At 40.4% G+C, this 121,896-nt stretch overlaps 2 protein-coding genes across 5 annotated transcripts; one reads left to right on the forward strand and one right to left on the reverse strand.

The window, feature by feature from the left end:
• Nucleotides 1-6,152: 6,152 nt before the first annotated feature.
• si:ch211-131k2.2 (uncharacterized) lies at nucleotides 6,153-17,614 on the forward strand. 2 transcript variants are annotated; one of them, XM_048560708.2, is made up of 6 exons: nucleotides 6,153-6,399; nucleotides 6,490-6,726; nucleotides 8,189-8,291; nucleotides 9,581-9,613; nucleotides 14,841-14,894; nucleotides 16,698-17,614. In XM_048560708.2, exons 2-6 carry the CDS (start codon nucleotides 6,607-6,609, stop codon nucleotides 16,748-16,750), a joined length of 363 nt encoding a protein of 120 aa, XP_048416665.1. In that variant the 5' UTR covers nucleotides 6,153-6,399; nucleotides 6,490-6,606; the 3' UTR covers nucleotides 16,751-17,614. The 2 variants fall into 2 exon arrangements, with proteins under 2 accessions (XP_048416665.1, XP_059494676.1); XM_059638693.1 differs by having other exon boundaries at nucleotides 6,361-6,726.
• Nucleotides 17,615-31,535: 13,921 nt separating this feature from the next.
• On the reverse strand, nucleotides 31,536-118,349 carry kat7b (K(lysine) acetyltransferase 7b). Of its 3 annotated transcripts, XM_048560777.2 has the most exons (16): nucleotides 118,184-118,347; nucleotides 105,754-105,817; nucleotides 92,477-92,624; nucleotides 85,768-85,944; nucleotides 81,250-81,489; nucleotides 78,182-78,264; nucleotides 76,563-76,652; nucleotides 67,001-67,099; nucleotides 64,479-64,589; nucleotides 59,487-59,678; nucleotides 55,120-55,209; nucleotides 47,846-47,986; nucleotides 44,674-44,767; nucleotides 38,492-38,638; nucleotides 34,224-34,330; nucleotides 31,536-33,304 (listed from the first exon to the last, which is right to left on the reverse strand). In XM_048560777.2, the coding sequence occupies exons 2-16, from the start codon at nucleotides 105,775-105,777 to the stop codon at nucleotides 33,203-33,205; spliced, it is 1,845 nt and encodes a 614-aa protein (XP_048416734.1). In that variant the 5' UTR covers nucleotides 105,778-105,817; nucleotides 118,184-118,347; the 3' UTR covers nucleotides 31,536-33,202. The 3 variants fall into 3 exon arrangements, with proteins under 3 accessions (XP_048416734.1, XP_048416735.1, XP_048416736.1); XM_048560778.2 differs by lacking the exon at nucleotides 105,754-105,817 and having other exon boundaries at nucleotides 118,184-118,349; XM_048560779.2 differs by lacking the exon at nucleotides 76,563-76,652.
• Between the last annotated feature and the right edge of the window lie 3,547 nt (nucleotides 118,350-121,896).

Consider the following 121,896-nt stretch of genomic DNA (forward strand, 5'->3'; position numbering starts at 1 on the left):
TAATGAATGATATAGGGTTAAATATTGATGACAACACAAATCAGTTTAAAATCCCACAGTACAATTATGCTCTTCTGGCATTATCCATTATTCACTACTTAATTAACACCTGGCAGTTTTAAGATTATTGTGAGGCTGATTTAAACAATATGATGCCCTTCTAGATGGTAGTGGTCGTGAGTTTGGCAGGTGTTGTCGAAGGAGCTTTGGTGAATTTTTACTGAGTATCTTGCAGATATAATACTGCTACAGAGCATTAATGGTAAAGGTACTAAATGTTTGAGGTGGTAATCATACTCCTGCCTTGTACCTTACATATGGGAGCAGGCTTTGGGGAATCAGGAAATAAGATACTCTCTGCAGTATTCCTAGCCTCTGACTTGTTTTTGTAAACAGAGTATTGAAATGGTTAGATCAATTCAGTTTCTGGTCAGTTGTAACTCCAGGAAATTGATAGTGGTGGATTCAGTGATGTTAATGCCGTTGAAAGTTGGAAGATAGTAATTAGATTCTCTCTTGTTGGAGATAGTCATTGCCTGGCACTTGTGTGATCCAAATGCGCCTTGCCACTTGATAGACCAAGATTTGTTAGTCTAGGTCTTGCTACATTTAGATAAATATTGTTTCAGTATCTGAGGAAATGTGAATGGCCTTAAACATTGTGTTATCACCAGTGGACAACCACCACCCTCTTCTGACATTAAGATGGAGGGAATGTCATTAATATTAGGGCCTAGAAGACTACCCTGAGCAATAAGTGCAGAGACGTCCTGGAGATGAAATGATAGACCTCCAACAACCAGGTATCTGTATCAGATATGATTCCAACCTGTGATAAGTATTCCCCAATTCCCATCGATTCCAGTTATGCTCAGGCTGCAGAGGGCCACATATGGTCAAATGTGAATTTCCTCTCTTTCATCTATCAATTTTTATACTATTTTTGCTCTTGACCATAATTCACTGAAGCTAAGCCTCTGCCTGTCTTCCAATATAACTACTTTCAAACTATTTTGTTAGAGGTAAGAGACAGTCTTGTAGGATTCTGACACTGATGTTATTCATAACATAATGGTGATGCCATGTGATAGAGGGTAGATGGAACCTGAGGCCTGAAAGGGTGGTGAGTCAGAAACTCAGCTAACATTTAACCAGCATTTAGATAGTCACTTACATTGATATATCCAGGGCTATGGTTCAAAGGCTGGGAAATAAGGTTAGGTGATCAGGTCTTTGTTGACCTGAGTCACAATTGGCCAAATGAACTCCTTCAGTGCTGTAAGTCTATAAGTTTCTAATGACAATAGTACTTCATTGGCACATGTTAGAGCAGGTATTTCCAGTGCTGTTCCTTTGTCTGAGATATGAGATATTGCTGCATACTAGCTGGGCAAAAGTGTCTGTTCATGTTAAATGCCTGCAAGAGGTTCATGGATGTATAGAGATGTGGCATTATCTGCCCCAAAAGGCTACAGATGTGGGTACAAAGTAGCTTTAGGAATCAGATGAATCCGTTTTTGTTAGACTAAGAGAGGTATAAAATTAATGCAGCTAAATGAAATTGAAGAATCTAAGCAAATTATAATTTTCCCATCTACTACTATGTAAAGCCTAAAGTGTGCAGAACACGTAAATTCTTACTTATTGATCTTCCTATAAGGAGTTACAGGGTGAGGTGAACCTCAAAATAAGTAGATTACCCTGAAAAATAGATTTAAATTTCAATGAGCAGATTTTGGACTGGGCTGACATAGAATGAGTAGTCATATAAAGCTGCGCAAGAACACAAGATCAATGAATACATCCCAGTGAACATTTGTACAAGCTTCCTCTGACATTAGATAAGTACCTGAACAATATGCACGTTTATTTAATAATCAACATAGAATTGACAAATGACGTTGTAAAATAAAATCACTGAACAAAATAATGGGTTTCTTTTGGGAGAAGATTTAAAGCCCAAATTACTGGCAAATGGTAATCCTTCTAATAGATGTGGGGGGTTGGGGGGGGGGACCTACAGTCGTAGCAGTTCCTGGACTTTGTACGAATCCAGAGATAAAAAGACGGAAGGTAATGACATTTTAATTTGAATTGAATACAGTAGTGATATTTGTTTCCTGCTCAGAAGTAAAGCGGCGCGGTAATTTTGCTGATATCAGCCGCATTCATCGCCTTGTATGAATTATGATAACATTCAAGTTTTACATCATCCAGATAAATAAGGGACAGGTGATGATTCAGGGAGATAAAGGCCAAATCCAAGCGGCTAACTTCAAGCAACCGTTCCATTGCCCCCTGTCTTCGTTCGAGACAGAAGACAGGCATGAGATAAAACTCAAATGACCTCTATTTCCAAAGCAGCGTTCTGCTTCAAAGTCCGGATTTCGTGGTCAGCGACAAAAGTGCAGTGCTCGTGCCTGTCATTAATACCTTTTTTGTCATACCACTAATGGCTTCTGAAGTGAATTTGGACAACTATAGGCCTAATTAATAGATTGATGCATACACACTGGCGCCTGTTACTTGATACGGCACTTGAGAGTTTCCTGAAGGTATCATTGACTGAGGGAGAAAATCTTTAGATTTAAATAATGTATATCTTTGTTGGCTGCAGTCATCTTTTTAATACCCAATGCAGGAGAGACAATAGCAGCATCTTGGAGCAATTGGAAAGCATTTTTAGAGATATGATTGGAACTGTAATAAATGTTTTGCTAGACAATCCTTCGGTCTTTAGTTGAAACTTGCTAAATAGCTATCATTACATGTTACTTCTACAATTTACTGAAAACCTTTCTACTACTTCCTAGTTATAAGACAACACAGAGTGGAGCTGGAGGAAAACAGTAGGCCAGGCAGCATCAGAGGAGCAGGAAAGTTGATGTTTTTGGTCGGGACTCTTCTTCAGAAAATTTCGGTCCCAACCCGAAACATCAGCTTTCCTGCTCCTCTGATGCTGCCTGGCCTGTTGTGTTCCTCCAGCTCCACACTGTATTATCTCTGACTCCAGCATCGGCAGTTCTTACTACTTCTTCGACTTTTTTCCAGTTAATTCCCAAATAAGACTCTTTTAAAGAATTAAAGTTTTCAAATGCCCTGCACATTTTTGTTAACTTTAGAAATGCGCTCCAGTAAGCCAAATCTGACCTTGAGCTCCTATATAATATTCCACACAGTGAGAGGCTAAGGTATGGGAAGGTTTGACTGAACACTTAAAAGCAAAAAGGGACATAGTTACGGGGAGAATAGCACAAAGGGAATTGCTCCTTCGGAGAGCAGGTGTAGATGTAATGGGCTGAATGGCCTCCTACACTGTATTGATTCTGCATGGTGTCCAAATCAGGATCTCCTTAATCTCAGTTAATAAAGTGTGAAGCTGGATGAACACAGCAGGCCAAGCAGAATCTCCTGAGATGCTGCTTGGCCTGCTGTGTTCATCCAGCTTCACGCTTTATTATCTTGGATTCTCCAGCTTCTGCAGCTCCCATTATCTCTCTCATTAATCTCACCTCTTTTTACAAATCAGGATGCTAACTCCTGTAACCAAACCTGAGTCTGGAGCCTTGTCAATTTGTTCACTGCCTCAACCACATGGATTAAATTTCATAACATGTAATATTTGTGATGTTCTCTTGTTCAGAAGATGTCTGAATCCAAACCAATTTAAAATTATGTTTATTATTGAGCATAGAGCACAGAGCAGTGCTTTCCAAATAGTGTTAAAGGGGTATCCTATTTCAGGCTTGGAAATTGTCACAACTCCTCAGAGAATACTGAATGGTGTTGGATGGGGGAGGTCCATGGCTCAGGAGAGTGGGGGATGAAGGAGCAAGGGAGGAGAAGAGAAGTGAGAGGGAGGGAGGTGGAGCTCCTTGACAACCCATTGTTGCTTCAGAGTTCACAACCCCAAAGTTTAAGCCCAAGCCCCAGTTGGGGCCTCGAGTCCTATTTTGCGATGCCCTTCTATAGAGAGAGTGCAAAACGTTTCCAGATTGGAATGGCAGCTTCATCCTATGAGGAGAGATAGGGTCGACGAGACTTGTATTCACTGGATTTTAGAACAATTAAACGGGATCTCATGAAATATATAAAAATCAGACTGAGCTGGACAGTCTGGATGCATGGATGATGATTCCCTGATCAGTGAGAGGGGACAGCGTTCAAAATAAGGAAAACAGGCTCAGTACACAGGGAGGCAATTTCCAGACTGAGATGGAGAGAAAGCTCTTCACTGAGAGAGTGGTGAACTTCTGGAATTCTAACGTTAGAACATAAGAGTGTAAGATCTTGGAACAGGAGTAGAGAATTCAGCTCCTCGAGCCTACCGTACCAATTAATATGATTATGGCCATTCTCATCTTGGCCTCAAATCTATATCTGCATCTGCTTTCCATAATCCTTCATCTTATGACAAATTAAAAATCCATCCCTCTCCTCCTTAAATTTACACAATGTCCCCGCATTCATCATGCTCTGGGGTAATGAATTCCATAAATAATTGGGATCAACTCCTAAATATCCTGATTCTGCCATCTGTATACCCCATAATCAGTAATCACCAACAAAGTAAACTTGATTTTAAGCATAAGTGTATGTTTATGGGGAGAGAGATGTGGTTAAATGAGGAGACATCTTTCCTGTAATAAATAGGCAATATTGTTCCACTCATTTTTGAAATCTATGAAATCAAAGCCAAACTAATGAGTAAGTTTCATCTGAGTCAAAACATCCACAGATATTTCCAATCAGATGGTTTGACTTTCACTGATCTAGTCCTAGACATTAGCAGCCCTAAAAATCTGGGTGGGAATGGAGTGGGATTTTACACCATAAATTTTGTAATTTTAATTCCTTAAATTGTGAACCTGCCTGAAGCACACTGACTGCAGTGATTCAAGAAGGCAGCTCACTGCCACTTTTGAAAGGGCAGTTAGAGATAGGTAATAAATACTGGCCCAGCCAATGATTCTACATCCCATGAGTGAATAAAGAAAATGAAGGGAGTTAAACCATCAAAATAGTTGTCAGAAAAAGAAACTGCAATTGGTTTTGGAAAAGCTGGCAATCCCAGTGACACCCTCGAAAGCAGCACATGGGAAGGGCAGGAGTAATGAGTGTCAGATTGTTGCTGTTGTAATTGGGCTGGGGCAATGGTTCTTGAGGTGAGATGTTTTCATTTGGGGAGTAGGGGAATTGTGATTGAGTTGGGATCATTAATTGGAGTCGGGAGGGCGATGGTATGGGGGGTGTTGGGTAGAGGGGGGATTTGGGTGGGGGTACTGGAGTCAGGTGTGCTGGGGGACAGTTAGGGTGGGAGGGTTATTGGGGTAGGGGTGTTGGAGTGGGGGGTGTTGTGGCGGTGGGAGGTGTGTTATAATGAGAGATTTGGGGTTGATGTGTGCTTGGGGAGAGTTGGGGTGGGAGGAATATTGGGGTGGGGGATAACAAGGTGTAGAGCTGGGTGAACACAGCAGGCCAGGCAACATCAGATGAGCAGAAAAGCTGATGTTTCGGGTCTGGGCCTTTCCTGCTCCCCGATGCGCCCTGACTTGCATTGTTCATCCAGCTCTACACCTTGTTATCTCAGATTCCAGCACCGGCAGTTCCTACTATCTCTTGAGGTGGGGGGTGTGTGTGTGTTGTGGCCGTCAAAAGGGTGTTGGGGTGAGGTGTTGCTGGGGGACAGTTAGGGTGGGAAGAGTTTGGGGGGGACATTCTGGCAGTGTGAGGGGTGTTGCAGTGAGGGATTTGGAGTGGGTGTGTGCTTAGGGAGAGTTGGGGTGGGGGTGTTGGAATGGGGGGTGTTGTGGCAGTGAGAGGGGTGTTGTGGTGAGGGCTTTGGGGTGGGTGGGTGTTTAGGGAGAGTTGGGGTGGGAGTGTTGGAATGGGTGGGATGTTGTGGCGATGAGAGGGGTGTTGTGAGGGATCTGAGGCTGGTGTGTGCTTGAGGAGTGTTGGGGTGGGAGGAGTATTGAGGTGGGGGCTGTTGTAGCTGTGGGAGGGATGTTGCTGGGGGAGATTTGGGGTGGGGTGTTGTGGGGGTGTAGTTTTGGATTGTGGTGTGTGGGTGTCGGGTGAGAAACTGCAGCTCAGTCTGTTTCCGGTTGAGCTCCTGTTGCGCTCTTGGCTCTGTTACTGCTGTGTGGGTGAATAGGGTTGAAGCTGGGTAAAAACCAGGGAAGGGACGGGGGTGTGAGGGCCCACTCCTGATCATTCACTTCCCTCGGAGGCGTGCCCCACCCCCTCCTGAAAGAAATGGGATTTGAAGACGACAAGCGGGTGATTCATTCGTAGTAAATGACAGGAGGAGGGGCTTTGGCCATACGCTGAGATCTACTATAAAGGAGTCCCGGGCGCTCTGTGAAAAGCCAAAGAGCTGGGAGAAACTCATCAAAGGTTGTAAAACTAACTTTGAGTTCTATTGTCGGAGACAGTTAAGGAATCTGCTCGGTTGCAGACTCACCTCTTCTTTTTTCTTTTGCCTAGAGTGTAGCTATTCTGCTCGTTTTACGGACACATTGATGCCACAGCAGTGACATTGTTTCCCTTCCACTACAACTGGGAAGCCGAAATCCGAGAGATTGTCCACTCCAAGCCTGGACAATGGACAGCCTTAAACTGCTCCTTCTCCTGAGCCTAGTCTTCGCACATATTTACTGCGATGAAGACCCGTCACCAACACGAGAAAAGGACTCATGGAACATTGACAGCGAGAACTGGCAGGTAATTCGGCCCCTTTTCTTAATATACTGTTAGCAGCGTGTCTTTCCCTTTTGTTGCTGGCGCCTCCCGGCTTCAGAAAGGACCCGTGCCACCGACCAAAGAAATAGTGAAAAGAGGGAAAGCCCTGCGGCAGGAGTGTCTCTGCCCAATTTAGAATGAGTTCGGGGAACGGGGGAGGGGGAAGATGACAGGAGATTGAGTGCGGTGTGAATTGGAGGGGTTTGTGCGTCCTGTTTCATACGGAGTGTAGAATCCCAATCTCCAGCTCCCCTACTCTGTCCCTCAAAGAGCTTCCACTAAAGAATGAGGATCCCAGATCGCAGACAGCTCCAGCCGGTCACAGTTCAAGCTTCCCCAGCTTGTTCATTCAAAATGTCCTCAGAGCTTCCTTTTCCCTGTTTGAGTCCCGGCAGGTCTGAGAGCAGCTGTGGACGGCGGGGCTAACCCCTATAACACAACTTGCAGTCACAGCCCCTGATATTCTCACTGTTTCTCTATACGAAGATGCTGCGTTTCCCAAGCAGTTTCTGCTTATGTTTCAGGTCTCCAGACTCTGCAGTTCCTTGTTTTGTTTTTTCCTTGTTTGCATGTTAAATATTATCTGTCGCATTCGGATACAGTCGGAGTACAGTAATTGTCCAAAATTGGGGGCTGGACGTCGGTTTGGGGGGGGTCGTTTTCGCCCTTTTTTAACCGGATCTATATCCCCATCCACATAGACACACACACACCAGTCGGGACATTTTTGCAATAAACGCGGTTAGTGGCTTTCAAAGTCAAGTCTGGCATCGCCTTTACTCCCAACTTCTCAGTCACTTCCCAGTCGGTTTCAAAGCGCCCCGGACAAAGCAGGAGCAAGACAGCGGTTTCTCCTGGTGAGTTCAGTGACAGACCTACATAGGTTCGATAGAAAGGCACCTGTCATGAAATACTTCGAAAGACAGAAGTAGGGAAACGATTGGAGAAAAGCACAAAGTTTATCAGTATTATTTGCCGTCACCGGGGGTCCACTCACATACCTAATACCCAATCCCCGTGAGACCGGTTTGGATCCATTCAGGGTTCCTATCCATCCGCTCTCCCCAGTCCATTTTCCTTCCCGTTGTAACACCTTTCTTGTTCGATGACTTCAATTAGTTTCCTTTCTTTGTATTAGCGGTGGCTGACAGCTTTACCTATCGAATAGACTAAAATTACATTTTAATCATTAATTCTCTATCGAAATGATGCAAGATGATGAAAATGTTTCATTTCATTAATATAACCTATTTGTTTTTCACATTCCCGAATCACTAACTATTCAATTGCCAAATCCATCAGATTTTTGCTTGCTTTCATCAAACCATTCCCTCCTCCGCTGCTCTCAAGTGCTAATGCAAATGAAAGGTGACAAGAGAAGTCTCTATTTAAAATACTGGGGAGGGAGGAAAATAGCGTTTACCTTCTTTCTTTCTATCTTTAGGATGATTTACCAGAAGACAATAAAATCATGCAACAGTTTGCTCGCCTGGTAAAAAGAGCGAAATTTGATAAGTTTTACGGTTTAATGGGAAAACGCGCTTCGGGTAAGAGATCATATCTGTTTGACTGAGTGTAGTTCTGTCTTTTCTTAAAAGAAAAGCCACTTTGTTCACCGTAGATGCTGTATTTCCCCGTTCTTTAAGTTAATGTATCTGTCGTCATGTAGTTGCATATTCACCCATCAGGCATTACATATACGGATAATTATAAATATAACCCACTGGTGAGAGAAATGCACTTGGAATATTGTTTCCAATCTCCAGAATGTATCTTCAGTAGCGCACATTTTTGTCTTTGAGCAAGACAGAATGAAATCTGCCTTTCAAAATGAATGGAATCTTTACAATATCAGCTCAATATACTCCAGCTCTTAGAATAAAAATTAAGAAGTCTCTGTAGCTTAGTCACTAGTGTCTAAAGTCTCAGAACATTTTTGATATATCCATTTAACTTCTCTTGTATACATGTTGTTCTTTATTAGTTTTTATTTGCAACTTCAGCTAACTGACAAGTTATGCCATATAGCTGTCTTACTGCAGAGTATAGCCTTCTTAAGATTTGTTGGTGACATTAAATCAATCATGACATTAATATATTTCTTTAAAATTTAGTATATTAAAATTTAAATATAACAATCGTGTTGGCTTCAAGCCGAGGTCAGACCCAAGTTTTGACTCTGCATAATCATTGCCAAAGATCATGCCTAAACTCTTTAATATTTATATTTGATTTACATTAACATTGTGTCAAGAAAACTTGATTTCCATACTATTTTCTAAGTCTTCCTAATTCATGCACAGTTAAATGTCCTACACTGACAGCAATTAAATTAACTTTCTTCCTCAAGTTGTTTCCATTGTGTCTCATGGAGATTTAATCTCTCTCCCTCCAATGTACTTTTACTCAGAAAATAATGGGTTTTAGTGATAAATATGTATTGATTCTTATGTATAATGCTTAAGCAATTAATTGGAAGGAGGATGGGAAAATATAAGCTAGCATATCAGTTGTACACTTTGTGTACCTGACTTCTTCTTTGGTCCACATCCAAGGTCCTAAAGTTTTTGAGAGATGTCAATGTAAAACATACATGAGGATGAGTGTTTGTTTGAGTCTTTGATGTGATTAACTTCATTGCTGAATAGTCCACGGACACTGTTCAAGCTCATGCCTGATGAATGAACACATGATGAGTGACCAGAAGTCTACCAGAACCTATGCAATGCTCATCCTATCATATAAAATGTTGACAGGGAGAGGGAAAGAATGATAAACAATTAAAATTGTTACTCCTTTTGTTCCTTTCTGCTGATCATTCATTCTTACTTTACAGGTCCAACACAAGCAGGTATCGTCGGCCGCAAAAGTAAGTCTATCAAGTCTATCATGAGTCTTTGTTCCTTCATTAAAAGGCTGTCAGGAGGAATTGCTAATTACCATATTGGCTGAACAAATTTTTAGATAGGCAAATTGGATTGTTAATAAACATTTCCAGCCTGGAGTAGCAAGATATGGTTGATAGAAGAGAAATACTGCAAGTGTGGAAATAAAAAGAAAAATGCAGAATCTATAGAGAGAGAAACAAAACACTTCGAGTTGTCAATTACTGTTTCAAAATTGATGTGGTGAACTGGTTAGATCTTACAAAACAGAGAAACTTGACACAAATTTAAATCAGATCATTTCATATTGGATACAGAAACAATTGCTTCATGTGTTCTAAGTGCTGTATGTCATTTGCACATGTGCCACTTCATATTTGAGATCTACAGGTACCTGCACATTATTCAACAATATCCTCTTTTAAACTATTGATTTCTGCTCTTGTGTATTCAATTCACTCTATTCCTTGCATTTCAGAAAAGCGTAGTTCAGTAGATGCTTTGTAGGGTTGGAGAAGTTTGCAGAAATAGAAAGGGGAAATGTAGGGAATTAAATGTGATAATCAAACATGTAAATCAGGCATTGACTCCAATATCCCAAATGAGTAAAGTGAGGTTTGATGGGCAAGTGTAAATTCTGATAGGATAGGATCAGAGAAATAGAGTTCTGTATGATTTAAAGTTTACAGAAGGCTAAGGACTGGAAGTTTAAAAATGGCCCTCTTCAAAGCAACAAGTGAAGGATGAGGTTCTTAGTGGAAATTTTTGTGATGGAGATGGTAGAATGGGAAACTAAGTTGCAATTTAAGTAGGAAATTGTGACTTATTCAAGACTAGATGTTAGAATAGTTGCAGAGAGGTATTGGAGGGGCCAGAGATGGCATCAACAGCACATACATGTCTGATTTCACCAAGGAGCTGCAAATAGGTAAGAAAGTAAAAAAGAATGAAGGATGGATCCTTGAAGAATTCTAGAGATATTAGGGTGAGACAGAAAGAGAAGCTGATGCTGGAAATATTTTGGCTACAAACACATTGAAGCTATGAAGGCAGTTCACTCACTGAAAAATGAAGAGAGGTGTTAAAGGAGAAGGATGTGGAGTTGGTCAATCACATAAAATATTTCAGAAGCTCAAGGGCACAAGTTGAATAATGAACCATAGTTACAATAATAAAATATCCACAACTTTTGTTAGAGCAACTTAACTGTTGTGATTGGGGTGGAAACCTGATTGAGAGATTCAAACTGGGACAGGCATGGATTTTAGAGTTACTTTAGCTTCTGAAAGCTAAGATTTCAGGGGTGGTTTGCAAAAATTGTTTGTTTTGAGCAGGGGAGCGGTTAATGAGAATTTTGAAAATACAGTAATTGTACTCGAAGGAACCATTCACTACTCATATATAAATGAAGTTCACACAAATTTTACATAGCAAGTTTAATACTATTTTTAATTTTGGATTCAAATTTTCTGAATTGCACTAAATAAAATTTTGAGCATAATATTAGCAAAATGAATAGTTTTTGCATTTGTGCCTAGCATGAGTAAGACACAATCAATTGTCTTCAAAACGTCTTCACTGTGTTTTGTAAACTGTCTCTAGATTTTCCTCACCATATCACTGGGGCTTATTCACTTTCACACATTGTATCAATGCAGATTCCTTGAGCAAGATTGCAGAACCAAGTTACATTTTAATTTAGCTTTGCGTAGAATAGTAATACACAATGTAACTTGAGTTGAAGAATCCCAATCTGACTTCTCTGGAAACTATTAATTCTTCAAAAGAAAGAGGAAATCTTTTATTGGGACTAGGTTTAGACCTAGTTGGTGTCCATGTGGTATGAAAATCTATTACTGAGAGCTTACTTAACAGCATTATCACCACAAACACTGGAGATTTTTTAACATAAAAAGCAAATATTCAGCAACAATCTGCTGCTTGTGACTATCAGAAGAAAAACAATGGAGTAGATTGGAGGTAAAGGGAACATGTAGAGTCTCCGAACTGTACTGCTCAGAATAAGGTCACTAAACACATCAGGATTGCACAATGTTAAGAATTATCCACTTAGTTCAATTTCATGTTCTTTTGTATTCTTCAAAAAACATTTCTTTCAAGATTCTTCCCTTTTCATTCCAGCTATTCCATGTATTAGCCACCACTGGCTTTAAGAAATCTCCTAAATCACCATCCAGGTTTCTTTTGATATTAAATTCTGCCATTAGATTCTGAATCACTATCCGGCAAAAGGCTTTTCTTACTAATTTGATCAAAACCCTCATAGCACCTTCCCTGCTATAATGAAAACAGCCCAGGTTTTGGTATTCTGCCTTAACTAAAAAAAATCCTTTCATATCATCTCAGTAATCTTCTCTGCAAAACCTCCATGACTTTTTGCATCCATCCTAAAGTAACCCTTGCAACACCAAACAGAATATTCAAACCACAGCCTTGTCAATGATTTTGTACAGTTTTCAACATTGCCTTTGCATTTGTGTTCTGTGCCCCGATGATAAAGCTTTCGATTCTACGATTCTCTTAAAAGAGAAATTTTACTAACTTGTTGTAGGTTTAAGATCTGTATATAATAAAATAACTATGAACAGTTGAGGTACTTGTTGACAATATAGTGCCATAATTAATCCACTCAACTATAAATTCCAGGCAATATCATTTATATTGGAATTGTTAGTAATCCATATTAATATATGTAGCTTTTAACCATGTCAACCTTTAAACCACCCTTGGCTTGAGACTTTCCATTTATAAGCACAGGAGAAACTCAAGGTCTTGCTGCTGAGTTTCTCCAGCACTTTTTGGTTTTATTAAAATATCTAGTATCAGCCTTTTTTTTGATCCATTTACTTTATTTCAGTTTACCAAATGCATATTAAAGCTAATTTTGGAAAGGACTTTAGTGGGTGTTGGTGCCGGTGACTCTCAAACAGCAAGCTCCATAGAGTAGTGTTCAGCTCAGGGTAAATCTGGCAGATTTAATATGGTTTCCCACCACTATACCTTTGAAAAAGCATTTTAATGATGAATGAGTTGTCTTTGTTTTAAATACAAAGAACAGATTGTTCACTTCTCCCGATTATAAATGTAAAATGCATATTTGATACTGATCTAAGCAATTTGATAATGGTCACTACATAAGGTCCATAATGAAGTGAGTATGACAGACCAACCTTCATTTTGTAACTATTTAAGCAAATACTCAATGTACAGAAATTTATTGAAAGCTAATTGTATTTTGTGTGGTATGGTGGCAAAATATATAGAATCGTGATGGGAATGATATGCAATGGGAATAACAAGAGGAAGGTCACATCCGTGCTTTCTAGCCTGCTGAATGCCTGATTGTTAATAGAGGAAATAATAGTGATTCCAGTTTGACCTCAAATCTGTTGATCTTTTAAATTACAAACATCATTGGCAGAAAGATGTCCTTCCTTTCACCTGTGCAACTAAGGTTTGAATCCAGTCCGAATTCAAAGGCTGATCCTTGCTGCGAGCTAAGGATCTCAACTGAAATGTGATCAAACTGTTTTGATTGTTTTCACTTCTTTAGGCACACTGCCCACAATTCAGCATTAATTGATTATCACACTCCGAAAATTATTGGGACATAAATGCAGATTACTACGGAGGCAAGGGCTACAAAATGCACTTTTCTTTCTTGTATTTTCAACCTGGAAGCACTTGATGCCTGAAATGGGAATATGTCTCGGACCTAGCATTGATGTATTACGAGTCTATCACTGAGTGTTATGGTCAGTACTGTTATGTGCAGCATTTGTGCACGCAACAGGTTTCCACTGCAATTCAAACATAAGGATTTCTTAGTAAAAATATTAATTCAGTATATTTGCAGACTTAATGTTAAACAAATAGTAGCATTTATTAAAATGTATTGGTATAACTCTTGTGTTTCAAATATCATAAACTGGATGAATATATTGTGCTGAGAGTATAAAGTTGAGGCATAAATGTGAGTACTATATATATTTATAATGTAATACATCAGGAAACAGTGCGAGCATACTTTTTATGGCACTTTTTTTACAACACTGCGACTACCAACAGTCCTCCCTATGGGGATGTCTTGCAAGAGTACTTGTGTTACTGACCTCTTCAGGTGCTAAGATACACCTGAAGAATTGTTATTGCCCATACACCTCTGGAGGAACAGTGGTAGAGAGGCAATAAATGTAGAGTAGCTAGCTTCCCATGCTGGCCAGTCATGCAGTTCTCTCAAAGCCACCACAGCTGTTTCCGGAGTATCAGGAAAAATCCAATTGACAAAATATGCAGCACAATTGGAGTTATTATGATATTAGAGACTGTGGCATTCCCTCTTGCAGGGTAAACTCTTAACAGCAACTGGAGCTAACCTCCCATAACCAAACATGTTGTGCTTGGAGCACTCTAGTTAGATAACAGCAATGTTGTCTCTCCCCTTTTTTCCCTTTAAGCACAATTATAATTTATGCCCCAAAGTGCTCAAGACCTTAATTGCAAACAGGCATAATTAAAAATTCATCTGAAGCAAATGTTCCAAAAGGCAGTAAGTAGTTATCAATCACTCGTTACTAACTAATGCATGACGTGCATAATTTGATTGCTAGTTCCCTCTCTTTCCCAAAAGACCTAATGTGCATTTCCTCTTGCATTTAAATATTTATTAGCTCTGTTTCTGAGACTAGGCTCCCAGTAAACAATAACGACATCCTTTTATTATAAATTAGTCCACCGAATAATAGTCGTGTAAATTGTAAATTATAAACTTATTTTAAATACAACATTAGCAAAATACTGATGGCTGTTTGGCCGCCTTTTAAAGAGAATGAATTCCAACATAGATTTCTGGATTGGTTTTCTAATTGTTTCACTGCAGCATATAAGTTGGTCAGTGATTGTCTAGAGGGCATTTCAGCGATAACAAAACTGAAATGATGTTGTGAAACATCTCCTGCAACATCATGTAAGAGTGAAACAGGAATGAAGGATATTCAGGATTTTCTTTTAAAAGGGGCAGCAAATTCAGAAAACCTCCCTAAATCAAGACCCCAACATTGTTTGTCCCAAAATGGAAGTGATACATAATAGTTAGCCATTTGTAATGTATTCTTCATCTAGCTAAAGGACAGAAGTGTAAGTATGTAAAAATGCCTTGTTACCATTCTTGACTTTTTTAAAACTATGCAGGACAAAAGGGAGAGATGTTTGTTGGCCTTATGGGACGACGGTCTTCAAGTGCTGGTATGGTATTCATTTCCTGACCTGAGCATGTTTCTCTTTCCTCTTCTCTCATGGTGTTTGTGTACACAGGTACAGTCAATCAAATCAACATGAAACGGAAATTTTCAGACATGACATTTTTTCTGCAGATTTTTCATTCCTCAAAATTGGTCAACAAACCTTTGGGCAAAGGGAGTGGAAATGTCATTGGGCTAGTGATCTTGATGTACCCCGCTAATTTTCTGGGGAAATTGGGTTTGAATCCTACCATGGCAGATGTTGAAATTTGAATTCAATAAAATCTGGAGTTAAATGTTAGTCTAATAGTTGACCATGCAACCACTGTTTTTTCGAAAAATCAATTGGTTCACTAACTTCTTTCACAGAATGCAATCTGCTATCTTTACCTGCTCTGCAAGATCCACATAAATGCGGTTGACTCTGGGCAATAAATGCTGATCTGGCATGTGACACCCACAATCCCAGGAATGAATAGAAAAAAAATCCACAGGAATGTGATTGAATCTGAATTGCCCCTGAAATGGCCAAGAGAGCCTTGAAGTCAAGGGCATTTAGGGTGGAAAACATTTCTGGCCTTGCAGCCATGCCCAATTTCCATGCAAGAATGAGGAAAGATCTGCTTTGTTATTCATTGTAACATTTTAATGTTTTTTGGTCTATAGTGGACCATTTTCGTAGTCCACTTCAGGGAGAAAAGTTTCCCTTTTTTGCAGGACTGCATTCCCTAAATTCAGGTAAAGACAAAGAGGTGGACAGCATAGTCCTCTTTAGTTTGTTCCCTACAAGTGCTTTCACCAAGAAGAATTCAGCTGGCCCTCCCTACAAGTCGTTGCCTCTTTCCATTTCTTTCACCAGCCACTGATGCAACCTCAATGAATGAGATTACCACTCATTCCACAATGTAACACTGCTACTTTGATAGCACCAATCACAAACTAGATCACAACAATCCAAACTAAATTTGCATACAAAACTTCAGAGCTGCCAAACTCTGATTAATAAAAGGAGTATTTGTTCAATCTGATTCCAAAAAGAAGTTTCATTGAGGATGCTCCCTATTACTGGTGACACTTGAAAGGACTGACTTCAGTAGTGTAAATCACAGACGAGGAAATGTTAAAGGTTGCATATGCCAGAGTCAGTTGTAAGAAAGCCACCCTATACTGAATATTAATTGTGAAGCTCCTGCTTCTACATCAGTACTATCCTATTTGTAACATTACACTTTCCTAGATCTCAGTGTTACATTGCTGTTCGTTGCTATGTGGGCCTTTACCAATTAGGAGCTACACTGACCACGGTTGAGACAGTGGGAATCTATATGGTTTGGACTTGAGGCCAATAACCAGAGATGACAGGCTAATAGTCCCAATTCCAATTTACCAGCAGTGACTGGTAGAGAAAAGCAATGGACTGTCCACACACTTGATGGATATCTCTGTTTCAATGGGTATGTCTAAAGTTAGCTTCAGTACCTTTGCAAATGTCATTGACCCTTTTCAAAAACAAAATCACTTCAGATGTTACAATAGGGTTCTGGAACAGGTAGGATTTGTTCCCAAGTCTTCTGACCCAGAGAGATGGGAACAACCACTACACCACAAACAGCTTTGACCAATTCTGTTAGTTGAACAAAAATGGCGGATGTAAGCTGTGACATTGAGGGCGTAAACAAGGAGAACAAAAGGAGGGACAGTTTTAGATATTTTTATTTGTGAGCAAAATCATCCAATTTTATCTGATTCTGCATAGGTTGCAGAGAGGGCATCTGATATATTGAATCTCCTGTCTTTTTTTTTCCAGAGGCACCTCCAGAATGGGAAAGAATTCAGTACTATGGTCGAAGGCGCAAATAAGTAGTACAAGTGTAAAACCATCTGAATGTTCTCTGCACCATTCTATCAGGAATGGGATTTTTGGCTAAATTACCTGTAACTCAATTTGTGCTTAATTTACCAACCATAAACACTGATGTAAAACTCCACTTCAAACAAATCTTAAATAATTTGTCAAAGCTGTTCAGTATTTTAACCTGTTCAAGTGAAAAGTTCAGCAAGAATTCACAATACATAAAAAATCTAAATCCGAGTGACTATCAATAGCAATCTATAATGCCTCATCACACATTGGTACAATGCTCATGTAAAAATAGAATTGGATAATTTATTTTTGAAATTCGCTTGCATTTTAAAATAGTGCAAAGTTATAGTTGTATACTGGCAATGAATTGAAGCTCTATGGTTTAAGTGTACTATTAATTTCATTCATTTGGTTTATCTACATTTAGTTAAACTAGTTAAAATAGGAATGTGGTTAAATGCTACATGGTTAAAAACACTGACACTATTTGTACAGTTATCCATAGTTCGCTGCAGATACTAACAGTCACAAGATTGAAAATTCATTGCACAAAAAGTTTTTGAAAATATAATAAGTTTTAAAACTTCTCAAATAGGAGGTAAATGAAGCATCAATCTTATCATTTACAAGATCCAATTTCATTCAATTGGCTTTTATGTAAAGCAAAGATACATTGTCTGTCTGTTTTTTATGTCAAGTTTTATGGTACGTTTCTTCCTGATTTTTTTTCAAACTGCAGGAAAGGGAAGCAATCATCCACATTATTAAAAAGTATTTCTTCCTGTGTCTGATTTCAATTGATGATTAATTATGTCTGTTCTAATGGACCAATAAACAAATAAGCAATTGTAAAGTGTAAACACGCGCTATGTTGTACTTTTTTAACACAGCCCAAATGCAATTGTGCACAAGTAACAGACCTGCTGAATGTTACAACTGAAAAGTTGTAGTATAACAGAGTTTGACATTCCTCCGTATTGTACCATTAAAGATACAGTTGTATTCATGCATCATAGCCCAGCGAATATATGCAGCAAGTGATTGAGCCGTACTGACTGGAAAAAAATGAACAAAACAAATCCAGTGCTGATTCAGCGCTCCTTGGTAGCATAGGAATTTAAAAACAAAACCGTCCTTAACATACTGTATTAGGGAAAAATCAATTGGCCAGGTCATCAGTCATGAGCTCACCTGGGTGTGTTGCAACATCAGGGTGAGCACAGGACTGAGTTTGACTGATCAAATGGTCTGTTGTCAATCACTGTAAATGCTAATCAATGCATAATTACTATGAGATCAGTTATTGACAGGTTAAAAAATGCCTGTGGGGAAGGAAATTACCTCAGAATGAGAGAGGACAAAATGGATCAATAAGAAGTCTGGATTTGGACACCGTGACCAGAATTATCATAGACTTTCATTTAATAGAACTGGAAAATGAAGCATTAAGGATATACAATACAATTAGGAATAAAATAAAAACAAACACATTCTTTTGATCATTGCTATTTATCTTTCACAGACTACTAATGAAGCCAACAAGTGCAAATCTAACATTGAAAGCTATTGTCAACTAGTACAGATATTGAGCATTGGATCTGGGACAGTTTCATTGTCTTGACTTAAAGAAAAATTTCATAAAGAGCCCATCAAAAAGAAACAAAAAAATGAAACAGACAATACAATTGTTCAGATTTGCAAGACTTTGTTCAATTATGCAGCCTGATTGAAGCTAATTTGAGCATTTCACATTATTGGACTCCTCATCTGGGTATAAATAGGATATCTCTTGTGAAAATGCTTGATAAAATATAATTATTACAGATGAGCATCTTAGAAAACCAGGGCAGAAAACTGGGTCAAAGCTGAAAGACACAATCTCCCCTTCCCCCACTGCATCCCAAAACCAGCCCAGTTCGTCCCCTTCCCCCCAATGCACCACACAACCAGCCCAGCTCTTCCCCTCCACCCACTGCATCCCAAAACCAGTCCAGCCTGTCTCTGCCTCCCTAACCTGTTCTTCCTCTCACCCATCCCTTCCTCCCACCCCAAGCCGCACCTCCATCTCCTACCTACTAACCTCATCCCACCTCCTTGACCTGTCTGACTTATCCCCTACCTCCCCACCTATCTTCTTTTTCCTCCATCTTCGGTCCGCCTCCCCCTCTCTCCCTATTTATTCCAGAACCCTTACCCCATCCCCCTCTCTGATGAAGGGTCTAGGCCCGAAACGTCAGCTTTTGCGCTCCCGAGATGCTGCTGGGCCTGCTGTGTTAATCCAGCCTCACATTTTATTATTGTGTTGCAGCTATCTGGTTGAATTGTCTAATTCATTATTACATGACCATGGGTGAAGTTTTGCCAGGGCACCTTGCAGCTGGATGAAGTTAAAATGCAGATGTTCATGAAAATATCACTGTAGCTTGTTTGTGATAGGTGATCATCTTAATTAAATGAGATGTGCTATCAGCAGCATTCAATACATAAATTGAAAATGTATTGTTCACACCAGTTGACTGCGTCTGACAGACCCCATCAGAGACCACAAAAGACACAAATTTGCTTTACAAGTGCACATATAAAGCTATGTAATTATAGATTGAAATTGCTAAAAGGTATAAAAGAACAAAGAAACTTACAGCACAGGAAAGGGCCCTTCGGCCCTCCAAGCCTGCACCGACATGCTGCCTGTCACAGCTAAAACCCCCTATCTTTCCAGGGACCGTATCCCTCTATTCCCATCCTATTCATATATTTGTCAAGAAATCCTTTAAAAGTCACTATAGTATCTGCTTCCACTACCTTTCCTAGCAGCGAGTTCCAGGCACCCACTACCCTGTGTAAAAAAAAACTTGCCTTGTACATCACTTTTAAACCTTGTCCCTCGCACCTGAAACCTATGGCCCTGGTAACTGACTCATCCACTCTGGGAAAAATTTTCTGACTGTCCAGTCTGTCTGTACCCTTCAAAATCTTGTAAACCTCTGTCAGGCCGCCCCTCAACCTCCATCGTTCCAATAAGAACAACCCAAGTTTCTCCATCCTCTCCTCATAGCTAATGCCCACCGTACCAGGCAACATCCTGGTAAATCTTTTCTGTACCCTCTCCAAAGCCACCACAGCCCTCTGGTAGTGTAGTGACCAGAATTGAACACAATATTCCAAACGCAGCCTAACTAAGGTTTTAGAAAACTGCAACATTACCTGCCAATTTTTAAACTCAATGCCCCAACTGATGAAGACAAGCATGCCATATGCCTTGTTGACAACCTTTTCCACCTGCATTGCCACTTTCAGTGACCTGTATACCAATACTCCCACATCCCTCTGCCTATCAGTACTGTTCAGGGTTCTGCCATTTACTGTATATTTTCCATCTAGATTAGACTTTCCAAAATGTTTCACCTGACATTTTTTCGGATTAAAGTCCATCTGCCATCTCTCTGCCCAAGTCACCAACCGATCTGTATCCTGCTGTATCCTTTGATGGTCCTTATCACTATCCATGTAGTTTTCATTCAAACTACAATTTAAAGTCCCAATAATGGCGAACCTTCTCTCTTAAATGGCCACAATCAGTTATTGCAACTCATGTTTCTGATATTGCTCTTCGGAGACCTAACATCTGTTGTTCTGTGATGCTGAATGTTTTGAATTATAGTATCTCAAAATGATAACACTAAAGACAAGATGAGCTGTGCTAAACAGTTTTCCAAATATGAATAGAAATAGTTAGAATTCCTGAAGAAGCTGGTGAATATAACAAGTGTGTAGTTATCTAGTGGTGGAGATGCACACATTGAAGCCATAGGTGTGATGCTTCGTGCGAACTCAGTAATATGAAAGAACAGTCAAGGTTAGAAATTGTTCTCACTGAATTACTAAGGGTTAGTGAGAAGAGATGGATAAAATCAGGTGGATTCATCAATCCTGACAGTTGTCTACAGAGCTCAAGTAGAAAATATGCATGTGTGACTATCACCTCAGGACAGAATTGGGCTCGGCTGTGATATGCCTTGCTTGAATGACATGCTAAGGCTCACTGGTCAGCTCACACATTAATAATAGCCATTTAGCCGAAATGCAGTAGTATTACTAGAACCACTGAAGGACACCCCTACATGAGTCATTGCTTCCAGAAATTAGAAAGTAAATTTTTTTATGTTGTTTTTCAATTCCCAAATGCTGTCCTTAGTGTATACTGCCTGAGTGTATACAGTATGGGCAGAAGGCAGTTGCTGATCCAGCTATGTATTGTGCTAGTAGGAATTAAGAGGCAGTATTGCATAACTCATACCAAATGTTCTTTCACACTACAGGAAGAAAAATGCTGAGCTACTTCTAAGTGTCCAGTAAAAATGAAGAAAGACATAGATCAGAATCATAGACTGAAATCCAAAAAATTGCTTTTATACTAAAATGACTGTCCGACTAAGTTGGTCTACTTTAAAAATAATTACATTATCTGGCCAAGTGTTTTTGTTCCATCTCCACAACTTAATCTAGTCTGTTTATCAATCAACATTTTTCCATTTCCTCATCCATTATCAATTCTTTTGCCAAAATTCAGATAACTCTAACACGTCTTTAACATGTCTTCCTTCATTAACTTCACCTTATTGATTTTTTTGGGTATTGATCTCAGCTGTACAGTTTCACCTTAACGACTGCCTAGAGAATTCCACACAGTAGTAAAACAGGCTGCATCTTTGTTTTGGTAACAGTTCAATTAGTTCCTGCATTGGCTCATAGTTTTGAAGTGACTTTTATTAATATTTCATAGATTTACTGCAGTTTCACTATTTAATACTTCAACATGTTTCTCAAAATATCAAGCTTCTCACTCATTTCTTTTGGAGGCACTGAAATAATGGTCATATAAAGAGCAATTGCTCTCCCTGCCTCATCCTAGTAGTTATTGATTTACTGGACAGATTTGATTTGTTTCTCATTGTTGACACCTAAGTTAGCACAATTTGTAGCAAGATTATTTGGCAGCACCTTAGTAAGACTGTAAGATTAGTATTGAACAGCGGGGCAAAGTTGACAGGCTGAATGGCCTGCTATTGTTCTCATGCTCCTCTGAACAGAATTCTTTTCTGATTGGGCATCCCATTGCAAACTCCAAAGTATTGTAATTAAGATAATTTATTTTATGTATAGTATATTTGCCAGACTGGTATTTAGAGAAAATGATAAGAAAACCTCTGAATGATATAAAACTTAACAATGAACAGTTAACATGATAATAACAGACTTTAGAAGGACATAGACTAATGCTGAAATGGCACGTAGCAGGTGAAATTTTATACAGATATGTGCAGAAAATTACAATTTTCTGAAAATTTGCGATGGAAATTAAGAAAGTGTTCCTTAGTTTCATTTACGAGGGCGTGGAATATAAAAACAAGGAAGTCATGCTGACCATTTAGAAATCATTGATTTAACACCAGCTGCAATAATGTGCATAGTTCTGAACATTACACATTAAGAATGATATCAAGTCCCTGAAGAGAGTACAAAGGAGATTTACCAGATTGATTTCCGGGTTGGGGAGTTCAGTTAGAGCATTTAGAAAAGCTGGTATTGCTCCGTTTAGAAGAGATAAAGTTAAAGGAGAAATCTATCAAAGGGATCCAAATTTAGGAGGGGAGTTTGATTGACCCAGCTGGAAGAAATTATTTCCTTTAGTAAGTACATGGACCAGTAAACAGAGAACAAACACGGAAAATCACTGGCAAAAGAGCAAAAACAGAAATGAAAGTAAAGGGTTGTTAATATCTGGAAGGTACTATCTAAAATGAGGGTGGAATCATGCTCAAAAGGATCTTTATAAAGACAATTGGATGTATACTTAGAGTTGCAAATTACAGGGGCAAGGTGGTGGTTTGTGAGACGGAGTTTTCAATGAAGTGGTTGAATGTGCTCCTTCTTGTAGTAAAACTTTATTCCAAAACTCTAATGTCAGATACACTTCATTGCAGGATAATTCTGTACAAGTTACTGAGGTTGATGAAGACCACCAAAAATAATGTCATCTTTTAAATTTCAAAAGCCATATAAAATGAGAAACAACTGAATACAAAGATTTATTCTGCAATCCGCAGCCTCCAAGCAAATTATGTGAATGGAGTTCAGCATCGTGCAAGTTCATTAAAGTAGCAATTTGTACATTTTTTTTTCTTTTTCATGGTATATAAATAATTTCAACCCCTCTGTGCTTTTAGAATTAGTCAGTCAACCTGTTGTCTCAATCATGATATTAAGAACTTTGCAACAAATGCAGTAAAATCTGTGATTAATGGAAACAAACTACATCAGCATGAGTGAGTGCTCCCACGATAAGACATTCCACTCCCGCACATCCCAGATGTCCAAGTTCTTTAAGGACTGCAACTTTCCCCCCACAGTGATCGAGAACGCCCTTGACCGCGTCTCCCGTATTTCCCGCAACACATCCCTCACACCCCGACCCGCCACAACCGCCCCAAGAGGATCCCCCTCGTTCTCACACACCACCCTACCAACCTCCGGATACAACGCATCATCCTCCGACACTTCCGCCATTTACAATCCGACCCCACCACCCAAGACATTTTTCCATCCCCTCCCCTGTCTGCTTTCCGGAGAGACCACTCTCTCCGTGACTCCCTTGTTCGCTCCACACTGCCCTCCAACCCCACCACACCCGGCACCTTCCCCTGCAACCGCAGGAAATGCTACACTTGTCCCCACACCTCCTCCTTCACCCCTATTCCAGGCCCCAAGATGACATTCCACATTAAGCAGAGGTTCACCTGCACATCTGCCAATGTGGTATACTGCATCCACTGTACCCGGTGCGGCTTCCTCTACATTGGGGAAACCAAGCGGAGGCTTGGAGACCGCTTTGCAGAACACCTCCGCTCAGTTCGCAACAAACAACTGCACCTCCCAGTCGCAAACCATTTCCACTCCCCCTCCCATTCTCTTGATGACATGTCCATCATGGGCCTCCTGCAGTGCCACAATGATGCCACCCGAAGGTTGCAGGAACAGCAACTCATATTCCGCCTGGGAACCCTGCAGCCATATGGTATCAATGTGGACTTCACCAGTTTCAAAATCTCCCCTTCCCCTACTGCATCCCTCAACCAGCCCAGTTCGTCCCCTCCCCCCACTGCACCACACAACCAGCCCAGCTCTTCCCCCCCCCCCCACCCACTGCTTCCCAAAACCAGTCCAACCTGTCTCTGCCTCCCTAACCGGTTCTTCCTCTCACCCATCTCTTTCTCCCACCCCAAGCCGTACCCCCATCTACCTACTAACCTCATCCCACCTCCTTGACCTGTCTGTCTTCCCTGGACTGACATATCCCCTCCCTACCTCCCCACCTATACTCTCTCCACCTATCTTCTTTACTCTCCATCTTCGGTCCGCCTCCCCCTCTCTCCCTATTTATTCCAGTTCCCTCTCCCCATCCCCCTCTCTGATGAAGGGTCCTGGCCCGAAACGTCAGCTTTTGTGCTCCTGAGATGCTGCTTGGCCTGCTGTGTTCATCCAGCCTCACATTTTATTATCTTGGAATTCTCCAGCATCTGCAGTTCCCATTATCTCTCAGCATGAGTGAGTGACAGGCAATTAAAAGGCTGAGGCTCCCCGTCCATCGGTCCCTCCACTTGGCTTCTCTTAGTTATACATTATATATATAGTTAATTCTCAGTGAGGATTCAAAAATCCTGGAAACAACACCACGTAGTCGTAAAGCAATTTTTGTGACAGAGATATTGCAGATGGTCTAACCCCATTTGAAGTGAATTGGCTGCTGGCTGATCAGGGAAAAAATGTTCTTGTTCGAAGGATGAACATGTGGAAATGGATTTCAATCAAGGCAGATGTACAGTCAACTACTTTGCAGCTAAAAACGTAAAGCAAGATACTTTCTGAAAAGTGAAGTGCTAGAACCTGTGAAGACCCAAAGAGATTCGTGGTCCACATACCTAGATAATTTCAAATACATAAACAGGCACAGAAAATAACTACAAAGACTAATGGAATTCTGGTCATTATACTTTCTTCTCTGCCTTCAGGCAGGTCTGATCCACAGCCACAAACTCCACCATGGTTGGGGTATGCAGACAGGTCCCAAAGCCACCCAGCAGGAATGGAGATTCGTAGCCCACGTGGGGCTTAATCTGATTCATACCAGCCAACTGATCAATTGGCATTGCAAACCGATGAGTTTACTATGGCAGCATGCACTTTTACAGGCATATTGTAGTGCTGGAATTAGGGATAGAGACTGTAGACACTCCAATTCTTTCTATCACATGGCTGACTCTAAATATCCCTCCTGCTATTATCACCTGCCACTGGTAAATGTTATAAGGATTTACAAGTGGGTTCTCAACTTGTTTGATAATGCTGTGCATGCATCATCATCCTTGGTCATCATGTCTTGGAGTGGACTTAAACTTAGAGCCTTTAGTTCAAAAGCAGGGATACTACCAATTATATCGCAAGACCTCTCATAATACAAGCAATTAGGATTCATTCCTTAACTGTAAAAAGACTTGGTCAGATCACATCTGGAGTATTGTGGGCACTATGGCTTAGGAATGATATACTGACCTTTGAGGGTATGCAAAATTATTACGATGATACCAGAATTTCAAGGGTTAAATAATTGGAAGAAATCAGACAAGTTATGCCACATTTGAAGCAATCTTCAAAGTTTGAGGTGTTTTAGCTGAAGTTTTTAGGGTATTAGAAAGGGGTGATGGAGTAGATTGGAAGAAATTATTTCTGATAAATAGGAAACCTAGGACTGGAAGGGACATAAGGATATTTTTTTTCACACAAATGATGATATGCTTTGGAATTCCTTTCCTAAAATGATGCCTGATTCAATCTCAGTTTCAAAACTGGCAATTAAGATTGGGATACAAGGCAAAAGTTCTACATAGATTTAGGTCAAAAATCTGCCACAATTTCACAATGGCAGAGCAGGCTCAGTTGTCTAAATGGCCCCCTCCTGTTCCCATGTCTAAGTATGACTTTTCACCCAGCTCACCTTCAAGAACTTTTGCACATACAAATAGATTTCTCTGTTCCTGCACCCCTTTAAAATGTATCATTTATTTGTCTCTGCTAATTCTTCTCACCAATATATATTACTCCACTGCGTCCTATGTTGAATCTGATTTGGCATGTGTCCGTTCATTTAATCAGTGAGCATTCTCCTGGCATCTGTTATTCCTCATTGCTTGTACATTTCTGATTTCCAGGACTTTGAAAGTCTGCCCTGTATGTTCAACTCCAGGTCCTCTTCTACATTAAAAACATGCAGTACAAATACCAACCTCCGAGGAACATTAGTGCACATTTTATTCTGGTGTAAAAGAAACAGTTGCTTGCTACCATGCTATGTCCCTTAGCTAATGTTACAGCAAACTGTCTTTGTCCCTCTTAGTTTGGCTTAAAAGTCTCTTATGTGAACTGCAAATATCACTTGAAAGTGTATGTAAACAAACTTTATCACATTACCCTCAGAAATCTGCTTTTTATTTATTAACGTGACCATTATGCTGAGCTGACTTTCAACGCACTGTCCATACATTATAATACATGGTTGACTCTTCGCTGCCCTATACAATGGCCCAGTAAGTCATTAAGCTCAAGGTCATTTAGGGATGGTCTATAAATGCCGGCCTTGCCTGTGACACTTAGATCCCATGTAAGGGTTAAAAGAAGTTTCAAAAAGTCTGTTAATTATGTGCCAGATTATTGCTCTAACTATTTTGCAACTAATAATGTTAGGAATATTGGCATGTAGTCTAACGTGTGTTTGTCTTTGCCCAATTTAAACAGAGGTATTAACAGTTACAATCCTAATTCTTCAATAAAACTTTCAGCTCTGAACATGGCTGGAAGACTGTCGCCAAAGCTGCTGCAATTTCCATCCTGAATTCCTACAGTAACTTAGAATGCATCCTATCTAAACTAAGAGAATTCCCAGTGTGTTATGTGCCAAAACTTATATAACTTTCTCTTTTTTGCCTACTCTGAAACTATCCACAGTCTAATGCCTTCTTCCATACTGCTCCATTGTCTTCACTACAGAAGAACTTGTCAAACAAAAAAGGGCTGAATCTTGTATTTTTTTTTGACTAAATGCCAGTTGCATCTGATTTTTGGAAGGATGTTTGTCAGGTCACTTAGCAGGATTTCTCGCCAAATACCTACCCTGCCCTTATGTTGACTCTATCCTTACCTTTTCACAAGCTATTCCTAAAACAACTCATGGAGTTGCAGTTATCTCAGGGACTGGTATCTCTTGCAAACATGATCTTTAAAAAACATCATTGTGCAGCTAGACAAGCATTGGCAATCAGCTTTGCTTCTCACCAGTAATATAATGCACAGTCGCCACAAAGCAACACTGTGAATGGCACACTAGCTGACATTCCCCAAACACATACAACCCCATTCACTTACATTTGTTGCTGTTTAACCACCAGACCGCACACTTAACCTGTCCTCATAAGATAATTTAGACAGGGTGTAAGTAAGTACCCACCACTCTGTCGCCAGAGCCTAGCAAAGACCTGCAGCCTGTCATTGTCCAGCAAGGGAACATTGTATATAAGTATGCAATAGGATAACGCCAAACATGAACTTTTATTTACAGCAATGAAAAGTGAACACAACCAAAATGAAGAGAGGCTGCAGTAGCAACACCATGCAAACCAATTCTAGATCATGACCAGCAACTAGTCTGCAGTCTTTGAATGTCTACTACACCCAGCTTTCATTTACTGGAGCCGGAAGTCAATCAGATCCTGTCTAGCTTGTAGCACCTGACAAACAGGCAAGTTACTTCACTGCTCCCCCACCAACCATCCCTCCCATGTCCTCATCCCCTTCCTCAGAAGACTGATCCTGTTTACCCAATTGTGCAGCATCTATCACATCGCTCGTGGTCTACTGCAACAATGCACAGCATAGCACACCAGGGTGATGGGGTGCACTATATTTGGAGAAACTAGAGTACCCTAGACCGTCTCAACTCTCCATCACCTTCCTTCCTCCACTGTAATCCCTGGTTACTCCATACTTGATTATTTGCTTCACCAGGCCACAGGTCACAACACGTGCACCAATTAGATGAAGGTGCCACACCGGCTGAGTGGCCAACGCATTGCATCAAAAAGGGAGTGTTTGCTTCAGTCCAACCACCTTCCCATGCAAAATCTCCGATCATTCAACTTTCCATTCTATTCAGTGGAGCACATCGTTACACTCACATAAATGATGAAGCAACGCAACACTCCTTTCAGTTTCAAAAGTAATGGGGCTATTTGGCCAGCAGTCACCTCTTTTCAAGTCATTGTTGCTAACTTCTACATCATTGAGATGCTAGTGTTAGATTTGGAAGCACCAACAGCATGGAGCAATTCACCTTTGACTGGCATTTGAAATTTAAACATATTTACACTGCATTCATTGAAAACGTACAATGATTAAGTGAAGCTGCAGTTTACAAGTGATATGTTTCATGTTTCCCTTTCAATGTCCTAGCATCCAGCAGACAGACCCAATGCTTTCACCAATCAAACAAGGACTCTACCCTGCTTGGATGTTGTACCAGCCATTTTCCAGTTGCATTCACATCAAAAAAATGGCAAATGATGGCAGGGAATGTCTCTTGCAGTGGGCAGTATCAGCACAGAGCTCTACCTGATCACCAGGTACTCACCCCGAGCTTCCATGAATGCTTTTACTTTACACTGTCCCAAATGCCGATTTCCACTCAGCTTCCCCCCTCCCCACCCTACGGCCATAACATGAAATGCCCCTCAGCAAACAGACAGATAATCAGGGTAATAAAATGTGAGGCTGGATGAACACAGCAGGCCCAGCAGCATCTCAGGAGCACAAAAGCTGACGTTTCGGGCCTAGACCCTTCATCAGAGAGGGGGATGGGGTGAAGGTTCTGGAATAAATACGGAGAGAGGGGGAGGCGGACCGAAGATGGAGAGAAAAGATAGGTGGAGAGAGTATAGGTGGGGAGGTAGGGAGGGGATAGGTCAGTCCAGGGAAGACGGACAGGTCAAGGAGGTGGGATGAGGTTAGTAGGTAGGAGATGGAGGTGCGGCTTGGGGTGGGAGGAAGGGATGGGTGAGAGGAAGAACAGGTTAGGGAGGCAGAGACAGGTTGGACTGGTTGGACAGCATTTGCCCCAGAAATCTGACTTTGACAAACAGCCCTCAGTTATGACTGACCAGGCCATTTGTTTTGCAGCTCCCTGACTGATGATGCGTGCTTTCCCAGACTACTTGTAATGACCCAACAGGACTGATTACTGCCCACTACCCAGGCTGAACTTGGACATATCCTCTGACTGATTCTGGCCTAAGTGGATGTCTGGTCCTGGCCTAAGTGGATGGCTGGTCATGGCTGAGCAACTGGACTGTGCCTGTGACTGAAAATACTAGGACCTCTGACTGACCATTGACAGCAGTGTGGGCCAGTCCCTACCCACTTTCTGAAATGGTCAGTCAGCATGCAACATGTTTGGTAAGCAGGCTGCTGGCGCATGCTGTAGATGTTAAATTGACAAAATCAAGAGAACATCCTTGACCACCTGACAGACTCCTAACAACTGTCTGAACAAAAAAAGTACATCAAAAAGGTAGTATTAATAACCTTTAGGCTCTGGTTGAAGCACAAACATACTAACAGACATACACAAGACAGCACGGATACTGTCAGCATTCAGGTAGGTGCTAAATGAGCAAGCAATATAAGAGTGGCCAAACTGCTTTGAGATGCAGCCTGGTTCAATCCAAGAGCTGGGTGCCTGCCCTGTGCAGTGTCCTTGCTACACATTTCAATCCTGGCTGCTGGTGTGCCCTGCAATGCAGGTCTGTGCTGCAAGGGATTGCGAGGTGTTGGTAAGTGTCAAACATCAATGTCTGTGGATGAGGGGCATGAGAAGCTGATGGCCATGGACTGGGGCCTGAAATGTGTTTGCTGCTGAGCAACGTGGAGGCTGGCATCCACATCAAGAATTTTCAGCGTCTAGCTTGTTCAGTGGGATAGGAAGCTGAATATTAATGAGGCCAGTTGCGCTATTTATATAGCATTTAATAAGATATGATTGCCTTCAATTTGAAACTTCATCTTGCAAAGCAATCTTGCCTTACCATCTGGCAGATATGTCACATTTATTAAATGATTATGCCACAAACCTCACCATAACTTACACTATTCAAGCCCCAAGGTTCCATCGATTGTATCCATTTTGCACTACTGCCACTAAGAGTGCGTACCATTTTTGATTCCATGCTCCTTTTGAGGCTTGTTTCCTGTTCGTTAGCTTATAAAATACTTTTGTAACTCCTTTTAATAATTGTCATTATTTTATTCTGATACTCACTGTGCCTTTTATTCCTCATTTAGTTCCTCTGTTAAAATCTACATTCAGCTTGATGCTTTGCTGTATCACAATCCTTAAATAATTATTTCTACATTGTAACTTTTTAAAAACAGAGGCATTTCTTGTAATATCAAGAATAGTAAAATATTATGGCATGTGAAAGAAATTTAAAAAAGACATCAGAGTCCACATGAGCAGCTGCTTGTCTCCCAACCGCGACAGTTGTAAATTCACAGCCAAACTCAAAATTATCTTAAGTTTGGAGAATTTCATTCCTTATTTAAAACCATGGTTGATCCATTTTTAAACAGGCTATACATAACTGAACTTGAAATGATTGTTACATTTAGGTAACAATCTGAAAGTGCATATTTGGTTCATTAGAATCTTTATGAACATGTAGCAGTAAAGAAACAAAGAAAGAAGGTATAGTGCTTCGATTGACACAATATTTTAACAACCTCTAATAATCGATGGGGCTTCACTGCTCTGTGTAAGGAATTGGAGCAGACAATTTGTATGCAGCAAGCTTCCACTCTCATTGAAGAAGTTAAGGATCACAGTCTGTTGACATAAATATTCAAAATTTTGAGAATTACCATTTTTCTTCGAAAACTTCAGGTTCATTATGGAATTATTATGGCAGACATCACACCCATTTCTTGGACTACTAGGAATAAACCATGTTGTAAGGACTGACAAGCACTTTACCTCATCAGATAAAAATTAATTTACCATCAAATTAGTGACCGGGTTATCTTAATAAATGGTAGTCTCATCTAAAAGGCAGCAACCATTAGTAATTCTGTCGGCTCTACATATTTGTAAAATTACAAAACAGTAAATGAGTATTTGATTTGTTTCATACATGATAATAGAAGGCACACAATTTTCTTAGCATGAAAATGTTTTCTTATTTTAAAAATAAATGTTTTTGAGGTAACTACCCTTTGGTATTTATTTTCTGAATCTCTGTGCTATGGTAATTTGTACCCTTCTAAATCATCAGAAAAATTCACATCTTGAATTGTGCTTTCTGCTTGCTATTTTCTCCCCCTCTTTTTATTCTGGTCAATGTGCATTTATTTCTGCCCTGTCAAACAGTCTAAACATTTCTTCCAGGAGTAACAGTATAGGAATATAAGCTGTAAAGATTTATAAAGAATAGTCTAAAGGAAAAACAAGGCACTCGCTGATGCATTATGATACTCAATTTGATTGAAACTGACAAAATTGCATGATTTTAAAATATTAAGTCCTTTAGAGGGTCTCTTCAGAGGACTTTATCTGAGATATTTTAAAAAACCATTAATGACGACTATTAAAAACACACTGTACAACATGCTTTATTCATAAGCAGGTACAGAAGGCATTACATCACATTTGGTACAACAAGCAACTAAGCAATGTTCATCAATTCTAACTTTGGCACAGCAATGTCAGCCTGACAAAGTGTGTACCCCGGTTTAACTGTGAAGGGTAAAACAGATACCCCTTTACTTAGGCCAAACAAGACTCCATTTACAACTTTTGTTTAGTGCTAAGTTTAGCTGCCAGTGACATAAAGAGTGTTAAGACACCACATGACAACTGTGCGTACTACAATATCAAACAGCTCAACTCTCAAGTTTATGACTTTAGAAAAGTAAAATGGGCCAGTTTTATAGAAATCTCAGAATGACTCAGCACCTTCATTTGCAAAAACCTGTTTTATCTGTATGGTAGATTTGCTATTATAAAGCTCCTCTCGACATAACATGCTTCTTCCACCTCTAAACTCCCCGCCTCCCAGCAGCCCCCCCACCGGGCATTCATTTTTACTTTGGAAAGTTCATCTGCTTTAGGGCAGTTTAGGTTTGTGTATAATATTCATCCTGAATCAAGGAACCGTGGAAGGGATTATACATTATACACAGGAGGTTTCATTGAATAAAATCATGACAATAGTATACTGTATTAATCTCAGTTTGTTTTATTTACAACGGTCAAGTATTTATATTTCATTACCTCCCATTAAATATCTCTTATGGTATAACTACTCTGATGTCATATCTGTTATCGCATGATTTCACAAAACAGTTGAATAACCTTTAGAGCTTCAAACACAACATTAAGCTTTTGTAAGTTTTTTACTATTGTGACACAGCAGGATAACTTTCAGGGGAAGTCAGGAAATATTCCTCATATTCATCTCAATGAATAAAACCTTACATTGTACCATCCATCTCATGAAAAATAAACGATATTTAACAATTCTTCTTCAGGTAGTCTTTATATAAATTTAAATGGAATTTACAATATGCAAGTTCAAGGTCTTTGTCATACTGATGTAACTAGTAGCTTATCAGGCTGACAAAAGAGTTGAATACTGAAAGGGTGAAGAGTTGCGAGATGCAGCTTCAATGTCCCCTGCTGATTTGCAACCATTTCCAAAGGGTACACATTCTTTAAAGCCATTATGTTTGAAAACTGCTTAAGGACTGCACCAGCAAGGACTGCAAAGCATACAACATTTAAGACAGAACGTGAGCCAGGGACATCCCTATTTAAATAGTCTTTTAAAAACTTAACATGACTGAACAAGCAAATTTTCTCAAAAATCCAAAATGGGTTTCTGCCTCCAAACTTGTTCATCTCTGATGTAGAAAAATCTCTTGCTTATCAGCATTTTTAAAGAACATTAAGGAAAATAAAAGTCTACTATACTTAAAGCAAAAAAAATGTGGAAACATAATTGTTAAGATGTGAAAGGTTATATTCCAGGTTGTACAACTATAAATTTCAAGCCCAATTGTCTCTCCTAAGAGCATGTGTCAAGCTGCTTTGTTGGAAATTCTACCACAAATAACAAATGGAATAAAAGCACAATACTATACTCGCTGGGGTAGTATGCTTTACTCTGCCCTCTGCAGGACAAACGGTGGTATGTAATATGATGTAAGGCTAAAGATTCACTATGGGATCTTCTCTTTTGTGTACACAAGCTGTTACAAGGCGGTGCCTTTGATGAGACAGAAACATTAAAGAGCTAAGTTCCTTTTGGTGGTGTCCATTTCAAACAGCTGGAGTCTATGGTTTTGTTTCCATTCGTTCGTTTTGCCTCTTTGGCCAGCCACTCATCTATTAGATCCTGAAGTGAAATTTTTAAAAACAGTTATGGAATAACTGACAATAAATGCATGCAATCAACACTTTCAATAAGTTTTATTGATATTAAGCTTTCACTGACAATTTATCAAAAGACAACTGCAATTTAACAATACACAGTTCTGATGTAAAATTTGTCACCATCCATTTTAATGCGGTAAAATCGTTACTTGAACTAAAATTCATCTTAGACATCTTAAAATGTTGCCTGAGATACAAACCAGTAAAAAGTCTGTGTTTAATAACAAGTCATTGCATGAATATAATTTCCTCTGGAAAATACTGGATGAAGCATTAAACGTGCACCCCATCTGTCAAATCAAATAGATGTGAAAGATCTTATGGTGCTACTGCAGAAGAGCAGGGGCATTTTCTTGGCTTCACGGCCAAGATGCATCATTCAAGAAACATTGTTTAAACAGATTGCTCTCCAATGATTTTTGGCCCTTCTGCGTAAAGCGACTGTTCAGTTTGTCTACAAAACAATATTGGCTATTCAAAAAATTTGTTGGTTGTGAAGCACTTTGATACTTACAGATGTCAAAAGGCAGTATTTAAAACAAGTTGTTCTTTTCCTTGATAACGCTCTTGCAAACTAAGAATTATTTTACCAGTTTCAACAAGTCAATCACAAGGCTTCCTACAGGGAGTTTGGGAAAAAGAGGTGCTACACTAAATGAAAAACTTGTTAAAAGGGAACAGTTTTGTTATGAATAGCAGTACAAGATGCTACTCTCCGTATCTGTAAAGGGTGACGTATTTCAGCCAATGTGAAAAGTGAACGATATTTTCCAATTAACCAGCCCAGAGATGTTATTACACACCTCTTGAGCAGGTGGGACTTGAACCCAGGCATGCAAGGGGTGATAATAAACATGATTATTACCATCAAACTTTATTACCTGTCGTTTTAAAACCAAATGTTTTCCTTTCCAGTATTTCAGCATCTGTAATGCCTGAAGGGTGCTGACGATGTCCACAGGATTAACTGCAGTTTCTTGACTGATTTCTACAAAAATAAGATGTTTTTCGTATTGTGTTATACTGTTACAATATAAAAATGGCTGCTCTGATGAACAGATGTCCGTCAATAGGACTTCAACATCAATGTAACATAGACTAAAACAATTGCAGTGCTGGCTCCCAAAATGAAATGCTCCTCTCATGATACATAGCACAATTCACTCCAGAAAGCTGTACACTGCTTTGCATCAAAATCAGACTGTACCCTAGCTCAGTACTTGCGATGCTATTTTACAGAATTTGCAAAGTGAATCTACCCTCAAAATAAGCCAAGAGTAAACTAAATCCATAAAAGGAGAAATAAAAAGCACCTGTTTTCTCAAACTTCAAGTTATGGGTTATTTTATACAGGTTCTACTCATTGATATTTTGTTTGAACAATTCACGATAAAATATCTGATCTCTCAATATAGCATTAAATGCATGAAGAATGTTAAATTCATATATTGGAATTTGCATTTGGACCACAACAATTCAATATAAATTTCATCCAGCATACGGGAAGCTCAGGTGATCGTATAATAAATCTGGACAAATACACAAAATACACACAAATGTAAATAATTTTACCATCTGCAAAATTAAAATTCAATCTAGCCGCTCAAACCTTGGCAAATCTCTGAACCCGAACATTCACTTTGCTTTTCAGAAATCAAAGATAAATTGTAATAGTGAATGTGGAATTCAAAAAGAATGATGCTAAAAATGCAGCACTCAACTTTCTAATCAAAAACGGCCTGTGAAATGGTTGCTAAAGCAGTACAATACAAGTGATAATAAAGAAGATCTTCTGTCTGTATTAGAATCGCAAATCATTATTTATTAAGGGCAAAATGAAAGATGCTTAGTTCCAAGATAAATGGCACAGTCTACAAGGCATATACATATGCTTTATCATAACCATAAAATGTTTCATTTGTCATAACTTTCCGCTGCATATTATAGTCCACATATCTTGATAGCATATTTAAAGAAGTCTGACTAACAAGGCCAAAGCACTTGTAATGCCTGTGACCAAATAATAAAGTGACTTTCCAGCAATGAAGTTTCGACAAAATCTCTGACAAGTATTCATGGCAAAATTCTCTCCTTCTAAGATGATATATAACTTCTGACATGGAACATTTGGTCATGAATAAATGGTCATGGTCCAAAAGGCATTCAATATTCAAAAGGTTTAATCTTGGCTGTGTTACTTCAGTGATAAATCTCATTGGAAATATACATGCATTTTTTAAAAGAATTGCAGTTCACTGCTTTTGTGACAAGTTTACATCCAATTACATGAATTGCATACTTAGAACATAGAACAATAGAGCACAGAACAGGCCCTTCGGCCCTCGATGTTGCACCGGCCTATGAGCTAATCTAAGCCCATCCCCCTACACTATCCCACCATCATCCATCTGCTTATCCAAGGACTGTTTAAATGTCCCTAACATGGCCGAGTTCACTACATTGGCAGGCAGGGCGTAAAGAAACTGCCTCTGACATCAGTCTTAAATCTATCACCCGTCAGTTTGCAGCTATGCCCCCTCATACAAGCTGACGTCATCATCCTCGTGAAAAGATTCTCACTGTCCACCCTATCTAATCCTCTGATCATCTTGAATGTCTCTATTAAATCCCCTCTTAGCCTTCTTCTCTCCAATGAGAACAGGCCCAAGTCCCTCAGCCTTTCTTCATAAGGCCGTCACTCCGGACCAGGCAACATCCTGGTAAAGCTCCTCTGCACCTTTTCCAATGCTTCCACATCCTTCCTGTAATGGAGCGACCAGAACTGCATGCAATATTCCAAGTGAGGCCACACTAGCGTTTTAGTTGCAGCACGACATCATGGCTCCGGAACTCAATCCCTCTACCAATAAAACCTAACACACCATAAACCTTTTTAACAGCACTATCAACCTGGGTGGTAACTTTCAGGGATCTATGTACATGGACACCAAGATCCCTCTGCACATCCACACTACCAAGAATCTTTCCATTGACCCTGTGTTCTGCCTTCCTGTTATTCTTCCCAAAGTGAATCACCTCACATTTATCCGCATTGAACTCCATTTGCCACCTTTCAGCTCAATTCTGCAGTTTATCCAAGTCTCCCTGCAACCTGCAGCCACACTTTCCACCACTCCACCGACTTTAGCATCACCTGCAAACTCACTAACCCATCCACCTATGCTTGCGTCCATGTTGTTTTTATAAATGACTTGGACGCAAGCAAACAGCAGTGGCCCCAAAACAGATGGGACACCACTAGTAACCGGACTCCGGGCTGAATATTTTCCATCAACCACCACTCGTTGCCTTCTTACAGGAAGCCAGTTTCTAATCCAAACTGCTAAATCTCCCTCAATCCCATGTCTCCGTATTTTGTCCAATAGCCTACCATGTGGAACCTTATCAAAAGCTTTACTGAAGTCCATGTACACCATGTCAACTGCCCTACCTTCATCCACATGCTTGGTCACCTTCTCAAAAAACTCAAATGAGGTTTGAGGGACACGACCTGCCCTTGACGAATCCATGTTGACTATCTCCAATCAAATTGTTGCTTGCCAGATGATTATAAATCCTATCTCTTCTTATAATCCTTTCCAAAACTTTTCCTACAACAGACATAAGGCTCAGAGGTCTATAATTACCTGGGTCATCTTACTGCCCTTCTTGAACAAGGGCACACAACTTGCAATCCTCCAGTCCTCTGGTACTAAACCAGTACACAATGAGGACTCAAAGATCAAGGCCAAAGGCTCTGCCACCTCCCCTCTAGCTTCTCAAAGAATCCTTGGAAAACTCCCATCCGGCCCAGGGGCTTTATCTACCTTCACACCTTCTAGAATTGATAACATCTCCTCCTTACTAACCTCAATCCTTTCAATTCTAGTAGCCCGTAACTCAGTCTTCTCCTCTACAATATTCTCCATGAAAAATCAAGAAGTCGAACTAGCATGGCTTTTATAGATAACTGGCCCCTCTACTTGAATTACTACTGATGACACTCTGATGTAATTGATCTTCCAATGCTTAGTTTCAAAGGATAATCTTAAACACGTCAAGAAAAATAAAGCACTGCATTCAAGAACAATGTGCATATATGCAACATCTATTGCTGATTCCGTCCAATTAATAAAATTCCCAAAATCAATTCTGAATTCTCTTTAGAAGTCAAAGTATTACCCAATTCATATACCTGGCAAAACGATGACCATTAAAAGGTACTGATTTCTACAGCTGGTTTATTGCATCCACAATTTCATGCACTTATATACCTGACTAGATTCTACCTCTATTACCTCAATTTCAGCTTCTTTCTGAAAATAAAAATCAATCCCCCTAAAGGATTTTCCGTACTACTTTTCAATCCCTGGACAAGAGGCAGAGTAGACAATCTGTTCTGTAGGCCTGTCAATACCACTCTTTGGCTGCTGGCAAGGAAGTGCACAAACTACAAATGAATACTTTTCTTCTAATTATCTTCTGTTCTCATCTCGTACCAGATATCCAAATAAGAGCAAAACTACGATCAAGAAATCAGCAGAGAGAATTGGTCGGTTGTGGGGGGGTGCGCGGGCACAGGAAGAAAGCAACTGTAAGCTCTCACTTTCTGGTACTGTAAGGTGTAGCAACAGCATTTTGTGGTGCTGTCTGCATATAGGTCATAAGAGTCTTTGATTGTCTTACTGATTAAAGGCATCTGTCAGTACATCACACTTAATTCATTTTGGGTTGGGGGGGGGCAGGGGCGTGGTGCTGAACGGCTCTTCTAACTGGAGAACCACAACTGTAGTTGCATTGCTATTGGGTTGATCTAGCCTGAGATAACAAGATCAGTGGACAGACAAGTGTGCAGTAGGGTGGAATGGATGGTGCGGTCATGCAGTTAAAGCATCAAGTTGTATGCAAACCTATACTTGTCAAGAACACAAATCAAAACATAATAAGACATCATTCATAGTATGCTTTGAATAATTAATGGAAAAATCTGAAAATGCAGTGAATATAACTCATCTATTTTTGGTAACCATTTGACAAAAGGAAAAAAGGAAATTGTAAATGGCTGCAAAATATTTCAATTCAAAAGCACAGGATCCAGATGGAAACCATTATATTAATTAATGAAATTTGAGTTTTGATCTATTTTCACCTTTGATAGAGATTTCCTTGCCCTGAAAGTTGTGCAAATACCGTAGTAGAACTTCCTTCCAATAGCTGCGGTAGCTGATAAGCCCCAGGTCGGAGAGGGGACGTTCTGGGGAACCGACTTTTTCTTCTACTTTGGACAGCAAATAGCCTTTTACAGGGAAATAAATTGTTATAAAAAAGTGAATTCAATTAGGGAAATATGCTGTACTTTTTAAATTCTTAGCATGATTGTTATGATCTTGTTGGGGACTGTTATCATTCAAAGGAGGAATCTGACCACCCAACAACTAACTGACAACATAACATCTTATGTCTTTTACAAAACATTACTGTATATCAAAAATACTTAAATAAGCACTATTACGTTAACTCAGCTTAAAAAGGTTTATGCTATAAAATCGGTATATTTCTAAAACATATGAGCATGACATCAGCCATATGTAGATGATAACGGTAATCAGTTGCCAACTTGAATTCACAAACATACAAATTACACAAATCAGGCCATTAAGATCTTTCAATCTGCTCCTCCATTTGGCATTATCATTGGCTGATGTGATTGTGATCGAATTCCATTTTACCCCTACTCACTTTGACTCCATTGTCAGTCAAGAATCCAACTCTGCCTTAAAAATATTTAATTTGAGGCTGGATGAACACAGCAGGCCCAGCATATTTTTAAGGCAGAGTTGGATTCGTGACTGACAATCAGAGACCCTTCATCTGATGAAGGGTCTAGGCCCGAAACGTCAGCTTTTGTGCTCCTGAGATGCTGTTGGGCCTGCTGTGTTCATCCAGCCTCACATTTTATTATCTTGGATTCTCCAGCATCTGCAGTTCCCATTATCACTTAAAAATATTCAATCCTGAGTCAATCGTTCTCAGGTGTAAAGAACTCATGACCTTCAGGGAACAATTCTTAGCTCTTCCCTAAATGAAAGATTCCTAACTTTTTAAACTGTATCCCTGGTTTTCATCTTTCTGACAGCAGTTACAGCAGCTACACCCTCTCACTATCTCCCCTACTAAGTCTCCTCAATCTGTTATATGTTTCAATAACTTCAATAGGTAGAGGATTGAACTGTCCAAGTGTTCTCCACAACACCTTCATCTCAGGAATCAGCTGAGTAAACCTTTGCTGAAATGCTTAATGCAATTACATCCTTTCTTAAGCAACAAGACCAAAACTGTGTATAGTACTCTCATATGTGGTCACATCGATGTTTTTTACATCTGGAGAAATCAAAATATTCCAAATGTCTTCCTAATCATTTACTGGACCTGCATCTTAACGGCATACCTAGAGCCACAGAGTTCTCGAATCTCCATTCAAATAATATCCTTCCTGCCAAAGTGGACAAGCTCACATTTTCCAACATCATACATCATTAAGAACGGCACAATGGCTCAGTGATTAGCGCTGCTGCATCAGAGTGCCAGGGACATGGGTTTGATTCCATTCTCAGGTCTGTATGGAGTTTGCACGTACTCCCCGTGTCAGTGTGGTTTACCTCCGGGTGCTCCAGTTTCCACCCACAGTCCAAAGACGTGCAAGGTTAGGTGGATTAATCATGTTAAGAGTCTAATGATGGCTATGAACCCATTACCAATTGTTGGAAAAACTCATCTGGCTACTAATTTCCTTAGGAAAGGAAACTGCCATCCTTACCCAGTCTAGCGTACATGTGACTCCAGACCCAGAGCAATGTGGTTGACTCTTCACTTTGTTCTGGGCAATTAGGGATGCACAATAAATGCTGGCCTAGCCAGCGATGACTTCATCCTGTGAATGAGCAAAGGAAATTGCCCATATACCAGAGATGAGTAGGCTAAGTGGATTAGACATGAGAAATGCAGGATTACAGGGAATTAAGGTTGGGGGGATAGGGATGGGTTTAGCTGGGATCCTTTTCGGAGAGTTGGTATGAATTCAACGGGCCAAGTGGGCTGCCTCCACAGTGTAGGGATTCTATAACACTCCATCTGCCAAATTTCTGTGCACTCGACCTACCTACATCCCTTTGCAAACTCCCTTATGACCCCTTCACAACTTATTTTCCTATCTCAGTGACATCCACAACACTGGCAACCATTCACTCAATCCCTTTGTCCGAGTAATTGATATGGATTGTAAATAATTGATGCCCCAGCACTGACCCCTGTTGCAGCTGGCGTCGGTGGAATTCTACAGGGGTCAGTGTTGAGACCACAACTATTCATATTACACATTAATGATGTGAATGGAGGAATTGAGGGCAGTTACTAAGTTAGCAGGTGACACAAAGAGATAGAGAGGGGCAGGCTGTGTTGAGGAAGCAGGGAGGCTGCAAAAGGACAGACAGACTAGGAGATTGTATTCCATCTGCCACTACTTTACCCAATGTGGAAAGGTGCGTGAGGTTATGCACTTTGGTCGGCAGAACAGAGATATAGGCTATTTTCTATACAAGGTTTTGGAAATCTGAATCACAAAGAGACTTCAGATGTCTAGTTCCAGAATCTCTTAACACTAACACACATGTTCAGTTAGCAGTTAGGAAGGCAAATACAATGTTAACATTATTTCAAGAGGGCTACACAAGGGCAGAGATGTACTACTGAGGTTGTATAAGACTCCTGTCAGACCGCATATGAAATATTGAGAGCAGTTTTGGATGTGCTGGCATTAGAGGGGGTCTAGAGGAGGTAAAAGAAGGATCCCAGGGATAAAAGGCTTGTTACATGAGGAGCAGTCAAGAACTCTGGATCTGTACGCAGAAGGACGGTGGGGGTTGGGGGTTGTTGGAATCTAATTGAAAATTACAGCATACTGAGAGGCCCAGATAGAGTGGGCACGGAGAAGTTCTTTCCACTAATAGGAGAGATGAGAAGTTGAGGGCACAGCCTCAGAGTGAAGGGACATCCTTTTAGAACCAAGATGAGGAGGGATTTCTTCAGCCAGAGGGTGGTTAATCTGTGGAACTCATTGTCACAGAAGGCCATCAGAGATAGATAGGTTCTTGATTAGTAAGGGGATCAAGGGTTACCAGGGGGAAGGCAGGAGAATGGGGTTGAGAAACACATCAGCCATGATCAAAACAGCAGAACAAGACTCGATGGGCTGAATGGCCTAATTTTGCTCCTATACTTTATAGTTACCCCTTATACCATTTCGTGTGTGATTTGGCACCTTGATGAATTGCATCTTGAAATCCACGTACATCACGTTAACATGTTATTTTTTTTGTCATGTTGTTTTCTACTTCAATAAATTAATCATGCATTATTTCTTTTCTACAAAACCATGTTGATCTGCCCGATTATGTTAAAATTTAAGTGCCCAGCTGTAATTTAATAGCAGATTCCAGCAATTTTGTATGTCAAATGTGAGGTTAAGTTTCTTACAGTCTGGCTCCCTTCTTTCTTGAAGAGGAGTTACTTTTGCTATTTTCCAATCAAAGGCTCCATTTCAAGATCTGGATAATTTTGGAAAATTAAAACCAATGCAGCTATAATGATAGACAGGTCTTTTTAAAGAAAAAAATCCTAGAATGAAATCCATCAAGACCTGGGAACTCATCAGTCTTTCATTCTAATAATTATGATCAACATATTTTAACCAGCCCTGAAGGGCAGCAAAAGTATATCCTTATTACTGACAACATGTCTACAAAAGTGTGGATGAAGCAACATGTGGAAATTCTGCCAATCTAAAGAGTTGATGATTATTCAACCACTGTCAAAGGGGGATAAAAAAGCTTCAGGCGATCTCTGTTTTTGAGAAATCTAACTGACGTCAATGTAAAAATCCTTGAAGTCACAAACAAAAAAGGGCCAGGCAGATTAAAATCAAATAAAACCCTACATCCTACAATCCATGTGGGGGAAGCGTGATCAAGTTCAAAATACCTACAATTTCCCTTTCCTCAAAGCTGCAACTAATAACCCTCTATAATATACTTGCCCGTCAATTATAAAGCATTTACCAGCTATCAATATACTTTTATAAATAGGAATGTATGAAGCATCACATTAGACCAATGCAAACTAACTTAATCTATAAACATGTTTGGACTTCTCTTTATGCTAAATAGAACTTGAATTAGCATTTAGGAGCTCAGCTTGTAAGGCATGACACTCACTTCAACTTAACTATTAACACTCATTGATGTTACCGAACAATTAATTGTTGAACACCGCCAAAAGGAACTACAGCAAGCTGTTTTAAAATCAGATCAGAAAATTGGAGAAATTTTTGCTGAGGTTTTTACAATTTTGGAGCTCTTCCTTGCAAGGCAGTGGAAGAAGGGTCACCAAAAATATTTAAGGCAGAAGCGAATAGATTTTATTAGACAATATAATCAATGGCTATCACTCGCAGATAGAAATGTGAAATTCAACCCATAAATAGATTAGCTATGGTCTTATCAAGGCCAGAGAAGGCTCAAAAGGCCCAATGACCTACTTCTACTCCAAATTTGATTGCATGGACAAGAAGATTCAAGTCTGCCACTCATCAAACAAGGATGCAAGAAACAGACTTGGGAATTTAAAAAAGTAACACCAATTTAGAACGTAATTTTTGATTACTATCTATCCTTTCCAATTCTGAGCTAAACCACATTCTTCAGAGAACTGTGGAAAACTGAAAAAATACAATAAATCTGAAGTTACAATATGACAGTTGACAATATTGGCTCAAATTATTAAAATTAATATTCAAAAGGAAAGAACGCGAGTTCAGGAGTGGTAGAAAGTGGCCCTTAGAATTCCAGTAATAATGCCAAGTTCTCTAGAATTAAGATAAATTAGTGTTTAAGAGAACAGAGATCAGCATAGATTACGGAGACCATTTGGTCCTTACACCTCATGCCTCCACAGAAACAATCAAATTACTCAGGCTTGCAGTGAGCCCAGAGTTTTTGTTTCATTAAATAGAACTGAATTCTGTATTCAAGATGCAGCCTGGCTAAAGTGCTAACCTGCATCAGCAAGGTGGCCTCACAGATTACTGAACTGGCATGGCCAGTTTAATTTGTTTACTTTGTTACCAGTGGCACAGTGGTTAGCACTGCCGCCTCATAGCACCGCCGCCTCATAGCACCAGGGAGTCAAGTTTGATTTCAGCCTTGCTCGATAGTCTGTGTGCATGCTCTCCCAGTGACTACATATGTTTCTGCCGGGTGATCTACTTTCTTCCCATAGTCCAAAGGATATGGGGATTAAGTAGACTGGCTGGGCTAAATCACCCCATAATGTCCGTGGATGTATACGCTAGGTGGATTAGCTATGGTAATCCACAGGATTAGGATTACAGAATCAGGGTATGGGATACTTTTCAGTGGGTTGGTGCTGGCTCGATGGATCAAATGGCCTCTATCTGCAGTGTAGGGATTCTATAATTCTATGACTCCTGACACCGAGTGACTAGACTGAAGGGTCGAGTCTAATCACTGATTTCTTTCGCTCTCTTCCAAATACCTGCTGTTCATGGAGGTTGCTCATTATGTCAATCTGAAACCTTAAAACTTTGCACTGAAAACTTAAGAACGTCATGACTCTGCTACTTGTAAATTCTGTATATGTCCTTCTATTGTTCTTTGCCCACTTCATTGAATCAAACAACTTCTTCAATGATGATTCAAACATGACTCTTCATATTGACAGTTTCAGGTTGTACTGATCTTGCTCAACTGTGTTACTGCAAGTCTTCCCTTTGACAGCCTAGCAGAATGATCATGAACAGAGAACCAGATAATGGCATTCCCACAAAGCTGAGTAACGGAGTAGAAAACATGGAGGAGGAGGGTGTCATTTACAGTGTGTTAAGTTTTGCAGAAAGGCCAGTATATAAATTTTACAAATTTCACAACACCTATACATTTGACCAATTTCAAATAAATTTCTGAATCTATGTGATTATATAATCATGAAAAAAATAGCTTTCAGACTTCGCACAATACTTAAAATGTACTCCATTCTATAAAAAGGGACAAACAATGATCAATCTGTAATAATTATGGGATGATAAACAAGATCTTCTGAATTACAAACATCCTAAAGATATTCAGAAATCAATCAATAGTTTGATGTGCTGGGATAAAGACATGTAAAAGGAAAAATCATGCAGTGAAACCACATTTAGTCAGGTCAATGTTGAGGAGTAGTGTCAAATAATCACTATCATTAACTTTCAATACTTACTGAAGTCAATTAGCATTTTCCCAAAGCCTTGCCTCATATACTGAGGCATTGTTAAAATGCATGACACATTATAGTTGAGGAATGAATTCTTCTCCTAAAATAAAAAAAGTCAATCATTGGGTTATGTGCAGCATAGTTGACTTAAACATGTTCAAATCAGCATTTCAACATTTTCATCCCTCTAACAAAGCCATGAATTTGAAAACTTCACTAGATTCAATGGTGACTCTTCATATTGACACTTTTAAATTGTATCAATCTCATTCAACTGTGCTGTTATTGCACGACTTCCTCTTGACAGCCTAGCACAATGATCATGAACAATGAACCAGATATTGGCAGTCTCACAAAGCTGAATAGCGGTAGAAAAAAAGTGGAGGAGGTTGGCATTGTTTAGTATTAAGTTTTGCAGAAAGGCCAATATGGGCAGGAAGCAATACTGTATCACAGTCACAAAGGATGTCTTTGATTATTGCTGTGGCTTAGGTGGAAACCCGATTCAGAATTTCAAACATGGACTCGTAGGAAAGACATGCTAGAACTGGGAGGTGGAGAACACATTCAAGGTCTCTGGGGTTTACATCTGAATTCTAGGATATTCCTAGAGTTAGCAATATCTGTTGGCAAGAAGACCCTGTCAACACAATGAACTGAACAGGATGTAAACATCTTGATTTTTTTTTCTAGTATCAGATGTTGGTAATACCAGTAAATATTGAGTGTTGTCCACACTTGCCCGGTCCTGGCCCATATCCCTCCAAACCTTGCCTATTCAAGTACCCATTTAAATGTATTTTAATCATAATTGTGCCGACCTCCACCACTTCTTCAGGAAGTTCATTCCACGTTCAAACTACCCTTTGTGTAGAAGATTTGTCCCTCATCTTTAAATCTCTCTCCTCTCACCCCAAAAATATTACCCCAGTCTTGAAATCCTCCATTCTAGGGAAAAGACACCCACCATTAACCTTTTGTTAATATTATCCATATCCTTAGAAGAAATTATTAAATTCCTCAGATCTACACGAAGTCCATCGCTAACTAATCTTCGAAGATCCCCATTTATTTGGAGCAATTTTCTAGACAAATCAAAAACTTCAGCGATATTCAAAATGTATAACTTCAGACTTAGAATGTTTAAGTTATTTGGTCATATGAACCTAATGGATTTACCCCTATTTTTCAGTGGATGTGAAGTTTCTTCTAAGATTTCGAAGGTACTATAAATCAATATTTTTGTTTCTAGTAATGAAAAGGAGGAGCTGATGCTTTTGGATTCACACAGAATGCATAGCAGATTGGCTTGAGAAATAATTGCTATCATCCATGCAATTATTTCCCATATAACTTAAATAACTGCATAGAGTTCATCATTCATATATACTGTGCATTCAACTTACACAAGGTCTCCTGAGTCAGATAGACTTTGAATGAACTTTGAGTATGGATCAAAGATACTGCATATCATGAGTAAAATATTATCTTGTGTTGGTAAACACAGAAAATGCAACAGCAGGTCATCAGAGAATGAGGTTTGGTAGACTTGTACGTTACAAACTAATTGAAATCTCTCAAAGCACCTCTAACTTAAGCATCCTATGGGGGGGGGGAGGGGGTGGTTTAGCACTTGTTCAGGTGTTATGAATTCTGTGGTGGGATTACAAATTCAAAAAAAGTAATTGTATATTGTAAATTGTTTTCGTAGCCATTCCCTTGATAAATAAATCTACAGTGTGGAGATATCTCATCTTCAAAACTGCACAAAATATTTTTCATGATTTATTATAAGAAGTGAAATAAATCACAATGGAGGAACAAACTTATTTATTAAGCCGAACAACTTGAGCAGTTTAATTTTTTGTTCACATTAATTTGTCAAGTTTGCACATTTTCCTTAAATTTGCATGAGTTTCCTCTGGCTGTTCTGGCTTTCTCCCACAGTTCAAAGATGTGCAGGTTGGGTGGATTAACCATGTTGAATTACCCATAGTGTCCAAGAAGACATAGGTTACATGGGTTAGCCATGGGGAAGAGCAGAGATAGGGTTTTTTGTGGGGGATGGAGTCTGGGTGCAATGCTCTTCAGAGAGTCTGTGTGGAGTAGTTGGCCCAATGGCCTCTTTCCATACTAGGGGTTCAGTGAATGAAATCACTATCTATCACATATCTACGCATGTACGTAAGCCGGATACATGTTGCCACTTCAGTGACCGATACAAAATGAGCTCACAATGTCCTCAAGTGAAAAAAATTAACAACTTAAGAGTGGAACAAAATTAGTCACATCTATAATGAGAAAGGAAATAAAAAGGCTGTAATTGTTATTGAAACTAATTGTATAGCTCACTAAAAGACTGTGCAAAGGCAGATCACTGGGACTGAATTTGAACCAAACATATCATGATGCGCCCACAGTGGTGGTGGTGGGTGGGGGGTTGGACATTTTTCACTATAGCAGATTGGGGGGGGGGGGGGGGAAACTGCGCCACAAATTTCTGGAATTCTGAGCTTATAAAAGAGGATCTGACTTAATTATAAACAACGGAACCTACAGTCAATGTCTTTAACTAACGTGCTTTAACGATTCAGAAAGAAAGAAAAAGCAAGACTGGATAGAAAGAGGAGGTAGAAAGGAAAAAGCAATTAAAAAAATGCAAAAAAAAACTTTAAAAAATTTCAAAAACAAATTCAGTAACGAAACATCACAGTATAAATGCTCCATTTTGGAGCCAAAACGGATAAGTGGAATTTCAAAAACATAAACCTTGCCCTCCGACTGTAAAGTAGCAATCTTAACTTTTTAAATCGCAAGTTGAGTTTACTGCAACAATGCAAACACAGCAATTTACTGACACTCTCAGCGAGATTCACTGAGCCCTCATGACAATGACTGCTGAGCATCACAAAATGAGCGAACAATTTGCAGCAGGTTACAACTCATGATATCTCTTCCTAATCACAAAACTATTCACATACCTACGATTAAAAGCACACATTAATCTTGCTGTTATTTTGCAACAAATGAAAGCCTATTATTTGTATAATATTTTGTGAACATTAATTTGTGGCCTAGGTTTTCAAATACACCATACACGCTCTGTTGCAGAAAACATTACACTCAACTTGAGATGATGAGGCTAGAACAGGCAAATAAAATTATTAACATCCTGTACCTTAGAGAAATAGCCAACAAGGTGACACCCTGTGTTATCAGCTTCTGTCATCACATAAAACAGGAATGGTTCTACATCATAATATAACGTCTTGTGGTCCAAAAATAACTTAGCCAAAAGACACAAGTTCTGGCAGTAAATCTAGAGCAAAAAGAAAAGAAAATATTAAGGAGACCAATTAAAAGAAACACTTGCCAGATAAGAAACTGAAAACTTCTTCACTGAGACAGGATTAAACATTGCTTAAGCAATTATTTTTCATTCCCATAAACCATGCTGAGACAATAGTCTACTGTCACTAGCATGGTTTTAATAACATACTTATGTGGCCTTTCCACATATGAGCCAAGTATGTTCAGCATATACAATTAATTGGGAGCGCACATACACTTTTGAAATGGAGATAATCAAAAATAAGGCTGATTCTCACTTTCTTAGTGAGAGGAAACGAGACATAGTCTTTGCCAACTTATTCAAAAGGGTGAAAGGAAATCTCTAGAGTCATTGCACAGGAAAAAAATATATAAATTCAACTTCTCCAATGCTGCAAGTCTTGCAATTTGGCCTTTCTCAACCAGTTCAAGATCAAAAGGAACAGTCCTGGCAAAATCTCGAAAGAAGGAATTCAATGGCAAGAAACTCTACGTTGCAATTTTGAATATCAGTGCAACCGGTTAACTACTTAATTTCTGGTTTGATACAATGAAGAGCTAGGGTAAAAATTCAAAAGTACTAAAACCCAGGGAAGGCAAGTAAATTAAGAGAGTTAAAATTCTGTTTCTGAGTATTATACAAGGATGCAAACTGGAATTTCTACTTTTATTTCATAGGAGATTTGAGAATATTTAGATGAAAGCCAAATTCTCAAAAAACGAAACCGTAAAGTTTCTCCTCTTCAATGGATACACTGAAAATCACTGACTGTCCATTGGTGGAAACCCATAGGTTTAAAGTGATGCATTATTTGTATCCCATTGCAGTTGACAGTCAAGTCAACAAATTGGTTTCCTTTTTTAATGGATATTGAGAAACAGTACAACTAGGATTGTGAGAAAGAACATAACTATTAAAGAAATAAGTTTCAGCTAAGAGTAATGCTTGTTATGATGTGTTTTTATTTAAACTCAGTCTTCAGAAGACAATTTTAGGTTAAAGAAAGATCATCTCTATTACATACAGGTTTGCATCTATGAAAGAGCTAGAAATAATGGCCAAAAGAAGAAAACAAAGGACACAGTGGAAGAGAAGGAAGGAAAAGAAGGGAAAAAGAATCAAATATTTAGATCCATCATCGCAATTATTATTTAACACTTTGCACACAACGAATTAGATGGATACAATGTCTGGCCAGAGTGTCCAGCATGGTGACACAGTAGGAGTCCAAAAAGTGCAATGAGATATGTGACTGACTAGTTAATTTTATTGTGATGGCAACTGACAAAAAACAAATGCAAAGCTTAGTGTTTTGAAAATACTTCAATATTTAAATTGGCCTCCAGAATAGGCAAGGATAGAGGGGAGGGTTTAGTTCAAAATCCAAATGAAGGACATTATCTTTTACAACCCAGTGTTCCCGTGACATTACACTGCTCAAGCCTTTTACATGGATGAATGCCACAATTGTCCGATCCGGAGGAGAAAATGCTATCTCTGAGCCGCTTATGTTTAAAACTGGAGAATGCCTCCAATAACTGGAATGTGATCCAACATTTCAATAGCTCCAAAAGAATGGAGTTTCACTCTAATCAAATATAACACTTCAAAATTTTTCTTTATTTCCACATCACACAGTCAACAGTTATTTCCTGTTATTCATTCACGACGAGCCAAAATAACGTTATGCTCTACAATCTCAGCAAAATGTGGACATATATTGCAATTGTGTTATACCAAACATTGAGAAAATCTATAGAGATAATGGGAACTGCAGATACTGGAGATTCCAAGATAATAAAATGTGAGGCTGGATGAACACAGCAGGCCAAGCAGCATCTCAGGAGCACAAAAGCTGACGTTTCGGGCCTAGACCCTTCAGAGAGGGGGATGGGGGGAGGGAACTGGAATAAATAGGGAGAGAGGGGGAGGCGGACCGAAGATGGAGAGTAAAGAAGATAGGTGGAGAGAGTGTAGGTGGGGAGGTAGGGAGGGGATAGGTCAGTCCAGGGAAGACGGACAGGTCAAGGAGGTGGGATGAGGTTAGTAGGTAGCGGGGGGTGCGGCTTGGGGTGGGAGGAAGGGATGGGTGAGAGGAAGAACCGGTTAGGGAGGCAGAGACAGGTTGGACTGGTTTTGGGATGCAGTGGGTGGGGGGGGAAGAGCTGGGCTGGTTGTGTGGTGCAGTGGGGGGAGGGGACGAACTGGGCTGGTTTAGGGATGCAGTAGGGGAAGGGGAGATTTTGAAACTGGTGAAGTCCACATTGATACCATATGGCTGCAGGGTTCCCAGGCGGAATATGAGTTGCTGTTCCTGCAACCTTCGGGTGGCATCATTGTGGCACTGCAGGAGGCCCATGATGGACATGTCATCAAGAGAATGGGAGGGGGAGTGGAAATGGTTTGCGACTGGGAGGTGCAGTTGTTTTTTGCGAACTGAGCGGAGGTGTTCTGCAAAGCGGTCCCCAAGCCTCCGCTTGGTTTCCCCAATGTAGAGGAAGCCGCACCGGGTACAGTGGATGCAGTATACCACATTGGCAGATGTGCAGGTGAACCTCTGCTTGATGTGGAATGTCATCTTGGGGCCTGGGATGGGGGTGAGGGAGGAGGTGTGGGGACAAGTGTAGCATTTCCTGCGGTTGCAGGGGAAGGTGCCGGGTGTGGTGGGGTTGGAGGGCAGTGTGGAGCGAACAAGGGAGTCACGGAGAGAGTGGTCTCTCCGGAAAGCAGACAGGGGAGGGGATGGAAAAATGTCTTGGGTGGTGGGGTCGGATTGTAAATGGCGGAAGTGTCGGAGGATAATGCGTTGTATCCGGAGGTTGGTGGGGTGGTGTGTGAGAACGAGGGGGATCCTCTTGGGGCGGTTGTGGCGGGGGCGGGGTGTGAGGGATGTGTCGCGGGAAATGCGGGAGACGCGGTCAAGGGCGTTCTCGATCACCGTGGGGGGAAAGTTGCGGTCCTTAAAGAACTTGGACATCTGGGATGTGCGGGAGTGGAATGTCTTGTCGTGGGAGCAGATGCGGCGGAGGCGGAGGAATTGGGAATAGGGGATGGAATTTTTGCAGGAGGGTGGGTGGGAGGAGGTGTATTCTAGGTAGCTGTGGGAGTCGGTGGGCTTGAAATGGACATCAGTTACAAGCTGGTTGCCTGAGATGGAGACTGAGAGGTCCAGGAAGGTGAGGGATGTGCTGGAGATGGCCCAGGTGAACTGAAGGTTGGGGTGGAAGGTGTTGGTGAAGCGGATGAACTGTTCGAGCTCCTCTGGGGAGCAAGAGGCGGCGCCGATACAGTAATCAATGTACCGGAGGAAGAGGTGGGGTTTGGGGCCTGTGTAGGTGCAGAAGAGGGACTGTTCCACGTAACCTACAAAGAGGCAGGCATAGCTGGGGCCCATGCGGGTGCCCATGGCCACCCCCTTAGTCTGTAGGAAGTGGGAGGAGTCAAAAGAGAAGTTGTTGAGTGTGAGGGCGAGTTCAGCTAGGCGGATGAGAGTGTCGGTGGAGGGGGACTGGTCGGGCCTGCGGGACAGGAAGAAGCGGAGGGCCTTGAGGCCATCTCCATGCGGAATGCAGGTGTACAGGGACTGGACGTCCATGGTGAATATGAGGTGTTGGGGGCCAGGGAATTGGAAGTCCTGGAGGAGGTGGAGGGCGTGGGTGGTGTCACGGACGTAGGTGGGGAGTTCCTGGACCAAAGGGGAGAAAATGGAGTCCAGATAGGTGGAGATGAGTTCGGTGGGGCAGGAGCAGGCTGAGACGATGGGTCGACCAGGGCAGGCAGGTTTGTGGATTTTGGGAAGGAGATAGAAACGGGCCGTGCGGGGTTGGGGAACAATGAGGTTGGAGGCTGTGGGTGGGGTGTCCCCTGAGGTGATGAGGTCGTGAATGGTGTTGGAGATGATGGTTTGGTGCTCGGGTGTGGGGTCATGATCGAGGAGGCGGTAGGAGGTGGTGTCGGAGAGTTGGCGTCTGGCCTCGGCGATGTAGAGGTCAATGCGCCATACTACCACTGCGCCACCCTTGTCTGCGGGTTTGATGGTGAGGTTGGGGTTGGAGCGGAGGGAGCGGAGGGCTGCCCGTTCTGCGGGGGAGAGGTTGGAGTGGGTGAGAGGGGTGGAGAGGTTGAGGCGGTTGATGTCTCGACGGCAGTTGGAGATGAAGATGTCGAGGGAGGGTAGGAGGCCTGGGGGTGGTGTCCAGGAGGAGGACTTGTGTTGGAAGCGGGTGAAGGGGTCAGTGGAAGGAGGGTTGGGTTCCCGGTTGAAGAAGTAGGCATGGAGGCGAAGACGGCGGAAAAACTGCTCTATGTCCGACCGTGACTGGTATTCGTTGATGTGTGGTTGTAGGGGGACAAAGGTGAGCCCCTTGCGAAGGACTGACCGTTCGTCCTCAGTCAGTGGGAGGTCTGGGGGGGATGGTGAAGATGCGGCAGGGCTCGGTGTGGCTGTCTCCTCTGGGGTTGCAGGCTGTGGAGGTTGTGGGCGGAGCGATGAGGTCGTCGGCCGTGGGCGGGGTTCCGTCGGCCGTGGGCGGGGTTCCGTCGGCCGTGGGCGGGGTTCCGTCGGCCGTGGGCGGGGTTCCGTCGGCCGTGGGCGGGGTTCCGTCGGCCGTGGGCGGGGTTCCGTCGGCCGTGGGCGGGGTTCCGTCGGCCGTGGGCGGGGTTCCGTCGGCGGAGACCGTGGGCGGGGTTCCGTCGGCGGAGACCGTGGGCGGGGTTCCGTCGGCGGAGACCGTGGGCGGGGTTCCGTCGGCGGAGACCGTGGGCGGGGTTCCGTCGGCGGAGACCGTGGGCGGGGTTCCGTCGGCGGAGACCGTGGGCGGGGTTCCGTCGGCGGAGACCGTGGGCGGGGTTCCGTCGGCGGAGACCGTGGGCGGGGTTCCGTCGGCGGAGACCGTGGGCGGGGTTCCGTCGGCGGAGACCGTGGGCGGGGTTCCGTCGGCGGAGACCGTGGGCGGGGTTCCGTCGGCGGAGACCGTGGGCGGGGTTCCGTGGGCGGGGTTCCGTCGGCGGTTGGAGGATCGGGTTGGGCGGCAGCAGCTGCGGTGAGGGTGGTGTGTGGGGTGTTGTACCTGGACGTGGACGTGGACGTGGTGACTGCAGCAGCGGTTCCGGAAGTTCTGTGGCCGGCGGAGGCGGGTGTGACGTCATCGGTGGGGTCTCCGGCCACGTCCTCATGGTCAATGGCGGCGGGTGCATGGTGGGGGAGGGGCAGGGACAGAGTCGGGATTTGGGAGGCGCAGGAATCCTCTTGTGGGGGGCAGGGGCCAGTGAGTTGGTTGTACTTACAATTTTTGGTGTCCAGTAAAGCTGAGTGGAACTGGGTGTTCAGTCTGTTGATCCTGCGGAGGATAAAAAACAGCAGAGGTCCTTTGCAGGTCTGGGAGAGGGAGGCTCTGAGCTGGGGCAGGCTGGATTGCAGTGCCTGGAGGTGCCGGCGCATGGCTGCGAGTGTCTGTTTCAGGACTCGCAGGGAGAACCGCTTCTGAAGGGTCTGAATATTCTGGGTGTAGAGGTGGTCACGGTTGGGGCCAACTTGGGAAGGCTGAAATGTGGACTGTAGTCCCTTTGGGATGATCTGGTTCCGTAGGCAGGTGCTGAGGAAGGTGATGTGGCTGTGGTACCTGGTTTGCTTCAGGACATGGTCGAGCAGTTTCAAGGCCGAAGAGATTACAAGAGAGTTGCAGTGGGAGAGAGATTCCCTGAGGTTGGTCCGGAGGGAGGAGGGTAACTTCTTCAGGTTAGGCATCCCTGGAAGAGGCTTCGCAGTGAGGTTAAAATAGTATCAGAGATAATGGGAACTGCAGATGCTGGAGATTCCAAGATAATAAAATGTGAGGCTGGATGAACACAGCAGGCCAAGCAGCATCTCAGGAGCACAAAAGCTGACGTTTCGGGCCTAGACCCTTCATCAGAGAGGGGGATGGGGGGAGGGAACTGGAATAAATAGGGAGAGAGGGGGAGGCGGACCGAAGGTGGAGAGAGTGTAGGTGGGGAGATAGGGAGGGGATAGGTCAGTCCAGGGAAGACGGACAGGTCAAGGAGGTGGGATGAGGTTAGTAGGTAGCGGGGGGTGCGGCTTGGGGTGGGAGGAAGGGATGGGTGAGAGGAAGAACCGGTTAGGGAGGCAGAGACAGGTTGGACTGGTTTTGGGATGCAGTGGGTGGGGGGGAAGAGCTGGGCTGGTTGTGTGGTGCAGTGGGGGGAGGGGACGAACTGGGCTGGTTGAGGGATGCAGTAGGGGAAGGGGAGATTTTGAAACTGGTGAAGTCCACATTGATACCATATGGCTGCAGGGTTCCCAGGCGGAATATGAGTTGCTGTTCCTGCAACTCCCAGTCGCAAACCATTTCCACTCCCCCTCCCATTCTCTTGATGACATGTCCATCATGGGCCTCCTGCACTGCCACAATGATGCCACCCGAAGGTTGCAGGAACAGCAACTCATATTCCGCCTGGGAACCCTGCAGCCATATGGTATCAATGTGGACTTCACCAGTTTCAAAATCTCCCCTTTCCCTACTGCATCCCTCAACCAGCCCAGTTCGTCCCCTCCCCCCACTGCACCACACAACCAGCCCAGCTCTTCCCCCCCACCCACTGCATCCCAAAACCAGTCCAACCTGTCTCTGCCTCCCTAACCGGTTCTTCCTCTCACCCATCCCTTCCTCCCACCCCAAGCCGCACCCCCCGCTACCTACTAACCTCATCCCACCTCCTTGACCTGTCCGTCTTCCCTGGACTGACCTATCCCCTCCCTACCTCCCCACCTACACTCTCTCCACCTATCTTCTTTACTCTCCATCTTCGGTCCGCCTCCCCCTCTCTCCCTATTTATTCCAGTTCCCTCCCCCGATCCCCCTCTCTGATGAAGGGTCTAGGCCCGAAACGTCAGCTTTTGTGCTCCTGAGATGCTGCTTGGCCTGCTGTGTTCATCTAGCCTCACATTTTATTATATTGAGAAAATCTATTTCAGCTTTTGAGACTTTTTGAAACCATGATGCTGTAATGTAAAGCAATTAAGCATTTAAAAAGCAAGGGTGGTAAAGCATTTGTTACACTGGACAGAAAAACTGTTAGGATTAAAAGTATTTAGTGCCCGAGTAGTTTTGTTTTAAGAATACCTTATTTTTCTTTCCATCCACCTCAAATACTGATATGTTTCCTTTTCTATAGATTTCATCTCCTGGGGGATGCTTCCATACACATTTTGCCTAGAAGAAATAATAGAACAGAAGATATAACATTTTTATTCTTTGTCTTGAGAATTATGTTAGGTTCGCTCTTTAGAAATACTTTTGAATCTACATGTCTTTTTTATTTTTCTCAGGGGAGAGTGAGTCTGTGGAATTCTTCATCAAATTAGGATGCTAAGGCTGGATCATTATGTTTGAGATAAATATAATTTTAATTAGTTCGGGAATCAACGATTATAGAGAAAAAAAACAGGAAAGTCGAGATCAGGATTATCAGATCTTACTGAAATGACAAAAGATTCGCTGGTGTACCGCCTACTTCTGCTGCCATATCTCTCAGTATATCATAATTAGAAAACAACAGTTATCAGACTAAAGATTAGCTGGAGTGTTGCCGCAGATTTTGAAAGCAAATAACCATATAGTCACTAATAGGTACTGTTTACACGGCTGCTGGTACTAACAGTAATTGAAATGTAGTTTCCAGTTGAGTCGGAACCAAGCGGCTATCAACAAATGCAGCTAAGTTGGCAAGTAACCGTGGTCTGTTGCCTGGTGATAAATTATGATGAATACCTTCTGCCTGCCAAATACATGATTGGTTCACAGGTAGCTAAACAGCTCAGAGCTGTAAACAGGTTAGGGAGAGGCCCTCAGATCTACATTAACTCAGGAATGCATAGTTCTATGCTATAAAAAGCAACTTTAGCCTAAATAAAACCAGTTTATTTTTCCTCCAGCAGTTGCTGTAAACTGTGACTTTTAATCAGTAAGTCAAGGACATTTTATTAGTGTATCAGCTACCCTGTTCCTCATGCACATCAGTGGAAGCATCTGGAAAAAGATGAAGAAGCAGTTTTCTAATCAGCACAGAAAAATGTCAGCTGATCCAGTGAACCAAGACCATTGAACTGCTTTCCCAGTTTTAATTCCATCCATATTACTCATTTTTGACTGTGACTTTGTGGGCATGTGTAAGAGAAACTTTACAAAGGGCTTAGAGATTCAACTGGTAGAGCTGTATGGCAACACTTCATAACTGTTTACTTATAGCCACGGCCTGATTATTTATATTAAACAACAATTTTTTCAAAGTTCAGAAACATCGTCTGGGCTTTCTGTCAATCTGGATCTAAAGGATAGGTAAACTGGGAATTCTGCATATTTTAAAAAATCTTTAACTTTGTGATGATTCCCAGAAAATGGGGCTCGGTTTCCAGCATCCTATACCAGTGAGGCATAACAGTTGAAAAGCACTAGGCTTGGAAACATGCTTTCAAATCTAGTACAGTGGAGTATTAATCAGCCAAGGTAAACAACCGTCCCAAACATAATTATCAGGGAGGCAATAACCTAGCGTTAAGGGTATTAAATTGTAATCCAGAGACACAGGTAATGTTCTAAGGGCCCAGGGTCAAATCCCAATATGGCAGATGGTGGAATATGAATTCACTTAAAAAATAACTGGAATGATGACTATGAAATTGTTGTTGATTGTTGGAAAAATACATCCAATTCACTCACGTCCTTTACGGATGGAAATCTGCTGCCCTTACCTAGTCTAATCCACATGTGACTTGAGACACACAGCAATGTGGTTCACTCTTAATTGCTCTCTGGGCAATTATTGTTGACCAAGTGACACCCACATCCCATGGATTAATAAAAAACGTTGCTGAATATAAAGCAAATCAGCTAAGTAACTACTCCCATTTCACCAATTTACAACAACTGCAAACTTATGCATACATTGCACAGAACATCAACACATTTACAACCAGTAAAATCTCAAGCAAAGACACTGGTAAATGTTTCCGAACTGATCAGAAAGACACTGTACCAGAGTCCCTTGGTTAATTTCCACATTTCCAGCCTGAGTTCGTAACTGATATTTGTGCTCTAGTTATACCATTAAAACCCATTCTTTTTCAATGGATATTGCAGGAGGGCAGCAAGGCAAAGTACTTTGAATCAGGCCACAAACTTTCTCCCACTACCACTGTGATTAAAAGACTTGAGGCCGTGTATTTAAGGTTCAATTAGCAAAACAGAGGGAGAAAAAAGAGAATTTGCCAGACAGCAGCCAACATCAGAGTCCAGTAACCCAAGGCAGAAGCTATAGGGATGCACGTATAGCGAACTGGAGTATTTTCCATATCAAGAGATCCTCCGCCTCAATGAAGGCAACTGTAGACAACAAAACCCATCATCACCTCCGAAGTGCCAGTTCAGACTCTGGCTGACAGTGGAAAAGATGGTGAGGAAACCTGGATCATAGACTGGAATTTAAATCACAGTTTACTAGACAACAACAACTGTCACTTTTCTATATGCTTGTTCAACATTAAAATCAGATTTAATGTTAAACACTGTCTTCTGAGTTTTACAAGCACAGGCTGGTTGAAAACCGCCACTCCCTTGTTTGACGCAAAGAGCTGAAGGCTTGTCTTGCTTGACACTGACTGCCAGTCTTTTGCATTAGATGTGATTTTGCAATTGGACATTTGGTAGATAATTCGGAATGGGAGGGGAAATAAGGAGACAACCAATTCAATATTGGCAGCAGGACTTTCAGTGTGGTATGTACTAGAAGTTACACATTTAACAGGGCTGTCCTTTGTGCAGACAGAAAGATCTGTACACATGCTGCATTTGTTTGAACTCAACAAGTGCCGGCCATTCGCTGGTTCATTTCACAGGATAATGCCCTGAGCAATCAAGCCTGGTTAAAATTTAGCAAAGCTTGGCTGTTAACTGTCATATCAGCAGAATGCTGCATTCTCCATGGCGATGTCTCTACTTATCAGAGTCCACTTGCCAACCAATCAGCACTGTCCACTTACCCATTACAATATTTCTTCCTTGAAATTTATAATCTTGCAAAATGTCGAGTAGGAGATAAAGTTTCAACAAATTGCCTTTTTTCAGTGAAACTAACTTTGTAGTACCAAATGAGTGTTCTTTCTATATATTAAAAATCTACAATCTATCTTTTGCTCATGATTTTAAAATCAGAGTTAATCTTATGTCAAGCCAAGAAAAATGACAATTAACTAATTTCTGTGCTGAACTGAAAATCAGTTCTAAGCATTCATAATTATTGATATAGGTAGCAAAGACTTTACAAGATACCACATTACACTTCTGGAATAAAAACAGAAGTTGCTGGAAAAGCTCAGTAGGTATGGTAGCATCTGTGAAGAAAAAAAAAATCAGAGTTAATGTTCTGGGTCCAGAATAGTTCTGAGGGGGGGTCACGGGACCCAAAACGTCAGCATCCGTGAAGCAAAAATTAGAGTTGCCAGATCTGCTGAGCTTTTCCAGCAACTTCTGCTTTTGTTTCTGATTTACAGCATTTGCAGTTCTTTTGGTTTTTAACATTATACTTCTGCTCTGATTAACTCTATATTACCAACAGTGTTTAACGTACGAGCCAACACGATTAAATGAGCAACAAAATTGGAAATTGCTGGAAAACACAGCCAGTCAGGCAGCATCTATGGGCGGAAAGCACAGTAACTGGTTCTAGAGAAGTGTCACCAGATTTCCAGCATCCGCAGTTCCATGGTTTTCTGGATCAACTGAAGATTGGAACTTTGCAGAACTTAAATCAGAAAAGTTTATTTGTGAAATGGAATTTGTCAATTCAATTTCTCTACTACGGGTTTAGATTTTCTGGTTGTAACAGCACGCAAATTCTTCATATGGCTCAAAGTTGCGCAAATAGTAAGTCTGTTTGTTAGACAGATGGCAACAAGTAATTAGTAATTGAGGAAGTGGAAACTGAACAACTGATTTCAATCAGACAGGAACACAGATTGACACTTGTAGCTGGTATCAAGACTGATGCCTTGAGCCCAAAAGAAAGGCCCAACCTATTTCTCAGGTCAGTAATTTACAACTGTTTGACTCAACACCTCAATCTGAACAGCTACCACTATATTCCTTAGGAGATTCTGTTTAGTTTAAATCAGAAACTAACCAGCACACACATGGGATGGCAGAAGAAGCGCACAACTGCTAAACCGTAAGTCAACCATCATCTTTACTTGCATATGAAATTTGATTTACACAGAAACTATGAAAACAAGATGATGATTATATTATTACAGGGCAAGTAAGTAATTTTTGAATGGATTCTTCAATCCACTCTATTTAGATATAATTCCCATTCATGCTGCTAAATCTTAAACCACCACCTTATCTGATACAAAGCAGACTGCAGTTTAATTATCACAAAATTAAATCTGAACCAATTCAATTATTTTACTTGTTTCTCCTGACAAACAACTTACCATATGCCTGCGAAGGATAGTCTGACTTTTCATGTATTTGAGACAGAATTCGCACATATATAGCCTCCCAAGACGAGCATATTCTTCAGGGTATGGAGAATGGTACCAGGTATCCAGCTCATATCGACCAAACACTATGGTCTTAATCATGTTGCTGCCTTCTGTAATTTGGCCCTGTAGTCTTAGCTTCTCCTAAAGAAAGAAAATTGAAGCTGTACATCATCAAGTGCTGTCCAAGGTGTAGTCACGGTTTCCTGACAAATCAGTTTCACATTTTACCTGGATTTGATTTTTAAAAAACTGGAAACTACATTTACAGAGATTAAAGGGAAGTGTCAGAGATAATGGGAACTGCAGATGCTGGAGAATTCCAAGATAATAAAATGTGAGGCTGGATGAACACAGCAGGCCAAGCAGCATCTCAGGAGCACAAAAGCTGACGTTTCGGGCCTAGACCCTTCATCAGAGAGATGAAGGGTCTCGGCCCGAAACGTCAGCTTTTGTGCTCCTGAGATGCTGCTTGGCCTGCTGTGTTCATTCAGCCTCACATTTTATTATCTTAAAGGGAAGTGTGTCTGCATTCAGAATTTTGATTTCTTGTCTGAAAGCAAAAGAAGTGTTCAGCCAATTAAAGTAAAAGAAAACTGAAACAAAACAAATTTACTGTTTGTTTGCACATTGTTCATTAATTTATCACCAGTGCTGCCACCCGGTGTTAGTATCATGCACTAAAAAGAGTTACAGGGTGAAAGTTTTTATACATTGTCTGTCTTAAACTTCGTACTATGGGAAGGCAGTTGTGTAGTAGCAATATCACTGGACTAGAACATAAATGTTACTGTTCTCCGGACATAGTTTTAAATTTCATCACAGTAGGTAAAGAAGTTTGAATTCATCTGGAATTAAAAAAGCTACATGAAAGTGATTATGATATCTGCCATCCTTAGCTGACCTGACTGACACGTGACTCCAGATCCAGGCAAAGTTGTCGTCTTGTAACTACCCTCTAGCCAGTTAGGAATGGGCAATAATTGCTTGTCTAACCAGCAATGCCCATGTCACAAGAATGTATAAAAGGCATTATTTATCTTGTAGTTTCACCACCATACTTTCTTTTGGATTCTAAATATTACAAATGTAATGTCAACCAGTGTCCAATTACTGTCATCTGTAGTTACAAGAGCTGGGTTTACACCGCTTAAAACCATTTTATAGAATACTCTTGTAGGCAACACAGTACTTCAAATTATCATGAAGTGCTTCGAGGGGTGGTCATGGCTCACAACAACTCCAGCCTCGCAACTTGTCTTGATCCCTAACAGGTCCACAGAGGATACCATATCCCTAGCCCTGCACACATTCTTGGAATACCTAGACAACAAAAGATACCTACGTCAGACTCTTGCTTGTTGACTACAGCTCCAATTTCAACACCATTATTCCGTCCAGACCAATCTCAAAACCACATGGACCGTGGTCTCAACTCTGCCCTCTGCCACTGGATCCTCAGCTTTCTGACCCACAGGCTGCAATCAGTGAGGATAGGTAACTGCACCTCCTCCACAACAACTCTCAACACAGGATCCTCCCTCCCACATAGGATACGTACTCAGCCTCCTACTGTATTCCCTGTACATCTATGACTGTGCTGCCAAATTCTGAATGAACGCCATCTACAAGTTTGCTGACAACACCACTGTACTGGGATGGATATTTAACACCAACAAGTCAAAATACAGCACGGAGATAGAGGGCTTGGTGACATGGTGCAATGAAAACAACCTCTCTCTCAAAATTGGCAAAACTAAAAAACTGATCATCGACTTCAGAAAGAAAGGAAAAGAACATGCCCCCGTCTACATCAACAGAACTGAGGCTGAGAGGGTGGAGAGCATCAAGTTCCTCAGTCATGATAATCAAAGACCTGTCCAGGACTAAATGCGACAGTCAAGGCAGCACAACAACTTCTCTTCCTCAGGCGGCTCATGAAATTTGGCATGTCCATAAGGACCCTCACCAACTTCTACAGATGCACCATTGAAAGCATACTGCCCAGGTACATGATGGCCTGGAATGGAAACTGCTGTGCCCAGGATTGTAAGAAACTACAAAAGATGGTGTACACAGCCCAGACCATCACGGCAGCCAACCTTCCATCCATGGACTCTACTCACACAGTTCGCTGCCGCTGAAAGGCTGCCAACATCAAAGACCCATCGCACTCTAGACCTCCCACAACCTCTTCCATCAGGCAGAAGACACAGAAGCCTGAACACATGCACAAGCAGGTTCAGGAACAGCTGCTTTCCGGCCATTATCAGACTGTTGGACTCCAGCCTCAAATAATGTAACGTGCAAGCCTCAAAGTCTTTTTGGCTTGTATATCCTTTGCTTGCTATGACCTGCCTGTACTGCTCGTAAACAAAGCTCTCCACTGTATTTCAATACACACGACAATAAAATCTATCAACATCAACAGGATGTGTCAATCATTCGCGTTGGATTTAAATGAAGGCCTCAAGGTGAAAGGATTTCAACACTCACGATTAAAACTTAAAGAATTAAAATTAATGAAACACCTGTTTTTCCTATGATGCTGTTGCTTAAATAGAAAGAGCTGATAAAATCACCAGAGATGCAAATTTACTTCCTAGTCCAACTCAATCAGTAAACAGTACACTATATATTATGGGCAACACAGTATGGAGCTGGACACTAAATCCAAATGTTCTTTGGGCTAAGTCTGAGTTGACATCAAACTTTTTGGAGGGGTTTTTGCTGCAAGGCCTAGCAGATTTTCTCACTGCTTCTTAACAAAATTACCACATTAACTCCTGAGCCCACCCCATGGCATCTGTCACATCTGATTCCTGCCCCATTTTACTATATGCCAGTTCCACAACAACTTGGTACACAATGGATATTCCAGAATTCACTGGCATCCCTTGCAGACCCACTATTTTTTTCAGCTGTTGCGCACCCAGACAAGCACTATCAATCCAAAGCAGCTCTGCACAGCTCCTGACAATTGACCCAGAAATCAGCACACGACTGTACAGGCAGGAACCTAGAGGTCCAGCTGGACCAGTTGGTACAAAATTAGAATTTACTCTTCCCTGAAGATCAGCTGTGGAGAACACACTCATCAGCTCAGTCTAAGACTGCCACTCATATTCAAATAGTCTTAGTCGTCTGGAGAAATCCACATTACTTATACAAAGGTGGTCAATGACCTGTTCACACCACCCTTAAGTACCACTATCTTCTGTCTGGTACCTCACACTCACTGTTTTTGAGGCTGTAGCCACTTCCGACCAAGGTTCACGCTCCACCACTTTCATTATTGTGTGCAATACCTTTCCCACTTATTCTCACCTATCCCAACCCCTGACTTCAGTAACTCTGCATTCCCTCTGTGCTAATCACTCACTTCAGACACTTGCACACCTAGATCAAAAATAATAGCAGTGTCACCCACTCTCACTTGCCTTAATACCTGTGAATTTCTCCTGGAATGAGAAAGAGAGTCTCCATTAAGCAGAAAGACCCAAGGCAAGTGGTGGGAAGCCATACATTCAGTTCCTCAATTTATATGGATAGTGTCCTGACTATAACTGCACTGAGTGGCTGACTGAGTGGCTGACTGACTGTTTCCAAGCTCATAGACTGGCACTGGAGGCTGCTCTTGGCTCACTATGCTAGGACTTTGAGGAAAGGCTATACAGCATCTTAGGAGCACAAAAGCTGACGTTTCGGGCCTAGACCCTTCAGCTTAGCTTTTGTGCTCCTAAGATGCTGCTTGGCCTGCTGTGTTCTTGGATTCTCCAGCATCTGTAGTTCCATTATCGCAGATGTAAAATGAACCTAGTACCTATGGCTGACAGGAAAAGTGCAAAGAGGCAAAGCAAGGCAGGGGTGCTGTGAACATTCAGGTATTCAACAAGACACTACTCATGAAAAAAAATGAAGAACTCTGAGGAGCTGCCTGGCCCAGTTACATGAGCTTGGTCCATGTCCCTGATCGGTGTCCTTGATGTAGCATTACAATGGTAGTTGCTGGGGCAGCTTTGATACATGGAAGTGCACTCTAAGTGGATCAGAAATCTGCCTTGGGGATTCACAGAAGCTGGCACATATCAGATGCCAGTGTTCGTACAGAAAGCATATGGTTGTTGCCCATGCCCTTACAGCATGATGCAAGATGTCCAACATGGAGATCATTTGGATCCACCAGGTTTCCACATTAGGTTTTCTTGACGTCTACTTGTTTTGCAACTTTAGTAAGACAGGGCTAGTAACAAGGCCACTACCTTAATTGGCAACTTGCCACTGTCTAGCTAGAAACCTGTCACACCGTTTGTGAGAAGTGTAAAAGATGGCACAAGATGATCCCAATTCAGGCTCTGCAAGACTTCTCATCCGCTTCTGCCTCAAATCTCACTAGAACGTGTCACAATGCTCCTGTAAGATCCCAACCTACGTGGACACAAGGCACTTGATTGCCAAGCAAGATCATTTTTGTAACTGCATGTAATGTTGATGTTAAAATAAATCCCATTCTCAATTTACATCAGCCATTTTAGCAAATCACTTTCCTTAGGAACACCGTTATTTATCATATCAAATGAAACATTTTGTCATACCAACAGAAAAGATTTTAAAAAATTAAAGAATATTGACAGTCAGCTGTTTTGCTATCTATTTTCTCCATTTGACTTATAAGCAACAATTCTATTGTTTGTTAGTGATTTCCCTCTCTAATCTTCAAAAAGCTATCAAAATTTAGATTGAAAAATTGATAACTAATTTTAAGCTGCAAATAAACAACAAAATTCAAACACCAGAAAGCTACACTTCAAAAGGTACAACTTCTACAACAAAATTCTTACAGTATGAACAAATATTATGGAATAGCATTTTCACATTGAACAACCAGTCTTTTTTCTTCAACTGTCATGTAAAAAGCATACTTCAGTAGATATTGCATCATACCAGGTCCTCAGAGGCTCGTGCTTGAGCTTTGCGGAATAATTCCAAGTCAAAATCAGATGTAAGATTGTCCAGGAGTGGTTCTCTTGTATTTCCATGTATCTGTCTGTGCTCCTGTGAGTTTACAACCACACAAATATAACACAGCCATAAATAAATCATTAAAACAAAAATAGTCATTAACTGATGCAAACAGGTTAATCCTGAAAGTCTGCAAAAGTATCAACATCTTTGCCACACTAAAACATATCCAGAAAATATGCTCCATTATTAAGGTTGTCAAATCAATAGCCTAATAATTCTGTTCTATTCACAACAGCATCTGAAATTTGGTTAACAGATTTTGTTAGCCAACGGTATTAAGGGATAGAGAATCAAAGCAGACAAATGGAGCAAATGTTATGATTAACTTAATGGCAGAACAAGTTTAAAGGGTTAAATGGTAACATTGCATGTGTTCCTCCTCAAAAATGTCTTCTTTCATGAGAAAGTAAATACGGGGTTCACTGGCAAGACCAATATTTGATGCCCTAGCTTAACTACCCCTGAACCGAGAGCAATTATGCACCAACTACATTACTGTGTGCATGGTGTCAGGGAAGGATAAACTGGGTAAGGATAGCAGATTTACACAAACAGAACAAATGCAATCTATTCATCATCATTGTACCTTTCGGTTATTTTGCTTGGGTTCAATTTTGAGTTCACTAGTTTCCAATCACTGAATTTTATTACGGATCTACTAATGTGAATAAATCCATTATTGTGTCAGGGTTACCTGGCTCTTGACTTCATTGCAACCTTAGTCCAAACATGGACGAAAGAGCTGAACTCCAGAGGCGAGGGGAGGAATTAAGGTAGCATTTGACCAAATATCAAAGAACCCTAGTGGAACTGAAGTCATTAGTTACACTGAAACAGGGGTGGGTCTTTTTTTTCAAGAAAATAAGGAGGCAATGGAATTTTGTCCCTTTTTTGCTCCGGAACTGGAGTTGGAGAACGCCAATGTCTTGTTACAACTGCACATGGTGTTGCTGAGCCTGCATCTGGAGTTTTGGTCTCCATATTTAAGGAAGGATGCAAAGGCATTACAGGCGGTTGATACAGGCCGATTCTTGGGATGAAAGGTTTGGCTTATCAACTTTAGAAGAATCTTCTTGAAACACAAAGTTTTGAGGGGTCTCAACAGGGTAGATATTGAGAAGATGCTTCCACTTGTGGGTAAATCATGAACTATGGACATAGTTACAAACAAAAGGTGCACTTTTTGAAAACTGACAGAGTAGTGAACATCTGAGCTGAGGGATGTGCTAGCTAGATCACAAATTATTTCAATAGAAAAAGGATTTTTGAAACAGAGGAGTTGAGACCTAAGATGAGCTTTTTATTCTTTATTATATTCATTCATGATACACGTACATCCCTAGATGCCCATGAGAAGGGGTGGCGAGCTACCTTCTTGAAACAGTGCAGTCCAAGTGCTGCAGGTAGACCTACAATACCTTTAGGGAGGGAGTTTCTGGATATCAACCCAGCAATAGTGAAGAAATAGCGATTTATTTCCAAGTCAGGATGGTGAATGACTTGGAGGAGAACATGCAAGTGGTGGCACTCTCATGTATCTGCTGCTCTTCTACTTTGAGATGGAAGTGGTCATGGGTTTGGAAGATGCCGTCTAAGAAACTTTGGGGAACTTCTTCAGTGCATCTTTTAGATCGTACAGACCTTCGGTTACTGAACAATGGTAGGGCAGGGAGTGGATGTTTGTGGATGAAGTGCCAATCAAGCAGTTGCTCTGTTGTGAGCAATGTCAAGCTTGAGTGTTCTTGAAGCTACAGCCATCCACATAAGTAAAACATATGCCATCAATCTCCTGATGTGCCTTGTAGATGGTGGACAGGCTTTGATGAGTCAGGAGGGGAGTTACTCACCACAGCATTTTACCTTTCAACATGCTCTTCTAGCCACTGTGTTTAAGCGGCAAGTCTAGTTAAGTTTCTGGTCAATGGTAGCCCCCAAGATGTTGATTGGGGAGATTCGGTCATGGTAATACCATTGAATATCAAGGGATGAAGGTTGAATCAGCTCATGTCTCTCTGTCTAGCATTTGAGGGGTTAGAAATCCAAGTACTCCATGTCAGCACGTTCCCCCTAATCCACATTACTTGTTACTTACTCAAAGCACTCTAATAAACTTAGTCAAACATGAGTTCCCCTTCACAAAATTATGCTGACTCTGCCTTGAGTGCATTGCGATTTTCTAATGTCTAGCGAAAACCTCAATAATAGATTTAGACACCTTCTGAAACCATATTTATTTCTTAAACGGCCAACTAGTGGGGCGGGTGGAAAATAGAAAATTCCTCTTTGACTTGGGCAATTAAAACTAAGCTAGATGATCTCTCTGGCCAGGTGATTAACATTACATAGTACTTCATTTTTGAAAAAAATGAGTTTTACAATAGCTGGAAACACCGAGCTCTGAAGGAATAAAATTTACCAGAACGTTTTCACAGAAATTTTACCATATATTTTTCTTTTTGCTCTTTGGTCAGTCCTGAATTCCTTTTCTTTCGAAGTTCTGTCACCTTTTCTTTGTATCTTAGCTGCTTCTCTGTTGGAGCCTAAAGATGAGAGAGGTTTGAGTGCAATACTTATTCAGATTGGTCTAAAATGATTGAAAATTCAAATAAAAATCCAAATTGCCAAAATTACTTCTTTAATTCTGTGATTTTTTTAAAATCAGTATAAAAAGCAAAATGTCTAAGTTAGAGGTCATTAGATTTGAGTATGTTAATATTGCCGTTAACTCATCTTTATACTGTAACAATGGTAGCTAGCTTATTTGGGAGAATGCTGTGCACATTATCTTTTAATTAGAATTTGGAATCAGGCTAATGCTGTATATTTTCTAATATGCAGCAAAACTGTATTAAGTCAAATTGCAAGGGGAACACCTACAAATTTGTGACATACAGAACTGCAAGTTTACCCAGTTTTGCCTAGAAACATGTTCCATATCTTAGGGAAAAAAAAACAGAATACAATGAAACAGTAAATCACTGATAAACCCACAATGACCTAACCTTGTACCGGAAAAGGCACTGAATGATATTGAAAATTAGCACTTGGAAAAACACAATCATAATTTCCTCCTTAACTTGCAGTTTTTGCACAAACGTAATAACGTTCACTATGTCATCACACAGTCAAACATGTTTGTTGAATTTGTGCTGCACTGCAAAATCCTGAAGCATTCCTATGGCCATTGCGGCTTTAGTTGGGTAACAGGTGAGTGAACAGGTGGGCATTCATCAAACTCTTCAGGGTTATCACCCTTTACAGTTGAAAAGCATACCACATCGACACCTGCCTCATAGGTCAGTTGTTATGCAGCACTTGGTGTCATCCACCTCAGTGTAAGCTTTCACTGTTGTCTCGACTGGAACCTTCATGTCAGTCTCCCTCAGGCAAATGAAAGGGGCCTCATCTTTAGTTTGACTGGCCTCATCCTACTCCTTGTTCCTGCCATCAAGTGCACTTGCAGCCTGTTTGAACCCAGCATGGCAGAGCCAGTTGCCTATAATGGCTTCCATCACCAGCTTCCACCACCTCCATCATGAATGTGGCATCTTACAACAGCTGCGTTGTATACCTGTTTCATATTGATCACCTTGATAATGTGAGAAAGCCGCAGCTGACAGGAGGTAGTATTTAAGTTTCTAATCATCCCTTGATCTATTGGCTGGAGTTTGGCTAAGGTATTGGGAGGTGAAAACTTGATACTGGATGCTGGGAATCATTGGGCAGCTATCAGCAATTATTTTAACCTTCCACAGAAATGGCATGTTCACTTTCTTGATCCAGACCTGAAAAAAATGAGAGGGGATTTCCAGGTGGCTTTATTAGCCTCACACTGTGCCTCGGCATTAACAACGTATAAAGTGGCTTCTCATTTTCCTTTCAAAAGAAATTATTTTTCTGTGCTATTTACGGTGGCATTACCATAGCTGTGGCATTCTTTCCTTCACTTCCCACAATTAGATTTTTTTTGACCAAATGAAAAGTTTGTCTCCTACTGGCAACATGTGTAACTTTCTCATTCTTATTCAGGCATGCTTGCAGCATTTATAGGCAGATCCATGTCAAATGATGACTTTCCAGTAGTGATGTAACTCCATTCCAATTGGTTGACAGAGTTACATGGCGTGCTTGAACAAGTTCGGCCAATCAGGCAGTACCTGTCCAGGATTTGTCTTGGCACAGTCAACCTTCTATTAGATTTCCTATTCTGTCAGTAGGAAAAACTAACAATTCTGATACAAGTCTAGCAACCATTAACTGTTCACAAATTACTTCATTCCTTGGTTTAAGAAAGGTGATGATTTCAGGTACAAAGTCTAAATATCTTGGCATGACTTCCCTTAACTACTTCACAGCAGCATTGAGATTAGTTCACAGGAAGCAACACAGTTTGTTGAGAGAAGGTAGGAACTGCTGATGCTGGAGTCTGAGATAACAAGGTGTAGAGCTGGATGAACACAGCAGGCCAGGCAGCTTGAGAGGAGCAGGAAAGCTGATGTTTCGGGTCTGGACCCTTTTTCAGAAAACTTTGTTGAGAAAGGATTTAAACAATTTGTGCTGAAGGGCTCTTGCTCAAATCAAGTTTATAATCTTAACAACAACTTCCATTACATGGAAAAAGCCAAAAACATATTACTACTTCCTGGTGGATTAAATCATGGTAACTAACAAAGGAGGGAATTCAGGATCATTTCCGCAAAATTCAATGAAGTCCTCAATTATGGCAAGCAAGCCATTGTGATTGAAACCTGATGGAATGTTTTTCTCAAGTGTGTAACTTTACCCCTCCTTAAGGGTCAAATGAGTGAGAGTTCTTATATCGTTATAGACCATGGTTGAGTGGGCTGTGTCAGTCACAACATATGAAATTAACTATAGCGAGAAATATTTAGAATCCGTCAGATGCTGCTGTAGTCGCTCAAAGATGGACAAAGGACTGGATGCATCCCACTACTGCGGCAGCATTAAGTGAAATGCTCTGTAATTTCTTCTTTGCTTTTAAAGTTTTTGAATAACGGAGTCATGACTGCAGTCACTGCATTTTTAATTACTTCACTATCTGTGAATGATGACATTTGATTACCAGAAGATTATGAATGAAGCTTCAATACAGGCCTTACCATTTGGGGCTTCATTTGAAAAAAAGTTCACTGTTGAGCTTTCAAACAGCCTTTAGATCATCAACTTTGCCCAGAGCATGCTGTTCAACACAAAATTATTCTTGGGTCCACTATGCATCATTGTACGGCGTCATTCCACATTTCCCCCTTTCACTTTTTGGTAAATTTTAATGACATACAAGGCAAACACATCTCTTAGACATGTGAAGAGAAATTCATTTTCCCATTCTGCATCGACGTTGTGCATTTTTGGTTTCTTTTCACCTTGTTCAGGTTCACCTCTCATCACTATTGCTTTGCATTGTAGCTCACGACATCACCCTGCCTCTGGATCCACACCTAAGGAGATTCTAGAATGCTGGCCATGTTCAAGTGTCAAGGCACAGGAAATAGCTTGTGGTCACAATCTGGTTCCAGGGAACCCAATTGGTTAGCATTGCTTGGATATTGGAGATGGGGTGCACCAGTTTCCCTGTCATATTTCTTCATCCTGCACAGACCTATTAAATGGCAGCCAAAGTGTGTGTGTGTGTGTGTGTGTGTGTGTGTGGGGGGGGGGGGGGGGGGGGGGGGGGGGGGGGGGGAGAGACACTGCAAGTCTATAAAGAATGTCTGGGGAGCAGGAACAGCTGCGCTGTTCTTGCAGGGAGTCTACATGAACGTAATTGGTGAGGCACAGTGGTTCAAAATTAGCACTGCTATCTCACAGCCTCAGGTGACCATCTTGATTGGAGTTTCCACATTCTCTTCGAGTCTGCGTGGATTTCCTCCGGGTGCTCCAGTTTCCTCCTACTGTCCAAAGCTATGCAGGTTAGGTGGTTTGGCCATGCTAAATTGTACATGGTGTCCTTGGACATACAGATTAAGTGGGTTAGGCATGGTAAATGCAGAGTTACAGGGATACGGTAGGCAGTGTGCCTGAGTGGGGTGCTCTTTGAAGTGTCAGTGAGGACTTGATGGACCACACGGCCTGCTTCCACACTACTAGGGTTCTGTAACGAGCAGAACATCCTCCCGTATCTCGAGTATTGAAATATACTTGGTTCACTCATCAGCTTCAGGTCTATTTATTTGCACTGCCGTCAGAAATCTTTGTTTACTCTACAATAGTCCATCTGGACTAAACTAAAGTACGATTCAACAAGCTGGCAAAGATTCTTAAGAGCATGCACTTTTCTCAAGCCATGCAGCTTCCGGATTCAGAAGTCACGTAATGGCCCATGCAACAGCAGGACATTTGATGTGTGCACTGCGAGAGAACGCAGGTAGAAAATCGACTGTCAGAGACTCTTCTATTGACCAATGTATTGCTTTCTGTGTTTTGGAGATCACAGTGCTAACACAGCAACTGTTCAAGACTTCAGTCTATTGTTGCACCCTCTACTTACTTCATTGAGAATTATAATATCTAATATAAATGCAAGGTCATGGTTTCATGATCCAAAAGGAATATTTTCTTCCAATCAGAATTCAAACCATTGGCATTTTAACCTAAAACAAATCTTCTTACCTACATTTTCCCTCTAAACTCCATCTTATACATTTTCCTTGCATTTCCAAATGGCTATTAAAATATTACCTGTTTTAGTTATATTTAGTTATCGCCCTATCTCCTCTCAAGTCAGTAGGTGACAAACAATATTCAAATGATGGTGCTAACACACCATATGTTGATTGTTCATATCCCTTGTACTTCCAGTATTTGCTGTTATTTTATTTCCTATATGTTAACCTGGCACTTGAAGATCAAGAACCAAAAACAGAAATTGCTAGAAAATCTTAGAATGTCTGGCAGCATCTGCAGAAAGAAATCAGAGTTAGCTTTCAGGTCCGGTGACCCTTCTTCAGAATGTTCTGAAGGAGAGTCACTGAACCCTTAACGTTAACTCTAATTTCTCTCCAGAGATGCTGCCAGGCCTGCCAGGATTTTCCAGCAATTTCTGTTTTAGGTTCTGATTTCCACTAGCAACAGTTAGTTTGCATTTTTACTTAAAAATTCAGTTTCACTGCAAACACTGAGTCAAACAGTTAGAGCTTTAAGTCTATTTGGTTAAATCAATTATATTTGAAAATATTGAGTGATTGCAATATGTCAAATTTATTGCTTGTTGGTGATGCAATGAAGTCAATTTTGCATTTCACAATTATACTTTAACAATATTATTCTAATTGGATAGGCTAGCTGTACTTCTCAATAAGGCACTAGATACCAGGCACCAGGAGATGCATCCAATCATACTGAGGGCAGCACCTTGGCTCAATGGTTAGCACTGCTGCCTCAGAAAGTGCCAGGGACCAGGGTTTGGTTCCATGCTTACTTGACTTTTTTGAAAAATTGATTATTGGGATGAAGGCATCACTGGCTAGGCAACATTTATTGCCCATCCCTAATTGCCCAGATGGCAGTTGAAAATCAACCACATTGCTGTGGGTCTGGAGTCACATGTAGGCCAGACCTGGTAAGGATGGCAGTTTCCTTCCCTAGCAAACCAAGTGGGTTTTTCCAACAGTTGACAATGGGTTCAGGGTCATCATTAGATTCTTATTTCCAGATTTTTTTTTGTTGAATTCAAATTCAAATTTGAACCCAGGTCCCCAGGACTTTATGTCTCTGGATTAACAGTCAAGTGATAACACCATTACGCCACTGGCTAGACTGTTAGTGTGGAGTTTGCACATTCTCCCGTCTGTGTGGGTTTCCTCTTCAGTCCGAAGATGTGCAGATTAGGAGGATTTGTCATGTTAAACAATATCCAGGCATGTGCAGGCTCGGTGAATTGGCCATGGGAAAATCTGGGTTACCAGGATTTGGATGGGGTAGAGGGTTCTGGGTGGGTGCTCTTTGGAGGGTCAGTGTGGACTCAATAGGCCAAATGACATGTTTCCACACTTTAAGGATTCTATTTAGGGAACAGGAAGTATAAATTGTGGAAACACTGACTATAATTTTTCCAGTCAGTCATTCTAAGACTCAGGGTGATGCTAGAAGACTGAAGAATAGCAAAATCAAGCTTGTGCAAAAAGGATGTAAAGATAAGCTCAGTAACTACAGGCCAAATCAGTTTAATTATGGTGAAATATCGAGATGACAGAAGACAGAGGACAGAATTGTCACATGGATAAATGCAGGCTAATTGAGGAAAGCTGACAAGTATTTAATGAAAGATAGTGGTTATCTGATTTGAAGATTTTTGAAAAGGTAACACAGTAGACTGAAGAAGGTAACACTGCTACTGTATATGTAACTTTCAAACAAAATGTGAAACTGTGGCATGTGGATTGTGAGCAAAGTTATAGCTCATGGAATAACGAGACAATGGGAATATGGGTACAAAATTTACAAACTAGGAAGCAGGCAGTAATAGCTAATAGAGATAACCCGGTGCACAGCTGGATGAACACAGCAGGCCAAGCAGCAGAGGAGCAGGAAAGCTGACATTTCGGGTCGAGACCCTCCTTCAGTAATAGCTAATAGATGTTTTGGGGGTTGGGAATGGTTTGTAGTGGAATTCTGCAGGGGTCACTGCTGGGGTCTTTGCTTTTCATAATATATAAACTAATGTAGCACAGGTCTCAAATTTCTGGATGATACACCATGAGGAAGAAGTGTAGAATTTCAAAAAGGAAATATACGTCATTGGAATAGATGGTCAGGTAAAGTTCAATATGGAGATATGGGAGGCAATTCATTTTTGAAGGAAGAACAGAGACACGCAGGATAAAATAAGAGTACAATTCAAAAGAGTGCAACAGGACATGGACCTATATATGTGCGTGTATATTCTTTTAAGATGCTGGAACGGGTTGAGAAAGTGGTGTCATAAGGGTGGTAAAGACAGATTATCCAATTTTAACCTTCACCATCTCAATGTTATACCAAAAATCTTAAATGGACTGGAATGGTTTGTAGAAAGGAATAAATATGGACTTAAAATCATAACAATTTTCAAATGATGATAGATGAGACAAGCTTATAGAATAAACAAAATCAATCTGCACTGATATTTCCATTTTCTCAAAAGACATCAAAACCATACAAATGAACCAGCATTAAGAAATTCACCTACGGCTTGTTTTAAATCATACTTGTATGATAATTCACACTGGGAGCTGAAAAACTTGCTTTCCAATGAGCTAGCTTGGAAAGACAATGAAGCCAGAGTCTGAACACAGACACGAAACTATCGTTCAACAGCTGCTTTTGAGCAGCAAAGCAGAAAGAAGCAGGTGGATTCATAACCTGGAAGGCATGTTTTTTGGCTTTCTCACCCTCTTTCTCTTCATCTCAGAACCCAGTATCTGATAAAGCCACTGAGGAGAATAACCATTCACTAAAAAAGTCAAGGGTATATACAAATTTTGCTGCAGTTGCAACGCAAATCAAAAATTAACCAACTGCAGCCTCAGGTTTACAATCTAACACCACAAAGGTTCTAAAATTTTTGAATTATCTTACTTTTCTCTGTCCTTAATACTCCTTTCTTAAAGGAATTATGTGTTTTCATGTCAATTTAATGTTGCATTGTATAATTATTTTCCCCCTTTGGGTTTGTAGGTAACAAAATACTTTCTTCCTTCCTGCAAAAAGGTCTTGTAATTGGCTCCTTTATTTAAATATAGTTAATGTATCTTAACTTCATGCGTGATGCAGTTGCACGTAGAAAAGTGCTGTAACCCTGAAAGGGGGTTAGAAGGGATTCAATATCTCTTCCTTACCTGGTCGTAAACATGATTATTTAAGCAGACACTAATGGAAGCTTTATTAATAAGAACATAAAGAGGGAGGAGATTATGCTGAATTTGTGTATGGCAGTATTGGAATAGATGATCTTGGGAGGACGTGAAATATGCAGAAAAGATTCACAGTTTGGAAGATAGATTAGAGAAGGTAGGATTATTTTCTTTGAAGAGATGGGCAAAGGCATATCTGATCAAGCTTTTTAAATTGTGAAGGGTCAAAACAGATTAAGTAGGGAGAAACTGTTCCCAATCATGAAAGAATCTGGAAAGAGAGGGCACATATTTAAAATAATTAGCAAAAGCAATAGGAAAGTAAACATTTAAGGCTTCTCTTGCAATTTCTCAGTACATGAAGGACACATGTTTCAAGGGACCATTCAGAAGGAAATTTTGAAAAGAAACAATGTGCAGGAGTACAGCAAGAAGGCAAGATAATGGCACTCAGCAAACTGCCAGAGAGCTGGCGCTGGCGCAGACACAATGGGCCAAACTGCCTCCTTCTGAACTGTCATGTTTCTATAATTCTTTAATTACTATATACTTCTCATTCAATCAATCAATCTGAAAACTGCCTTTCACTCGTTATCAAAAATGAGCCCTACCCAGACAATTTCTGTGCTCCTGCAAGCTTTTCAAATTAATGGTAATCAAAAATTAAGTTGCTTTACTACTCTGCTTTTCAATTCACTGAAGAGTGCTAGCATCCTGATTGCTTACTGGCATAAATAAGATGCAAACCGAGTTCAGCTCAGTATCTGTGATTAAACCACACTTCCGAGCCGAAGAACCATTACAGTAAATCCTGAGCTATCCTGAAACATAATGGTGCATCCAAATTTTAATTTTCACATGATCTGGATCTCTCACATACAGAAATGAAAATATCCATCTTCCTGGTTTCTTTTTAAAAATCAACAATTTTAATTACCCTCAGAAATTGTTAAGAAAGGAATCGACATATAGCCACAGTACTTTTTTTACTATCCAATCTTTCTTTGGACATCCTTGCATTCCACTATCAGTTGCTGTGTCTTTTAACAACAGGATACACCATCTTCAAGATTTAATTGTCATTCAAATTGCTCTTTCGAACAGTATGATTAATTTCCTAATCAAACCTTTCCCGACTCCTGGCTATAATTCCCATCACCAATTCTCAACCATGGCTGCATATCATCCCTTCTCCAAATCCCACCCAATCCCCCTCACAAGCTGGGCACATCTAATTCCGAGACTGATCTTAAACCAGTTTAATTTCCCCTTTTTTCAGATGGCCATTTACAGATCCACTGGCTACAATTCATGCACAATCCTTATTCAAAATAAACCTACAAGATAGACACTGCCTGAGCAGAATCCTTTACATGAAAATTCCCTTCCATACTACACCAAACTCAAGTGCTGGCTGGAACAAATTTCCATTGATTTGCCTGTGTTAACTTCATTTCCCATTCTTCAGTATCTGCTGCTTTTCAAATACTTAACTCCATATAACCTAACACTTACTCACTATTTGTAATATTTTCCATCACTAGCAATCTCCCCGCACCACTCCAGTAGTCCTCCTTTTCCAGACCAATCATCCAATTAATCTATTCAACAACTCCACCATCTGAACAATAGCTTGGACCTCTGACCCTCTCCCATCTTCTCCGTTACCAACCTAATATCCATCCCTATACATTCATTCTTGTCCTATCTGTCTACCTCTCCTTCATTCTTTATCTGCTAGCTTTTCTCTCCCATAATCACATTTTCCTGTCTCTCCCCTCTCAATTAAACCTGGAGTCACACATTGGGTAATCAACTACAAATGGCAGGTTTTGTTCCTTTAAGAACATTAATGAACCATTTGGTTGTCAAGTCAATTTTAATGATAATTTATTTTCTTGCTGAATTAAAGTTTCAATTTGGAATGTGAAATCATTATTATTTGGAGGACTCCAAATTGTTTGTTCAGTAATGTCAAATTTAATTGGTTATTTATCGCACCACTGTTGTGGAATCATGCTGTGTGCCAACTGACTACTTAAAAACAGTGACCTACAGAAATAATTAATTGTCTGCAAAACGCAAAGTCCTGAAGAAGTGAAAGGCAGATCTTTCTTAAATATTTCTGACTGCAGCGATAATAAGAACTTGCCTGATGCCTGGTTGCATGCCTGTTGTTTTCATCTTGTCTCTGCGACAATGCCCTGTCATCAATCTGCCTTTCACGTTGCTGAGCTCTAACCTGTAACCATCAACAGCAGAAAATTAGAAGTTAAACTCTACAAATCCCAGAAGCAACCAGATAATTATTGCACTGACAAGCTGGGCAGAAGGCTGAGAAACTGCTGCCTAAATTTATCAAACAGCCTGGGTCACAATTAACATCAACAAACATTAACAAAATTGTGGGTCCCACCTTTCCATTATTTACCAAAGCTCAACAAAAAGTATGCATTTTTTAAAATACAGCCCATTCAGACTCTGCTGGACACAAACATATACAACGCAGGGAGTGCTATGCAGCTTTTCTGTGAATGCAGATCTACTCATTAATCTCTAACAAACATCTTCATTCCTTTCACCAATTACTACTGCACTGGAGTGAAATGCAAGGTTTCAAATAGCAGGACGAGTTCCCCAGCAACTAAAGCAAAACTCCTCAGATTACACTGAATTAATCAGCTTCCCTGCACCTTGCCCAAGCCATTGTGTATGTCAATCTCTTATTATGTTTCTCCAACTGCACTCCTATAGCAGAAGTCTCAAACTTAAGAATTCAAACATTGGACAGTGTTGGTAGTGATTCATCCAGCTCTGGATAGATGGTTTTCAAAATGTGTTGGTGGGGTTTCCATTCAATTTCTACTACTGATTCAAAAGCAGTGATAAAAATAGCTGAATAGTTTATGTTCGTCAAGCAAACACAACAAAGGATTATTGTAGCATAATGGCTGCCAAGGATTCAAAACACTTGTTTTGAAAAGCATTGATTACAGATTGTAACACAGATTGTTTGGCACAACTGCAAAAATGAAGTTTCACATATTAAGTGCACAGTGGATGGGTATCAAAATAACAACAGACTCTAAGATTTCAAACACTATTGTAAAGCAAGTGAGCAAATGTATGATTGAAATGTGGACCATTGCTTGAGACGTAATCTTAAGTATTTCAGTATAAGACCATTGTTGCTTTCCCATATGCTCTACCTGAAAGCAGGTCATTGGCTCAGGATGAAGTATGCAGACATTCTCTCAACACCTTTTTTGCCAAAAGTACTTTTCCATTGCCTTCCGTTCTCAGCAACAGAGCTAGAAGATAGATGCCAAGTACCTCAGCTGAAACAGAAATCAGCTTGTGTTGTCTGCATTTTTCTGGTCCAACTCAAGCTATCTTACCAACTTAGCTAACTGGATCCCGGTTTCAGCATATGCATAGTAATTAACCAGTTCTGGAGGAAATGCAACTCTCTCTCAATCTCTTTGCTTTACATCATGACTTGAACAATACTGAAATGTGTTAAAATCCATCATTTTTAAATTGTGTTCATCACCAAATCAGGTCAATTATAATTATAAGGAAATGTCAAAATGAACAGCAGAGCATCAAATTTTTTTTTTTAAAAAACGTGAATTATATAAAACAAGGTGGCTATAGTAATGAAAACTCCAAAATCTGCCCCTTCCCATTTATCAAGAAATGGAGGCCAGGAGAATGCTCAAGTAGAATCAATGTCTGAATATTCAAAATATAACGTAAAATCCACAATACCTTACATTCATCTGCAGACAGATTATGATACAGTGGACAGCCAGATATGGAGAAATGCCTTTCATGTTTTCCAGTCAAATGACCTACGTTTAACAACATGAGTAATGACATAATCACATGATTGTCTAGAATTCATCCCAAAATACATTTCAAATTTGTGTTACCCATGCAATCAGTTCTTGGATTCATTTCCGAAGAAAATAAACATTGCATTAGCATTGCAATTTAAAAACAGTCCAGAAGCTGTTTGGTTTCTACTGATCCATTTAGGACATATCGCACAAATACAGCTCCTACGCTGCATGATCGTTCAAAAAGCAACTGCTGTCAAGAGATACCCAAAATAAAAAGGTCCAACAATTGGTTAAGATTCATATTGAATATCCAATTGAACCATATTCACGTAGCTAACCTATAAAGCTAGAATGCTTGTCTGAACAGGTTGTTTAGAAAACATTTATAAAAATTAGAATGGAAAGGAGGCCTTCTGGTTCAATGGTAGTGATCCTGTCTCTGAACCAGGATGTTCACATTCAAGTCCCTTCCCTTCTGGAGGTGCATCATAACAGCCCTGACAAATTGATTAAAAATATTGATAAAGCTTGAATGCCTTATGCACTGAGCATTAAAAAATCATCTGTAGGCCCAAACCAAAAGGGAGAGAGAATTTTTAGGATCAAAAGTACTGTAGTTAACTTTAAACTACAGCAATGCAGCATTAGGTGCTACCCAATCATGAACAATCAGTCAAAATTACATCAAATACAAATTCTTTTTCATAGACAATAAGCTGTATTTTCCAGTTATTTATCGTTTCTAACTTCTATTTTTTCCAATAGCAGCATTTTCAGCGTGAGTTGAAAGGTAACAGATTAGAAACCACACTACAGGAACTGAGCAATATCTAAACAGATGACTCTATGCAGAAACACTATCACAGAACATACCCTATTTTGGAAAAAAATAGTTAAACCAAAGCCTACTTGATCAGATGATCAAAAGATCATAACACCACAATAAAAAAAGTGGGAAAGTATATCCAGTGTTCTAATCAATATTTATCGCTCAATCAATATAAGCAAAGCAAAATAGCTAATCATTTGGTTCAGTGTTTGTGAGACAATGTTGCATTCAAATTGGTTCCGGTATTTTGTGGTAGTACATCTGCAAGTTCGGTTCAAAAGTACAAATTCTTTGCAAAACATTTTAGGATGTGTGAAAAATGTGAAAATTACTGTACAATCAGTGAAAAATCTTTCTTGTAATGCAGAACTATTACCAATTCCTGAAGCAATGTTTTAGAAACTGAATATCAGATAATTCAGTTTCCCATGGCAACCATATACTGGACGGCATTATTTTTGCACTATCCTGTTCTAACAGTAAATTTTTATTCCAAACAAAAACATTTTGACAAAAAACTAATTTGTAACAGACACAATAAATCCACTAGGTATAGACATGAGTATAGGTTCACCAGCTGGAGAACACAAAACAAAAAAAAAAAAAAAATCGACAGGGAATCTCAAAACGTTCATTTTGAAAAAAAAAGTTGTTCATTCCCATCATAATATCCCCCTAATGTTTAAACAAAAACCTCCAGGTTTCGTTGCAAACGTTTCTTGATGTTTTAAGTAGAGGCCAGTGTAATTTTACTGCTGAAAGCTAAGCCCTCGCACAGTTCCTTAATGCTGTCCAGTCCTACAAATAATTTCTTCAAAGGCACAGAGAATGAAATAATTAATTGTAAAACAAATCAACCATGGCCACTTGCGCACACATTCGGTGTCACTTAGAGCAGTATTGTCAGAAAACTTGGAGCAGCTCCTCAGAGTAGGAATCAGGATTTGATTAAGGATATGCAAATAAGCAGGGTTTAAAAAAAAAGCTGGAAAAAATTTCACAATTAAAAGTAGCAGTTTATTTCCTTTCTGAGCTGATTATGTCTAAGAAGAATTCTTGTATTTAACGGCACTCACCTTGAAATTAAACTATGAGGTTCTTAGATTCCTATTTAGTCTTCCATATTAGAAGTGTGCCTATGCAGATACTAAATAAGGCAGAATCCAGTTAAGCACACACACATTACCAAGTACACACAAAAGGTACTTAGCAAAGCTATCAGAAGTGATCTATGGTAATCTACCTATGAGGGTATTAACTGTTTAAGAAAAGAAAATTAGCCATGAGGGTGGACGGAGAAGCGTACCAATGAAAAGCAGTATTCATCAACAACCCCTTCCTTAGATTATTTTGGCACTAGGTTTATCCTATTGGGCAGAAACACTCATTATTACAATAAAACATGATTTTAACTTCAATCAATAATTGGAAAGGTAGGTGACACTGAATTATATACATTTTCCTACAACCTATGATTTCCTCTATCTTCACAGTTGTAAGTTCTTCTATGAAATGATTGAGTATTTTCAATCCATTTACCTTGTTCCACAACAGAAAACCAACTTTGTGAATTCTGAATTGCCTTCTTTACACAACAAACTACAAAAATATATAAAGATTAAAAATGGAAATGAAAAACCATGTTACAGCAATAACACAAGCTTTCATAAAGACAGTTTACACATATGTTTTACGCTGTATCAAACAAAAGCTTGTTCCAACTGTTCACACATTGAGCAACAGTGTGGATCTTCCAAATATCATCTCGAAGAGTGGACGTGGAAAAAACATTATAAATCTTTAGTGCACCAGTCAAGCAGCGAGGAAAAGCTGGCAAAAACAACACTGGGGATAATGCTGTGATTTCACCTCTTTCCCCAAGGAGCATGGTTTTCATCAAAATAAAGAGAAACAGCAGCAAAAGTTCTAAGAAAGTAATTTTCCTCCCAACTAAACCAATGCACAGTGCTCAAAGAAGTCTGAAGAAAAGGTAAAAATCACATTTAAAGTGTCAGCAGATAAAGAATAACCTCAAAATTTTAACGTAATACTTTGGTTAAACATCTGTAATGCAGTTATTTGCTAAAGTTTTCCAGAAAGTAGACACAGTTGAAAGAACTATCAATAACCTGCAAATGTTCAGCAGACATAAAAAGAGTTTATACCTAAAGAATTGCAGCCTGGAGTAGGGCACTTCATATTGAAATTATAACTCTCATGGAAACGGCGACGTTTTGGCCTATGTGAGAGGTCACTTCCAGAATCTTTCATTGAAGCATCTTTTGCTATGCTTTCATCATGTGATGCATTCGGACTGGAAATATCAATATCAGATTCTGACGATGGAGCATTGCCTGTAGGAGTACGTGGGGGAGACTCATCATGATCGACAGCTGTCTTAGTATCTGAAAGTAGAGAAAAATGTTTCAAGAAAAGTTAAAAGTTAATAAAAGCAACTTTAATTAAATCAGCATATATGCCAACTACTATTTCCTGTTTGCGTCCTGAATTCGAAAAGAATTATATTTTTGAAGCATTCGTGCTGTACGTATGTTGTGTTTTTTTTTAAACTGCAGATGAACGTACAAATTAAATTCCTGTAAACAAACAAGTTCAAATACTATGATTCCATTATTCAGTGCCTTTTATACTTTGGATTAAAACTCGTAAGGGAAATACTAATGGAAGTAAGTAGTTTCTGCTGTCTGGAAAAAGGAACAGCAGAAAATGGGGAAAAATGGATTTTGTGATAGAAGAGATGGAATAAGAAAAATATAGCCCAAGATCTCGCATTTAAATGCACCCTTAATACAATTAAAAATGCCAAGCCATTCCACTGAAACGCTGTAAAATGCAAAATATGACAATGAGTCACATAAGGAAGTATTAAGACAAATGAGTAAAAGCATGGATTAAGAGACACATCTTAATAAGCAACTTGAAGGACAAAAGTATAACAGAGGCAGAGAATTTAATGCATAGGGCCACTGCAACTGAAGTCATAGCCACAACTGATGGAACAACTTTGATGGATAATGTACAGCAGCAGCAGCTTTACAGTTCCAAAGTAACAAAATGAAAATTCACAGAACCACCAACTAGAAAATTAAAGATAAAACAAAAGACAAAAGTTTCAATGAAGAGAGTTTTATGGCGAGAATAGCAAAATGCACTAAAGTTTAATAAATGCTATTGACGTTTTGGAGAAGATTTCGGAGTAGCACAATCAGGAATCGGGGATTACATAAGAAATGTTTGGGAGGAAAATAAAATAATGCTACTGCTTGCAGGTGTTGATAAAACTTTTGTGACACAGTAGAAAATTTCTTTGAAAAGACAGAAAAAGTAGACTGTTTTTGTTAATTTTTTAAAAAATCAACTACCCATTAAGCCACATGGCCCTGAGAAGATGGGAAACTGACAGCAATGATGGCATACAATTTGAAGAAAGTTGATGAATTTGAAGTGAAACAGGGTGAATGCAATTAGGCTGCTGCATTTAAAACAAAAACAACTAGGAGCAATAATGAACCTAGAGAAAACAAATGGGAATATGAAGCATAATCCATCTCAGAACCCCTTAAGAAAAATAATCAATTATAAATACAGCTTTTTTTGGCCAGGTATTTAATCAGGTTCTGAACATAATATTGTCAATTCTAATGATCCATCAAATGTGCAAGAGAGAGAGGATTATAATGCTCCACTGGAAATAACACATTTGGCCACTGGAATGACTGGCTGCCCCAATAGACAATTATAAATTTGATCAAAACTTACAGAATGATAGGTAATTCAAAAGTTAAGAGTTTGCATTAGACAGCACTAGCAAATTTTCAAACAAAAATAAAAGATTTACGATAATGCAAGAGTAAATTCAGATATATGCAGCTGAAGAATGATGGTAGAGAAACCATGAGGACCAGAAATCTTATTGGAGTTCAGACAGTGAAAATTTTAATCATTCTCACAAGGACCAAACAGGTTGTGTCAAAAACAGAGCACTGTATTTTTTTTTCTTTTACAAGGAATACTAAGATTACGATTTTGAGAGCAGTGAGTCAAAAAGATGCATTTCTGAATGGGAACATGGAAGGAAGGAATCAGAAGGACAGGAAAGTGGATAATGGCAACAGTAGATCAGGGAGGGGGCTGAAGAAAATCTATAAGTCCCTTTATTTCACAGTAAGGTAAAGCTACAATGGCAGCTATGATTCATTTACTTCAGATACGAATCACTTCAATATAAAACAAAAAACACACTTCCCACACCAAAAAACAGTAATCTCTGACCACTTCAACTGAGTCTTTTGTTTGTTGGTTGCCTTGTTGCGTAGCCTTCCACAACCTTGGCTTCGCTGCCTTTGCAGGTCTATTTTATCTTTGTTATATACAACACAAAGGGAAGAAGTTCAAGATCTCTTGCTAAGTCCTCAGAGCCAGCAACAAGTCAGCGCCATGGTGTGAGGCATTATTAAATTATCTAAATAATCTTAATGATTTGTATAATGTTACTTGACAGAAAACAACTCAAATCTGGTTCATTAGCACTGGAATTATCTATCACCTCAGATGCTTTTTTTCAAACAATATGTAGGAAATGCAATATTTTAAAGTGTTTAAATTTATCATTTACTCCCTCAAATGTTTTCTCTAGAAAACAGGCCATATTCTTAGATCAGACAACATTCTCCACTGGTATTCATGTGACGTGCATTTCAAGTGATTTTGCAGTCTTTTTGACATCATCAACTCACTTCTTAGTAACTGACAGTTTTCTGCGAGGCGAACATTTGTCACAGGGTATTTCACTCTTTACCCAGTGAATCATGAGCAATAAAATTATGCAGATAAAGCATAAGTTCCAAAACGTCAAGTATGGGCAATGCTGAATGAACCACACAGTGCTTCAAAAACAAAATTATATTACACATATCCAATCTAGCATAGACCTCTATGCTCTTATCTCGGTATTTCATTTTCCTTGATTCTCCCAATTTTAATGAGAATTATTTATTGAACAATTTTCTGCTAACCCCCAATACCTTTGATCATAAGGAAAACTGTTTGATAGAATTTAATTACTTTATAGATAACCAATTGACTGTGGTTTTTATTTTTCCAGTATGTCTAAACTTTGCGCATCTGCCAGGCTATAATGCAAAATCAAGTAAACAAAATGCAAATAATTAAAAAGCCTGATTATACAAGTTGCTTAAGTGTTCAGAAATAACACCACAACAGCACTAATGCAATACTTTTGACAATACTTACCATGCAGTATATGAAATTATTCAAGACAACGATTACCACAGCACTTTAGTGTACAACAAAAATATGCCAACAACCCCCAACCCCCTATCCAGCAGACTAACTGTTCAAACAAGCTTTGATGAAAGCATGGAAGTTTTAACATTCCCTTTCAAGTACAATGAAGCTTAGGATAACTTCTAAGTTGCCAAATGCACCAAATAGAATCTACAAGTGAATTCAGCAGATTCCAGGTTTTTTTCTGTAGAAATTACAGCACAGAAATAAGCCATTTATCCAGCATATCTTGACTATAAATTGCAAAGCAAATTTCACAAGGAGTCTGGGCTGAGAGAAAATTTGAGTCAGTAAACGGATTATCAAAGAGAATACTGGCTCACAGAGGTAATGTGTCAGTTAATATTTTGACCAAGTATATTTACATCAAAGTGATAAATAAATTTCTTGCATGATAGATATTTCAAACCAAAGGGAAATCTATTTACCCCGCTTTGTTTTCTCACAAATCCTGTGATTATTTACTGAGCTTGAACAATGCACAACTCTCTTTGCATTACACTTCACAACCCTGCCCCATAGAGAGAAATGAAGTAGCCATCATAAAGGAACATGCTCATTTTAATTTTGATTAGGAAATAATCAAGAAAATCAAGGAACCGGTCCCTCAACAGTGCTTCAGCAACGAGGTTCTTTTGTGATTGTTATGCAGGTTTAGTTAGATGCATAGCCTGGTAAAATTATTAAAGTTACGTCATTTTGTAGTATGTAGCAACCATGTAAAAATATAGCAGAAAAAATAAAGAGCTATAGAACATAGAACAATACAGCGCAGAACAGGCCCCTCGGCCCTCAATGTTGCGCCAACCTGTGAACTAATCTAAGACCATCCCCCTACACTATCCCATCAGATGTAGGTTAAAAAATTGAAATGAGGATTAAAAAATAATGAGTGCATTCTATCAAAAGTAAATCAAAAGCGCCAAAGCCAAACAAGATAAATTCAGAAATATAGGCAGTCCTGGGTTGCAAAGAGGTTCCATTCGAAAGTTGATCTGTAAGCAAGTCAGAATACAATGCAAAACAATATAAAGTAGCCATCTCTAAATACAGGAAACATTCATATTTCGGACCTTTAAAATTACACCCTACACGAGATCACGTCTGTAAGTAGAAGCATTCGTAAGTTAAACATTCACAGGGTGGCGACCCCCAGCAGAATGTGAAAATTACAGATATGCACGGTATATTATCTGTTGCAACTTTTGTTACAAAAACAGAGGAACCCTTTCTAAAGAAACTGTATACAGATACTGCTATATGCGACAATTTAATAGAGAATTTTACTTGAAATCTCAAACACTAAATACAAATAAACATGCCATAGTCGGATGACCATCTAGCTCAAATCATACCTTTGTCTGAAAATTCAACCGCATGCTCAGTTTCTGATCCAGATGAGCGAGTCTGTCGGAGTGGGTACTTCTTAGGTGTGACTGGAGTTGTCTGCTGTTGGCTACGTGTTACCCTTCTTGTAGCATAAGCAGGTTCATCTGATGCATATGATGGTATCTGCTGTACTGGACTTGAATCTGCATAAGGTTGGTAAAGACAATGTCAGATCTGCAAAATTTTAGACAGGCAGCGAAAATGCAACCAGAATTCACAAATTCAATTGACAATGGAGGCAATTTTACTAAAAGCAAATTGTCTTTGATGCTGATGATCTAAAAAGAAAGCTGGAGATAGTCAACAGCAGGTATGGCAGCATCTGCGGAAAGTGTAAAATAGAGGTAACGTTTTGCGTTTTGCTGTCTTTGTGATAGTTTCAGTAATCAACTGGTAATACACACTACATGTGAACCATAACTGATGAATATTCAGACATACGCACTGAAGTTCATAGAAACCTAAAAACATGAGAAGTAATCTATATGGCTCTTGACAGTACTCTGCTGTGCTATATAACTGTGGCTGATCTACATGTTCAACTATTTTTCCTGCTGTTTTCCATATCCCTGATTCCCTGACACAAAAACATATCTGTCTCAGCCTTGAATATACTCAACAATAGAGCATCCTCAACCATCTGCAAGCATCAGTCACAAAAGTTCTCCTCAATGCACTCTAAACAGGTGGATTCACCTGTTCGATCATTTGAAAGTAAAGGGTGCAGAGTGAGAATTCGAGAACTTTAATTTGAAGTAGCAATTTAGCTGGTAAGGTTTTCTTAAGTTTAATTTTAGATTAAATGTTAGACTGTAACGAAATAGAGGCCTGCTTGGTATTCGCAGTTGTCTGTCTATTCGCTCTAAGTTCTTTGTTCTACTGGAATTAATCATTGTAGCAGGAAACTAAGTGAAGCTAGCTGGAGATTCAGAGACTCCTTTTATGCAAGAAAGTTTTTAAAACTGCAGTATCAGAAATGGGCATTTAGTGAGACGATGCCAGCGTGAGATGAGGCAGGGTGATTATAAGCAATATTGTTAGGGACTGAGAGTCAGGATATATTGAAATTCTTTTTAAAGCAACCTAGCACTGGGAAATATTTACTGTAAATAGCATAAAAGTAATACAAAGGTAACTAGGGCAGCTCGCCAAAATGGAACATCCATGTTGTGGCAAGTTGAGAACACTTCAGGGATCCAGAAAGGTGTATATGCAAGAAGTGTCACCAGCAGGACGAAGTTCAGCTATGGGTTTTGTACCTCAAGCAGCGGCTGGAGTCATTTTGGTGCATCTGCAAGGCAGAAAACTAAATGGATACCTCGTGGTTAATGCATTCAGAGAGGTGGTCAAACCAAAGATATAAGCACAAGGGCACACAGGGCATGAATCCCATGAAGTAGTTGAAAAAAGCCTTTCAGATTATGCAAGAGTGTCCTTAAATAGTGCTCACTAATCAGCTTTGCAATCTGAATACTGATGAAGAATTTGGTTCCTCGGTGAATGCAAAAACAGCCAAACCCATGTCACTAGGGTGGGTCTAGACAAGACAAGATAGAAGGGAGACAAATGGGAGAGCTGCAATGATCTGGGATTTATGAGTAAAGGGAACAGCTTTATTTTTCCATTCATTCATGAATTTTGGGCTTCATTGGCTGGGCTAACATTTATTACCTACCTCTATTTTCCTTGAGAAGTTGATGATGAGCTGCCTGTTTGAACTGCTGCAGTCTATATTGTTCTGGTATGCCTACAGTGCTTTTAAAAGGAGGCGGTTTCAGGATTTTAACTGGATGCTGACTTGATCAGCATATATTTTTGATCCCTAATTGCCCAGATGGCAGTTAGCTGTCACATTACTGTGACTCCAGAAGTATATCTAGGCCAAGAGTAATGACAGTAGCTTTCCTTCTCAAAAAGGGTAATAAGTGAACCAGTCATGTTTTACAAGAATCAACTGTGGTTACCTGGTTGCCATTAAGCAGGGAAGCGGCAAAGAGAATTGCAGATCAGGGAGGGGGGAAATGGCAGATCTACGGGCGGAGACAGAAAACATTAGAACAAGGGGGGGGGGGGGAAGAAGAGAGAGTGTGTGAGAGAGAGAGAGAGAGAGAGAGAGAGAGAGAGAGAGAGAGAGAGAGAGAACATGACAGAGCAAGCAAGAACACAAGAAAATAACAGACCAAGGTGGGAGTGAGAGGCGGAAGTGAGAGAGCAAGCGCGAGAGAACGAAGTGGGGGTGCAGACACATGTGGGGACATAAGAAAGAGAAAAACAGAGACACACCCACACACACAGAGCAGGACAAAGAAAGGCACAAGCACGCAATCTGGGGAAGATGGTACCTGTGCAAGCTGGTTAGATTGGACCGGAACACAGCCAGGACTGCGCTGCTTTAGAGGTACTTTACTAGTGCTTTGATGAGCCTTGGAATCAACTTGGCAGAGGTGTGTGAAGCAACAGAATATATTGAAACACTATGAGGGTGCACAAAATACTGGAGTAGACAACTGTCTTTTTGTTCTCTATTCTAATGGTAATACAGCTGTAGTTGCAGAAAGGAAGAAAAAAATGGAGTCTAAATCAAGTTACTGCATTTCTTGCATTAACACGGATGTAGAGCCAATATGATGAGTGATTAAAAATGCATATTGCCACATGGAATTTTAGTACTATTACTATAACAGAGACCTGGCAATAGGAAAGGCATGACTGGGTGTAAAATATTCCTGGTTACATGGTGCTCAGTATAGATAGGAAAGAAAAACAAAAGATGAGGGTGCCAGTGTGGATAACAGAGTGCACTGTAGTATTACAGAAAGATGTCACAGGAAGTTCAAACATAAATTAGAATTGACTAGAAATGGGGCAAATGGGTGCAATGAGATTGTTTGATGTAGTTCCTGTGTGAAGATTGTAAAGAAACACTGAGGTGATAATAAAAGCAGATGCAAAAATTTAATCAGAGATAATGGGAACTGCAGATGCTGGAGAATCTGCGATAGTCACGATACACCTGCATTTCCCACGCAGATGGCCTAAAGGCACTCCGCTTCTTCCTGACCCACAGGCCCGACTAGTCCCCCTCCACCAACACCCTCATCCGCCTAGCTGAACTCGTCCTTACCCTCAACAACTTCTCTTTTGATTCCTCCCACTTCCTACAGAGAAAAGAGGTGGCCGTGGGTACTCGCATGGACCCAAACTATGCCTGCCTCTTTGTAGGATACGTGGGACAATCCCTCTTCCATAACTGCAATGGCCCTAGACCTCACCTGTACCTCCGTTATATTGATGACTGCATTGGCGTGGCCTCGGGCTCCCACGAGGAGCTCGAACAGTTCATTTACATCACCAACGCCTTCCATCCCAACCTCAAATTCATCTGAACTATCTCCAACACCTCCCTCACCTTCCTGGACCTCTGTCTCCATCTCAGGCAACCACCGAGAAACCGATATCCATTTCAAGCCCACCAATTCCCACAGCTACGTAGAATACACCTCCTCCCACCCACCTTCCTGCAAAAATTCCATCCCTATTCCCAATTCTTTTGCCTCCGCCGCATCTGCTCCCAGGATAAGGCATTCCATTCCTGCATATCTCAGATGTCCTCGTTTATCAAGGACCGCAACATCCCACCCACACTGGGTCGAGAATGCCCTCGACCATGTCTCCCGCATTTCCTGCAACTCATCGCTCACACCCTCTCCCTGCAGTAACCACCAAAAGAGAATCCCCCTCGTCCTCAGATACCACCCCACTAACCTCCGGATCCAACACATCATCCTCCGACACTTCCGCCATCTGCAATCTGACCCCACCAAAGACGTTTTTCCTCCCTGCCCTTGTCTGTTTTCCAGAGGGACTACTCTCTCCGTGATGCCCTTGTCCACTCCACACCACTCCTCCAACCCCACCACACCTGGCACTTTCTCCTGCAACCGCAGGAATTGCTATACCTGCCCCCTCATACCTCCTCCCTCACTTCCACCCCAGGCCCCAACAAGACTTTCCACATCAAGCAGATGTTCACCTGCACATCTGCCAATGTGGTATACTGCATCCGCTGTACCCGTAGTGGCCTCCACTGCATTAGGGAAACCAAGAGGAGGCTTTGCGACCAAGGAGAACACCTATGCTCAGTTCACAATAAACAACTGCACCTTCCAGTCATGAACCATTTCAACGGCCCCTCCCATTCCTTAGACGACATGTCCATCCTGGGCCTCCTGCAGTGCCACAACGATGCCACCTGAAGGTTGCAGGAACAAGTCATATTCCACTTGGGAACCCTGCAGCCCAATGGTATCAATGTGGATTCAAAATTCCCCTCCCCCTACCGCATCCTAAAACCAGCCCAACTCATCCCCGCCTCCCTAACCTGTTCTTCCTCCCACCTCAAGCCACACCCCCAATTCCTACCTACTAATGTCATCCCACCCCCTTGACCTGTTCCCTCCCTACCTCCCCACCTACACTCACCTCTACTGGCTCCAGCCCCGCCTCTTTAACTTGTCTGTCTCCTCTCCACCTATCTTCTCCTCTATCCACCTTCAATCTGCCTCCCCCATCTCCCTATTTATTTCAGAACCCTCTCCCCTTCCCCCTTTTCTGATGAAGGGTCCAGGCCCGAAACGTCAGCTTTTGTGCTCCTAAGATGCTGCCTGGCCTGCTGTGTTCATCCAGCTCCACACTTTGTTATCTTGCAAAAATTTAATGTTGCTCACAACATGGTGACCGAGAAGGATCTCAGTCACTGGAAGGGTTTCAAACTATATGGTGGTGGCGTTGGATAGACTATCGAACAGGCACCAACACTAGATGAAATGTATGCAAGGATTCTTAGGTAAGAAAGAGTGGAAGTTGCACAGGCACTGGCAATTATCTTTCGAATCTTCACTACACTCAGTGGTTAAGCCAAAGAACTAGAAAACTGCAAATTTAGCAAGGCAGTCAGTTTAATTTTAGTAGTGGAGAAGTGTCTCAAAACAATTATTTGACATATAATTAGGAGACACAATCATACAAATACAGTTAATTCTGAAAAGCCAGAATATATTTCTTAAGGGAAAAAAAAACTTTATTTTTACTAACTTGGGGTTTTATGAAGAGGTAACACAAGAGACCTGACGATACTGCTGTACATATGGTATACATGGGCTTCCAAACATGTCTGATACAGAGCCAACATAGCAGATGAGAGTTCATGATAATAAAATGGATAAAAAATATTGGTGAGGAATATGTGAGAGTGTACTGGTTAACAAAATGTTTTTGGGCCAGAGGAAGATTTGTAGTGAATCCCTAGGAATGGATTTTTATGACATATAAAATATTTAGATACTTGTGCAGGTGACAACTTCCAAGTTTAAAGATGATGAAAAAATCTCAGAAGCATGCAAACTGTATCGAAGGATACAGGAAAACTAACAAAAGGACACTGAAAAGTTGGTGACAGAAGAAGTTCAATAGTGAGATGTGCGGTGACACAATTTGGTAAAAGGAAAATGGAGATACAATATAAAATGAAGGGCACTACTCATAAACATACATTCACCAGACTTTATGAACAGAAACAGGATACACAGCAAGGAGTTTATGCAGAACTTTTGTGCAAGATAATAATTAGACCTCAGCTGGATAAGAAGGATGTGGACACTTTGGAGAGAGTGCAGAAGAGATCCCGTTCCAGGGATAAGACATTTCAGTTACTAAGATGGATTGGAGAATTTGTTTTGTTTGGTGGAGGATGGACAAAGTAGATAGCGAGAAACTATTCAACACAAAGAACTGAGAACAGAAGGAGACAGTTATGTGCAAAAGAAGCAAGTGTGGTGCGAGATTTTTTTTTCATACAGCAAATATTCAGAGTCACTCAGTTAGCTCAATGGCTAGCTTCCAATGCAGAGTGACACAAAAAATGTAAGCTAAATTCCCAAACTGACTGAGTTACAACAAACATCCTGCCTTCTCAACGCCATGCATTCCTTGAGGCATGGTGACAGCAAGGTTTAACTCACTGCCAGTCATCTCTCAATTGTGCCCGGTGAGAAGGCATCTGTTTCAAAACATATCAGAGGATAACAGGGAGGCTTTTTAAAAATGTTTGCATTAAACATATCAAGATCTTATAGACATTAAGGGAGACACTAGTTATTAACTGCATATAGATTAATTAGGTTTATGTTATTTTTAAATTAAACTATGAACCCATGATTTATACTAAACTTCTTGGATTTTGGAAGAAGTTTCAAAAGATGATGGGATTGTTATTACTGCTGCACAAATATTACAACTATTTCCTCATCTGTCACCAACATAAGCAGGTCCAGCACAGTTCATTAGATCATCACCTGGAAAAGAAACAATGGCCAAATTTCCCTTATTAAGGGTGGTGCAGCCAACTGTGCCACCTTGCCAAAAATTTAAGCATCATTAGCTGAATAATACAGGGCTAAAATCAAATCTGAGGCACAGTTTAGCTGCTCATTGATTGAACAAGTCATTTCGAGAACATCATTCCTCTGCTTCACCTTAGGAAGAATATTTTGTTACATGAATTTTACATCACTTTTTTGACATTGTTGAAGAAACTGCCAGACTGATGCTTACAAACAAAATTTAACAGCAACAAAGTCCTCCACACACAAGCAACTGTTTTTAATTATCCATTACCTTGAGAGCTCTGACTGTTTCTTAATGAAGATCTGGTTAATCTGGTAGATCTCCGTGGCTGTCCATCACTCTCAGAGCTATCTGTATGATCCAGATCAGCAGAGAAATCAGAATCTTCTGTGCCCTCGGAGCTGCTGCCTGCTTGACGCTGAAATAGAACATATGAAAGATTAACTGCCAGAAAGAATTACATTTATACAACACCCTCAATAGAATTGGCAGGATAGTAGTTATTTAAAAGAATATGAAGACATTTTGCTACCTTAACTAATTAACTATGATATGTAGACTAAGTTGAATCCTGTTATGAGCAGATGTTTGTCAACTGTCCCTTGCAGGAGCGCATCTGCTTTTACAACATATTCAGGGATAGCAGGTAGGTTTTTAAGTATATTTGTATTAAACACCTAGTTTTAACCCATTAGACATTAAATAAGACAGAAATGAGTTGTTTTTAAATTGATTTATATACATTTACGTTATTAAATGAAACAAACTTGTGATTTATACCAAAAACCTTGTTTTTTTTTTAAAAAAGGTGGTGTTCTATGATAGTGGGATTGTCCCATTACTGCTTCACAGAATATCACAACAATTTCCTCATCAACTTAAGCAGATCCAGCACAGTACATTAAATCATCACCTCCAAGTGTAACAATACCAGGATCACTTCATGATCCATTTATTTCATGACCTGATGCAACTAAGTACATGCATTATTCTTTGGCAATGTTGCAAAAGACAAAATCTACTTCATGGAAATGGTTGAAGCTTTCTTTGCTACTCTCTTCAAGAGTTCTGCGTGAAATTAATGTAGCTAGTCTTCATTCTTCATGGGAATCTACACACTGTAGAAAGCTTCCCATGATCTGACATATTTTAGTGATCTATTCAAAGAGTCTAAACCATCATGAGGAACAGAAAGGTTCACAGTAGTAATGAGAGGAACAGCATATTGTTAGTAGTGAAAATATATTGTTGAAGGAAGGAATAAGCTGTGCTGTACAGTTAGCCACACCACAACTGACCCAATATCCTGAAATCTTAGCTTGGATTATCTATAACGATGTTTGTTGTTTATAATGTCATCCTTCACCGGTGAAGGAGAGAAAGCATTCCTGTCAGTAACTAACCCTGCTCACATTTTTTGATCCCTCTATGGTCTTTAGCATGGTTAACCACACCATACTGCTCACAATGCCCTTTCTCCCTGACTAGCTCAGTGCAAATGCCCTCACTTGGTTTTACTCATATCTATCCAATTGTAGCATATACAGCAGTGATTTATCTTCCCAATTTTGAATTATTACCTCAGAGGTCACACCCCAAAGATCAACATTTGGCTGTCTCTTCTTCACTGATATGCTATCTCTTGGCAACACCATCCACAAACACTGGGTCAGCTTCCAATGAATAATGACAATATACAACTCTACCTCTCTGGTCCTCCAATATCTGTGGTATCAGATGGCTTGTCTAGCATCCTGTCCTGATAAATTATAATTTCTTTCAATTAATCATCAAGAACTAAGCCATCTTCAAGACAAAGCATCAAATTCCGTGCCCTGGTCACAGATTCCAATGTATCTGTGGCCACTATTTGAACTGGAGCAAAATTGCTGGACCTTTGTGTGCTTTATGAATATAAACTGAGGATCTAATCAGTGACTTCCAATGCTGTCTCAATGCCTAACTACCACAGTCCATCTATTACTAAAATTTTCATCCTTCCTTCAACTTCAGGCTCAACTAATCTAATCCTCACCTGCCAAACTCACTCCAAAGCATTACTACCATATCTTATTCTGTACCAATCACTAATCACTTGACTGTTAATCCAAAGACGTACATGGTGTTCTGGTTCAAATCCCAACATGGCAGATGGTGGAATTTGAATTCAATAAATCATATCTGGAATTAACAGTCTGATGATGACCATAAATCCGTTGCTGACTGTGGGGGGCAAAAAAACCTATCCGGTTCACTAATGTCCTTTAGGGAAGGAAACTGTCACCCTAACCTGGTCTGGCCCACATGTGACTTCAGACCCACTGAATATTTGGTTGACTCTTAACTACCCTCTGGGCAATTAGAGATGGGCAATAAATTCTGCCAGGCTGGCAACACCCTCATCCCGTGAATGAATAAAGTAACAGATCCCTCACACTCATTATTCTTATGCTCGTCACCATTCACTATTTCAAGTTTCAACTTGTCTCAATTTAAAATTCTTAGCTTCGTAATTAAATCAGTCATGCCACCATTGCTTCCCTTATCTATGTAATCAGATTGGCATCTTTCCAAGACCTTTCCTCCAACTCTTTTTATGCTTCATTCACTCCCTTCTCCCAAACTGCTCCTGGAATTCCCTCTTTATACCTTTTCAGTTCTTCTCATTTCCTTTGACGCTATCTAAAATCCACCTCTTAAATGTCCTTCCTACTCTTTCTCCTTAGCTTGAAATTGGTGTTCTTCTGTTTACATTTTTAGGAAATCTTTGGGAGATTTCCAACAAAAGAAATACTGCTTTAATGGTCTACAGAAGTATAAGAAATATTGTTAATACTGTAAGTTTCAATCAAATGATCCTACTTATATAACACTTGTTCCCATGTTTCTTGTTTTTGTATGGATTTTAAACTTTATAACTCCACCAATGGGGTCATATTAATACTAAGTGTAAAGTGTAAAATAATTGCAAATTTAATCCTGTTGGCATTGAAATTTGTCATCCTAATCACAAGTCATATTTTTCATGCATTTTCAAATAGACCAAAGTTACGATTGAAGCATGAATCTATTTTCCCAAATATTGAAACATATAAAATAACCAGATGGTTAGATAGGGAGAGCCTTTTTCCTAGGATGGTGACGGCGAGCACGAGGGGGCGTAGCTTTAAATTGAGGGGTGAAAGATATAGGACAGATGTCAGAGGTAGTTTCTTTACTCAGAGAGTAGTAAGGGAATGGAACGCTTTGCCTGCAACGGTAGTAGATTTGCCAACTTTAGGTACATTTAAGTCGTCATTGGATTAGCATATGGACGTACATGGAATAGTGTAGGTTAGATGGGCTTGAGATCGATATGACAGGTCGGCACAACATCGAGGGCCAAAGGGCCTGTACTGTGCTGTAATGTTCTATGTTATATTCAAGAAGAATTTCCTATACTCCTACCACTGGGCAAGACCATACCTCTTTAGAGCCTACATTAGGATGACTCAGAAGCTTTTTGTCAACAGACCTAGTGGTAGCCATTTATTACACTGGTTACAATCGGCTTGGTAAACTTCAGTCGTTATGAGTTGAAATTCTTTACCATGATATCAGGTAACTAAGGTGACTGAATACAGTTGACTGAGAAAAGCTCATTCTCCACCACAAAATGGCCACTTCTACGTTTCCTCAAATCAATAGTTATAAAATTACCAATTCTGGTAATATTTCGAGAGAAAAAAAAGCTCAACATAACTTCCTTACCAACACATGCTTCAGCATAATTTCCCAACTGACCAACCGACACATCCCATTTGTAATCAATGCATTGAGTTAGCCATCATACAAACAGCAGGAGAACACACTGGTCCAACTGATGAAAACAGCACAGAAACAGTCAAAACTGTGGTTCCAGGTCCCAATCTGCTTTCAACAAGGATATGGTCAATTGTCATCTGCTGGTAATTAACTGCTTGGAACAATAATACACCCGGGTAAGTGGCAGATTGGCTATGGTATCATGGACCATTCAGTGCTAACAGAACACATGAACAGCAGGAGCATCTTTCAAGAAAGAAAGGAAGGAAAGTACATGAAAACAATTTAAAAATTCTCCTTTCATCGGATTCTGGGAATATTAGGAACCTTGCTAGACTCAACAGCCAAGCAATGTAGAGCAGTAATAAATAATGTTGGAGTGTAGCAGTGATGAATAAAATTGAACTCATAAGCAAAAGTGGAGTACAAGTCAGAAACAGAATGAAAATTTACCATGCGCTAATCAACGCATACATTTATTACTGCATCACATTTCAGTGAATAGAAACAAAGACGACTTTCAAGGTTGGGAAACAGCAAAGGTGAGTTACAAACTTGACCATTAATGTTAGAAATACGAATTATGAGAAACAGTGAAAATAAACTTTGATTTGTAACCGAAGGAAGGTGTCCTATGGGTGAGCTATGGGAGTCTTAACAAAAATACAAAAACTAAGCCTCAAATATTATTTTATTTCAATTATAGTAAAGAGGCTTTATAAAAAGTCCATTTTTAGGACTGATATTGGTAAACTATTCTTCACATATTATGGCTCAAGTATGGTACAGATTTCCATCCAAAATAGCAGAAGGGAAAATCTGAAATTACTTAAAAAATTGAAAATGACAAAAGGCAGACTTTAACATATGACAAAGTACTATGTATCAAGCACAATTTTTTTTTGTAATTTATGTGACTATTTCATAGAGTATAACTGCTGTTCATCTACCAAGAATACAGGGTGGTGGTGGTGGTGGGGTTGTGGTGAGGTGTTTCATTCAGCTACATGAATTGGACTTCTCCTAATTTCCATTATCCAATAAATACTCCGGGAAGAATAGCTGGAACATAGATATGAACTAATTTATACACAAGTGAATATTAAACGGATTTCCGCTCGGTGCTCCAGTTTCCTCCCAAAATCCAATAAATGTGTAGGTCAGATGGATTAGCCATGGGAAATGTGGGGTTTTGAAGATAGGGTGTGGGGTGGGTGGATTGCTCTTTAGTGGATCAGGGTAACTCAATGGGCGGAACGGCCGATATGCATTGTAGGGATTCCAAGACTCTGTGAAATAAGTGCAAGCAACTTTCTTGCACTCAAAACATGAACTCCATTTCTCTTCATTGAAGTATTTAGTAGAGCACATTCAATATTTTTTGTCTGTCTATTTCTCCTCACACAAGCCACAAAAAAGACAAGCATCTTAGAATCACCCAACAGGGAAATATGCAGCAGCAATATAATTCAAGAGATTCCAAATGAAATGAATGAAATAGCGCAACAGCATTAGCAAAAAAAAACACATGAATTGACAGTCAGAGGCAAGGAATATATAGAACACACCGCAAGGTAAAATCAGCAATCAAATGGGAAAACAAAGGCAGGAGCAGAATCTTTCGGAAGAGTTTTCAATACCGATTCTGAAATAAAGTCATTACATTTCATAAAGTTAGCCAAATAAAGTTTTCATTGTGGTTCAGTAATGTCAGAAATAATCAGTTTAAGTTTAATAATGAAGATTGATCATATTTAAAAAGCAATCAGAGCAGGAGTAGGTATTCAGGCCTGCACCACCATTCATTAAAATTGTGGCTTATAGAAGATATTTTCAAATCAACCCGTTCAAAGATGTTCTTATGAACGTCTGATGCAGGTGAAACTTGAATCCAGGTCTCCTTGCTCAGATGTAGGAACACTACCACTTCCCCACAAGGGCCCAGATTGTGTCTGATATAATTATGACCCTAATTAAACTCTCCCCCCATCTCCTTATAATAATTGTCATAATTTAAAGTACACATGATAGAGGTAAAATTAAAGAGTATACCATTTAGGACAAACATGAGAAGCCTTTTCTCTCAGACAGTTGATTGCCCTGGAACTCTCCAGGCACTGGAGGAGGTAAATTAATTGTATATTTTTTAAGGCACGAGTAGAAAAGATTCTTGATGAACAAGGAAGTCAAAGATCAGAGGTAAGCATGAAAGTGGAGGTGACGCCAGATCAGCCTTTATCATACACTGCTGATCCTAATCTACATGTTTGCATATATGATTGATCATCAAAAATCTAACTCAGCTTTGAATATATACAATGGCACGGCCTCCACAGCTCTCAGAGGAAAATTCTGAAGTGTAACAAGCCTTAAAGAAAACGTCCTTATTCTTAAATGGAAACCCTTTATTTTTAAACTACCCCTTGTCCTCAAATCTCCCACAAAGTGAATTGTCCTCCCAGCATCCATCTTAAGTCCCCCCAGAATTTTATGTTTCAACAAGATCACTTCTCATTCTTCTTAACTTCAATGAACTAAGCTGTTCAAACTTTTCTCATCCAGCTAACCCTTTAATTTGAGAAATCAGCCATTAAACATTCTCTGAACTGCTTCTAATGCCATTATTATCCCCCATCATTGTTTCTGACAGTTAGGCCATGAACTTCCAATGGATTGATCACACTTATGATTTGCAAATAGCTTCTACAGGATGGTTGACAAGGACACTCTCCAAACTCTTAACCCATGCAATTAAGGCGACACGGTGGCTCAGTGGTTAGCACTGCAGCCTCACTGTGCCAGGGACCTGGGTTCAATTCCAGCCTCGGGCGACTGTCTGTGCAGAGTTTGCACGTTCTCTTCGTGTCTGCGTGGGTTTCCTCCAGGTGCTCCAGTTTCCTCCCACAGTCCAAAGATGTGCAGGCTAGGTGGATCGGCCATGCTAAATTGCCCGTAGTGTTCAGGGGTGTGTGGGTTATAGGGAGGTGGGTCTGGGTGGGATGCTTCAAGGGGCGGCGTGGACTTGTTGGGCTGTAAGGCCTGTTTCCACACGTAGGGGGAATCTAATCTAAGCATTTTGGAAGGATTGTTATTCTGTCAATCTGTTCACATTATGAATGCAACTAACAAGCCCTAGCATGGGACTTGAACCGGAAGCTTCTGGCAGGGAAATTATAACAAGACATCAAACAAATCCTCTATCATTGCTAACATGTTACTGTTGAACATCATGCAATTGTGCATCACCTTTGACGTGAGAATTTGTTGACTGCCACATTTACTTGTTTCCCATTATCCACACTGTTACTTCTTCAAAAAAGAGTTCTAACAAAATTGGGAAACATAACTTACCTTTCACAAAACCATGCTGGCTCTGCCTGATTGCATGAGTTCCAAACATTTTCCTAACGCCTCCTTAGTAATGGATTCTATCTTAAGTGAGAAAACTACAATCGTACCAAGTAACTGTGATGTAGTCTATGAATGCTCTGTACAGCTGCAGCAACACTTCCTTATTTGTATATTGCATTTCCCTTACAATTAAGCAGTGTCACAGCACCGACTGAGCTGCTTAACAGAGGTAATAATCAGCGCGCAGGTAGAATCATAGAATTCCTACAGTGCGGAAGGAGTCTTTTTGGCCCATTAAATTGGCACCAACCCTTCAAGAAGCATCCCATCCTGACCGAGCTCTTGACCCTATCCCTGTAACTCTGCTAATTCACGGTTAATCCATTTAGACTGCAAATCCCTCGACATCACAGATAAATTTGATGTGGCACGCCTGACCTGCACATCTTCGACTTGACGGGGAAAACTGGAGCATTTAGCAGAAACCCATGCAGACACAGGGAGAATGTGCAAACTCCACACAGACAGTTGCCTGAGCTGGAATCAAACCTGGGTCTGCACCGAGAGGCAACTGTGCTAACTGCTGTGCCATCGTCCTGCCCAAGTGATTTTTTTTTTTTAAATAAAATTTAGCAGCCATCTCTACAGTGACTATCAAGTTCATTATAGCTCCTCCAGTCCCTAATTATTTTCCTCCTTTATTGTATAAATTCAACTAATCGTACAATAGTTTGAAATTCACTAATTTGTGTGTCCAATGAGCAGTTGATTCAATGCATTTTTTAATAAACTTTCAAAAACAAAAGGGTGCTACAGAAGATTGTAGGTCAGCTGAAGTGTGCAAAGAAAATCCGACTATTCACAGGCAGGAGCATATTTTTAGAATAATGAATGCTTACTTTAGCATAGAGCAAAAATATGTTGTACTTATGTTGATTAAAATACTGTTTGATACTAGTCTTCACTTTTTGTTTCACTGCAACTTCTAGGAATGCCACATCAAAAAACACAATTAATGTAAAACATTTCACATTTCTAACAGCATTGTCTATTGCTTCTGTTATAAAGCCATTTTACAGCTTGCAGAAAATATGCTAAGTGGGTGAAGATTAAGAGGCTTATGAAGGCAAGGAAGAAAATCTACTCAGCAAATTGACAAATCATATGAAAAGAAACATCGCTAACACATTGGCTGAACACTTCAGGCAAAAATCACACATTTTCCAATAGATGCAATGTTACAATCCCAAAATGCTATGAAGCAGTTTCCTACAGTACTATTATCTAACTCTTTCTCAATGCCATTGTAAGTCATAATCAGTCAAGGTGAGAATGAATTTGTAAAATATGTTCACTTTTTTGTGCAGCAGAGATGCATTCAAATTCAGTTAAAAAGAGGGAAGGGATAACTTTCAGATAGAAAGGTGAATAATGAAGCATAGAAAATTGCAGTGGGAGTAGACTTTCAAGTCTGCTCCACCATTCACTCTGATCATGTCTGACCATCCAACTCAATAACCTGTTCCCACTTTCCCCCATATTCTTTGATCTCTTTAGCCACGAGTGCTATATCCAATTCCTTGAAATCATAAAATGTTTTGACCTTGACTACTTGGTGGTAGTTACTTACTAGTATCTTGTAATATGATATTAGTTTTTTTTCCCAAAGTGCTTAGCTATTAAAACTTTAGTAATGGACACTAACATTTTCTCCACTAGTGATTTCAGGCAGATTGGTCTATAATTCCTGATTTCTTTTTCTTTCTCTGCCTCCCTTCTTAAAGCATAACATTAGGTACACTCCAATCAGTAGGGACTGTGCCAGAGTTTATAGAATCTTAGAAGATGACCACCAATGCACCTACTTTTTCTAGGGTCACTTTCTTACAAACTCAGGGACGTAGATTAACCGGTCCTACGGATTTATCAGCCTTCAATCCCATCAATCTCCCCAACACTGATCTCCTTCAGTATCTCCCTCTCACTGAACCCAGAGTTCTCCAACATTTTCAGTCTTTTATGTGTGCCCTCCTTTGTGAGCACTGAACCAAAAACATATGTTTTTAATTGGATAGCCATCCCTTTGTATTCCATTATATACTCCCTGGTTTCTGGAAGCAAGAGACATACTTGTCTTCGCTGATCTTTTTCTCTCCACACACTGAATGGAAAGTTTTATGATCAGTTTATGATCCCTGAAAGCTTACACATGTACACCATTTTCCTTTTCTTAAATCAATCCCTTAGTCCTTTGCTGAATTCTAAACTTGTCCCACTCCTCAGCTCTCTTGTTTTACCTGGCTAATTATATGCCTCTTCCTGGTGAGAAATATTGAGAATTGAAGCTAAAACAAATGTGCACATATAGGAACAGAATATCACAGACACAATACAGTGAAGGTGATTGCAATAAAATATATTTATCTGCAATAACCAGGTTCACCAATTTTTTAAAAATTGCAAAAGCCGTGGAAGTCTAAGGAGATTTAGGAACCACATACACAGAAGATGACAAAGCATCAGACAAGCTCAAAAATAGTAAGGTTAATGGAATGTTAGCCTTTATAAGCAGAGGAAGAGAAGATAAAGGGAAAGATGTTTTGCTGCTGCAGCCACTTAATGTATTTGACAACATTTGAAGTGCTATGTATAATTCTGAACAAAACATCTAGAGAGAGAACATTCTGGCCTTGGAACAAGAGTCGAGTACGGCAACCAAAACATTTCCAGGATTCCAAGGGCTAGACTGAGAGAAGAAATTACGTACGCTAAGATTGTATTTCCTGGAACAAATATGATGGAGATTTAAATGAGGATTCTGTAAGGAATTCATGGTGCTAATCTGTGGTAGATACAGCAGAACATTTTCCAACCCAAGACAAGGGTACAAACCATTCAAAGGAGAAATTAGGAAATGATTCTTTATTGACACAGTGATAGAAATGTAGAACCCCATCCACTTAAATTAAATTATAGAATCATAGAATCCCTACATTCTAGATAGAGACCATTCAGCCCATTGAGTTTCAACATCCTCCAAACTGCATACAACCTAGAACCAAGTTATTTTCTGGTAACAGTCAAACCAGGACTAACCAGTAATCCTATATTCTCCTTTGCCTTTGATTTTATAATTTTCCTCTCTAGTACCAACATGATTCAAGTGGAGCTTGTTCCTAATAAGCAGCTCCCTCCTTCCCTAGTACTGGTGCCAATGTCCCATGAATTCAAACCTTCATTTTAAATGTGAGACTGATTGATGTTTGCCAGGAAGAGGCATATAGGAATACATCCAAGGAAAGTAGATGAAGTTAAAATACAGAGCAGCCATGTTCCCATGAGTGACAGAACAAGCTTGAAAAGCTGAAATTCTGCTCCTGTATACTCAGGAATGCGACTGCAGAAAGAGAAGAACACAGGACGGAAAATTATATAAAATGGGATGAGCACTCAAAATAGAAATGTTGGTTGCATCACTCAATACAAAAAATAAGCAAACCAAAAAGGAGGAAAAGAGAAGCATGCAAGGCAGTTTTTTTTCAACAATCAGATAAAATGTAAGTGAGGACAAAGATGAACAAACATGAAGGATTGTGGTGTTCAGCAATGTTTTAACTAAACTGAACTGCATACTTTGCACTCTAGTGAAATCCCAAGATTACGTTCGAAAATAGTCCTCTATTATCCAAAATAATACTATTCACAGTTCAACAACAAAAGCAAGATTTAACTTTTCAAAATATCAAACTCGCATCTTAACAGACAGACTGCCAAACTGCACCTCTATTACTCCACATAAATAATTTGGAAATTGCACTTAGTTATAGCCATCTTTCTCACCTGTTTTATCTCCACCACTTCTTGGTAGAGTTGCAACACCTTTTACTCATTAGCCTATCATGCAGACAACACAGCAGAAGACTCATACAGAGAATAAGACCACAAGACGTAGGAGTGGAAGTAAGGCCATTCGGCCCGTCAAGTCCACTCCACCATTTATTCACGCCCGATGGACATTTCAACTCCACTTCCCTGCACTCTCCCTGTAGCCCTTAATTCCTTGCGAGATCGAGAATTTATCAATCTCCACCTTGAAGGCATTTGACGTCCTGGCCTCCACTGCGCTCCGTGGCAATGAATTCCACAGGCCCACTACACTCTGGCTGAAGAAATGTCTCCTCGTTTCTGTTTTAAATTTACTCCCTCTAATTCTAAGGCTGTGCCCATGGGTCCTAGTCTCCCTTCCTAACGGAAACAACTTCCCAGCGTCCACCCTTTCTAAGCCATACATTATCTTGTAAGTTTCTATTAGATCTCCCCTCAACCTTCTAAAATCTAATGAGTACAATCCCAGGATCCTCAGCCATTCATCATACGTTAAATCTAGCATTCCAGGGATCATCCGTGTGAATCTCCGCTGGACACGCTCCAGCGCCAGAATGAATTACCTCAGGTATGCTTCCAGTAGCTTTATACTTCCCAATACTGTCTCAAACTTGGGCAGCTTGCTGCTTTTCATACAAGGCAATGAGCCCTCTAGTGTTCAGCAATTATTACAGAAAGCCCAAAATAGCACAATCGTATGTATGCCTTTATGCTAAAATACAACATCCTACCAAACCAAAGCTACCAAATTGCTCAAATTCAACAAAAATTCAAGAAATTACAGTTTAATTCTTTTAAGAAAAGGGCAGCTGGCATCATAACAACAAACATTAGACAAACTGGATAGTCTAAAGATAAACAAAGAGGATGCACTTAAACAGTCACTCATTTTGGAAGTTCCCAGGAGAAGAAAGAGTGAAAAAGTAGAGGCTCCAGCCTCAAATTTTCAAATCTTCCTTGGAAAACAATAGCGCTACAAGAGGACCAGAGGTTATACTCCTGTACATATGATGGATAGATCCAATAACTATGTCAGTCAGCCAAATGTCTATTGTGAGAAAATGATTGGGGATCTCAACAAAGCAAAACTGATTAAAGAATAGGTAACAAATTTATTGAAGGCAAATTGTGTCTGCCAAACTTGACCAAGCTTTTTAATGTACTGAAGAGCGTTGCTAAATGTAACGCAGTTCCTGCTGCACACAGGAACTTCCAAATAGCAATCAATAGTTTCACATCACAGATTTGTTAGGGATGCCAAAACAAGATTAAAAGGGCACAAGCAGCACTGATACATAATTCGAAGGGGTAGCAAGCAGAGAGTAATTTTGAGTGGTCATCAGGCTGATGGACATATATAGCAGTGTCCTCAGACACAGAGATCCATATTAATGGTCTAGATAATGGATTTAGAAAGCAAAAATATTGAAGTTTGCAGATGACAAATCTACTCAACGATGACAAAGCTAATAGCAGACTTCAGAACCATACAGATATACTGGTGAGATGTGCAAAACAGATGATATTTGAAAATTACACAAAGAATTGTTAAGAATAGCATTTTAGAAAGTAAATAAATCAGGGACGTCTAAAATAAACCTCGTCATGTAGAACAGGGTGCAGGAACTTTGATACCTAGGTGATCCACATACTCTATTTTTGAGGGTGCTAGGGGAAATTGAGCAGGCCTAAAACTTTTGAGTTGTTTGGAGTGAATCAAGAAGCTAAATTATTCTCCTTTCAGTGATGGTGGTTAAAAGGAGTGATTTAACAGCAAGAAGTACTCAAGGTTATAAAGGATCTTGACGTAGTACATTGTGAGAAATTGATTCCACTGATAAGAAGGTCGATGAATAGATTTAAAATATTTGACAAAAGAAACTAAGGGGAGGAGGCTTTCATTTTATGCCGTTCCAGTATGTAATGCAGTACCCAAACAGATTCCAGAGATAAATTCAATAGCAACTTTAAAAGGTCACTGGATATTTACTTGAAAGAGAAAAACAAAATCAGAGTTGAGGTAAAAAATGATAAGAACAACTAATTGGTTGGCTGGTCTAAGTACAATCAGCCAAATGAATTTAAAAGGATTTTATGAAAATAACTGCAGATGACATACTCAACATTCAAATTTTAAACCAGAAAAAACAGCACAAATAATGCAATCTGGAGTATGTAAAATAATTGAAAACAGATATTTAATAAAACCATGAACAGACTTGAGCCAATAAATTGCATACTGAATTACTAGGCCCGAGCAATGATTTCATTTTAGGCGAACTGATTGACATATTCATAGAAAGAAAATCAACTTCAGTTGAAGTTTTGATTGTATTTTATTCTGTCATGAATACACAATTATTGTTAAAAGTGCTGTAACTTTACGAACGGTCCTATTCCCAAATCACCAGCTGATAAATTTTTAATATAAAATTTAATCCCTTACTACTGCAATATTAAAAGGGTTAAATCTTTCCCAAACATAGAGGTACACACAGTGTTCATACCTGCCTCCTTCGTTCACTGTCCATTTACTCACTAGGCTTCCACTTCACCTTGTTAGGATGCTTCCTGAGGGAACACAATCAGCAGGGTATGACTGCAACAGTGAAAACATGCCCTATTTATTTTTTGGTTCCTATTTTCTGCACGAACACATAAATGACAGGAGGTACTCAGGTATCATTTGACGAAGTTGTGATCAGGAGACATTTTGTTCCAACTAATTACGTGAGGAAGGTTCAAGGATCACAATTTTAATTTCCTGAGTGAAAATATGGTTGGACTTTAGAAATGGCTCATGCCAAAGACTTGGGGTTTCTGGAAGAACCTTCTGGTTTGTGTAAGGACAGCAACTCACCGAACTACTTCAAGTGAGAGTTGGACCTATTTGTACAGCAGAAATCACCTCACAGAAAAGGTGACTGCACAGCATGAGGATCAAAACGATCACTTGGATTAATTTTGATCAGCTAATTGAATTAGAAACATTTCAACACCTCTACCTGTTTCAACATAAACCCATCCCTCTCCTGCAAATGGGCCTAGTTTTGTTTTGATCTCCTTTCACTCCTTATGGTTGTTCATATGTACTCTTCTTCCTGAATCTAAAAGTGCGCCAATATCAATTCTTTATAATTTGTTCCACAAAACAGGAGGTACCCCCAACTACCATAGTTGTCTTAAAATAGGCATATGGCTATAATTGATAGAATCTAATTTTTTGCTGCTCACATTAATAGTAAGGCATACATACCATACATTCTAAAACTAGGAAACATTTCCAAATAATTGTATATTTGGAGACAAATTTAACTAGACATCTAAACCTAGAGGAAAGTGCAATTTTCTCAATAGTGTTTTCTGCACTGTCTTGTTCGATATGTTGTGCACAAAACTTCATTTTGCAACTGATAATTTACACCTATCAATCGCAGTATATATGTTTAAAAAGTAGCATTTCAATTCGGATGCCTGCCAGCAATTACAAGCTACTTCAGACAGCAAAATCTGCTCATAATAGGAGTAGCTTACAATTGCATAAAAACTAGTCATCCTCAATTTTCAAGTAAATGGCACAGCTCTTGCTTAACAAACATCTTGTTTATCACTCAAATATTTTACCATCAGGAGCTGAACAATGGTATTTCAGTTGAAAGAAATGGAGTTCAGAAGTGGACTGCAGTTCTGACACAAATTTAAAAGGTTATACCATGCATGTTGGAACAAAACAAAAAGTCAATAAAGACAAGAGATGAATAGATATCCTTAATAATGTGGTCTACCCTAAAAACAGAAAACAAACCTGAATATAGGGAGTTATAGCCCAGGCCTTCTGCAACATATTTTAAAATTTCTGTTCCATCAATTATGCTGCCACCCTGGCCCTGCCCAACTACCCAGTTTAGAATTATTTATGTTAAAATACTGCAAGCATCAGGCAACCCATATATTTGTAATATACACTACAAAACATAAATGAGATCCCACAGGGCAACAGAAATAAACCATTGAAGCTATTCCATCCACATAGTTGGAGTCCATAAAGCAGCAGTGTGGGGTAAAAGAGTCAAATAATCAAAGAGGTGTTTGATTCTTAAATTTATGTTATTAACATGCTAGAATTATTTCTATATGAGAGTGAGAGAGACTGTGATATTTCGGAAATGATGAAAGGTGTAGTAAAATTAATAATGTTTGCTGCTGTGGGAAGGTTTAGCAACGTGCGGACAAATATTTAAGCCTGGTTGTGTTACTTTTCAGCATGATACATCCTCCTCTTGATTATATCACAGTGACCTTTAAATTTGCTCCCTTCTTGTAACACAATACAAAACCACTCGCTAAGATTAAACACTAGCCCTATCAATTAAGTTACAAATTTATGTTCACAAGTTCACAAATAGAAATTAAAGGAACGGAACACAATAAAAAAGGTCTAGGATGTGATTGTTAAAACTGATTACTTTTGTAGTTTGGATATCCTTACATTACAACACCATTTGAACCTAAAAGAACACTAGTCATCGCAAACAGTGCTTAAAATGATAAATACCACATTTCAACCTCCTTTAAATCAATGGGGCATTATTTATAACCTTTGAGCATGATCTTGTATTACAGACATCCTTAATTAAATCAGTGTGCAGATATAATAATGAATTCAAATTATTGCAAAACTGCATTTAAACAGCAAAGTCTTTTGTATCATTTATGAACAAAGGATGGTTGCAAATGTTGTAACATGAGGTTAGTTTTATGGTAGCTCACGTTCCACTTATGTCGGCAGCCTTTAGCACAATGGTAGCAAAGGCATTGTTTAAAAACCACTTTACTGCCTGACTTCAGAAGAGATGAAAAAAAATTCGTAAGTCAGCTTTACAATGTCTTACATTAGTTTCATTGGAGATATATTATATTATCATCTTCCTACTCAGATAAAATATAGCAAAGGATGCAATATACTGTAAAACTCATGTTACCCCAGTTAATTGCATAAGCAACTGTAAACAAATGCAATGCAAATATTTTTAGTCTATATTGTTTCACATTTTTCCTCCCCAAATGTGAGATTTCTAGGAGCTCAATTGGAACAATAACTTTTTAAAAAACCATTGTTTTTGTTGGGATATCATTCTGTAAATACAATTTAAACTTCTACTCACAGATACAAAACAGTACAGCAAATAGAGGATACACACTCATATTGGAAATACCATGTCAGCTGGACTAAGTGTTTTTAGACAGGCAAAGGGAAGGATATGGTTTTGTGCTATTCTTATCAGACTAGTAATCTGGGGGCCCAGGTGAATGTGTTCATGTTACAGCAGCAACTGGTGAAATTTTGAATTCAATTAGCCAATCCGAAATATACAGATAGCTTCAGAGATGGCAAACATAACAACAACCTATGATTGTAGTGTGAAAATCCATTATTTATCTGGCATCATCAACTGCCCTCTGAAACGTTCAAGGGCGTATTGGGACGAGCAACATGCCTTGCCTGTGATACCCACATTCAAGTAAGGGAAAATAATTCCTAATCGCTCTCTTTGCTTCTAATATTACTTGCATGAGTTGTTCTTACTTTCATGTCTCTCCACACAGACCCATCGTCTTACATAATACCTCTTTCTTTCAAACAAAACCCACTCCAAATCAAAGTATACCGAACTTAAACATTACACTTTTACTTCAAAACTTTAAACTCTATGCTAAATCAATCATTATTCTATTTTTATATAAGTCACTTCATTCTTCCCACATCCTAAAATATTCCTCTCATATACCAAGATCATTGCCATAATTCATCATAAACACTGTTTGACGTATTTGGTTACGCTAATACAAACATCTTCAAAACTGGTTGTCACTTGAATACTGTTTACTTCAAGTTTCTGCCATAAAAACTGACAGTCAAACTGTGAACACTACATTGCAAAAATTACATTTTCAATTCAAATGAACATAGAAATATCTAAAATCGCACACAAATAGAATTTATAACTGAGTCCAGATTATTTAGGGAAGCTGCTTGACACAGGACAGTCAATTTACTTTGTCTTCTTGAACTATATGAACACACATTTGTCAACTGTTTGCTTCGTACCTTTATTTCATTTGTAAATACAACAGTTGTGTTAATCAGTACATTGTGATCAGTTTAAAATGCCACTATTTTCCAAAATCATTGAAAGCACTGAACAAGAACAGGGATGACACCTTTATTTGCAGTAAAGTGCCTATTGTGATAGTTAACACTGCTCTCTAAGAGCAAACTGAGTATAGAGACAGTTTCCAGATTATGATTAATTTCACTTTGCACAGCAAAAAACGTGAGAGAAACAAGTTTTATTAAAGACTTAAAATTTCAACAGATAAGAACACTACTCATAAAAAAAATGGAGACCACTTTTTATAGGTTGGTTTATTTTTAACAATCTATAAATTACTTTGTAACAACATACTTAGATTATCACTATTTGCAGACATTCTTCAGCTTTTCCTTTACTATAAATGACTCTACGCAGCAATTATACGCAGCTTCTACTCTCAAAACAAAACTATGCATATAAACCATTTGTCCTTGTAGAATATGGACCAGCAACCTTGAGCTTCGAATGTAATCTGATGCCTAGCAATCATTGCTGAATAATGATAATGCAAAACATATGCTTGGATCTCCTGATTACTCTCAATCTTCCTTATACAAATAAATACAGGTGCTATGCAACAAGAATTGGTATCCCAGCAATGTAAATGTTACCATGGTAATGCAGACGCTATATGCAGGGAAGGTTTTCCTTCTATTTAAGAGTCATTTATGCAGTCTTATCATTTACAGACAATTCAAAGTGCTTGTGCTGCAGTCATCAAGTAGCAAAAAAAAAGCAGACAGCCTGTTTCTCTGGAATTTTAAAAATGTACACCTTTATTTGCAGTAAAGTGCCTATAAAGTGAGAAAAAGAGTCAGTCACAATTTGTCTCCCACATTTGTAAAATAAATTGTTTAAAGAGGATCTTAAGAACAAGTTTTAAAATTGGAAGGAAAATGGCACCATGGAAATCACAATGTTAATAAAAGTTTCAGGTAGCAGAGGATGATTGAATGAAACGGTAGTTGTCTGTGGTGGAGTACGTGGGCAATGGAAGTAAAACTGAAGGACTAAACAAAGTGCGTACAGTTGAATGACTATAGGAATAAATGATATGGAGAAGACAACACATGGAGGATTTGAAAATGAGCATGAGCATCTTAAACCTAATTATCAAGAACATGGGAGCAATGGAGTTTGTCAGGGACAGGGCTAAAAGAGATGAAGGCTTCATGAAGTTGAAAATTTTAAGTAAAGGTTTGGATGATTGGTTTACGAACAATTTCTGGGGAGGGATCCAACAGAGAGAAAACTGGAAAATTCCAAATGCATGCCGGTAAAAGCATTCATTAGGGTTTCAGTAGCAGATTAGGCTTGTTTACTCCTCCTTTTTCGATGTTGCAGATATGAAAGAACAATGCAAGTGGAAGTTGTGCTCAGGTCAAACAGTACATTGACATTTTCCCTTCGTGAAGCTGTGAAAGATAATAACCCAGAGATGAATGACACTTATCTATGAGATTCAGAAAGCCAAAATTAACAACTGTGAGCCAAAAAAATGTCAGAGTAAATCAAGCTGTACAAATCACACGGCGGGGGGGTGGGGGTGGAAATTGTCAATTTTGCTTCGAATTTCCATCCTTCTCTCAGCCTCACCTGATCCATCTGACTCCTCTCTTTCCTTCCTTGACATCTGTTTCAAATTTCTGGGGATAGGCTGATCACCAATACCCATTACAGGACCATTCCCTCCACGTAACCCTAACCCACACCTCCTCCATTCCCCCGACACCTTTCCATGCAATTCCAGAAACTGTAACATCTACCCGTTTACATCCTCCCTCCCACTTTCCAAGGCTCCAGCTAAGTCTGCCAGGTTAAGCAACAATTTATCTGCACTCTAGTCAGTTTAGTCTACTGTACACACTGTTCATAACGTGATCTCCTCCACACTTGGGGGGGGGGCCATAATACAGACTGGACAACTGCTTTGCAAAACACCTACATTCTGTCTGCAAGAATTACTCCAAGCTTTGTATTCAACTTGCCACCTTTTTTGTCTCAGGCCTGTTGCAATGCTACAGCAAAGTTCAAAGTTCAGCGCAAGCTGGAAGAACAGCATCTTAAATCAAGCTCTATCATTTTAGGACCTAAACACCTTCTTCCATATATTTTACCCATCCCCACACCTAAGCCCTTATCATCAAATGGGCAATTTTCAGCACAGCTAACCCACTTTCACTAACTATGATTGTCATTCGTAGGCTTCTTTCTTCACTGGCTCACCATTATCCATCCCATTGTCTGCCTGTCTTTCTCTCCCTCTGGGGTCAATCTCCACCTATCACTTACTCCTTTACCTGCACCAACCCCCCTTTCTTCCCAAGCTCCGATCTTTAGCATAAATGCCTACTTTTCCAAGCTATCAGTTCAGAAGGTGGTCATTGGACCCAAAACATAACTCTGCTTTGTCTCCACAGATGCTGCCAGCAATCAACAGGGAGTGTTCAGTGGAGTGCTAAGTAGTTCTGGCACTACTCTAATTCCATTTTATAGCAATAACTTGGCCACTCAGTGCAAACTGATCAGAACTATAGATAAAATAAAATTATAAAAGGCTGCTGTGAAGAAGCTGCTCAGTAAATATAAGATAAAATAAGCATTTGCTGCACATCCCTAACCGCCCTTGAAACAATTAACTTCCATTTAAAATGACCAGACAGGCCAGCAGCCAACCACAGTGCTGTGGATCTAGAAACACAAGTATGCCAGATCACCTCAGGTGAGCAGAATCCTTCCTTCAAGGACATTTAAGAATATTAACGAACCAGAATAGTTTCTATTCACCATTCCTGACACAAGCATTCAATTATGGATTTTATGAATTGATTTTAAATTTCACCAGCTGCAACGGTAAAAGCATTAGCCTGGGTTTGTGGAATGCTATTCCAACGACATTACCTCTATACTCTCCTCCTGATACAATGGGTAACATCTCTGCTACTGGCAGGCAGCCCTGGATGCGATTGCCAATTAATGGTCAAGGGTAATGCACATATAACATGGCTAAACAGGGAGTTTTAACCTGTAAATGCTTCCAGTTTACACCAATGCCAGGCTGTTAGAATGGGAGATATTCCTGGCCAGTAATGTGATGGAAGTAAATTGAGCTTCTACCACCATGATCAATAGCTCCAGACTACAGATTGCAGTTAAAATAATAAACTGCCACAGCAACTCAGACACTTTGGGCGCAGGCAGCTCAGTTGATTGAACAGTCAATGTGGATCAGACTGGTGCCAACGGCATGAGGTTGATTAAGGATTTACTTCCTTGTACTCTTCATGGTGGAAAGTGTGACAGTAGGTCTGATACTTTTATTTTTCTAGAGTTCTCTGCCTGAAAGTATCTTCTGGCATCACGCTTGTATTTAACCTTTATTGGAAAGTTATTGTCAGTGCATCTGCATTTCCTCCCTTACTTCCCTCCAAGCGAAGGTTGCTTCAGAGTACTGCGCAACCTCGGCAGACAGGCCGAGGAGTGGCAGACGGAGTTTAATCTAGGTAAATCTGAGGTGCTACATTTTGGTCGGGCAAACCAGGACAGGACTTACATACTTAATGGTAGAGTCCTGGGGGGTGTTGCCAAACAAAGAGATCTTGAAATGCAGGTTCATAGTTCCTTGGAAGTGGAGTTGCAGGTAGATAGGAGAGTGAAGAAGGTGTTACGTATGTTTAACTTTAGTCAGCGCACTGAGTCTTGGAGTTGGGAGGTTATGTTATGGCTGTACAGGACAATGATTAGGCCACTTTTGGAATACTGTGTTCACGTCTGGCTCTTGCTGTAGGAAAGATGTTAAATTTGAAAGGGTGCAGAAAAAATTCACAAGAATGTTGCCAGGGTGGGAGGGTTTGAGCTATAGGGAGTGGCTGAATTGGCTGGGGCTACTTTTGGTGGAGCATCAGAAGCTGAAGGATGACCTTATAATAGTTTATAAATTCATGAGTGGCATGGATAGGGTGAACAACCAAAGTCTTTCCCCAAGGGTAGGGGAGTCCAAAACTATACGACACAGGTTTAAGCTGAGAGGGAAAAGATTTAAAAGGCACCAAAGGGGGCAACCTTTTCACACAGAGGGTGGTGTATGTATGAAATGAACTGCCAGTGGAAGTGGTGAAGATTGGTACAGTTACAACATTTAAAAGGCATCAAGATGGGTATATGAACAGGAAGGGGTTAGAGCGATATGGGCCAAATGTTGGCAAAAGAGACTAGATTATTTTAAGATATGTGGTCAGCACAGACTGAAGGGTTTGTTTCTATGCTTTAAATCGCTATGACTATGTCCTTAGATGCGTCTCATCCAGTCCTGACCACATGGACAAGTATAAAATAATGTACAAAGACACAATCTTCATAGTCAACTAGCTAAAGACAAGAGGGGAACAAAATCCATGAGTCACAACAGCCTAAAGTTTCTGCTAGATTTCACAGAGAAAACGTACAATATAGAGCCAACATAGGCCCTTTGACTGTGAGCCTGCTCCATTATTCAATGTGAGATGCGAATATCCAACCCAGCTATTTCTTCACACTTGCACTCCATATTCTTTGATCCCTTCAGTCCTAAGAGCTTTATCCACATCTTTCCCGAAAGTCTTCAAAGATTTAACCTCAAGTTTCCTGTGATAGACTCACCATTCTCTAGGTGAAGAAATTCACAGAAACAGAAAATAGGAACAGGTGTAGGCTATTCTGTCTTTTGAGCTTGCCCCACCATTCGTTAAGATATGACTGATCATCTAACTCAACTGCCTTACCACTTTCCCCATGTATCTTTTGATCTCTTTTTTGCCCCAAGGACTATATCCAATTCCTTCTTGAAATCATACCACGTTTTGGGCTCAACTGTTTTTATGGGGTAGCAAATTCATTGGACTCGCTACTCTGAGCGAAAAAATTTCTCATCTCAATCTTAAATGGTTTACCCAGTATCCTTAGAAATATGGCCCCTTGTTATGGACTCCCATCAACAGCAAAATTGCACACTATACTCCAAATGCCGTTTTACCAACGCCCTGTACAGTTGCAGCAAGACATCCCTTCACCTGTACTCAAATCCTCTCTGAAAGCCAACATACCATTTGCTGCCTTCACCACTTGCTGCAGTTGTATGCTTACTTTCAGCAATTGGTCTAAGAGGGCACCCAAGTTTTGTTCCACCCCTCACTTTCCCTATAATGTTCTGCCATTTATTTACACACTTACTTAATTTTTCCAAATCACACTTTAGTACTTTTGGATTTTCATCACAGCATACTGTCCCACCCAACTTTGTGTTAGCTGCAAGCCTTGGAGAAATGACATGCAATTCCCTCATCTAAACCATTAATGGACATTGGGAATAGCTGGGGACAAAGCACTGATCCATGCACTACCCCACTTGTAACTGCCCACCTCTAGGAAAAAGACCAGTTTATTCCTACTTAGTTCACTTAAATGGATTGAGAACTGGTTGGTAGACAGGAAACAATCTCTAAGTCCATGCACTTCAACTGCATGTTTATGTGGGATCTTCTCAAAAGCCTACTGAAACTCCAAGCTTTGAAATTTTTTAAAAGCTATTTGTCAGAAATCAGACAACAGTACAAATATTCAAGGAACGTTAGGAGCAAATCATTTCCTGTTTATGTAGTCAAAAGAAAAATAACATGACAAACTAGTGCAGATTATCAAAGTAGGAATAACAATACTGGTATCTACCCAACATTGATAATAGCCCACGTATGAACTATATACAAAAAGTAGGATAAATGCAAACTGGTTAATTACTGCCCAATCAGTCTGCTGTTGCTTATCAGCAGTGATGGTAGGGGTCAGCAGCAGGGCTGACAAACAACACTCGATTAGCAACAACCTGCTCATTTGGGATCCATCGGGGCCACTCAGCTCCTGACCTCATTATAGTCTTGGCTCAAACATGGATAAAGGAGATGAGTTCCAGAGGTGAGGTGAGGTAAGAGTGACAGCCCTTGACATCAAGGCCATGTCCGACAGTGTGTTAAACTAAGGAGCCATATCAAAACTAATATCAACGACAATCAGAGGCAACTTGCCACTAGTCTGAGTCATTGTCACCAAAAAGAAATATAGCTGTCATTGTTGGAGGTCAGTCATTTCAGCTCAAGGGCATCATTGCAGGACTTGCAGGGTAGATTTTTTTAATTAACTTGATCAGACATCTTATGACACACCTCCAGAGCAAGTGGGACTTATACCCAGGTCTCAGGCCCAGAATTAGGGACACCAGTTCGACAGCTCAAGAAGCCTGAAGTTTCTTAGCATAGTGTTCTAGGTCCAATCATCTTCAACTGCTTCGTTAAGAACCTTCCTCCCAATATGAAATCAGACACAGATGTTTACTCAAGATTAAATAATGTTCAGCAACATATACGTGATACCTCACACACTGAAGAAGTTCTTGCCCAAATACAGCAAGTTCAGAAATCAAACGACAGCAGATTATAGACCAAGGTTAAGGTTTTACAACGTTGCCTTCACCTGATAATAATCTGGTGGCATCTGATTTCTGACCTTGTTCACCCCGGTCAAATACTGGCACCTCCAGATCAAATTCAGCAAGATCTGGGTGATATCCAGGCTTGGGATGATAAGTGAGAAGTAGCATTCATGTCAAACTAATGCTAGGAAATGAACATCTCATTGACAGAATCTAACCATCAATGAATTCCCTACTAGCATCATCCTGGGGTAAGCACTCACTGAAAACTGAACCAGTCACACAAATATTGTGGCTGTTAGAGCAGATCAGATGCTAGGGATCTTGCAGCGAATAGCTTACTTAAGTTTCCTCAAAGACCGTTTATCATCTACAAAGCACAAGTCAGGAGTATATTGAAATACTCTTAGCTTGCCTGGATAAGTACAGATCCAACACCACCCAATATGTTTGACACCATCCAAGAATTAGAAGCCAACCTGATTGGCACCATATCCGTAAATATTCACTCCCTCTACCACAGACGCACAGCACTACACAGAATCTCCTGCAAAAGTTCACCAGGTCTCCATAGACAGCTCCTTCCAAACCCAAGATCGTTATCATCTAGATGTGCAAGGGCAGCAGGTACCTGGGAGCACCAATATCTGCAACTTGCCCTCCAACTTACCTTCCGCCATGTCTTGGAACAATTTTGCCATTCATTCAGTGGCATTGGGTCAAAGTACATCAGCAAATGGACTGCTGTGGTTCAAGAAGGCAGCTAACCTTTTCGATTGCACTTAGGAATGAACGATAAATGCTGGCCCAGCCAATCAACCTTACACCCACAGAATCACTTTTATCTAACAAGAATTGCACCAGTTACTGTGGCAGCCTGATAATTCTAGTGTCATTTCAGAACCATTTTAACTCCAACGAAGACTGCTATTAGATAAATTACAAATTGGCAACATATCAAGCAGCACGATCCATGCCAAACACGTGAATGCAACACCGTTAATCACCTGCAGTACTGAGGAAGTGCTGTTGTTTGGATACAACAGTAAATGCTCCATCAACTCTAACAAAGAACAAGGGATTATCCCCAGCATCCTGGCCAATACTATCCCTCAAACAACATCGCAGAAAATAAATGAACTATTCTGCTATTCGTGACGGCTTGCTGAGCTCACACTTGGGTGTTTCTTAGTGATTGCATTTCAAAAGTAGTTCAACGGCTGTACATATTTGGGAACCTCCGGAGGCTGTGAAAGACACTCTTTATTTTCACTTTACAACTGAAGAACCAAATTGTCAAAGGAAGGCGCATCAAGGGAAAGGCTCACAGTAATCATACAGTACTGACAGCAATCAGAAATATGAAGAAAACCTACTGTATTGAATTAATTAAATTAACCTAAGCACTGGCTTCTCCTTTACCACTGTCATTTATTACTGGGTCCCAGTACAGACAGCAATGGTTCAAACTAAACAGAAGTTGCTGGAAAAGATCAGCTGGTCTGGCAGCATCTGAGAAGGAAAAAAAAGTTAACGTTTCGGGCCCAGTCAGTCTTCCTCAGAATTTTAACTTTTTTTTCCCTTCATAGATGCTGCCAGACCTGCTTAGCCTTTCCAGCAACTTTGTTTTTGTTCCTGATTTACAGCATCCTCAGTTCTTTTGGTTCTTATTTAGCAATAGATTAAAGCGCGCTGTATTAGGTTATGTTGGTAGCAGACAACAAATTCTAACTGTGCGACAATGCTGATCGCTTATCACTAGTCAGTCAACCGAACTGTAACTACGTTCGGTGGCGTGGTGTGGTGCCTTGTCTTGTTTCGGCTGACCCAGCCCCCCACTGCCCAGAAGCAGCTGCCACTGTTGCTTTTGCACAAACCGCTTCCACCCTCCAACAGACCCGGGGGCGGGGCGGCGACTATCCGCCAGCCAATCATATGGCGGGAACGCCGGCATAGCCTTGATTGACAGAGGTCGCTGCCAATAGAATGAGCGAGGGGCGGGTCCGCGCGCGCCACTGGGACCTTGGCAGGCCCGGCGCCAAGCAGCGGTTTCTCGTATTTTCCATGGGGCCGGCAGGAAACGAGAGAAGCTCCGTCCCATCCCGTCTCCTCTCTCCCCTTCCCTTAAAATGGCATGTCCGGCCCGTCAAGGGGTGAGTCAGACCTTGAGCCTTCCCTCTCCCTGAGATTCCGGCAGAAAAACAAGTCACCGGGGAGGAGGAGGATGGAGAATGGTGGCGGCGAGAGGATTACAATAAATCCTGCCACCCAGGGAATGGAGGGTGAGATTGTAATTCAGCCGCGGCCTACAGGAACGCTCACCTTTCTCCGCGGCATCCTGCTCCCCTTACACCTCAGTAAGCCACTACTCGCTGTCCCCAGGACCGACTCCGCTTCTTCACAAAAAAATACAATCCCGAACCACTCGCGCCGTTGGCCGTTGTTGTTTTCCGCCACTTCCGGTCCGAGCGGAAGGTAATAGCAGTGGTGTTCCGGCTGCTCCGCGCTTTCAGTTCCTCTTGGTGGGACGGGGCCGGGGGACCGGAGCGGAGTGTGCACCAAATTAGCTGGCCGAGGCTGGAAGCTCTCATTAGCACTAAGGCAGCACCGGTAGAGACAAACAGCAATGTTCACGCTTCTGGCCGATGGTCTTTTAACGTGCGTGCGTGGGTGGGCGGGTGTTTTATTGTCAAGCGGGTGCTGAGGCAGATATTTCTCAAACTTGGTTCAGAGAAAGTAGGAACTGCAGATGCTGGAGAATCTGAGGTAACAAGATGTAGAGCTGGATGAACGCGGCAGGCCAAGCAGCAGAGGAGCCGGAAAGCTGATGTTTCGGTTCTGGACTTTTCTCCAGAAGGGTTTCATCTTGTTATGTCTATTTCTCAAACTTTCCTCGATCTTCGTCGGGATGGTTCAGAGAAGCGGGGTTAGAAACGGAGCTGCAAATTAGAATAATCCTCCTGAAGAGAAGTCATACCAGACTCAAAACATTAACTCTGTTTCTGTCTCCACAGATGCTGCCAGACTTGTTGAGTGTTTCCAGCAACTTCTGTTCTTATTTCAAATTTCCATCATCTGCAACTCTGTTTTATTTTGTTGTTTCCCTGTGCCCAAGTGGACATCCATGTTTAGCCTACTTTATACATACATAGACATGGTAGTTCAGAAATTAAAACTGCAAATGCTGAAAAAACTCTGTCTTCCGGCAGCAGCAGAGGGTCAAGTAAAGTCAATGTTTTAGTTTGATAATCCTTCAGAATTCTGGCATCCACTGTATTATCTACAGATGCAGGAGACCATCTGTAATTTTATCATCTTAATGGGTAAGATTAAGCAAAAATTTAACTCACTTTTTGTAGGAATTAGAAATAATTCAGTCCTAGGACTCGATGGACAATCTCAGTACTATACTGGTGAGAATTAAGGGGAAATCAGTGTTGAATTTGGCATTGTGTGCCTTCTATTTGATAGAGTATGTTTCTATTTAGCTTCCTTTAAATCATCTTAAATTCAGACAGCCCAAATAATAATGACTGAGAATCTATTCTACCTTTTGGAGTCTTGGAAAGCTGTAGCACTGTTTTCCCAACAATACTTTCAACAAATGTGACCATCAGATCATTGTTGCGAATAGCACATTGATGTGACTTCAGACTTCCATCAGCTGATGGCAAGTTGTCAATCAGAAGGTCTCTGAGCCAGTCTCACACCTTTGACACTTCCCAACCTGAACTCATGTAAAACTGTTGCTCTTTTCCTAACTTGCATCCAGACCGTATGTATGAGTCCTGTACTCATTGCTTATCTGTAAGTAAATGTAGGCCAAACACCTTAAATTTAAAATTCTGGTCTTTGTTTTAATTCTTCCTTGGCTCTGTCTCTCACTGTCACCTTCTCAAATTCTGTTCACGTGTTCTGCATACTCAGATTTTAATTACTGTCACTGGTGGTCATGCTTTCAGCTTCCTGGGCCCCGGCCACTGGAACCTCCGTACCTCTGTCTTCCTTACAAATGTTCCGAAAAATGAAATGTCTTTGGGTCACATGTCCTGATAGGTAGCTCTATGTCAAATTTTGTTTGTTGGCACTCCTATGAAGTGTCTTGAGATGTTTTACTGGATTAGGGACACTATATAAATATAAATTGTTTTTCTTGTACGGTAGTAGCAGCAAAAATGTATGATTATTTAATAGGTGATAAATTAAGATAGGTTGGCTATTTGCCTGTTTATCTTCTAACCTTGGAGAAAAGACTGAAATAACTATGGTCTGTAGCTGTGAGACTGGAAAAGCACAGCAGGTAAGACAGCATCCGAGGAACTGATAATTGAACATTTCAGGCCAAACTTTTAGTTATACCTGCTGCTTGGATGCTCTCTGACCTGCTATGCTTTTTCAGATTTACACCTATAAACTCTGGCTTCTGGCAACTGCAGTCCTTATTTGTCTCCAAGTCACTGAAATAATCCTAATCTTAGGAAGATAGAATATTTTCATAGTATCTTTGCCTTTGCAAGATTGCAATCCCCTTGGGTTTGGGCCCTTATTTGTTGTGTGCAGTTTATTCTTCGAAAAAAACCTTTCGTCGTTACACATAGGTCCTAAAAAAGAATACAAAACTTGAAAGTCTCATTTCAAATTGACATAATAAATTAGATTTTGAATGCCTCCTGCTGGCCTTTTAAGATAACAATCTTTTTGAACGTAGTATCAGAGATAATGGGAACTGCAGATGCTGGAGATTCCAAGATAATAAAATGTGAGGCTGGATGAACACAGCAGGCCAAGCAGCATCTCAGGAGCACAAAAGCTGACGTTTCGGGCCTAGACCCTTCATCAGAGAGGGGGATGGGGGGAGGGAACTGGAATAAATAGGGAGAGAGGGGGAGGCGGACCGAAGATGGAGAGTAAAGAAGATAGGTGGAGAAGGTGTGGGTGGGGAGGTAGGGAGGGGATAGGTCAGTCCAGGGAAGACGGACAGGTCAAGGAGGTGGGATGAGGTTAGTAGGTAGCTGGGGGTGCGGCTTGGGGTGGGAGGAAGGGATGGGTGAGAGGAAGAACCGGTTAGGTAGGCAGAGACAGGTTGGACTGGTTTTGGGATGCAGTGGGTGGGGGGGAAGAGCTGGGCTGGTTGTGTGGTGCAGTGGGGGGAGGGGATGAACTGGGCTGGTTTAGGGATGCAGTGGGGGAAGGGGAGATTTTGAAACTGGTGAAGTCCACATTGATACCATATGGCTGCAGGGTTCCCAGGCGGCCTCCTACCCTCCCTCGACCTCTTCATCTCCAACTGCCGTCGAGACATTAACCGCCTCAACCTCTCCACCCCTCTCACCCACTCCAACCTCTCCCCCGCAGAACGGGCAGCCCTCCGCTCCAACCCCAACCTCACCATCAAACCCGCAGACAAGGGTGGCGCAGTGGTAGTATGGCGTACTGACCTCTACATCGCCGAGGCCAGACGCCAACTCTCCGACACCACCTCCTACCGCCTCCTCGATCATGACCCCACACCCGAGCACCAAACCATCATCTCCAACACCATTCATGACCTCATCACCTCAGGGGACCTCCCACCCACAGCCTCCAACCTCATTGTTCCCCAACCCCGCACGGCCCGTTTCTATCTCCTTCCCAAAATCCACAAACCTGCCTGCCCTGGTCGACCCATCGTCTCAGCCTGCTCCTGCCCCACCGAACTCATCTCCACCTATCTGGACTCCATTTTCTCCCCTTTGGTCCAGGAACTCCCCACCTATGTCCGTGACACCACCCACGCCCTCCACCTCCTCCAGAACTTCCAATTCCCTGGCCCCCAACACCTCATATTCACCATGGACGTCCAGTCCCTGTACACCTGCATTCCGCATGGAGATGGCCTCAAGGCCCTCCGCTTCTTCCTGTCCCGCAGGCCCGACCAGGCCCCCTCCACCGACACTCTCATCCGCCTAGCGGAACTCGTCCTCACACTCAACAACTTCTCTTTTGACTCCTCCCACTTCCTACAGACTAAGGGGGTGGCCATGGGCACCCGCATG

Source organism: Stegostoma tigrinum, chromosome 31 (genome assembly GCF_030684315.1).
Source record: "Stegostoma tigrinum isolate sSteTig4 chromosome 31, sSteTig4.hap1, whole genome shotgun sequence".
In the NCBI taxonomy this organism is placed as follows: Eukaryota; Metazoa; Chordata; class Chondrichthyes; order Orectolobiformes; family Stegostomatidae; genus Stegostoma; species Stegostoma tigrinum.

Bases quoted from the DNA above. Each gene is read 5' to 3' on its own strand.
- si:ch211-131k2.2 (XM_048560708.2), top strand. From the start codon at position 6,607: ATGGACAGCCTTAAACTGCTCCTTCTCCTGAGCCTAGTCTTCGCACAT. The intron at 6,727-8,188 runs GTAATTCGGCCC...TTCTATCTTTAG, and splicing joins TTGACAGCGAGAACTGGCAG to GATGATTTACCAGAAGACAA. The intron at 14,895-16,697 runs GTATGGTATTCA...TTTTTTTTCCAG, and splicing joins ACGACGGTCTTCAAGTGCTG to AGGCACCTCCAGAATGGGAA.
- kat7b (XM_048560777.2), bottom strand. From the start codon at position 105,777: ATGGACAGTGAACGAAGGAGGCAG. The intron at 76,653-78,181 runs GTATTGTGGATT...TGATGGTTACAG, and splicing joins TGTCTGCAGATGAATGTAAG to GTTAGAGCTCAGCAACGTGA. The intron at 33,305-34,223 runs GTAATAAAGTTT...ATTTCACTTCAG, and splicing joins ATTTGGTTTTAAAACGACAG to GATCTAATAGATGAGTGGCT.